At 39.1% G+C, this 144,179-nt stretch overlaps 1 protein-coding gene across 6 annotated transcripts; it reads left to right on the top strand.

Annotated features, from left to right (window-relative positions):
- Positions 1-43,737: 43,737 nt before the first annotated feature.
- P4HA2 (prolyl 4-hydroxylase subunit alpha 2) lies at positions 43,738-113,396 on the top strand. 6 transcript variants are annotated; one of them, XM_058166057.1, is made up of 16 exons: positions 43,738-43,850; positions 44,455-44,500; positions 66,695-66,785; positions 73,446-73,542; positions 75,208-75,359; positions 80,991-81,128; positions 83,417-83,656; positions 87,465-87,667; positions 88,939-89,115; positions 100,743-100,813; positions 101,437-101,536; positions 103,227-103,280; positions 107,528-107,593; positions 110,075-110,143; positions 111,554-111,650; positions 112,997-113,396. In XM_058166057.1, the coding sequence occupies exons 3-16, from the start codon at positions 66,713-66,715 to the stop codon at positions 113,065-113,067; spliced, it is 1,608 nt and encodes a 535-aa protein (XP_058022040.1). In that variant the 5' UTR covers positions 43,738-43,850; positions 44,455-44,500; positions 66,695-66,712; the 3' UTR covers positions 113,068-113,396. The 6 variants fall into 6 exon arrangements, 5 of the variants coding, with proteins under 5 accessions (XP_058022040.1, XP_058022044.1, XP_058022041.1 ...); XM_058166061.1 differs by lacking the exon at positions 107,528-107,593 and adding an exon at positions 107,401-107,460 and having other exon boundaries at positions 43,739-43,850; XM_058166058.1 differs by lacking the exon at positions 43,738-43,850 and adding an exon at positions 43,894-44,102.
- Positions 113,397-144,179: the final 30,783 nt, after the last annotated feature.

The following is a 144,179-nucleotide window of genomic DNA, read 5'->3' as shown; positions in this document are numbered from 1 at the left end:
AAAAAGTCAGGTTGGGTTTTTCTATTGAGCCACCAATGGATGTTTTTCATTTCATTCTCTTCAGACTTTTTACATTCTAGCCTTATTTGATTTTTATTTACTTTTCTGCTAACACTTTATAAGGGTGTTTCTAATTTATTTATTTATTTATTTATTTTATTTTATTTTTATACCGCCCTTCTCCCGAAGGACTCAGGGCGGTGTACAGGCAAAATAAAAACAGACAAGAAAATATACAGTTTAAAATGCAAGATTAAAAAACTTATTATAATTAGCCTAAAAATTTAAAATATATAAAAACTAAAACCCATTTAAAATTAATAATAAAGATTTTAAAATCGATAAAATCTAAGCCAGCCCCGCGCGAATGAAAAGATGTGTCTTCAGTTCGCGGCGAAAGGTCCGAAGGTCAGGTATTTGGCGTAAACCCGGGGGAAGCTCGTTCCAGAGTGTGGGAGCCCCCACAGAGAAGGACCTTCCCCTGGGGGCCGCCAGCCGACATTGCTTGGCGGACGGCACCCTGAGAAGTCCCTCTCTGTGAGAGCGTACGGGTCGGTGGGAGGCATGCGGTAACAGCAGGCGGTCCCGTAAGTACCCAGGCCCTAAGCCATGGAGCGCTTTAAAGGTCATAACCAAAACCTTAAAGTGCACTCGAAAGGCCACAGGTAGCCAGTGCAGTCTGCGCAGGAGCGGTGTTACGTGGGAGCTGCGCGAAGCTCCCTCAATCACCCGCGCAGCTGCATTCTGGACTAACTGAAGCCTCTGAGTGCACCTCAAGGGGAGCCCCATGTAGAGAGCATTACAATAATCCAAGCGAGAGGTAACGAGTGCGTGAGTGACTGTGCACAAGGCATCCCGATCAAGGAAGGGGCGCAACTGCCGAACCAGGCGAACCTGGTGGAAGGCCCCCCTGGAGACGGCCGTCAAATGATTCAAGGCCAGGCTCCATCCTCGCCTTTGAAGTGACACATAGCTTTTGTTTAAGCTCCAGGCTTGGTTATTGAAAAGACAAGTTATAGGAATGAAATGTTATGCTTTAAGTCAGTTGACAATTCCCACTCGTACTAGAAGAATGTAGTTGTGGAATACAAATGCACAAAACTGGAACTATGGTAGGAAAACTAGGGAAAGGATAATCATAAGTAAATCGGTAGGTTTGGAGCAAGGGTAGCAAATGCTATTGGGTGCAGTCAGTGGTGGGATTCAAGTAATTTAACAACTGGTTCTCTGCCTTAATGATTTCTTCCAACAACCAGTTCGCCAAACTGCTCAGAAAGTTAACAACCGGTTCTCCCAAAGTGGTGCGAACTGGCTGAATCCCTCCACTGGGTGCAGTCCTTGTCACACAGTTACGGGCCATGCTGGGTGGAGTGATAGAATATGAAGTCCAAAACATGTTATTACTACTAAGTAAGAGCTTTCCTTACAATAGCTCCATTTATTTGAGGGGGGAAAAATACTATTGGACTGTTGACAAATCTGGCTCTTGACCAGCAGATGATGTGATTCATCAATCAGCAGAATTGTTGCTATAGATGGCATAAAAGCCCCAGCTTTTATTTTTATTCACTGAATGTTGACATAAAAGAACACACCTAACGGACAAAAGCCTGTTGAAATAAAAATCCTTTTATGCCATAATAACCAGTCTATTATTAGGGAAGATGCTGAACAAGCTCCCTCCTTTGTTGTCATTCATTGAGCCAACCTTAATGGGATCAATTATTAAGAGTAAGAAGAGGGGTAAAGGGAGGTAGCACAACTGATTTGAATTAACTCAGGAATGTTTTAGCTGAGTCACAAATGTCCTCAAAGCACCACCCTTATCCGCTAGGAAAAATAACTCATCACTCCAGAATAACTGCATATTTAAAAAAATTAATCTGATTCAATATTTGGATGCCATTTTTAGGTCAGTTAGAGTTTTACACGTGCAATTGTTCCACATCTGAAATGTGGGCTTCATAGTTTACATTTAAGTGTGATATATAATCTATATATTATCTACAGTATACTCTTAATATATTGTTCATTATCTATTATTTGCCTTTTCTGGTCTGTTTTGTTTTATTTGTGTTAATAAATATTTTTAAAACTATGTAGACACCTATAGTAAAGACATATTTTGAGTAGACATTGGGGCTGAAATGTTTCATAGTACTAACTGATATTTTTAATGGTTTTTTTTCCACACTAAGCACCCCAAATCTATTAGAATATATTAGCCATATTATATATTTACATTTGTTTGGCTATCCACCCTTATTTTATTGTTTAAATTGGTATTTTTCTCTACTATCTGTTTTTTCTATATCCTTTTAGACCTGTATCAAGATTACACATTTTCTTTGAAAATTATAATATTTAGCTTGAACTAAGGGGAAAAAACAAATAAAAGCGGGGGGAAGGAAAAATATTTTCAAGGCTCAGGGCAATAATTTCATTTTGAGAATTTTCATAATCACAAAGGGGAGGGGAGGGAAGAGTTTAAGTAATTTTGTTCCCCTATGGAAAACTAAGCATCTTTGTAGATGATTCTTATAGATATCTTTGGTTAAATTTCTGGGGCAACTATATCATCCTTCTCCTTTTTTAGGGTATTCCATATTACAGCTTCAGCCTACTTGCCCTCATTCCTGTCCCCTTGGTTTAAAAATGACTTCCTTGATCATTGGAAATTCCACATTCTGCTTCAGTAAAAGGTCTGCCAGGTTTTCCGCTTGCTCTATGAACAATACTAGTATTTGCTAAATCCAAAAATGTCAAACACAAAACTATCTCACAGAAATAAGAGGCGTTTTGGCCCTTCCAACATAAATCATGCAGAAAAATCTTGGCAACTTTTTGATAAATGGAATGTGATATGGTAGAACTTACTGGTAAAGACAAAGTTTCTATTAGTCTTTTTTTTAAAAAAAAATTATTTCCCTGGGTATTTTTACCTTTGGTATAAATGAAAAAAGTACTCTATGAAAGCAAAGCAATTAAGAGACATCTTTGGAAACAGATCCGAATTTAATTTTGGAATTACAGATTGTTGTGAGATCAATTTAAAATTGGCTCAAATTGGAAATATACTTGTTAGATAAAAGCGGTGTTTATATTATGTTCTGCTTTAAAAATCCACTTGCTTAGATTCTCACATATGGACCCTGAGAACATTCTCACCATCTCTCAGCTATTACTGCAACTGATTCAACCTGGAAGTTATGAGTGCCTCTCAATTAAAACTTCATCCATTATAAAGCTAGCAGACTTTAAAAAGCAAAGCAAACCAAGGCTTTGTAAATATATTAAAATGTAGATGATGGCAAAGAGCAGCTATTGAATAATTTAGTTATATACATTCAGATGTGCGTATATCTGTGTTCTGCTTTAGACTGATTCTCTTGCTTCTGTTTTGAGAAGCAGTAATAGCCATCTGTGATCCTCACTACAGTCTCCAGCTCTTTCAGAGTAAACTCTTCCTGGAGATCTGGCTCAGCTTTAGCAGGCTAACCAGGAAAGCCTGGGACTCACCCGTAAACAAAGATTGTCATGTGGAGATTGATTACCCACAAACTCCCAGTTGTTTTAAAGGCTTATGGAGGACTCTCTAAGCAACACTAGTTCCAAGCACTAAGCCCTGCTCCATTTTCTTCCACTCTGATGCTTTGGCAAAGTTCCCAGGAATGCTAATGGGAGTTACATGCACTTTGCTTCAGATAGATCATCAGAGCTATGTCCCTTAGTACATTTTATACTATTTCCTTAAGATTTGCTTCCAGAGTTCTTTATATAAGCATTCCTTTCCATTATAAATCTATAATCAAAAACTTTTTTGTAGGTTTTTTTTAAAAAAACAACAACACCATATCTGAACACAAAGGCTATTCTTTTTTATTTTCGCATCTTGGGCTTTTCTTCGCTTTTTTCCCTTGATTTACAGCCATCTTAACTTGAGGTCAGAGCAGTCAAGCTCCAAGTGGCCTGACATAGCCATTCACTCAGACAGAGGTTAGGAAGTTGTTTGTATCTTTCCTGGGCTGAACTCAGAAGCTAAATAAAATCGTCCCTGCTTAATACTTGGATCAGAACCACAAAAGTGTCCCAGAGCTTCCAGTTGAGAAGCCCTCCCTCGCCTCCCCTCAGCACTCTCACTGAAGAAGACAACAGCAAATTACTTCCCGAACACTGCCAACAAAATTGTGTGGACACTGAACACTGCCAACAAAATTGTATAGACTCTGTCAGCAGGAGTCAACCTTAGGTTCAGGATATCTGGACACTTTTATGTTCCTTTGAGGTTGATGTTAAAACCAAACTAACACTAAGCACTCAGGCTAAAAGTGCCCAACTTGAATAAGTAACATGGAGAAAACTGGGATATTTTGAGAGCCAGTCTGGAATACAGGTGGTCCTCGACTTACAACCACAACCGACCCCAGAGTTTATGTTGCTGAATGAGACATTTGATAAATGAGTTTTGCTCCGTTTTATGACCACAGCGAATCGCGGCAGTTGTTAAATTAGTAACAGAGTTGTTAAGTGAATCTGGCTTCCTCACTGACTTTGCTTGTCAGAAGGCCGCAAAAGATGATCGCAATGGTTGTAAATGTGAAAAACGGCCATGTCACTTTTTTCAGTGCCATGGTAACTTTGAATGGTCACGAATGAATTGTTGTAAGTTGAGGACTAACTGTAGTGGTTAAGGTGCTGGCCCTTCCAAAGGCACAGAAACTGGCTGAGGGACTTTGGGCCAGTTTCCCTCTCTCAGCCCAGCTCAGTTCATAGGGTTGTTGTGGCATATAAATAAGTAAATACAGGCCTCTGAATCCATGCAACAGGGCAGCAGCCACTTGCAACAAGATATTATAGGATTCTGGCTCTGCCCTCTATTTTTACAAATCCCAGGGAGAAAAAAACGAAGCAAAAGAAATGAAGCAAAAAAAAAATCATCTCTGGGTTCATGTATTTATTATGAACTGTTTCTCCATTATAGAATGACTTTATAACACGATGCAGTACAAACAACATTAGATTCCATGAAATTAGAAAACTAAAACTACTGGATAACAAAACAGAAAAGTAGAGAGCAGAGCAAGTTAGTCTACAAGGGGTGTGTGTGTGTGTGTGTGTGTGTGTGTGTGTGTGTGTGTGTGTAAAACTCAGCTGGGTTCATATGACATAACCATAACCTGTAATAAGCCATAACCTGTAGATTGCAAAATATAATGACAGTGTTCATCCATTGCTTTAAGCCAAAACCATATTTCAGGCTAAGAACAAGGTCTGAACTAAGTCCTAGCTACTACAACTTACTTTCATCCCGACCAATAATTAATTTAACAACAAATCACTATAAGTCTAACCCTTCTTGTGTTTGTTTTTTAAAATATTTCATTGAAGTAATTTCTTTTATTGAAGCTTCCTGGTGAAACTATTTTAGTATTAATATAATTTACCTCTTTTTTCAGCAAAACCTATTTGGATTCTGGGATTTTTGCCTTCTAAAGAACTGAAGAAGATTAGTTGTTTATGTTTAGTTGCTACAGTCCCACAGGTACTTAGCCCCAACCTTTTTCCATCCTTCCATAAGGTAGAGGTTATTCCAGGACAGTCTAAATACCTTTTCACAACTTGATGCCAATGCTCAAACAAGATGGGCATTCTCAATACAACATATCTAATGGATATCTGATAAAAATAAGGGAACTTACCAAATCTGGTAGTATATTTGCACCCATAAACAATGGGGCTCTTATCCTGAAAGAAAATGCTCCTTTCATTTCAATTTAGTTATACTATGTAGTTTTAAAAGAGCTGAGAGATTTTAGAAGGGTATAATGTTCTGCTTCTTGGATTTGTTTAAGATTATAATCATGTGGCACTTCTCTTACCGGGTTCCTGAAGACAAAATGAAATTTACATGAGGAAACAGATGTTTTGCTGGTCTAAACCAGTTGAGAAGCTAGTGTTTAGTGATTTTAATTTAAATTAATGGAAAACATGATCCAGGAATTGCGTAAAATGACAGGAATGTTCCAATAGGAAAACAGAAACAATGTAAAGTCACCCACCACCCTAGTTTGCATATACAGGACAAATGGAGTAGAGATAGAATGATAATTCCTCATAACAGGAAATAGAATGGTGATATGACCTATTTTGCAAAAGATACCTGTAGTTCTTTATGTGAAGACAACCTCTAATTCAAAACTGCCTGGTTTAAAGGGAAAGAATTAGAAAGTGCCAAGTTTTAGAAGAGGTCCATCAACAGAGATCACCTGGCAACAACTTTCCCCACCAGGATAAGCTAAACAATGTCTCTATTACTATAAATCATTATTTCTCACTGTGCTTCAAGAAAAGTTGTTAATACAAATATTATAACATTCCATGCCCAGTTTTTGATGGTTTGTTTGTTTCTGTTTTTTGTGGATTATATAAACAGCCATTTCAACTCACAAACTTTTTCACCCTTTTCATCCCTCAAGCAAGAGCCTCAGGTGGTCTTTGAGTCATCTTCTGCTTGTTTTTTATCCAGTATTTAAGGTCTTGTTGCCTATTTATTTATTGGAAGCACTTGTTCCCCTCTGGTCAAAAGAGGTTCCAGAAACAATGCATCAGTCCATGACACCAGCCTTAGGGGCCTTTCACACAAAGCTTTGTGCCTTCACAGAGTGTAAGCATGAAGATATCCCAAAATATCTTCATCTTCCATTTCTGACTCTCTTCTGTTTTTGGACAGGTTCAAATCTGTCAGAAAAAGAATCCAAAACTGCAAAATAACTTTCATTTGGTAGCAGTAGGAGCTGTCTGTTTCATGTTGTCTACAATTGTCTGCATGCAAAATAATCTGACGGGACATGAGAGGGACAAAAATCTCTGCAGAATCTGATGTTTTCATTAAAATGTTAAAACAAATGTCACAATGTTGTGATGTAAGTTCTGATCTGGGATAGATGTATACAAAACATGTACAAAAAGGGCAGAACATGCATCTTAATGTTCACCTGTTTGCTCCCCCCCCCTAAGTTTGGTACAAGGGAAGTTGCAAATCCATCTAGTTACCTTTCCCTTTGAACAAGTTGAAGCTAAAACTGAGAAGCTGGAAGACAAAGTGATTCAGGAATTCATGCAAAGGATGAAGGAATTACATGCAGATTCCACAAGGCCACAAGAAATTGCTTCATCTATTGTGGTTTTAATAGCTGAGTTAGAACTAAATCAGCTCATCTCTAAAAATAGAGGCCTGAAGCGAATATTGAACTAGTCCAGAATTGTCCCACAGATTCATATTTTATGCTATAACAGGAAGATTAAAGTAATGACCTGCCTCTATTCAGTAGTTGCCATACGGTCAGGTTGATAAGCTGAAGGGCAGATCTAATTTCTCTCCATCTTTGGGCTGATGGAAGAGACCTAAACTTGCTGCTTCTTTGGCTCTGTAGTGCTAATTTTGTTATTTTAGAATAGAATAGAATTTTTATTGGCCAAGTGTGATTGGACACACAAGGAATTTGTCTTGGTGCATATGCTCTCAGTGTACATAAAAAGAAAAGATACATTCGTCAAGGTACAACGCTTACAACACTTAATGATAGTCATAGGGTACAAATTTAACACTAAATGATACAACACTTAATGATAGTCATAGGCTACAATTAAGTAATCAGGAAACAATCAATTACAGTATAAATCGTAAGGATACAAGCAACAAAGTTACAGTCATAAGTGGAAGGAGATGGGTGATGGGAACGATGAGAAGATTAATAGTAGTGCAGATTTAGTAAATAGTTTGACAGTGTTGAGGGAATTATTTGTTTAGCAGAGTGATGGTGGTCAGGAAAAAACTGTTCTTGTGTCTAGTTGTTCTGGTATGCAGTGCTTTATAGCGTCGTTTTGAGGGTAGCAGTTGAAACAGTTCAACTTTACAGTTCAATTTTACAGTTGTTGCATTTATATTAATATTGTACTTTCTTTTTATGTAAAAGAGGCACACAAATAACACAAGTCAATAACATCTCTGGTCTTTCCACATAAATTCAGTAAATAAGCAATATATCAAAATGGTCCTGTAGTCATTATAGAGAAGACGCATGGGGAGATGGTCATTTAATAGCTATTGTTGTCCTTCTGTTCTCATCTTGTGTATGGTGTCTCTGTGTGAGGGGGAATCTCTAGCAAATAACCACATATATTTTATAGTTTTCTAAAAGTACACTACCACCCTAATTTGGGGGGGGGAATTGATAAGCGGCACACTTGTGAAAAGAGACTCCATTATCATCATGAATCAATGTTTGGATGACTGCTACTTATTACTTAGGTCTGAGGCAGATATCTAAAATTTATGGAAAAACCTAGGGAACCAAACCTGAAGCAGAAGCATGAGCCCAGCAAGGGGAATGCAACTTCATTTATGTTTCTGTAATGTGAATAATCCATGTTGTCCCTAGGCTATAACACACAATTTCTTGAATTAAGGCATTTCAGTATGGATCAAATCTGATGATTATGTGAAACAACTGTGACATTGTTTATATGCCTGTTGCTTGCTGTTTTGACCATCTGGTTTCTTTGGAACACTGATGATGCCACAAAATATGGCTTCAGCTGCTCTGAGCTATCTGGCATATTGTCTTTTAGTTTCGGCCTGAGAAATTTATGCCACAGTTATGAAGAACAGCTTTCCCCAGGTGCTGCTTTTCAATAACTTTCGCAATACCTAGCTGGTATGACTACATTTGGCAGAACGGGGATTGGGGAAGGCTGCTGCAGAAGATGGACATGTGTCTGAATATGTATACATGTGCATAAATAAAACCGCTCGCTCTCTCCATCAAAAAAGCCTAGGCCCTCTCAGTCCATGACATATCTTTCTAATTGTAGAAAAGTCTTGAAGTGACTGATTTCTAAACAAATGTTGTTTGCCGACTCTAGTAAACAACTTTATAACAATTTGGGATGTCCCTCCAAATTTGAATGACTTCATCCATTTACTAAGCAGACAGTTTATGCGTTCAGATGCATGACTGGTGTATCGAAAGATTCCTGGCACCTAAAAATCCCCTAAATTTCAAGCCATGAACAAGCTGTTGAACCAGAAAGTTCACTCATTACAGTGTTTGTTCCTGTTTGGCCGAGAATCAGTTTCCATATTACATACTTTTGTTGCGCACAATAACTGCTCACTGATAGGATTATAATGGTCTTGGCCATATTAATTGCCCTTGGCTCTATTTCAATCTTATTCTTTGAAAATTCCTAGGTTTGGAATTATCTTCTATCATGATCAAAAGCACCAATTACATGTCTCTGAAGCAGCCGATGTTGCAATGTACTGTGGGACAGAAAAGATTTTCTGATTGCTTTAACTCTTTTCATTTTAAGACTATCCTTGAATCAAGCTTTTCTCATTGTGACTATATGAACATATTCATGCAGTTTTCTTGGCAACAAAACAGCTGTTTAAAAGCCATTGATTGTTATATAAATCATGGGTTAAGACTCAGCTTTTTATGTGAACCCAGATAGTTGCGTTTTGTTTAGTAAAAAGGAGTCCTGGTGATGCAATGGTTAGAATGCAGTAGCAGAACTACAGACTAACTCTGCCCACAGTCTGGAGTTTGAACTTAACTGGCTTAAGGTTGACTCAGCCTTCCATCCTTCTAAGGTTGATAAAATGAGGACCCAGATTGTTTGGGGCAATATGCTGACTTTGTAAGCCACTTAGAGAGTGCTGTAAAGTACTGTGAAGCATTATATAAGACTAAAAGTTATTGCTAAACTATGACACAACAAACATGGGCTAGCATTTTAAATACCTAATAAAAAAACTTAATCACTCTCTTTACCATGGCTTTATTTTTAATCAATTAAAGTAGTAGTAGAATACCATCAAATCCTGTAATCAAAAGACAACAGGCCAATCATTTCAGAAAAATGAAAGTCGAGAGAGATTGGGCTATTTTACACTGGTCAGGTACCGCTCCACCTGAAGAGGCTGGCAATCATTTCTGGATAGCAGAAATAAATAATGTTATTGTCTGTTAATTCCCCCATTCACTATTCAGGGTCCAGTTTCTACTTTACTTCCAAAGTACGATTTTCCATATTATGTCAGCTGAAGCATTCCTATTTGTTTCTCATAGCATGCTTTAATTTGTTATAAGCTTACCTCAGCTGTTCACAATTGACATGGCAGAGACAGGAATGCATTGAATCATTTTATTTGTATTTGTATGGCTGCCCGTCTTAAAACACTACTCTTAGCATCTCCGAATATTTGAGGGACTGCCACAAAGAAGAATAACTAAATGTTTGTACATAGTTTTCCACAGCTCTACCAATCACAAGGCTTATCAAACTCACATAGTTCAAGTGCGCAAAAATCAATGGCAGCAATATAATTATTTTACTTTGACAGAGGTGTACAGTACATAAGTGGCACATATGCAAATTGTGTTTGAAGCTTAATTGGGATCATATCACTGAAAAGGTTCCATCTAGAATCTTAAGAACGATATGTCAACTGGCCCAAATGTGGTTCTAAGGCAGGAGGCTTACTGACTGAAGTAGAGATGGCTCATGGTCTTTATTACTCCCTAGTGCAGTAGTGGGTTGTCCCTGGTTCGGACCAGTTCTTGCGAACCAGTAGTAAAACAGGGGGTAGGCTCCACCCACCAACCCCAACGTCATCAGAAAGTTTCTGCACATGTGTGCGATCCCGCTGCAAACCGGTAGTAAAGGTAAGTAGAACCCACCCCTGGCCTACTGGTTACTGTTCTCCTCTCTTTGAATTATGATAGATAAGTGTTTCTGACGAGTCAAGTCTCTTTTTTTCAGGTTGGCAACTTAGGTAACTTCATTAAATCAGGTAACCATTCCCAACCTCTGAAGAGCACTAACACTACCAGTTTTAATCCCTCCTAACAGGTGTTCTTGAAATCAAATATTAAAGTTCCTTATAAGCTAAGATTATGTCCTTGCAGTGAATAACTAATGAATCCATTCCCTAGTTTCTGTTATACTGCATCTCATATCAGGACACAAGTGCCCATTTCATAGCAGTCAATAATATTTGGTGAAGTCCCAAGACAATTCTGATTTGTTTGATGTCAAACCACTACTATTACATTATTATGTTGACTTGTGGAATTCTGGTCACTGAACAGAATAAACAGAATAAAGCAGAACAACAAGTTACCCTGCGGTAAGATGGGTGGCCAATAAATTTAATAAAGAAATAAAGAAAAACAGCTGCTACCATTACTACTAGGGCTAACATTACTTTTCCCTGGAGCTTTCATTGTTTTTCCAGTACAAGCTATTGAACTGTTAAAAGTAAAATCCTTCTACTTCAAGGGACTGGAAAAACGAAACTATGAATAGTTGAATTGAACAGAAACAAAAAAGCACGGGGGAAAGTAGGATGTTCAGAGAAAGGAAAAAAGCTGAGACTGAAGATAGTGCTAAAAGATATTTAGAAAGCAACAGGAGAGTAAGAAAAGATTTCTTTTAAGAGCAGATTCTGGGGCTAAGTGTATATGTTTCTTGATATTTGTGTATATAAATCATTTAATGTTTGTGTGTGTGAGATAAAGATAAAGAAAGAATATGTAACTACCAAGACACACCCATCAGAAAGCAGTTGGCAATTGTTTTCTTACAACAGAAAAGTGCCAAGATCTAGAAGTGAGGGAATTGCCTAATCAGAAGACTTGGTCACCTGAAGTCCAGACTGAATAGTTTACTAGTCATTGCCGAAGGGTCTCTTCCTGGATAGGATTTTCTAATGCTGATCTGGGCTGAAGCCAAAAGCTTTCTTAAGCCAGTTTAGAAGTAAGCCAACAGGAGAAAAAGACAGGAGTCAGCTTTAATGGTAAGCATAGCCAGGTCCAATGAGAATGAGGCATAACGTGCAAAAGATTCCATAAAACGAAGAGTGGTAATGCGTGGAATGATGTTCAATGTCATAGGGTTTATTAAAGACACATGCACACATATTGAGTAAGAGCTTCAGTGGCGCAGTGGTTAGAGTGCAGTACTGCAGGCTACTTCTGCTGACTACCGGCTGCCTGCAATTTGGCAGTTCAAATCTCACCAAGCTCAAGTTTGACTCAGCCTTCCATCCTTCCGAAGTGGGTAAAATGAGGACCCAAATTGTTGGGCGCAATATGCTGACTCTGTAAACCTCTTAGAGAGCACTGTAAAACACTGTAAAGCGGTATATAAGTCTAAGTGCTATTGCTATTGAAAGAGAGAAAACCAGCACATGAGATCTGAACTCTTAATCCTCATCTGTTCCATTTGTTCTCGTGATCTGGCCAATATTAAAAAGTCTTGACTAACTTCATCCACATTGGCTTTAGTTGCACTGCTTTTGTTCCTACTTATAATCAAGATGCCTGGTTTTCAGATTCAACTGTAGAGTATTCCACTGAACCCTGCCAGTACTATGTGCCAGGTGAAGATCTGAGTCATCACCATTCTGAATTCTTTGCTTTTCTTCAGAATTTAGGATCTTGTGCAAAGGCATGTTTGTCTATTCATAGATGTGATGATGCAGGTCTCTGTTCCGGAACAGAGTGGAATTTCCATAAACAGATGGAAAGAAAACAATAAAGGCTCAGTGTCTGTTGCTGTGGGAACCACACTCCTCACCAAAACTATCAAAGGCTTACAACGAAGAAGGCCACATCTTGTGCCATACAGCAAGCCCAATCTTGGAAAACAGAATAGCCAAGATGTCACATCTCAATGTCTAATTACTGTTTCCATTCACTTGTTTGCTTTTAATTCATTCTGACCTTTCAATATAAATTGCTTCTCTCATCTGCACGAACTCACATTGTTGTGACCTGAAGTCTATATACAAATGACCTCTTGTTTAGAAGTTGGACAATACCACTAAACTGCTTTTATTTCATATTGTACTGTTATGACATTTCTGGTCTGAAACCATATTTTCCCCAAAAAAACAAAGCTGGAATTTTCCAACAACTTGATGAGAACAGTCCAGAGCTGTTCCCAATAAATGTGTTTGCAATAAATATCCCTCTTGCTTGCAATACTTTTTGGAAGCCATAAAATTTATTTGCAATGTTGCTGATGTAAAAAGCAGATTTTGGAATTAGAAGCATTTTTAGAATCCTTTAGCTGTACTGATTGGAGGTGGGGGGCTACCTTTCATGGAGAATCAACACAGGAACAATGCTTTAATGGGATAATTTTGTTGGTGTTAAACAATCAGACAAATAAAGCTTAAATTAAAAATTTTGCTTTTGCTTTTTGGAAGTGAGTTCCTTGTTACTCTGGTGTGTCCTTAAGTTTCAAGAAAGTGTGAAACACAAAATAGAAAAGGTCATTGAAGATGCAGAATATAGATGCCGGACTCTAAACCAAGAGTGATACATTCTTCAATTCAAGATTCTTCCAAGCTGAACACATCTTCAAGTTAGGTTGAGAAATGCTGGTCTGTTTGCAAAAGCTTTCAGAATTTGTTTTCTCAGATGCTGCACAATCTGCAGGTTGGATAAAAAGGATCCCTTTCTGTCAGCCTTCTCCAATCACTTATTTTCATTAACAAAATTAGCTTATTACCTAATCAATTATCCTATGAATTTTCTATGCAATGGATGCCACTCACAAGCTTTGAAACATCGCCTAAGCGATCTGGATAATGGCTTTCTTTTATTATTATTATTATTATTATTATTATTATTATTATTATTATTATTATTATTATTATTTATTCGATTTTTATACCGCCCTTCTCCCGAAGGACTCAGGGCGGTGTACAGCCAAAGTAAAAACAGACAATACAATATACAATTTAAAATACAAATTAAAAAACTTATTTTATAATTGGCCTAAAAAACTTTAAAATATATAAAAAACTAAAAACCCTTAAAATTACTAATAGAAAATTTAAAAATCAATAAAATTTAAGCCAGCCCCGCGCGAATAAAAAGATGTGTCTTCAGTTCACGGCGGAAGGTCTAAAGGTCAGGTATTTGGCGTAAACCCGGGGGAAGCTCGTTCCAGAGTGTGGGAGCCCCCACAGAGAAGGACCTTCCCCTGGGGGCCGCCAGCCGGCATTGCTTGGCGGACGGCACCCTGAGAAGTCCCTCTCTGTGAGAGCGTACGGGTCGGTGGGAGGCATGCGGTAACAGCAGGCGGTCCCGTAAATATCCAGGCCCTAAGCCATGGAGCGCTTTAAAGGTAGTAACCAAAACCTTAAAGTGCACCCGAAAGGCCACAGGTAGCCAGTGCAGTCTACGCAGGAGCGGTGTTACGCAGGAGCTACGCGAACTCCCTCTATCACCCGCGCAGCTGCATTCTGGACTAACTGAAGCCTCCGAGTGCACCTCAAGGGGAGCCCCATGTAGAGAGCATTGCAATAATCCAATAATTCCAATAATTATTTCATTTTGATGCTACCTATCTGATGTTCACTTCTCCCCCCTCATCCTGAATCATATCAAAGATTCTTATTTTCAAATCTGCACATTGTTTATTCATACTTATTCAAGTATTGTTACGCTTTAGTATTGCCGGAACATCTATTGCCTACGTATTGTCATGGATACTCTTAAACTTTATCCTTAGACTAAAGAATACAGCAAATGTTGCATACACTGAACATGCCTTTCAGTAAATCAGCTGGAAATACTCTTGTTTAAATTCCCTTTGCTTAGGGAATTTGCTAGGGTGAAATAAAGGGAGTAGAGGCAGCAAATAAGGGACAATTGTCCCACCAGCTTTTATTTGGCAAACACCCCAAAGCTGCTGTAGAACTGTGTATTTGCATTATATAATGCAGTCATAAAGGGCAGAGACGTTTATAGTCTCTTAAAATCTTTAGATCTATTTTGATATTAATTTGGTTAACTACTTTTTGTTCTTCTTGTTGTTACTATCTTTTGTTAAATGGTATTAATGAATATTGATAATGAAGAAACCATCACATGAAAGGAACATCCTGTAGAAAGTTAGTAGAGCTTCTTTGGACTCTAGAACAGCTTTACCCATTCTGGTGATCCAACAGTATAGCCAAATAACCAACCAGCGTTTTCTGCAAAGTTCACAAGGACACAAGTCATCTAACAGAATAACAGAGTTGGAAGGAACCTTGAAAGTCTTCTAGTCCAACCCCTTGCTCAAGCGGAAAACCCTATACCCGTGATGGCGAACCTTTGGCACAGGTGCCACAGGTGGCACGCGGAGCCATATCTGTGGGCACGTGAGGGTTGCCCTAGCTCAGCTCCAGTGTCCATGTGTGCACCAGCCAGCTGATTTTCTGGCCTTCCGGGCCCACTGGAAATTGGGAAATGTCCCGTTTCTGGCCTCCGGAGGGCCTCCGGGGGTGTGTGAGGAAGGCTGTTTTCGCCCTCCCCAGGCTCCAAGAAAGCTTCTGGAGCCTGGGGAGAGCGAAAAACAGACCTTCTGGACCCACTGGAAGTTGGAAAATAGGCCGTTTCCAGCCTCCAGAGGGCCTCCGGGGGGGTGGTAGGGAAGGCTTTTTCGGCCCCCCAGGCTCTAAGAAAGCCTCTGGAGCCTGGGAAAAGGGAAAAACGGGCCTATCAGGTCCACCAGTAACCTTTTTGGCATCGTGTGCCAAAAGCGAGGGGCGCATGGGGGGGTGTTTCCCTCGCACAAGCATGGGAGTGTGGGGGGCATTGATTTATGGGTGTGGGCACATGTGTGCGCAAATCCCCCCCCCACGCTCTCCACGCTTTTGGAACACAATGGCAAAAAGGTTAACCATCACTGCCCTATACCATTTCAAACAAATGGTTGTCCTATCTTTTCTTAAAAACGTCCATTGATGGAGTACCCACAACTTCTGGAGGCAAGTCGTTCCATTGATTAATTGTTCTAACTGTCAGGAAGTTTCTCCTCCCCAGCAATTATATTTAGAGAATGGCAAGCAACTGGTGGCAAATTTCCTATATATGCCCCTCAATATCCAGTATAAATCCACAGTATCCCCATTGCATTGCAGAAATTCAGTGTCTAGATGTCATTTTCATCTATTCCCATCACTGTATCATATTAAAATTCAAGGTATGGCCCTTTAAACTCTAGCAATCCAATACAAAAAAAGGTAAACCTCAGAAATGAACACATGCAAGATTGCCCCTACTGATTCTGAAGGATATTGCTTAATCATACAGCAAAGCTGTATTTTATTGCAATTCCACTATAGTCTGAAATGTCATTTTTCATTTGAAGGAAACATTGATGGATCTCTCAAACGGCTGAAGGTTGAACCCATGGTAAACAATCATGGACAAAGGGTTCTTGTTTATGCTAAATTCTGGAATGAAATGCCATCATTTTCAAATGGTTGGGTGTGGTGTTTATGCCATAACTCCCACAATGTTCAAAGAGAGTCTCATGACTACAAGCTCAATAAATATATCCTAAAAAAATCCTGAGGGTGATAATAAGCTAAGGAGAAATGGAGTACAATGGTAACAGTTATAAATAAGCTGTCAGCTGTGTCTGCACAACTTGACTTTGTGTTCTCCTGCTTGGCTTTGTTCCACAAAAGAGCTTTTATGTGACTTTATCAAAAGCATGATATTGGAACAGTGAAGAGTGTAGAACTGTTTGTGAGTGGTATTCTGTAGTGCATGATCAGTTTCAAAATACATTGGTTTTCAAATTTTAAATTTCATAGTATTGAGATTTGAAATTATATCCATACGTTACAGTTTATTAACAAACATGGAAACTATAAAATACTCTGGAAAACATTATTGAGGGAAATGCATTTATGAAAGGATATTCCATATTGCTCCTTAACAAAGATTCCAATTTTGCTTATTTTTTTAAAATTATTTTTTGTAAAAAGAATGAACAAGAAAAAAAAATAACCATCTCATCTCCAGTAGTACAATTCTCCATGAAATACACTTACAATAATATGATCACTGACCACCCATGGAGCACTGTAATGAATTTCAGTGACATAATTCACCTCCTTGGCCTGATAATAGAATGATGGATGTGATATCATTGTGGCTTATGTACAGTATCAGTATATTCCACAGGAATCTATAAAATACCAGACATTCTACATATCAATACCAGATGCTTATGAATATGCAGAATAGACTAGCTATACCTTTCTGTCAGGAATTTCTTCCTTAGAAAAATGAAAAATGGCCTAAATAACTGAGCATGTTTTTTTCTACGATCAATTGCCTTTTTTTTCTTACTGCTGTTACTATTTTTATTTCTTTTTTTTTTCATTTTACATATAGCACCATAATTTGCAGAGGATAGGTACAAGCCAGTGGTGAAATCCATTTTTTTTTTACTACCGGTTCTGTGGGCCTGACTTGGTGGGTGTGATGTGGCTTGGTGGGTGTGGCAGGGGAAGGATATTGCAAAATCTCCATTCACACCCCACTCCTGGGGGAAGGATATTGCAAAATCTCCATTGCCATCTCCACTCTGGGGTCATCCAGAGAAGGTATTTGCCGGTTCTCCGAACTATTCAAAATTTCCACTATCAGTTCTCCAGAATCTGTCAGAACCTGCTGGATTTCACCCCTGGTACAAACCCACCTTTATTATTTTTATAAATGACTCAAGGCAGTAAAAGTATCTAATACTCTTTCCTCCTGTTTATGTTTTACCCACAACAACAACCCTTTAATCATAATGTGAGTTGGGCTGAAAGACAGAGAGAGAAAGTCACCCAGAAAAGCTTTCATACTTAAGTTAGGTTGGGCTAAGAGAGCATAAGTGACCCAGGGAGAGTTCATGAATGACAATGAACTAAACCCTAGATCCCAGTGCTGGGTTGCCCCCGGTTCGGACCAGTTCTATAGAACTGGTAGTAAAACTGGCGGGAGGCTCTGTCCATCAACCCGGATGTCATCATAGGCTATCTGCACATGCGCCATCCCGTTGCGAACCGGTAGTAAAGATAAGTAGAACCCACCCAGCTAGAGCCCCTTATTCTTAGTCTGGCACTGTTGCTGTTATCCAAGACAGCTTCTTTCCTTTTGTTCCCCAGTTGTCCTGCACCAAGAACAAGATGCACCAAGAATTATGGGTTATTTCAGCAAAGAACCAATGATATGTATCCACCAATGAAAAGCACTTTTCTCCATTTCAGAGATACCTTTTATAAACCTGTCATGACCTGATTCATCGGGTCTTTGCCTGACAACATCTGCCTTTGTTGTTTTTATACTTGGTCTACACACAATTTCAGAAGACTTTTTTTTTAAAATTTGCATTTATTTTATTTTTATTTTTTATTTAATCATATTTATATACCGCCCTATCTCCCAAGGGACTCAGGGCGGTTTACAGGCACTAAAAACAGATAAATACAATATAAATACAATATAAAACATTTAAAAAACTTATTCTAAAGCCCGTCCAATTAAAAATAGAAATAAAACCCAATTTAAAACCCAAAATTTAAAATCTAGCTCAGTCCTGCACAATTAAATAAGTATGTTTTAAGCCCGCGGCGGAAGGTCCGAAGGTCCGAAAGCTGACAAAGTCCGGGGGGTAGATCGTTCCAGAGGGTGGGAGCCCCCACAGAGAAGGCCCTTCCCCTGGGCGTCGCCAGACAACATTGCCTCGCTGACGGCACCCTGAGGAGACCCTCTCTGTGAGAGCGCACGGGACGGTGGGAGGTATTCGGTCGCAGTAGGCGGTCCCGTAAATAACCCGGCCCAATGCCATGGAGCGCTTTAAAGGTGGTCACCAAAACCTTGAAGCGCACCCGGAAGGCCACAGGAAGCCAGTGCAGTCTGCGCAGGATAGGTGTCATATGGGAGCCACGAGGGGCTCCATCTATCACCCGCGCAGCTGCATTCTGGACTAACTGTAGCCTCATCTATATATCCCGCCCTTCTCCGAAGACTCAGGGCGGCTTACACTATGTTAGCAATAGTCTTCATCCTATTTGTATATTTATATACAAAGTCAACTTATTGCCCCCAACAATCTGGCTCCTCATTTTACCTACCTTATAAAGGATGGAAGGCTGAGTCAACCTTGGGCCTGGTGGGACTAGAACCTGCAGTAATTGCAGGTAGCTGTGTTAATAACAGACTGTCTTACCAGTCTGAGCCACAGAGGCCCATTTCTGGATCTTAGAAGCCTTCTGAGAGGATGAACAATACCCACACAAGAGAAAAAAACGTCCTTTTTCAGAAATACATCCCAAACCTCTGACTGTGTCTTCTACCACAAAAAGAGAGCCTCAAACAACTGTATATACAGTATTTTGGCAGTAGATGAGGATTGGTTATGTCAGGGCGCCCTCTAATGTCAAAGCTTATCATTGCAGTTGATTTCTCATCGGTGAAATAATTCCATCAGTGCAAATTGATGGAAGATGCAGGTTTGAAATTTAGAAGCCCGCCAACCAGTGGTCTCCAAATATATCTTCCTATGACGTATAAATCCAAACTTGAATATAATTCAACATATCAACTGCTTGATTGTCCCCATTATTCAGACATCATCAGTGCTAACATCATCAGTGCAACAACCTCAATGTACAAATGATGTGAGTCAGGAAATGAAATATCTACAAGCAAACAACTGAAGTCAGAGACCATCAAGTACTTCACAATTACACTATAATAAATTATTATACTGTACAACTGGGTTGTGCAAGACTGGAGGAACTTCCAAATGCAAAATTATGGCTGCCTTCTCATTACTGACATTTCCTGACATATATTGATATTAATATTGATTGTTTCCTGATTGCTTATTTGTACTCTATGACTATTGTTCAGTGTTGTACTTTAGAATTCTTGATAAACGTAACTTTTATGTACACTGAGAGCGTATGCATCAAGACAAATTCCTTGTGTGTCCAATCACACTTGGCCAATAAAGAAATCTATTCTGTTCTATTTCCCCCACACCCTCTACAATTCAGCTGATAGTTTGTTGTTATTCACAATATCTCATACTGTTTTCCCAAACAGATGTTAAAATATAATATAATATAATATAATATAACAACAGAGTTGGAAGGGACCTTGGCCAACCCCCTGCCCAGGCAGGAAACCCTACACCATCTCAATCAGATGGTTATCCAACATTTTTTTAAAAATTTCCAGTGTTGGAGCATTCACAACTTCTGCAGGCAAGTCGTTCCACTTATTAATTGTTTTAACTGTCAGGAAATTTCTCCTTAGTTCTAAGTTGCTTCTTTCTTTGATCAGTTTCCACTCATTGCTTCTTGTTCGACCCTCAGGTGCTTTGGAGAACAGCCCGACTCCCTCTTGTTTGTGGCAACCCCTGAGATATTGGAACACAGCTATCATGTCTCCCCTAGTTCTTTTTATTAAACTAGACATACCCAGTTCCTGCAACCGTTCTTCATATGTTTTAGCCTCCAGTCCCCTAATCATCTTTGTTGCTCTTCTCTGCACTATTTCTAGAGTCTCAGCATCTCAACATTAAAATATGATTATGTGAAGGCTTTATGATAATTAAAACTGCATCAGTCTTTTAAACAGCAGGAAATATTCGAAGCTACAGCAGGCAAACTATGGATGCAAAATGGGAAGGGTTGTGCATATGTGCGTATGTGTGTGTGTTTCACATAAGCACACACATTCTTTTTATTGGGTTTAGAGGTATATTAAAAAATTATATCTAGATGGTTTTAGTGAGTACACTTTGATTTTCATGTTTTCTGCTTTGAAATGATAGATGTGAATAATGACTTTTGGCAATCTTTAAATACAATATTTTTGAAAACAATTTTGAACCAAGGTATCTTGGTTTAACTTATAGAATGTGTCCAAAATCTAGGACCCAAGGAAAAATTGTGGCTGCTTCAATGCTACTGGCTGATGCTCCATTGGTAGGCTGCTGTTACATGTGAAATGTGAGCTTCATTTTCAATGTTTGTGAGAGTTTCCCAGTCTGTTTTGCAATCCCTGGCTCAGGGGAGGTATTCACTTATCTTTGCTACTGGTTTGCAAATGTAAGCGCACGTGCGTGCTCACTTCACTCACATGCACCACCTCCACACATGCGCAGGGCCTTCTGCGCATGTGCAGAGCTTCAAAAAAGTGGATAAGTGGGACGTGATTATGTCTGGGCAGGTGGGCAGAGCCTCCTGCAGCCACCGCTACCGGTTCTCCTGAACCGGATAGAACCGACTGAATACCACCACTGCCCTGGCTCCTTCCCACAACCAGTAGTAGCCACTTATCTGCCTACTGGGAAGGGAAGGGGAAATGGAAATGGAAAGGAGGAAAACAGAACCCCTACATGTCCTTCCTAGCTCATGTCATACCCCATGTGTTCCCCAAATCTTGTTACCATCCCTGACCTGCATGGCACCTCTTCTGCAATTCTCAAGCACTCCCAAGGACCTTCTCAATGCACACACAGACCTTGCACAACAGACAGGAGGGAGGAAGGAAGGGTTGGAGGAAGGAAGGAAGGGTTGGAGGAAGGAAGGGAAGGAAGGAAGGGAGGGAGGGAGGAAGGAAGGAAGGAAGGAAGGAAGGAGGGATGGATTTCTAATATTTCCTGCCAGTTTCTCATGAGTAAACTCAGCGGGGAAGCTGGAGGAAGTTGGAAGTCACTTCTGCTTCCACTGCTTTTTTGCCCATCTGTGATAATATTGTTTCTCTAGAAACAGAAATAGGAAAGATCTCTGAAATGTTGATCCAAAGGGGCATGGTTGTCTAGTAGAAATCTAAATGTGATGTTATCAAGGAATATTCCAATGTAGGCTGGAATATTCTAAACTGTCTGTATCTAGAAAAAGGCACAGTTGATAAGTCAATCAGAATTGGTAATGGACGAGGGAGGCATGGCCAGCGTCGCGGGCAAACCCCGATGTCCGCAGTTTGCGCCGATATCCACCCGCCCAGGGGTTCCGTCCGAACTTTGGATCAGACCATAGCTGCCTCGAAGGGGCAGCGAAGAGTGGGGGAGCCGCCCAAGTGAACGGGGAGATGGCAAACTCCCCATAGCTCCGGATCTTTTCCCCTGACCCAGCGGGGAGGAATGCAGCACCATAGTCCATCTGCCATGGCAGCTACAGCTACAGCCACGGCAGCTACAAGAGCAGGCAGGAGGAAGAAGCATCAAGAAACAAATTAATTTTTTATTTTTTATTTTTTAAAAAATAAATAATAATCACTTGAATAACAAGTGAAAGTGAAAGTCAATTTGGAGAATACACATCTGGGAAGTGAAAGATAGGGCTTGGAATGGAAATAGAGCCCCATTTAAATAAAGAAAAAGAAAATAAATTTTTTCCAACTAAATAATGGTTTGGAGATTCTTGGAAGTCTTAACGGATTATTTTGGAAACTAAAGAAATAGAAGAAAAAAGTAAAAGAAGCTATTGAACTGTTTTTTATGCGAATATCTCAAATCCCTCTGTTTTAAATTTATGGAATATTAAAGATATCAATAGGACATAAGAATTTGGAAGATAAATAAATACATAATAAATAAATTAAAGGGAAATTTTGGAAAATTGACCTTCACGTACCAAAGCATTTGAGAACAAAGGAACTTTATTATCAAAATGGCTACCTATTATTTGTGAGTAGTAACTGTTTCAAAAGGAGACATCTAGAGGCAGAGGAAGACAGCTAGAAGATTGGTGTTGCTGGGACTACACAACAGCTTTAGAAGACAGTTTCAGATGGCATGTCTTTGAACTATAGAAATTGAATTCTCTATTTAAACAAGAACCCAGAGGCAAAGAAAGTATGCAAGAATGGAATAGCAGACTATTCCCCATGGAGAAAATTCTGTGGGTGTGGGCACACGACTTTTTTTTTTTAAAGAATTTATGGCTGCCTTTATAAATAGAGGCTGAGGAAAATAGCAAGAGTTGAATAGCTTTCTTGTGTCTATTCCCATGAGGATTGATGTCGTTGGGACCACACAAAGTTTTAGAAGAGATTTTTAGATGGTGTGTCTTTGGATTATTGATTTAAGCAGAGAATTCCTTACTTAAGAAGAACTCAGAGGCAAAGAAAGAAAGTAAGAATGGAATAGTGGACTATTCCCATGGAGAAGGCGCTGCTGATGTAGACACACAACATTTTTTTTGAAAGGAATTAATGGTTGCTTTTAGAGTTATGTGAAGAAATTTATTTTAGAAAATGTTAATATCTATATTAAAATATGAGTGACAACTATGATAAAAATAATTGAGATTTTGGGAAATGAAGGGAAAAATACTAGAATAAATTGGGATAAGAGGGAAATGAGTGTTATTATATCGAGGAAAAAATGTTCTTTTTTTTTGTTCTTACAAATAAGTAAGGTAATGAAAAGATTTGATAGAACTTCTAAGGAAACAGTTAATATTTTGGGGGAATAACTGAGGGAAATAACTAGTGACTACCCTTGCAAATGTTAAATTTTTGTTTGATATTAAAATGGATTAGATGGAAAACTTTAAATATATGTTAATGATTTGAGGCAGAGGAAGACGAAGGGAAAAATGAAATTGTCTATGTGATCTCTAGGCAGTTTTAAGAAAGAGATTTTAGATAGGATGACCTCTGATTAGTAATGTAGATATAAAGCTGAGAGTGGTGAAACTTAAAACGTAAATAGAATTTATTAATGATGTTGAAGGGAATTAAGCATGGGGACTAGACTTGATTCAAATATTTTCCTGAATGGGTTGAATTTGATTTATTTTCATAATCAGATTGTGTGCAAATAAATAATTGAGTTTAAAGAAGAAGAAGGAAAATACATTGTATTAGACTATAATTTAGGTGAAACTTGATATGTTTAAAGATGTACCTGACCAATAATTTGTTCACAATTATTTTTTTATTATGCTTGTAAAAAAAATAAAAAAATTGTTGGCAAGAAAAAAAAGAATTGGTAATGGACACAGAGATCTTCCTGGCAAGTAGGAATAGAATTATGGTAACACCAAGCCCCAAGCCTCCAACTCAACTTGAGACTGCCAAGGAGAATAGCAACAGCAATCTCACTTAGACTTATATACCATTCCATAAGGCTTTCCAGCACTCTCTGGGCTGTTATAATGTCATCATTATATGTCACCCAGCAGTCTGGGTCCTCATTTTACCAACCTTGGAAAGATGGAAAGCTGAGTCAGCCTTTGTTGTGACCCAGGCCCAAGTAGGTAGTAGGAAACTCAGTCAGTTTAAAAACAAACAAACTTTATTAGAACAGCTGAGAATTAACTCATTCTCAGCGTGGTCCAAACTAAATCAAAGCAAATTCTTCCTAACAATTTTTCAGTCTTATTTTCAGAGCCCAAACGCCATTGCTGGTATTTTAAGCCTTATGGGAGGGGCCAATTATCTCTTGGCCCTACTCCCGAATCGTCCTCTTTGCTTTAGCTGCTCTTGCCTTCTGGCAGCTCTTCTCATGTGTGCATTAGGAACAGGCTCCTTGAGAAAATACCAACGCAAGATGAAATTATTAAGAAAATAATGGAATGTGCTGAAATGAGCAAATTGACATTTGAAATTAGGGAACAGGAAGATAATCAGTATTATAAGATATGGGACCTACTTTATTTAATGGTTAGATAAAAAAGTATGTTAATGAAGTTTGAGAGAGGTTTTCATAATGTAAGAATTGTTGAAATATATAAAATATAACATAATATCATAGGTTTGATTTAAGATGGTGAAATAAACGATGTAATACAATTAATTAATACAATTAAAGAACATTTTGTATGGAATGAGGGAACAAATACTTATAGTTAAACAAATGATTAATGGACCAAAAAATTTGGATATATATTAGATTGGTAAAATGTGAAATTAGATAAATTAAAAGACATGAATTTGGTGAAACTGCACAAAAGATTTGTAATCAACCAACCGACACACTGTCTGTATTTGTATTGAAGATGTTTTTATGTATGTTTGTCCAAAAAATTTAAAAAAATCTAAAAAAAAAAAAAGGAACAGGCTCCTCCTGTTCCTTTGTCTCACTACTGTCAGCCTCTGGAGGCTCTGGAGTCTGCACATCACTCCCAGATGGCCCTAGCCCCACTTCTGCCTCCGACGCAGAGCCCTCATCCGGGCCTTCCCCAGCCTCCAGGACTGGCCCATGTTCTTCCTAAGTCTCATAGCTGTCTGACTCTGGTGCCAGCTCCGCAGGCTGCTGGCAGACCACAACAGCCTTGAGCCAGTCAGGATTGAACATCTGGCAGTGGGCAGAGTTTGCCTGCAATATTGCATTCTAACCACTGCGCCACCATGGCTCTTCTACTGTTTATCAATGACACTGAAATATGATATTTTAAAAAAAACCCAACCAGGAGGGACAGAATTGTACTTTAACTCTTTGCCTCTTTCTCAGGGAGTGAGACCCTGAGACCAGACCCAGGCCTAAATCCTGTCTGCATAGGGCTGAGATAATCAGCATCCTCCAGAAATGTCTGCAGCTGCATAAATATCACCCTCTCAAGCACCTTGCCCCAAAAAGGAGCCATTTATAGCTGGATGGTAGCTAGCAAAATTATCCCAAACATATCTTTCCAAAAATATTCTAGAGAAAATATTTATATTTGATTGCTACTCGGAAAGAAACTATTTGGCTGTTGTAACTGATTATAGCCTCCTTCTCCACTAAACCAGAAAGGAGGATTGACAGCTTTGAAACAAGTTCTAACATGAAACCATTGTTTGAAGTTGGACTAATATCCTGGCTTAGTCTGAAGGTAGCAACCACGTTTCTTGATTTGGGACAAAAAAACCCACACTGGTTAAATTAAAACTGCTTGGTTTTACACAGGAAGAAATGAAGGCTGTCCTGGATTTCCTAATCCATAACCCATTTGCTCTAAGGAAAGCTAATCAAGCCTTTAACCTTTCTTGCCATTCAACAAAGGAGACAGTATTTCACCATCTAATCTTTATTAAACACTGCAAATTCAGGTAAAACTGTAAAGAAATAAGCAATAGTATATGATTACAACAGGAACAACAACTAGCAGCCTATCATTGTAATAATGATTTAATAGCTGACCAGCTGCTGTAATGCTGTAATGCTGTAATGCTGTAATGCTGTAATGCTGTAATGCTGTAATGCTGTAATCAGGGGTGAAATGCTACCGGTTTGGACCAGTTCTCCTGAACTGGTAGAAAAAAATGCTACTGGTTCAGACGAACTGGTATTTCCGATGATCAGCTGGGTGATGATCAGCTGTGACAAGCAAGTTATATTAGCTAGAATCATCAGATTTCCTGCTTTCTAGGTAATCTAAATCGCATGGCACAGCGGATTCTCCCCCCCTCACTGTTCTACTTACCTTTGCAGACTCAGAAGGCTTCAAAATGTTCGTTGTTTAGCACTGCATGGGCGTGCCTAAGCCGCAGACTCACAGAACCGGTAGCAGACTTCAGAGGATTTCACCTCTGGCTCTAATGATGATGCAATGGTAGGAATGAGTCAGCAGGGTTATTTGACTGTTACCACTTTAAGAATCTGTATTATAAGAGAGGCCCTGTCGGGGCATAAGTCTCTCTCCATGTGTGCTTCCATGCTGTAACTGCTGTAAATTGCTGTTTGTTTGAGGTCTGACTAAAGAATGTGTATGTATATATTTTGTAGATAAAGCCACTATTTAAATACAAACCTCTGTTTGCTGTATTTGCTCCTGGGATGTCTCACATAGTCACACTATGCGCACTCTGACACAGCCATGCTCCATAAAAAAAGATTATGTACTCCAACTACAATGTGATCTAACTCATCGTGTCACATTGCCATCATGTGACATTTCGTGACATTTTTCCCATTTGTGGAGCTGGGGTGGGCGGGGCCTGCGCATGACACATCCAGACTGCGGGCCGCCAGTTTGACCCCCCCCCTACTCTATGCTAAAAATATAAGTACCCTTTATACTCCAAAATTTTCCATTGTGATGCAAAGGCACATTCAACTTTAGCAATGCAATCATCCAACCAAATCACTGACCAGGTTTTCTTCAGCATCAGAATATTCAGTTAGATTTTCTGCTGATCCCTTCTGCTGTCTGTAAATTGGGATCTAAAAAAAATCTCTGCTTTTCCCAATAATCGCTCCTCTTGTATTTTACGACCAATCTTTTGTTGTTGTTATTTACATAACATTGGATTAGAGAGGTTATAGAGGAAGTCCTGAAAATTTTCACAGATATCTGGAGGGCATTCATTCATAGCAATTAGATATCGGCATCCATATTTCACCATGGAAACAATTCTGACTGACAGCATACGCAATAGAGTTTTCATATTCAGTCTAGCTCAGTGATAGTCAGCCTGGTCCCTACCGCCCACTAGTGGACGTTCCAGCTTTCATGTGGACAGTAGGGGTTTTATACTGAAGCTCTTTCCTTTTTTTTAATTTAATTGACTTTTTAAAAAAATTTCACAGCATTATTTAAAAACATTTTCATTAGGTCTTCATAATTTATGCTTCTATATATGCAAAGTATAAATAAAAAGATAGATTTAACTACAGTAAGTTGTTTTATAAAGATTATTCTGCCAAACTTAGCGAAAGTCCGACATAAAGTATTTGGTAAGTAATTATTATTATATGCTTTAACTTGCTGTAACTCTGCTTTATAAATTTTAAAGTAAAGTTACTTCCCTACTTTATAAATCACCATTACTGTGGAACCAGTGGGTGGTTAGAAAATTTTACTACTAACAGAGATACAAAAGTGGGCGGTAGGTATAAAAAGGTTGACTACCCCTGGTCTAGACAAGTATCTTTTCTTTCTTTCTCCTTGTAATTATGAAACGTCCTCCAGTTTGCACCTAGGTTTTAATCAGGCCATCCTCTGCTACAAATTTTTTTAAAAAATGCCTTTTTTTAAAAAAAAAATTCAAATAAAAAAATTATATGAGAAAGTTTGTTAGCCATCTGGCTCATACAAAGTGAAATAATATCAGTTCTTCAAAAATTTACACTTCCTTCACCCTTTTGCAGAAGGACTTTGAATTCAAGAACATCATTTTAAGTGAAAAGAAGCATGCCACTTCTTCCTATAAACCAGGGGTGAAATCCAGCAGGTTCTGATGGGTTCTGGAGAACCGGTAGCGGAAATTTTGAGCAGTTTGGAGAACCGGTAAATACCACCTCTTGCTGGCCCCAGTGGGGTGGGAATGGAGATTTTGTAATATCCTTCCCCCCCAGGAGTAGGGAGGGAATGGAGATTTTGCAGTATCCTTCTCCTGCCACGCCCACCAAGCCACACTACGCCCACCAAGCCACGCCCACAGAACTGGTAGGAAATAAATTTGGATTTCACCACTGCTATAAACATTATATATCTTTTAAGTAAATATAGCATGCTTTTTTGGGGGGGGGAGGAAGGGAACCATGATTTTGTTAGTTCTTAACATGCTTTAGGAAACCAGTAAGAAATTAGAATCTGGTACCTGAAAGATGCATACAAAACATCCAAATTAGTCTTGCATCCCAAATCATGGAATATTCTGTGGATAAAACTTCTGATATGTGCTGGATGCCCTGCTGGTAAAATTCAATAAATGTGTGTGCTTGCCTTCTGAATTTTGAGATATATAATTAGGTGCCACCTGATATATTCTATTAGCTGAACAAATTACTTAAGATTTAATACTAGAGATAGAATACACTTTGTATTATAACAATACATGTACTCTTCGACTAACAACAGTTTGTTTAGTGACCATTTAAAGTTACAACGGTACTGTGACTTTTATGACCGTTTTTCACACTTAACAACCATTGTAGCATCCCTGTGGTCACATGATCAGAATTCAGATGCTTGGCAAGTGGTAACTGTATTTATGACAGTTGCACTGTCCCGGGGTCATGTGATCATCTTTTGCGATCTTCCGACAAGCAAAGTCAATGGGGAAGCCAGGATTCACTCAACAACCATGTTACTAAGTTAACAACTGCAGTAATTCACTTAACAAATGTGGCAAGAAAGGTCATAAAATGGGGCAAAATTTACTTAACAATAGTCTCGCATAGTAACAGAAAAGTTGGGCTCAACTGTGGCTGTAAATCCTTAAACCCAGAATGTTCAGCAATAGTTAGGCTGGCTGAGGAATTATGGGATTGAAGTCTCCACACCTGAAGGATATCTTGGCTGAGCAAGCCTGATTTTTTTTAGGGGGGTAGGGGATAGAAAATGGGTACCTAGGGAAAGAATTGATTGACAGATGGGCTGGGATCTTGAACAAGAACCCATACATTTTCCACACTTTTTTTTTTGTATTCAGCTGAGAGAAGGAACTTATACAATTTGTAGTTATTATTATATCCTTTGTCCATACTGTTTGGGTAGAGAAATTGCTTGGATTTTAACCTTTAAAAGAATAATCCTATAGAAGTAAGTCTAGTAAAGGAATTTCTAAGCTTGGCTACTTCCCGCTAGCAAAGGCAGAAGATAGAAAATGCTATTATTTTAAACAGCTATCTCCTATTTGGCTGTTATTCCCCTCCTCCTTCTTTCACTGATAACTAATTGGCGAGAAAATAAGATATGCTATTTTCAAGCTGCTGAATTTCTATTTCTGTTTTTTCCTAAGACTCTACCCACATGCCTTTGGAATAGCCTTTAATCTTTTTATCGTGTTAAAGGCATTTAGTGACCAAAGCTACAATGGCACGGAAAAAAGTGACTTATGACCATTTTTCACACTTACAACCATTGCGGCATTCCTGTGGTCACATGATCAAAATTCAGATGCTTGGCAACTGTCTCATATTTATGACTGTTGCAATGTCAGAAACAGGAACATGTGATCAGCTTTTGTGACCTTTTGACAAGCAGAATCAATGGGGAATCCAGATTCACTTAACAACCATATTACTAGCTTAAGAGCTCCAGTGATTCACTTAATAACTGACAAGAAAAATCATAATATGGGGCAAAACTTACTTAACAAATGTCTCACGTAGCAACAGAAATTTTGGGCTCAAGGACAACCTGTACCAATTCATAATTACCTGAAGAAAACTTTCATGTTCTGTCATTAAGATTCTGAAAATTGCTCTAAGATTTAAACATGGTGTATATATTAGATGCTTGTGTTTGTGTCTGAGATAGTGTTATTTACACTAACTTTACAACTGTCTACCAAAAATGAATGTGCCAGCTTGATGAATAAAAAGTATCCATCAATGGAGATTCCAAAATGTCCTTTTTGAACAGAATTGAGCAGATAATGAAGTCACTGCCTACTTTAAACAATAATTGTACTTTAAATCTTTGCTGAAAATGAAAAAATATAGCCTTAAGTACATGAAATTTTATTTTTTTAAAAATAGGGTTCCTTTATGAAGTATTTATATGGCAAGGAAGAATCCCATCCCATCACAATATAAAAATGTATGTACAGTAGATAGCCAAGTTATGGAATACAATCTAACAATGATGCCATACATTTGTAGTGAGTCGAATACCTATACATAATTACTATAGCTACAAATAATTACTATAAAGGTACACTACACTGTATTTAGAGAACATAAAAGGGGAGAGCTCATCCTTTGTATGTGCTATACATACTGAATTTTGGCCATTCGGTGAAGGTTAAAATAATACTAATGACTGCCGATTTCAGGATCTTTCTGCCTTCAAAAACATTTCCGTGCCTTTGTGAACTTGCAAGAATGAATGGCTTGGAGAGGCCATCGGATTATAATTTGTTTTACCATAATTACCATAAGAAGCAGAAATATGAGCCAACAATTTGCAACCAGCCACTTCTTATTTTCTTAGGTTAAGGAATAGTGCAAAGGGTGCATTATCATAAAGAAAGCCTTTCCCGTCATAGATGATAAATGTGGATATACCTCAAGATTGTGGGATCTTCCTTGTGGCTTACTGGGATCTAGAAGCATACCAATTAAGGCCTAGATCTATAAATAGATATTTAAAAAGCAGTCACTCCGACACAGTGGGATTTATCTTTGTGTGGGTATTTTAAATATATAAGATAAAGGATCTTTCTGCCTGATATTACCTAAAATAAAACCAGATTCATAGCTGCAGTTTTTCAGAGTTTCTGTTTTCAATTTGAACACGTTTACATTAAAAAAATAAATCTATTCCTGTTCATCCCAAAATCGTTGCTGTTGTTATTCAACCATCTAATTTGGGTCAATAGGGACTATAATTTTATTAAATAACTAAATTCAGAATTTTCTATGGCTTTAACACAAATTACTGACTTGTGCTTGTATGTGTCTATATAGATATATGCACAAATATACCCGCATATTTGTGCGTTTGTGTGCGTGTATTACAGAATGCCAGGGTGGGGTTATCGTATGTTTCTTTTCAACCATTCTGAACATGAAACCATATGAAATATCTCAACTCCAGTGCAAAACAGATTGTTTCAAGCAAGTTGAAAATAATTCAAACTCTGAATGGCTCTATTTCAACTTTGAAATACAGTCAAACTGTTCAGAACGGATCCTTCTCACTGAAATGGGACATTTCATGAAGTTTTATGTGGCTTAAAATGAAACATTTTCAAATGTCTAACACACCAGGGGTCTCTAACCTTGGCAACTTTAAGACTTGTGGACTTCAACTCCCAGAGTTCCTCAGCCAATAAAGCTGGCTGAGGAACTCCAGCAGTTGAAGTCCACAAGTCTTAAAGTTGCCAAGGTTGGAGACCTCTGTAATACACATGACATATATAATACATGAGTACTTTTGAAATTCCAAGGAAGGTAATCACATTGCATTTAATTCTGGATGACATGTGAGAAGAAAGGGGTCTGTTGTAATTTAGTTTTCAGAAAGTAAATACATGTAAGCCAAAGAAGTAACTTGTTATCAAGATTCTGTACAAACTAATTCACTAACATCATTTTCTGATGTTTTGAGTCAAACCTGTGATTTAAGTCATGAATAAAGCACCTGTTTGCCCACCTGTTTTATTTTAGTTGTTAGACCTTATAAATGCATCTCTTTTGTAATCAGGCATCCCCCTGACATTTATTTTTATTTGTAATGGAAATTTAATCCCAATATTATCTTGTGAACATACTGTTAATTGGAAAGAGCAGTTGGATTGTAGGTGTTAATCCTCTGCTCAAATTGATTAACAGAAACTGTACAGATGCACAGTGGAATACCTTCTGAAATGTAGCAGTATTTTCTCAAGGGGTTTGTGAAATGAAATCAGGAGATTTGATAACAGAAGGATATTCTCATCAATGGTTTTCTTGTGTACAATTAACAAAAAAGTTTGAAGCAAATAAAAGATGCTATGTTTTTGAACAAAGTAAGACTCAATGTGAAATAGAACGATGTGGTAATCATGAACATGTTATTGCTAAAATGCATAAACTTTTGCTGAAATATGACACACAAGAAGAACAAGTGAAAGAAGTTAACTATAAAATGGGCTAAAAATGTTGCCCACAATATACAAATGGACAAATGGAAAAATATGTGTTCCAGACAAAGAGAATTTTTTTATAAAATGATGTATTGTTGGTATTTGTCACCAGATAAATTGTCTAGAAAAGATTTAACCACCAGTTTGGTCTGGTGGTTAAGGTACCATGATAGAAAGCAAGGTGCCATGAGTTCAAGTCCTCCCTCAACCATGAAGGCCCCTGGATGATCTTGGGCCAGTCTCTCTCTCTCTTTCTCTCTCTCTCTCTCTCCCCCCAACTCACCTCACAGGTTGTTGTGGGGAAAATAGGAGGGAGAAGGTATTATTATAAAAATAATAAAGGGATATAAAATAATAAAATAAAACTATTTCAAATCTTGGAAATGTGAACAACATGTAGTGACATTTTTAAAGATTATTTGATTTTTTTTATCCTGCCTTTATTGGTGACAAACATACCTAATACTCTTTCCTCCTCCCATTTCCCCCCACAACAATAATCCTGTATGTTGTTTGGCCTAAGAGAGTGACTCACCCAAAGGTCACCTAGCCAGCTTTTATATCTAAGGCATGACTAACACTCACAGACTCTTGTCTGTGGATATTGAGGCCACCAAATCTGGGGATCTTTCACTTTTATTCTTGGATGGGGTTGGACTTCCTTATTTGAGAGCAGTGTCCATCTGCTGAGATTCACATAGTGGCTCAAAGAATAAATAGCATTGAGAAAGAAGTCCTTTGCATAGTTTCATCTGGTGCTCCAGTTGCATTGGGACGTCTTTCAATAGTTACTCATAATTTATCATTTCTCAGCTCAACTGTTACATGCTGACCTTGAAGACTACTCAGGAGTTTCAGCTGGTCCAGAATTCAGCAATACAGGCAGTGAGGAGTAGGCAGCGTGCCCATGTCACCTTACTTTGTGAATTGTATTGGCTACTAGTATCCTTGTGGGTGTGAGTCAAGGTGCTGGTTATTATCTATAAAGCTTTAAATAGCATAAGGCTCAATTATTGGAAGTACTACTTATCTCCAGTGGTTTATGCCCAATCGGTTAGAGCTGACATAGTGGCTGTATTGAGAGGCACGGTGGCTCAGTGGCTTAATGATGCTGAAGATGGTCTATGCTCCAGTGGTTCAAGTCCTAGCACTATGTAGCCCAGTGAACCCCCATCACTTGTCTCAATCTCTGCCCACCTTGCAATTCGAAAGCATGTTCCATGCAAGTAGATAAATAAGTACCACTTTGGTGGGGAGACGAGCTGGTGCTCTGTGCAGGGAGTGAGATTCCTGCGGGCTCTGGACCTTCCTGGTTGTGGTGCCCATTTATGAGGCAGCTCTGGGGATGGGAGGGAGCCTAGAATGATGCTGCAGAGAAAAGCTACTTGCCTTTCTTTCTGGTGCGAAGCCAGCTCGCCCTCCTGTGGTGAACTTGGGTAGTGAGCCAGCATATCCTACAACACAGCTGATAAATTGGTAGCCAAGCTACTACTCTGTAATAGAATAGTGGTCTCCTGGCTAATATAACAATGTCATATGCTAATAATAATAATAGTGGACATATTCAACATTCTTAATGAATCTGTACCATCTATCAGAAGCTTTTAATTGGACTATGCCTTTTCTGTCACAGCATCTGCTTTCTGCACCCCGGATATCTGGGTGGCTGCCACACTGGTGGTGGTCCAGAAAGCCTTAAAGACCTGCTTGTTTTCCTAGGCCTTGGGTTAGAGTGCATGGAGTCCCTTGCTTGATATTTTTGCATATTTTTTCATATATTTTACTGTTGTATAGATGGATTCCCCATTTTATTAATTTAGTTTTATTGTTTTTTTAATCTTGTTTTATTTACATTATGAGCCATCATCCAGAGTTGGATTGAAGTTGTGTGACACAAAACTCAAGCAAACAAGCAAACAAATAAACACGTTGCAGCCATTTTGTAGAATTTTTATTTTATTCACATTTACAAATGTGAAGCAGTGCTGGGAAGCCAGTTCGCACCTATTTGGGAGAACCGGTTGTTAACTTTCTAAGCAGTTTGGAGAACTGGTTGTTGGAAAAAATCTTATTTTGTTTTTTTCCACTTTACAGGGCTAATCCTGTAAGGAAGGCAGGAAGGAAACATTCTGGTGTTGTTTCCAGCCTAATCTTTATTGCCCTGCTTACAGAAACTGCCTCTCTGGTTAACCCTTATTACATTGTAACAGCTAAGGCAAAACGCCCATTGACATGAGTGACATTGACTTGGCCACACCCACATGGTCACTTGACCATTGAGCCACGCCGAGCCAGCTGGTCATTAGGGCAGAGAACCGGTTGTTAAATTATTTGAATCCCACCAATGATGCGAAGTATATCCTGTCTTTCCTCTACTTATTAGTTCCTCATGAAAAAAAGTATAATGCTGGGGAGGGAGAAAAGAGGAGAGAGTAGGAGGTAGGAAAGAGGAGAAGAGGAAGGAAGAGGGGTAGAAGAGGGAGAAGGAAGGTGGAGGGTGGAGGGAGGAGAGGATGTAGATAAGAGAAGGAGACGAAGGTCTGGAAAGTAGAAGAAGGTAGAAGAGGGAAGAGTGTTAAAAAGAGGGGTGGTGACTGGGCAAGCCTGACTAATTATATATAACTGTACATTGGATGAGCTGTTTGATATGATTGTAAAAATAAAACTTTTTTATGAAAAAAAAAGTATAATGCAATGAATTGAAACATTGCAAAATAAAAACAGTCAATAAATCAAATAGAATAGAATAGAATTTTATTGGCCAAGTGTGATTGGACACACAAGGAATTTGTCTTGGTGCATATGCTCTCAGTGTACATAAAAGAAAAGATACGTTCATCAAGGTACAACATTTACAACACAATTGATGATCAGTATATCAATATAAATCATAAGGATTGCCAGCAACAAGTTATAGTCATACAGTCATAAGTGGAAAGAGATTGGTGATGGGAACTATGAGACGATTAATAGTAGTGCAGATTCAGTAAATAGTCTGACAGTGTTGATGGAATTATTTGTTTAGCAGAATGATGGCCTTCGGGAAAAAACTGTTCTTGTGTCTAGTTGTTCTGGTGTGCAGTGCTCTATAGCATCGTTTTGAGGGTAGGAGTTGAAACAGTTTATGTCCAGGATGCGAGGGATCTCCAAATATTTTCACGGCCCTCTTCTTGAAATAGTAAGCAATCAAGCACCAAAGGATTCTCCCAAGATAAAAATGCCTTGGAACTTCAGGCATGTGAAACTGAAATTTCATAAAAGTACAAAAAGAGTAAGGTCTTCTGATGCCAGACCTACAATCTTCCAGATTTTTTATCCGTCCATCCATGTCTGTCTGTCTGTCTATGTATTTAATTTAGAAACTGCCCATCTCACTCACAGAGCACTCTGGGCAATGTACAATTAAAAACATAATTCTTTCTTTTTTGACACACACATGCCATGTGGGAAATAAGATTTTTATCTGGCAAATTAACAAAGTGATAATAGCCACCAGATGTATTTATTAAATTTACATATGACCTAATTCTCAATGATTCTGGCCAGTGAGCAAATCTGAGTCCACAGTCAGGAATCTATCCCCTTAATAGTGAAGAAGATTAGAAAAGGAAATGCACTGAAGATTGCTTTTATTATTTGATTTGATTTATGCAATGATATACAAAATGCTGAACTTTTAATGCTCATTGTTAGGTATTTCCAAATCATTCAAAACCTTAAAAAGAAGATATAATCCTTCAGCTGTGAATGAATCCATGTATCTGACAGATGGGATAGTTATTGGTATATAGAAATGCACTTTTATTTTCACTTTGTCATTAAATTGAACAATTCTACCAATTCGAGTACCATTTCACTAACTAAGCAGGCTGTTATATAGCTTGAATAAACTCTATTTTGTAATTTGAGTGGAAATTTGAGCTTTTATATTTCTCGTGAATGAACATGCATCTGTGGAAATCATCAGGAAGAAAAGCCAGAAATCAAAGCATGCTAATTATAGTCCTGCAGGCAACTTTTAAGGTGTATTCCTCCTGCTAAAAAACCTGTGTTTGAGCTTAGTGACTGATATATTAGAATCGGAAATTTAATTTGATTCCAGGAAAGTGGCATCACATGTCTGATTATGGCTGGTTTTGGAAGGTAAGGAAGATTATCAGGTCTTTAGGCTAGCCTTGGATATTGAAACAAGATCTGCAAAGAAAGTGATGGCAAATCACTTCCAAAACTCTGCCAATAGAACCCTATATTTCCTGAAATATACAGTTATGCAAATACAGCAAGACTGTTGTGTATTAAAACACAGGGAGGAGTACATTCCACTGGCTGGAGGACTGGATTTTGCATAGCATACCTAAGCCAAAATTGGGCATGGCTGGGATCCAAACTTGCAAAACCCTTTCAGGAATGTTAAGGGATAAACCTTCAGAATAAGAGGTTACTGGACTTAGAAGGCTATGAATTAAGATTTGGTTGGCACTGTTACCTGCGGTATGATAAAGTTAAAGTTCAACAATCATTGTGTCAGACGTGCTATTTTGAGAGTTTGGAATAAATATAAAACACAGTTTTCCACGAAGGTGCCTCTTTGGGTTTCCCCACAGGAACCCTTTTTTAGCAAAGAAATGGTGACGAGGCCGACCTGGTGGACTTATGGTAAAATAATATATTTTAACTTAGGGGACCCTACTCTCAAATCTAAGGAGGAGTAGAATCAGAAAGTCATGTATGTCATTGGTTTATATATTTCTGACTGAAAGAAAGATTTAAATTATATAAAAAGAATCATTTGCTAAAAATGAACTGGATATTCTACTGTGTGGTAGTGATGAACATTATTGCTAAAGTCTATAAAGTGTTATTGAATTTAAATCTGGAAAATGAACAAGCAAAGCTTTGTATGATTCAGTGGGGCAAGGAATTTTGCATTTAATGTAATGCTTGAACAGTGGGACAATATGTGGAATAAAGGTTTAAAGTTTACATTAAACTATAATTTAAAAGAAAATTTCTATGATGATGTATTGTTAGTATTTAACTCCAGATAAATTGTCAAGGATGTATAAAGGTACCTCAAATGAACGTCGGAAATGTAAATGTAAAGTAGGGACTTTTTATCATCTATGGTGGATGTGTGTAAAACAAAGAAATATTGGAGTAGGATTCATATCTTAATACAAAAAATTCTTAAAGTGAATATAGAAAGAAAACCAGAGACTTTTCTTTTGGGTTTAATAGAAGAAGACTTGGAAAAAAATTCGGAACTCCAATGTTGTATATGTTGACGGCAGCAAGACTACTCTATGCACAGAAATGGAAGGTCCCCTCGATTCCCACAATGGATGAATGGCTACAAAAACTGATGGAGTTAGCAGAGATGGCTAAATTGATCAAAGAAAAATATATATAAATACTTTCATTTCTACTTGGAAACTACTTCTGGATTTTGTCCTTGAGGTGGAAAAAAAATGAAACTTTGATTTTGGGGTTTCTCCATGCCTCTGATATCACAAGGCCTTTCTTGACTTGTGGATCTCGTTAGGCCTTGTGATATCAGAGGCACAGAGTGAGAGGAAGTGGATCAAGTGACATCTAAAGCATTGCTAGTAGAAAATGAAGAATGAACTCAAGCAAACACGGGTAAGAGCTACTATTAAAGCCTACCTCGTGACAATTTGTGTGATGAAACATAAATACCTCACAGCACAAATTGCCTCTGCAAATAATTGCCCAATGGCCCTCTTCAGGTTGATCTGATGTCTTCCAGGGAGGGAGGGCATGGAGGATTTGCTGATTTTTTGCCAAATAAAGTATTCAGATTTGTTCCCAGTTAGATGTTGGTGTGCACATTGGTCCAGTGGAGATGCCCAGGGCAGGTGCTTGCCTACTTATCTGAGTATGGATAGACCTTTTTGCTCTGAAGAAATGAACAGGATCCTAGAGAACATGAGTTCAGCCACCTGTGTTTTAGACATTTGTCCTTCCTGGCTGATAAAACTTCTTGGGAGGTGACATGTAGGTAGGTATGGGTGGTGGTCATACATCTATGGAGGAGAGGATGGTGCCTCAGCCCTTTAAGGATGCTGTGGTTCACCCCTTTTTAAGAAACCATCACAGTTTTTGCCTTATCTCTAAACTTCCCTTTCTGGAGAAGGTGGTTGAGACGGTGGTTGCACTGGAGCTCCAGATGATCCTGGGGGAAATGAATTATCTGGGATTTAGGCCTGGATATGGGACTTAAATAGCATTGGTTGCATTTTTAATGATCTCCGGTGGATGCAGGATGAGGGTAGTGCATCCATCCTCAGTGGCTTTCAATTCCAGTGACCATGATTCCTTCTGGAATAGGTTGGGGGACTGGAAGTGGAAAGGCATTGTGTTGCCCTGGCTTTCTTTCTTTCTTCAAGGCCATTTCTAGTTACTGTTGATTGGGAACAAGAGATTTGACCCTTGGCCCATGGTTTGCAAGGTTCCTCAAGAGTTGGTGCTTCCTCTACTCCTGTTTTAACATCTACATGAAATGGCTAGGTGAGACCATCTGTCACAATGGGTTGGGAAATCATCTATAACTGTCTGGTTCGGTTCTGCAACCCAACAAGAAAAACACAGACTTCAGAGGATAATTAGAACTGCAGAAAAAATAATTGCTACCAACCTGCCTTCCATTGAGGACCTCTATACTGCACGAATCAAGAAGAGGGCCGTGAAAATATTTACAGACCCCTCGCATCCTGGACATAAACTGTTTCAACTACTACCCTCAAAACGACGCTATAGAGCACTGCACACCAGAACAACTAGACACAAGAACAGTTTTTTCCCGAAGGCCATCACTCTGCTAAACAAATAATTCCATCAACACTGTCAAACTATTTACTGAATCTGCACTACTATTAATCTTCTCATAGTTCCCATCACCAACCTCTTTCCATTTATGACTGTATGACTATAACTTTTGCTGGCAATCCTTATGATTTATATTGATATATTGACCATCAATTGTGTTGTAAATGTTATACCTTGATGAACGTATCTTTTCTTTTATGTACACTGAGAGCATATGCACCAAGACAAATTCCTTGTGTGTCCAATCACACTTGGCCAATAAAAATTCTATTCTATTCTATTCTATTCTATTCTATTCTATTCTATTCTATTCTATTTTAATATGCTGATAATATTCAATTGTAGATCTCTGCTCATAGTGAATTAAGCAATGCTGTGACTACCTTTTCTTGGTGCTTGGAGGCTGTTGAAGTCTGGATGGGGAGCAACTGGTGAAAACTGAACCATGGCAAGATGAAGTGGCTAAGGTCTAGAGCTCATTGACTCTTGAGGAAATACCATATTTGGTTGTGGATTGGATTCAAGAGTTGCAAGCCCAGGAGAATCCCCAGACAAACTCAGTGAATAATCTAGGGATTCTCCTGGACTCTTGCTCAAGGAGCAAATGCTGGTCATGGTCAGGAGAACCTTTGCACAACTGCATATTTTATGCCAGTTACGCCCATTCCTGGACCAACAGACCTTCTCATAGTCACCCCATTCCCTGCTGTCTCCCATGTGAACTATTGTAATGGACTCTGCGTGAAGCAGCCCTTGAAGAGCATCCTCAACCTTCCATTGGCATCTATCCTGCTCAAGGTGCATTGGCCCACATGATTTTATGCAAGCCCGAGCATGCACACACACATCTACCCTTTTGCAGGAGCTGTACCGGTTACCATTTTGCTTCAGGTTGCTATTCAAAGTGCTGGTGATCACCTTTTAAACCCTCTTTGGCTTGCAGCCAGGTGATTTGAAGGACCAGCTCTTCTTAACTCCATCTATCTGGCTCACCAGAGGAGGAAGGCAGAGCATGTTGTAGATCCCCACTAGCAACCAGATCTGGTTGGACCTAGGAAAAGGGTCTTTTCTGAGGTGACTCCCTCCCTTTGGAACATCATTTCCACAGAAATAAGATTGGCCTCCACCTTGTTGCTTTTCTGCAAATCCATGATTTTTAACTCTGGATTTTTAATGTTGCATGCTGCCCAGAGTCACTATGTGTGAGTTGGGGAAGGAAGGAAGGAAGGAAGGAAGGAAGGAAGGAAGGAAGGAAGGGAGGGAGGGAGGGAGGGAGGGAGGCGGGAGGGAGGGAGGGAGGCGGGAGGGAGGGAGGGAAAAAAGTGAGTCATTTTTTATTTGCTCATGGATGGATCACTTGGGTCTTATGACAGTCCATGGTACTCAGATAGAATAGAATAGAATAGAATAGAATAGAATAGAATAGAATAGAATAGAATAGAATAGAATAGAATAGAATAGAATAGAATTTTATTGGCCAAGTGTGATTGGACACACAAGGAATTTGTCTTAGTGCATATGCTCTCAGTGTACATAAAAGAAAAGATACGTTCATCAAGGTACAACATTTACAACACAATTGATGGTCAATATATCAATATAAATCATAAGGATTGCCAGCAACAAGTTATAGTCATACAGTCATAAGTGGAAAGAGATTGGTGATGGGAACTATGAGAAGATTAATAGTAGTGCAGATTCAGTAAATAGTTTGACAGTGTTGATGGAATTATTTGTTTAGCAGAGTGATGGCCTTCGGGAAAAAACTGTTCTTGTGTCTAGTTGTTCTGGTGTGCAGTGCTCTATAGTGTCGTTTTGAGGGTAGTAGTTGAAACAGTTTATGTCCAGGATGCGAGGGATCTGCAAATATTTTCACGGCCCTCTTCTTGATTCGTGCAGTATACAGGTCCTCAATGGAAGGCAGGTTGGTAGCAATTATTTTTTCTGCAGTTCTAATTATCCTCTGAAGTCTGTGTTTTTCTTGTTGGGTTGCAGAACCGAACCAGACAGTTATAGAGGTGCAAAGGATAGTAGCTATCTGATCTATAATTCGTTCTTTTCTCTCCTTTCCATCACTCTCAATGTCCAACTTTTACAGCAATACACTATGACTGGAAAGACCATAGCATTAATTACTCTGTTCTGTGGTCTCCAGTTCTTCACGTTCAGCTCACTAAGCCTGTTCAAAGTGAGTAGATTTCAGTGCTGCTTTCAGGGTCATGGAGGCAACAGGATTCATTTCGCTAAAGCAAAGCGAACCTCCAATTCACTGTCAGAAAGTAATTTGGGTGGGCAGCAAATTGCTTCAAGCCAGCCAGGAGGAGAATCTTCTCAGATTTCTTTCTCAGGGCTGCCCAAAGTATTCCCAGCTGAGGCAACTTTGGGATGGCCGACAGCACACACCACAGTCATCCAGATCCAGCCCACATGTGATGCTGTGATATGTATTCCGCCTTATATGCTTGCATCTTGCACCTGACCGAGTCTCCAATTGTGGATTTTGAGTCATGAGATAATACATGTTTTGTTTTTTGTCTGACTTCCACCCTAGAGTTAGAGACCCAAAATTTCTCAGGGCAGAAATGTTAATTATAACAACAAACAGTTGTACAGCTCCAACTTAGACTGAAAGGACAAAAGTTAATACCCATTAAGCTATGGGAAAAACAAATATCATAAATAATTGCTGCAGGCATACAGTGGATATCTGGGCTGGGGCAACAAACCATTTTTATGTGTCTTATTTTTTTATTCAGGTAAAACAGAAAGAATAAAAATCCCATGATATTTTCCCAAGCAATAATAATCTCTTGATATCTACCCAATATATCTAGAAGAATAATGTATCTTTTCCTCATGTATATTTCTGATTTGAGATATAAACTACAATTCTACAGTTTAACATATGGGATTCTTTTTCCTTTCATTTCTCTGAAAATATTTTGCACAGGAAATGTGATGTGCATACATTCAGAAGATAAGTTTATGTTTCAGGTTTTACAATCCCCATTACTAATATTGTAGTCTGTATAAGTTAAAATGGAAGAATTGCTTTGAAGCCATCAGAACAGTTTTATTTAAGAGCATATTTTATCTTTCAGTTCAAAATCAGTGGATTTTTTCTGCTCAGAGAAAGCTCAACTTCTACATTTATTAATGACTGGAAAACTGTTATGGACTCTTTGCTGAAAAAAGAAAAAAATGAACTCTGATTTTTGGACTTGATGATTAGAAACGGTAGATTATGGAAAAAAGGAAATTATGATGTAACCTTAGAGAATAAAAAAATGCATTCAGAAGATCCAGAGCACTTTTTTGTAAGCTTTTCTTTTTGTTTCTTTGTCTTTCTTTTCAAATTCTTTTTATTCGTCCCTTACTATTTTTCTTTATTCTTCTTATAATCACCTTAAAAGTTGTTTTTCTGTTGAAAACCATGTTAATAAAAATTATTTTTAAAAAAATTAGTGGGTTACTACGGTACATACATTGCAAGAGAACTGAACCACATTATGGCTGAGTTAGTATGACATATGAAGCTATTCTTGATTTGAACTCAATCTTGGCAGCTAGAAGGTGTGTGGATTTTCCCTTCCAGCATTATGGCTGGAGAATTCTGGGAGTTGAAGTCCACATATCTTCAAGCTGCTGCCAAGGTCGAGGAACAAACAGCACTTTAGACTGATGTGGACAACAGTTTATTCAATAAGTCATGCTTACATTATGAGCATACTTGAACCCAGACACATAGGCCTATTCTGCAATTTCCACTGGGTTTTTTTCACCGTTTCTTCTGTGGAAAAGTCTGTTCATAGAGTTCCTGGCAGGAGTGAAATTCAGCAGGTTTTGGAGAACCGGTAGCGGAAATTTTGAGTAGTTCAGAGAACTGGCAAATACCACTTCTGGCTGGCCCCAGAGTGGGGTGGGAATGGAGATTTTGCAATATCCTTCCCCCAGTAGTGTGGTGGGAATAGAGATTTTGCAGTATCCTTCCCCTGGAGTGCGGTGGGAATGGAGATTTTGCAATATACTTCCCCCTGGAGTGGGGTGGGAATGGAGATTTTGCAATATCCTTCCCCTAGAGTCGGCTGGGAATGGAGATTTTGCAGTATCCTTCCCCTGGAGTGGGGTGGGAATGGAGATTTTGCAGTATCCTTCCCCCAGGAGTGGAGAGGGAATGGAGTTTTGCAGTATCCTGCCCCTGCTACGCCTCCAAGCCACGCCCACCAAACCACACCACGCCCACCAAGCCACGCCCACAGAACGGGTAGTAAAAAAAATTGAATTCCACCACTGGATAAACAGCAAGACGAGGCGAGGTCGTGAGAGTATGTTCTCAGCCTTCGAAAGTTAAGGGTGCAGCTCTTGGAAGCATTACGGCATCGCCTGAGCCTTCCCTAGGTTTTGTGCCAGAAGTGCGGGGGGGGGGGGGAAGAAGGCGGGGTTTCCGACGTGGCAACCGCTCAATAGGAGCGCAGAACGCCAAGTGCATCAGCAAAGGGAGGGCGGGACCAGAAGTGGCAGGGTCTGTTCTAGAAAACGCGGAGAGTCGCGTTGCTTGTTCTTAGGCGCGGACGCCGCTTCTTACCCCGGGCGAGGGAGAGGCTCAGGGTTCAACCTGTGGGATTCCTTGTACGTTGCGACCGTCGTATCGCCAGACTCGGCGTTTGGTTGCACCTTAGCCTCAGCCACCGGCCCGGAGCTGTTGCTGCTCCCACGCTTCCCCAGCTCTCCTCCTGCTTTGCTGCTTGCCCACAAGCTCTCCCGGCTCCTAATGACCCGTCTCCCGCTGACACGCGCCCTCTTCCTCACTCCCCCACCCCTTCCTTGCCCTTGCGCGCGGAGAGCGCCTCGGCGCGCGATCCTATACGTGCCCGCCGAGCGGTAAGACGCCCCCATCCCCGTCTCCCTCTCCACGAGCCAAGCGACGGCACTTGCGCCCAAGGCGAGCGTGTCTAGAGGATCGCCTCCCAAGGCCATCCCCTGCATGGCTCTTGCAAACCCCTGCATGGCAAGCTATAGGAACCGCGCGCCGGGGAAACCCCCGAGCTGCCGGCGACGCTTTTAATGTAGCCTGGTTAGGCGCAGCGGAGAAACGGCGGGGTTGGGTGGAGCGGGGGTGGAAATGACTTCATCCGTCGACCCGGCTGCAGCCTTGCAATGTTTCCGCGCCATAATAATAACAGCAACAATAATAATAATTTTTAAAAAACCTCCTGCTTAACTTAATTTTCAGGTAAGAGGCCGGAGAGCGGACGAGGCGAGCACGGTGGTTTCTGCAGGTAACCCTTGGAAACGCTGCCCGGGGGCGATGGCTGGGGAGGCGGGGTGGAAGGGAAGGAGAAGGCGGCGGCGGCGGCGGCAAGACAGCTATTTCTAGAAAAGCCCCGGCCGGGGAATGTTGGTGGACTTGTGGGGCGAGGTCCAAAGTTTGGGAAAGCTCAGCCTTTTTAATCGCGCGGGGAGAGGCTTAAAGTCCTGCCGCCTTCAAGAGCTTTGGCCCAAGGGAAGGTGGTCGCTCCTCTTCCTCTCCGCTTTCCTGAGTGGGGAAAAACAACCACTCGAGGGAATGACAGCGCGTCGTGACATGACCCAGGCTGCGCTTCGGAAGGCTTTCTTGCCCGAGGATAGTCGTGTGTATCGGCACGTAGGCTGAGCTTTTCGATTTGCTACATCGCAGAAGGTGAGGGGAGGGGGAGGGGGAAAGGGGGGCGGAGAGCCAAGTTTCAGGAGGGCCTTGACATTGGAGGCCAAGCACCAAATGGTAATCTAGGAAGGACAGAGGAAAAAAAATGGGTCCTGTTTAATCTCCCAATTTGTGAAGGATCTTCCAGCAGGCAGCCAGCCAAATGGTCTTGCCCTTGCAGCAAGCAATACCTATTCTAAGCAAACAGTAAAGGCGGTGGATTTATCAGCTGTGTCTTGGGAAAGAGAAGGGAATTCAGGACAATGTCTGTGGAGATTCTCAGTCATCCAGGTCATGGTTGTCCCAAAGGTGCTCCCCCCCCCACCCCCAGAGGCAAGTGGACTTTTCTGGTTTTTCATTATTATTATTATTATTATTATTATTATTATTATTATTATTATTATTATTATTATTATTATTTATTAAATTTTTATACCGCCCTTCTCCCGAAAGACTCAGGGCGGTGTACAGCCAAAAATAAAAAACAAGATATATACAATTAAAACATTAAAACATAGCAGATTATAAAGGCTGATAATTAAAATTTAGATTTAAAATATTAAAATATTAAGAAAACCCAATTAAAATTCAACACTATTATGCCAGTCCCGCTTGAATGAATAAATATGTTTTGAGCTCACGACGGAAGGTCCGAAGATCAGGCACTTGACGAAGGCCAGGGGGAAGTTCATTCCAGAGCGTCACTGCCCCCACAGAGAAGGCCCTACTCCTGGGGGCCGCCAGCCGACACTGTTTGGCGGACGGCACCCTGAGGAGACCCTCTCTGTGAGAGCGTACGCGTCGGTGGGAGGCAAAGGGTAACAAAAAAGCTCAGAGCTGAAGAAGCTTCTTGGCTTGAGAAGTGAAATGTCTTCAAAGAAAAACCAGAAAGTCCAGTTGCCTCTTGAAAATAAGCACCTTTGGGACTTTCCTCTTGTCAGTTCCTCCGATAAAGTAGGGCACTAGAGAGAAACCCAGGTGGGGCAGCGATACAAAGCCTTTTTCCTTCCATGGCTTTGATTTATTCATTATGTTTAATCTGAGCAGAGGTGAAGGTAATAATAATAAGTATATACATTATGTCTCTGGAGCTCTTGTAGGGTAATGTCAAAAGTGAAGTTGGAGGGGGAATGGAAAGCCAGAAATCCTACAATCACAGTGAGGTGTGTGGCTTTTTCCGCTTTCCACTTTCCAGTTCTGAAGTGCTTCAGAGAGGGAGTCTTGTTGCATTAGGCTTTCCCAAGTAGGATATGATTTTGGCTTAATGTGTATGTAGCCAGATATGGTTTATTCAGTGAACCATGGATAAGTAACCGTGGTTTAACAATTGCTCTGTGCAGCAGAGTTTTGATTTATGAACATGGAGATTTGAGGTCCATTTTAGGACTTCATTACATTATATAACTCCATAGAAACAATTTTCAATCTGGTATTGCACATCAGTACTGAGCTGAGACTTAAGCTAGTCAATACATTTCTAGGATCTAAATGTTGGGTATGAAGAGCTGCATACAAGATAATAGCTTTAATGATATTTGGGGGAGAGACAGTTTCACTGTGCTACAAGATACCACATTCTGTATCCCTTTTATGACCATCTTTTTGAGATTTGTGAATTAGAATATATATCATCCAGATGGCATATTTCACTGTCAGATTTATCTTCAGCCTTTCCTCTAGGACTTCTACATTCCAAAAGCATATGAAGTCAGGATTAAAAATCAACAGTGTCAGCTCCAAAGCAAACAAACATTATTTATTAAGAAAAACTATTTTTGTAAACATTATTTGTTTATGGAACTTCCGTCAATGGGTGGAATTCAAAGAGTTTGTGTGTACGTGCATATGCCTTTAATTCAGTGTTAATTCCTGGTGACTGCATGGAGTAGTTCCTGCAATTTTCTTGTTATAGTTTTTCAAAATTTGTTATTGCCTCCTTCCCATGACTGAGAGAGATTGACTAGCCAAAATTACCCAGCTGACTTTATGCCTAAGGCAGGACTAGAACCTTTTAAAAATGAAATTTGTTTAGTAAAATATGATTTGATAGATTGATAATAATTTGTTGAAGTATAATGTAAGTTTACTTTACAGACAGATTCAAACACTGACATAGAGGTTCTGCTTTAACTAAACTAATTGGAAACTAATCAAGAGAGAAGCAACCTGGAATTAAGGAGAAACTTCCTAACAGTGAGAACAATTAACCAGTGGAACAGCTTGCCTTCAGAACTTGTGGGTACTTCTTCACTGGAGGTTTTTAAGAGACTGGACAGTCAGTTTTCTGAAATGGCATGGGGTCTTCTGCTTGAGCAGGGAGCTGGACTAGAAGACCTCCAAGGTCCCTTCCAGTGCTATTCTATTCTAAGATTCTAATGAGTAAGCAAATATGCAAATATCCAAAGCATATTTCTTCCTCTTTATTTTGTTTACTTCTTCTGATTTCCATCTGTTTCCCTTTTATACCCCAGTTCATCAAATCTGTTACTTCTAACTGAATATACTATATGTCTACTGCAAAAATCCAACTGTAGTTTTTCATGCCTTTCCTGTTATTTTTCCTGTTAATCATATATTTTTGCAGTTCAGATGCAGAATGAATCATGGCCTAATTGGTATTATAAACATAGAGAATAAATATTTCTGCTGCCTTGTGGTTTTTGGTTAAAATTGGATTTAAAGTATCAGAAAGTTGTAAGAGTGGAAGCTGCAGATAAATAAGACCCTTGAGGTGTGCCATATTTTAAACTTTTATGACCAAAGAGCAGCTAAGGCTCTGACATATTTTTAAATGTTTTGGCTTAATGTGAGCTTAGTCACTAGGATTTGAAACCATGGTTTATGCTTAGTATAAGGGTGGAAGCTGAAGCCAATTTTGATTATTATTGTCAAGACTGTTTAATATCCTAAGTAATTATGGCATTCTTTGCATGACAAGAATGCCATTTTTGTATTTGATATTAATGCACAGAAATTCAAATGGAAATTATTCTTTTTTTGAGTCATTCTGTCAGTCTCCTCTATTTTATCTTGTTTACTATTAGTAACCTAGAGAGTTCCATGTTCAGGAAAAGATTCAAAGCAGACTTATTTCAGCTAAGACTTCTTTCCAAAGTTTTTACAGCTGGGATTTTACAGAACGATTTTCAGTATGATTTTCTTGAAAATCTTTCAATATTCCAAAGTTGTTTATAGACATATCTGATAGAATATTGCATATTAACACTGGACTATGACCAACAATTACATATCTACTTCTCCAAAATGTTGGCTAGCTCTAGATGGAGAACACGACTAGCTTCCTTTTCATGCTGCAATTTGAATCAACCAGATCTCTTCATATATTTGTCTTGGAGTTTTTCTCTTGGGAAAGGAGAAAGATAGAACAACCAAATTTAAAGTCATCAGAACAAAAACTCATTGCCACTTTAAAATGTCTTCCAAAACTAATCCAGTGTTAGTATTTTTAAAGCTGCAGGGCCAAGAAGTCACAAGGTTACTAACTATTAAGATAAACTCGTAAGATGATTGGTATATGGTTCCGTGGTATTCGAAAAAGCATTTGAGACACCATATACCCTAATATTTTTATTTTAGAAAACACAAAAGGATTAAATGTTTGTTTAACATTTAGTTGTTTAATTGTTTGCAGATGTGCATTAAACTTTTGGCATGGGAGGTGGTGATGCAGGCATGTGGAAGGGATGAATGTAGTGTTTTAGAGAGGCAATGTTCAATTCTGGAGCAAGACGCCAGCTGGAAGACAGTAATCTTTGGGGAAAGAGAAACACTTAGTAAAGCTGTTGGCTTTAAGAGATTAGCACAGATATTTGGTTTTAGTAGGAATTGTGGGTATGCTGCTAAACAGCTTGTGAATTCTAAAGACTTTGGGAAAGGCCTGTGCCTTCTGATGATGGATGGATGGATGAATGGATGGATAGATAGATGATGGAGGAGAGGGAGGGAGAGAGAGAGAGAGGAATATGTATGGTCTCACATTGTTAGCTGCTATTGGTTTTTAAGCTGATTTATTTTTTGCTTGCCAGTTGTGCATCTAAAATTGCACCAAGAGGACCCTTCTCTTTAACAAGCTACAGGCTCTTTCTTGCATCATCTATATCCTAATCCTGAACAGATCGTTTGGCTGCTGTAGCATCAAGTCAGAATGTTATTCTTTCCATTTGAAGGCTACCACAAAGGCAGCCTCCTCTCATAAAACCAACTTGGATTTGTTTTTTGTTTTTTTTAAATCATGAGTTAAATGTACATAATCTGAACTAAGATCATGGGAGGATTGAACATTCTTTAATGATATCCTTGATATTATTCTACTGCTCTGCTGAAGCTGTAGTAGAAATTATTGTGAGTGAGCTGTAGATTGTTTTTAAGGGATTGGAAGTTCTATACTTTTAGGATTATATACAGTTAGCATTGAATCTACGCCATTCCCCTCAATGGATAAATCTGCAAAGTGTGATATTCTGCATTTGTTTGAACATGAATTTACTCTGATCCTATAACTTTATGATTACATATTTATTAGAAACTGCAGTTTCAGTTTTAGCAAACTTTGTTAATTTCTTTGTGCAGCTGATATACTGTAATATTCAGTGCTGAGCAATACATTCAAATGTGGCGCTGAAGTTAAAAAGAATCAATTTGTTCTTTGAGGCTCACAAAGATTAATTTTGCATTGTTTTAGAATTTCAGAATACATTTATTTTTGGTTTTCTTTTCTTCAGTTTACATCATTCTTATGCAATATCAATTATCTTTTGTGTTATCTCCTCTCAGTTTAATTACTCATAAAGTGTTACAGTATCTTTTAAACTTCACATTCCATTGAAATGTCTTTTAGTTTGCAATTCTATGTATAATTTATATAGGAGTAAATCTTAGCTGAATTCAGCAGAGCTTCCTTCTAAGCAGTCAGATTATTTTTCCACTGGAGCTGCACAAACTCAGAGCATCCACATTTTTTATTTTATGGTTTGGGATTTTATAGAAGCAAAAGGCGGGTATAAATGGAAGAATAAAATAAAGAATTCATGAGCCACAGTGTGGTTTCTGAATGAAGTTGTTTCTACTTGCTGTGTCCATTTTAAAAAAAGTGTGCAAGCTTAGAGCAAGGCATCTTGACTCGCGTAACTAAATTGTTGTTTATGTAGCAGGCACTTCTTCACGGAATCAATACTGACTATACCCCTGAAACCGGTATTATGTGTCACCTGTGATTTTGGGCCTGGCATTTAATCATTTAATAGAGATGATTTTACTGGTTATGCATAGTTGTATATTTAAATGCAGTGGAAAACATTGTGTTTTAGATTAGATTTTAAATAGAAACATCAGAATTAGAAATTTCAGTTAAATAAAAATATGTTAAAGCTATAGATCAATCTCAATTTTTTCCAAGAGCTTGATTTGGTGAATGAGGAGAAAATAATCCTCAGATTAATGGGCTTGAATAACTGGCAACAAATGTGTTGAGAACTTAAGCTTGGACAGTTATAATTTGGATAATATTGATCATATATTTAGAATAGTTTGATTTAATGTAAGAGCTCTGTCATTTTAAATCAATCTTCTGTTGACACCTAAGCGAGAAAATCATAATCATAATAATAATTTAATTTTTATACCGCCCTTCTCCCGAAGGACTTTTATCACAGCCAGATAAAATCAACAATCCATGGATACAATACAAATAAAAACAATGCTAAAAAACTTATTAAATTTGGCCCCTAAATTAAAATACATCAACCATAAAATCCCATTTAAAATTACAAATACTAATACTAATTCTATGCCAGTCCTGCGCGGAAGAATAAATACGTCTTCAGCTCGCGGCGAAAAGTCCGGAGATTAGGAAGTTGACGAAGTCCTGGGGGAAGCTCGTTCCATCATTAGAGCAATTGCAAAATAGAGATGTGAAATTCATTAAATCATGAAGAAGGCTAGCATGTGAAGAAGCAAAGAACCACAAATTAGTTTCCAGAAATCTGTAAAATAGATAACAAGATTGATTTTACAAGTAGAAATGACTTGTTAATACTTCAAATGCAAAAAAATAAATAAATGTTGCTTTATTTACTGTACTTCATGTGGCCAAATATACTATATATTCCTTCACCACATTTTTATTAGTGTTTCCTTTTTGGACGCAAATTGAAAGTAAATACCTTTCTTTGCTTTGGTACAATGGTGATGTCACATTTTTATTGCTATCTCTTTTTACCTGCTTGTTTCTTAATAAGCAGGCAAAAATAACATATAACAGGCTCAACAAAAGGTTCTACAGCTTGAGTGGCTATTTCAAAAATATTTAAAGTAAATTCATAACAAAGCATATCTGTCAATGATGTTATAAATTAAATGTTTAAATTTTATTGTCCCTCTCCTGCCCATTTTCTTACTTTCTCTGGAAAAAAGAAACAGAAGAAAATGTTTTTTCTGTTGTTCCAGAATCCTTGGCAATTTTACATCTATACTCTGGGTTTTATGTAGAATTCTTACCCTGTTTTTTTCCATTTGATGGAAAACACAAGAGAAACACATATTTTTCTGCTGCTTTCCAGCTGTGCTATTTTTCTTTCTCTATTGACAACCCAGTAGTGATTATGCAAAAGCAAGATTTTAATCATACTGTAATTACTCAAATCTTTTAAAGGTTTGGAATGTTATTTGGACATTGATGGACATTGATACAATAAGATAAATTATAAGGAAAACTATTGCTACTCTTTGTAAAGGATCTTTTCACCCAATCAAGATTTTTCTTGATGTGTAAGTGACTATTAAAATAGTAACTTTAGTACTATTACTAGTACTAGTATTACTAGTAACTTTCTTCAGGCATTATCACTGAGGAGGAGAGAATGAGCGTGCCATTCTTGACTGCTAAAGAACAGCATCTGAAGGTGTGGCAGTTAGGTTGCATTCCTCTTTTAGAAGAGCAATGGAAGTGGTCAGAGAAGCGTTTGAGTGCAATTTTTATTATTTCAATATTCTTCTGTATTCCTTCCATTTAAGCACAGGTTTCACCAATAGTAACCTGCTGAAATAATTTGCCTGGATTTGTTTGACAATGAAACAATTTACAGAAAAATTATTGTGAATAGAATAGGAATAGGAATAGAATAGAATAGGAAGGGACTTTGGAGGTCTTGAGTCCAACCCCCTGCTCAGGCAGAAAACCCTATACCGGTGATGGCAAACCTATGGCATGGGTGCCACAGGTGGCCCGCGTAGCCATATCAGTGGTCACGTGAGTTCAGCTAATGAATTTCGAGCCTTCTGGGCCCACCAGAAGTAGGGAAACAGGCTGTTTCCTGCCTCCAAAGGGCCTTGAGGGTGGGGAAAGCCTGTTTTCCTCTCTCACCAGCCTCCAGAGCCTCTCTAGGAGTCTGAGGAGGCGAAAACAGCCTTCCCCACCCCCACCCCCGGAGGTCCTCCAGAGGCCGAAAACAGCCTGTTTGTCAACTTCCGGTCCCACCAGAGTGGAGGGGGGCGCATAGAATTATGGGTGTGGGCACGCGCACATGTGACACCCTCCCAGCTCCTCCTCCCTGGCATGCGATGGCAAAAAGGTTAGCCATCACTGCCCCAGACCATTTCAGACAAATGGTGGTTCAATCTCTTCTTAAAAACTCCCAGTGTTGGAGCATTCACAACTTCTGGAAGCAAGCTGTTCCACTGATTAAATGTTCTAACTGTCAGGAAATTTCTCCTTAGTTCTAAGTTGCTTCTCTTCTTGATTAGTTTCCATCCATTGCTTCTTGTTCTGCCGTCAGATGCTTTGGAGAATAGAATTGCAATGAACACTTTCCTAAACACATCCCCATCCTTAATCCCCAGGTGTTAACCCATCACCATAGTGATAATCATGGTGTCATATGTGGGTTCCTTAAATTCCCACTCCAACATGCTTTAATATCCCATAGTCAAAAGTAATTTCATCCTAGCTCCTAAATGTAATATAAGAAGTGTTCTTCCACCATTGAACAGGATAAGTTTAACATTGATTTTGTGATCTAGAGTGAGTTATAGAGTTCAGGCTTCAGTACTATCACTCATCTGCTTCTTATTAGAGAATAACAAAGGCAAGTCCCAGGAAATCTATCCAGATATTATTTTAGGACTGCTTTTTATATTATTTGTTAAAGTCAAGGCTCATGTTCTTTTCAAATAGTCACCCTGAATTTGAAATAAACAGAAGTCTTTTCACTTCTGATTGTAAAGTCTGAATCATTTAGTTCCAACTCAGTTTGTTCCTTATGCCTAAAATGAAGTAGATACTTCAAATCGTGCTAGACTTCTATAATGGCATTTAATAGACAAGGATTGCCAGTTTCTTTTCCTTTTGGGAGGGGAATTGAATTGGGACATACAAGTTTTGGATCAGAGTTGCAAGTGGTGTCTGTAATGTGTTTCAGATGGATTCAGTGGTAAAAGTGATAATTTTTTAATATGTCAGAAAGGGAAAACTTTTAAAAACATTAGGATGAAGCATATTAACTATATTTTTGCCAGTAATTTTAATTAGACCAAATCAGAACTTTTTTGTTGCTTTGGGTCTTATTTTCTGGAGTATGGTCCGCAGCTAAAATTTTAAAATACAGAGTGTTTTCCCTCAATCTGGAAAAAATTGCTTATTTGTGGATTAAACTGTTAAGTATTCTATAGTTTCAGTGTTTTTATGTGCACTTTGTCCTTAAATCTCAAGTCACAGGTGAACTTGAATAAACAGAGACATATGGAGAACATATGAACTTTCAGGATGTTTATGTTTCCACAGCTAAGATTTGAGAAACTGTACAGCTTCTTTAAACTTCTTTAAAATGGCATTAGTTTCTAGCTAATAGTGTGTGATAAGTTCCTTGTGTGCAACATACAATCAGAATGTTCAAAATGTTAAATTATTTCTTTTCATGTGGCAGGCATAGAGTTGTGATTCTAACTTTTACCCTTTGTCAATATGAACTTAGAGATACAATTTTTCATTTGGGCTAAATGAAATGTTGTATCAGAAATGAGGAACCGATGGGCTTCTGTGTATCTCCAACTCTCGGTATTTGTAGTTAGTATGACTAATGCTGAATCATTCTTCAACAGCTTCTGGAAGGCCACCTATTTTCCATCTGCGCAACTAGCTTTTTTTTTTTATTATTTGCATTTATATCCCACCCTTCTCCGAAGACTCAGGGCGGCTTACACTATGTTAGCAATAGTCTTCATCCATTTGTATATTATATACAAAGTCAACTTATTGCCCCCAACAATCTGGGTCCTCATTTTACCTACCTCATAAAGGATGGAAGTCTGAGTCAACCTTGGGCCTGGTGGGACTAGAACCTGCAGTAATTGCAAGCAGCTGTGTTAATAACAGACTATCTTAGCAGCCTGAGCCACCAGAGGCCCTTGAGAAAGAGCTCAAGCTTCAGAGGTGGGTTTTAGCAGGTTCTGACCAGTTCTGGAGAACTGGTAGCGAAAATTTTGAGTAGTTCGGAGAACTGGTAGTAAAAATTCTGACTGGCCCCGCCCCATCTATTCTCTGCCTCCCAAGTCCCAGCTGATCGGGAGGAAATGGGGATTTTGCAGTAACCTTCCCCTGGAGTGGGGTGGGAATGGAGATTTTATAGTATCCTTTCCCTGGAGTGGGGTGGGAATGGAGATTTTACAGTATCCTTCCCCTGCCATGCCCACCAAGCCATGCCACACCCACCAAGCCACACACAGAGAACTGGTAGTAAAATTTTTTGAAACCCAGCACTGATTTGCTTCCACTTTAACTTACTAGTAAGATATAGTGGCTGAGGGTGGAGGTCTGAAGGTAGACTCACACCTCCTGCCTGAGGAGCAGATGGCAGTCATGACTAGGAGGACCTATGCTCAACTTGTACTAGTTGTGCCCTTTCCTGGATTGGGAAACCCTTCTTTCAGTCACATATGCCCCAGTCATCTCCGATATGAACTACCACAATGCTCTCTACATGGAACTATTCTTGAAAAATATCCAGAAGCAGCTGCTGGTACAAAATGTAGTTGTCCATTCAGTCCTAGGGATACATATATTTAATACCTTTGCTGCATGAGCTACCTTGAGTGCTGGTCTGCTTCTAGGTCCAATTCAAAACGTTGCTTATGATCTTCAAAACCCTTCATGGCATAGGCCCAGGTTACCTAAGGAGCTGTCACATCCTTATTACATTCACCTGTCCTATCCAGTTAGGCAGAAAGGGCATGTTATGGACCCTATCAGCTAAAGAACTTTGACTAGGAGGAGAGACTTCTCTCTCATTGCCCCCACCCCATGGAACATCTTGCCCTCTAAGGTGAGGCCGGTCCCCACTATTCTGGCCTTCCAGGAGAGTGTTACGGCCTGGTTCTATTAACTAGCATGACATCTAGTTGTGATATTCCATCCTGGACATGGTTGGTAACTTGAGTGCTGTGTTTGTTTTTTTAACTTTGTTTCTGAAAACCTTTTAAGGCCATTTTATTGTAAACTACTCACTCATTTAGATAGTGAGAAGGGCAGGGTATAAATTTGTACAGTCCATCGATAAATAAAATGTAAATTAATGGTTTGTATCCTAACTAGATTTCTTCAAATCAAAGGACAGCTAGAAAAAGGAAGTATTTTTCATGTATTTCTTTTTCAGTGTTTCCTGTATTGATTCAGAGGTTTTCCTAGCCTGCTCCAAAGCAGACTTTTAAGAAATAGAACAGGCTACAAAAATTGGTTAACTGAAATTGATTAAGATAATTCCACATTTGGCAGGGACTGTCATTTTTTTAGATCAGAATATTAACTGCAAGGAATGCATGCAGAATAAATTAGCAATAATGGGAAGAAACTCATATGGTGCTGTTAGTACTTTCTTTAGCTTAGATTCCGTAGTCTATCTGAAATCCATCTGAAAATTAAAACCCTATTTTTCTGATGCACAATCCTCAAACCAAGATTCTCTTTCAGATGCTTACTCTGAACTAGTATTTTGCACAGGGCATCAGACACGATCAGAGACTCTGTGAAGCATTCAAAGAATGTACCACAAGGCTCATTGGTGTTAAAACAATTTTATTTTCGGAAAACTTGGTTTGCATACTTCTAAGGCTTTTTGTGGGACTACCCACATGTCTATGTGTGGACAGCACTTACATTGGGAATTCCAAAAAAAATGCTGCATACTCACCCAACTAAGTTTATTCATCTGCTTCATTTAAGGGCTAATTGAGAGTTGTTTTCAGGGGTGGGCTGCTGGGGGTTTGCAGGGGTTCGGGAGAACCTCTAGCTAAGATTCTGTGCAGTTCAGAGAACCCCCAAACCCGGAGTGAAATCTAACAATTTTCCCTACCGGTTCTGTGGGCGTGGCTTAATTGGTGGACGTGGCTTGGAGGGGTCAGGTGACTGAATGGGCATGGTCAATAATAATAAATAATAAAAATAATAAAGTATACAAAAGTTGGGAACGCACCGGTCTACCTTCTTTAAAAATAGAGGCACTGGTCTACCAATTGCCTTTTTTTGGGAGGCACCAGTCTACCTTCTTTAAAAATAGGGGCACCTGTCTACTAGCTGCCCACAGCGCTGATCAGCTGAAGTGCGGCCCTTTGAAGCGCCGCGGCAGTCATTTAAGGCCATTTGCAGCTATATCACCACCAAGAGTTTCAGGGAAAGAGAAGAGGAACAGCGAGGCGTGGGCGGTGGGGGGAGGCAGAGATTTTTGCTACCAGTTCTCTGAACTACCCACCCCCATTGCTACCGGATCGCGTGATCCGGTCCCAACCGGGAGCATTTCATCCCTGCCCAAATCCCACTCCTGGCTGGCCCCTTCCACCCTGCCCCTCCCCTCCCCTCTCAGGAGACCCCAAGTGGCCCGTTTTGGATGCAGGTAAGTGCAGGGTGCGCGTGGAGGCTCGGGGAGGGCAAAAAATAGGCTTACCGAACGTTCGCGAAGGCTGGAAACGGGCCAATTTCTGGCCTCCAGAGGGCCTCTGGAACCTGGGAAGACCGTTTTCGCCCTCCTGGAGGCTCGAAAAAAGCTTCCGGAGCCTGGGGAGGGCAAAAACGCTGACTAGGCCGACTAGGCCACACCTACCCAGCAACCGGGCAGACAACCTCTTGCTAACATTTTTTTTTTAATTCAAAAAGTTTTACAAAAAATTCCCCTTTCCCCAACCCCCATCCCTCCTCCCTTCACAAACCCCCCTCCCCTCTCCCCCCTGACTTCCCGGAAGAAACACAAGGTATAGTTAAAAATAAAACAAACATATGCTAAAAAAATTCCCAAAACTATTATACCAATTTTCCCTCTCTAACAAAACCAAAATCCTCCAAAAAAATAAAAAAAATTAACAATTAACAATAATAAAATATATAAATCAGTAGAACAAATTAATCCTAAAGTATTTAAAGCTAGCTAATGCGTAAAAGTCCAATCCAATTCAGAGAATATCTCCCTTATAGCTTCTATAAACATATAATTTCCCCCCCCAAATCTTTCTTACATAAGATCTTTCAAGAATATTCTATTTGCAATTCAGTAGAACACATTATATAATTTGAATACAAAAAATTACAGTATCTCAACTTTATATTCAAAATCCAATATAAATCCAAATATTTAATGTTTTATGATAGATGTGAAACATGTAATCAACCCATTTCTTCCAGATCTTTCTCACACAAAGTCTTTCAGGGACGCTAATATTTTTATCTGTTAATATTTCAAAAAAAGATTCTTTCAAGGATAATACTTTTATCTCTTGCCATTTTATTTGATGCATTAGTCTCTGTCTTTCCTTCATTACTCCTTTTAAAAAGTCAATCACAATATTTCCTGATAGTTCCTTATGTCCAACAATCCACAAGTTACTGCCATATATTCTATCAGTCCGGAAAGAAAACTCTTGGAAAGCATTAACCCTGTGAATTTTTCCAATTCGGGAGACAGCCTCTTGTAACACAGATTCAGGCATTTCATCTAAACTTAGATCATCTTGTTTATTCACGATCATATTTTCATTTTTATCCATTTTTGTTTGTACCTCCATTCCATCCAAGTACTGATTACACTGGTTAATTTCCTCCAAGCTCTCATCAAAAACATCCCCATTTTGTATCAATTCATATTTTTGAATAATTAAATACATTCTTTCTGTATAATCCTGTATAAAGTCACGAATCCATTCTTCTGAAAGAACCTTCATGGCGAAGTTCTTACGGAGAATCCCCTTATGAAATACTTAAACAAACTAATATAATCCAACAATCCACAGTCCAACACAATAAGATAAAATCTCCATTCACTTTCACATTCTCAGCAAATAAACGCCTTTTTTCCTTTAAGTATAGGAGAGCTCAATTCGTTACAATCCACAAATAATGTTTCCCAGCTTCTTAATTATGCAGCTTGCTCTTTACTTTCACTTCCTCAAACGCCATTTTAAACAATCAGTTAAAGCAAGGGGGGAAAAAAGTTTCTCTTTTTAAAAGGTGGAAGTCAGGAAATCAAAAATACTTGCAATCCAATAATTGTTCACTCGTGCTTCTTCCGTCTGCATATAGAAATCCACAAAAAGAAATCATTTGAGCAGAGGTTGACACCTTCCTCTTTTCCTGCTTTTGCAGGCGCGCACTGAAGACCGGAGATAGCAGGATTTCAATGGGATTCAAACCTTTTGGGACTTTGCATAAGAAAAACAAACCCCCTAGGGGAATCTACCACTCCCCCGTGCAGCTCTATCCTCTCTCTTTTAACCAGAGAGAGAAATCGAAGCCAGGAACAGCTGTTTTTCGCTGTTTTCACCGGCTTTTACGATATCCAGTGCGGAGTGCCTTAAGTTAGGCACCCAGCGAGAAAGGTGGGGCCAAACCGGAAGTCCCCCCTTGCTAACATTTTTGAAGCCCACCCCTGGTTTTCTTCCTCTACCAACTCCAACAAAAGGCTTAAGTTGTTCGGTCTGATACATCTTCACTCTCTTTTATGAGTTACAGTATGATGACTTGTTCCAGCTCTTTGTCTTTTTCTTCAAGCACCATTACACGATTGTATTTATTGCAAATCTGTGTTAGGTTTCTTTTGGCAAAAATATAAATATGCTAAAAATATTGTAGATCAGAAATGGGATTCCTGGCTTCTGGGTGGCGCCACCTTTCTCGCTGGGTGCTAATTTATGGCACTCCGCATTGAATATGGTAAAAGCCGGACATAACAACTGATCCCGGCTTAATTTCTCTCTCCGGTTGAAAGAGAGAGAAAGAGCAAGGGGGGGAACTGTGGTAGATTCCCTAGGGGCTTTGTTTTTGTAATGCAAAGTCCTGAAAGGTCGAATCCCCTTACCCCTCCCCCAACCTCCAGTATTCACTGCGCTCCTGAAAAAGCAGGAAAAGAGGAAGGTGTCCACTTCTGCTAGCAATTGATTTCTTTTTGTGGTTACTAAAAGCAGGCGGAACAAGCGTGAGTGAACAATTACTGGTTTGCAAGTATTTTTGATTTTCTGACTTCTACCTTTTTTTTTTTTTTTTAAAAAGAGAAATTTCTGTCCCCCCTTCAGTTTCGTTTTAGAGAAACTGAAAGCAGAGCGATACATCAAAGGGAGCTTTGCTGTTGAATCGAAACTGAATGGAGATTTTATATTATTGTGTTTGACTGTGGACTGTTGGATTATATTACGTTGTTTAAGTACTTTACAAGGGGATTCTCAGCAGGAACTTTGTCATGGAGGTTCTTTCAGAAGAATGGATTTGTGACTTTATACAGGACTACACAGAAAGTATGTATTTAATTATTCAAAAATACGAATTGATAAAAAATGGGGACGTTTTGGATGAGAGCTTGGAGCAAATTAACCAGTGCAACCATTCGGAAAATGGAATGCAGGAGATACAAATAAAAGTGGATAAATATGAAGAATTGATCGTGAAGAAACAAGGTGATGTAAAGAAGTTTTCTTTAAATAGTTTGGATGAACTGCCTGAATTTGTGCTACAGGAGATTGTCCCTCAAATGGAAAAGACTCACAAGCTTAATGTTTCCCAAGAGTTCTCTTTTGGACTGATGGAATATCGGCAGTAATTTTGGATTCTTGGACATAAGGAATTACTAGGAAATATTGTGATTGACTTTTTAAAAGGAGTAACGAAGGAAAGACAGAGATTAATGCACCAAAAAAAATGGCAAGAGACAAAAGTATTATTCTTGAAACAAGGTTTTTTTAAAATATTAATAGACAAAAATATTAGTATTCCGGAAAGACAATTTGTGAGGAATCTGGAAGAAATGGGTTGATTATATGTTTTATATCTATCATAAAAGACTAGATATTTGGATCTATACTGGATTTTGATGAGGAAGGACTAAAGTTGAATAGATATTGTAATTTTCTGTATTGAAATTTTATAAGGTGTTGCACTAAATTTTAAATAGAATATTTTCAAAAGATCTTATGTAAGAAAGACATGGGGGGGGAAATTATATGGTTATAGAAGTTATAAGGGACATATTTTTTGAATTGGATTGGATTTTTATGCTTTAGTTGGTTTTAAATACTTTAGGATTAATTTGTTCTATTGATTTATATATTTTACTATTGTTAATTGTTAAATTTTTTTTTTATTTTTTTTTTGAAGGATTTTGGTTATGTTAGGAGGAAGTCAGAGCTAGAGAAGGAAAATTGGTATAATAGTTTTGGGAGAAAATTTTCTTAGCATATGTTTGTCTTATTTTTAACTATACCTTGTGCTTGTTCCGGGAAGCCAGGGGAGAGGGGGGAGGGTATTAGTGAAGGGAGGGGGGTTGGGGGGAAAGGGGGGGAAAAAATTTTTCTTCCTCTACCAACTCCAACAAAAGGCTTAAGTTTTTCGGTCTGATACATCTTCACTCTCTTTTATGAGTTACAGTATGATGACTTGTTCCAGCTCTTTTTTCTTCAAGCACCATTACACGATTGTATTTATTGCAAATCTGTGTTAGGTTTCTTTTGGCAAAAATATAAATATGCTAAAAATATTGTAGATCAGAAATGGAATTCCTGTAAATTCAGCTTTACTGGTATTTCTTAATGTTGAAAGTCTTCTATTTCTTTGGGCTTCCTGGTTAGTTAGCCAGCTACATACTGCCTAGTTAGAGTGAACATTTATTAGAAACTTCTTCCTTAAACTCTGCCTGAATTCTTATCACCAAACTTCATATGCACGCATAATTGGAAGCTGGCTATTACGGGACTTTGCATTTGACATGAAAAGGCTATTTCAGAACATATGGGAATATAAACACAGCATGTGTGCTATTCATTAAAGTAACTTGCCTCTATGATTGCAGAATTAGTCATGTGTGAAAATACCTCTCTGCTTTAATGAGTTGTGGACAGGTGCCCCATTTGTGCTCCCACCCACTCTCTTAGAGCAAATTCAAAGCATCAGCCAGCTCTACTATCTACCTTATATTCTGTATAGAGATTTTGCAGTAGCCTCTGCTACTCAGCAGAAAACAGCTATTGTATCATAAACTGAGAAATCAGAAGTTTTCAGGACGTACCCTTTGCAATGTTTGTAAACCACCTAGACTCACTTCCCCAAATGGGTGGCATCTAAGTTGGTGAATATAATAAATCAGCTGCTCAGGAGGTAACATTTTTTAGCCCTAACATGTAAATATTCAATGTTGTTTATTATTATTATTATTATTATTATTATTATTATTATTATTATTATTATTATTATTATTATTATTATTATTATTATTATTATTATTTGTCTCTCTCTTCTGTTGAATTTAAAGCAGTTTTGCTGGCGATGGGGATGGAATATAAGGCAAGGGAGCTGTAAATTACTCATATCTCACAATAAAGTCATTGGCATAATTTTCTTGTGTAATTGTCAGTATTTGGGGGAGAAGTACAAAAATACTTTTACTCAGGATTGGATAGTGCTATGTGAAGGGCTAATTTGTGAACAATGCTGAGTCTGAACAAGCAAGACAGTATTGGTTTGTGGTAGATAACATATTCCTATAGGTTGACTAAAATATCATGCTGCAGGGCGAAGAGGAATTATGTCTTTAGTGCAGGGGTCAGCAACCTGCAGCTCTGGCTTTTTCATCCCTTTTTCATCCCCTGTTGCTTGTCGGCTCCACAATTGATAGGGCTTTCGGTTAGGACAGGTAGAGGAAAAAGGACGCCATGCTAGGGGGAGACTATGGTGGGGGAACCGAACTTCCGGTCGGCAGAGGAAAAAGGACACCGCGCTAGGAGGAAATTCTATGGTGGGGGAACTGGACTTCCGGCTGGCTCCGGAATTGAATGTAGGGGCTTCTAGTTAGGACCTTTGTGGCTCTTTGAGGGTTTAAGGTTGCTGACCCCTGTTTTAGTGTATATTGCATGGTTTCCTCTGGTCACTGGTCTTTGGGAAATGGCTAAGCCTTCCTCTGACATATGATTCTCTTGTATTTCTGTGAAACTGAAAAAAATAGGTGTCTTCAAACTATTAAAAGTAAAACATCAAATGGGATCAAATGATCTGATGTAAGTTTTTAGATATATGAGACTATTGCCTTATACACTGTAAGCCGCCCTGAGTCTTCGGAGAAGGGCGGGATATAAATGTAAACAAAAAAAAATGTTTGTTTCAATTATCTGGTCAACCTGTGTATAATATTTCATATGCTAAAGTTAAAACAGTGCCTTGAACTTGGAGGGATTTTTGGCTGCTGGACATTTTTTAACTCACTGACTGATTAAATTGGTGAGTTTTATAGCCACTCACAGAAAACTAGGCATTTACTCACTTAGTAAATTTCTTTTTAAATCCTGTTAGATATGAAAGTATCTAGAGATATGATTTTCATTTTGTTCCAGGCCTGCTGATGAAACTTCATTCATGCTGCTTAGATAAAAGTTGCTTAGATAAAAATGCATGCTGCATTTTTATTGTTATATATAAATGATCAATGAAAGTGAAACTTAGCATTTTTCTGTCTCATTTGATTTATTTATTTTATTTTTATTTTATTTTATTTGCATTTATATCCCGTCCTTTTCCGAAGACTCAGGGCGGCTTACACTATGTCAAGCAATAGTCTTCATCCATTTATATATTATATACAAAGTCAACTTATTGCCTCCCACAATCTAGGTCCTCATTTTACCTACCTTATAAAGGATGGAAGGCTGAGTCAACCTTGGGCATGGTGGGACTTGAACCTGCAATAATTGCAAGCAGCTGCTGTTAATAGGCTACATTATTGGAAGATTTCTAGAGGTAATTTCCAGTTTAGTTTGTACCCAGCACATTCCAGTGAATCCCTATATCCAAATCAGAAAGTGGATATTTGTCATTCAGTGCAGCTACCAAAAAATAGCCTGATGTTTATTTATTAAATATCAGCAATTCTAAAAACAGTTGACTAGGAGGGGGGGAAGGATAAGAGGCAGGTAAAAGTGTGTGTCTGTGTATCTTGGAGAGCTAGAGAGAGGCATAAACAATAGGCAAGAGTTTACTTTATATCAAAAGGATGCAGAACTTTCCATAGCCCTTGAGTGGCCTTTGGTGATTCCAGCTTTAACCTTTTCATATGTTTAATACTGACATAACAAATGGAAAAGAGTACACCAGGTGAACTCTCTTTTATTCTACACCATAAAGAGACATTTTAGGGGATGGGATGATGTATCCAAAATTATCACGGTCTTTGTGTTAAGTCAGAAAGTCTGAAGGAGGGAAATCCCTTCTGATCTTGAAGACTAGCTGTTATAGTACCCTCATTTTCCACAGTTGGACTTCTTGTTAAGATCCTGCATGTTCTGCTAGAGTATGACCCCATTTCAGTGGTTTGGCCTTTATAGGAAGAAGGCAGTGGAGTGAATAGAAATGCTGTTTCTCGTTTTCTCTGCTCACATTGGTGGCAAGTAAGCTTCAGAATGCAAGAAGCTGTAAACACTTGTCATTTTGTTTTCTTGTAGAATAAACAAGCCAATTAAACATTTCATAGCCAAGTGTCTTCTCTATCCACATCAAAGCTATCTTCTGTGCTTACTAAAAGCTTTTTTTCTTATAGCCAAGGCAAAAGTGGCAAAAAAATAAAAAAATAGTGCTGGATGAAGTAAACAATGTTCTTTGCCTTGGCAGATATCCTGAAAGAAGGGATATGATGAGGTGAGGGTTACTCTTTTAAATGTAAAATTTCTTCATAATCACTTAGCCAAGCTGTGTGTAGATGTCTCCAGGAAACAAGAACAAGCACTTCAGAGGGACTGCCATGGCTTAGTCTGTCCAAATATACACACCCCTGGAGTTCTTTTGGCTTGCTCCATTGTTCTGTTTTATCGTTTGCTGTGGTTTTAATCTTGGCAGGCCCCATTCATGGCACTTGCCACTCACTTATAGAAGGTTCTCAAGTTACTTGTGAATTACTTTAGAAGATGGTTTATTTGTTTTATTAGTCCTATTTCTCACTAAAGGAGCTCAGAGTATGAGGACTGAGCAAATAAAGCCAGCTCATTTAAACCAGTCATTCTCAAACATTTTTGTCTCCTTTACATTCTTAAAAACAGTTGAGGATCTCAAAGAACTTTGATTTGCCTAGATTACATCTATTGATATTTACTGTGTTAGAAATTAAAACCGATGACATTTATTTCATAGATCCCCTGAGAGGCTCCCAGGGATTCTCAGTGGAACCTAGATCACACTTTAAGACCATTGATTTAGACAAAAATTTAAACTTTTAATTTATTACCAAAAATCTTTGAGAATGATAGAAAAGAAGGCCTATGGATCTCCAAAGTAGGAAAAGAAATATGCTACAGTAGTAGCCAAAACTGTAGAAACTTTTTGGGAAAAGTGTATTTTTGAGGTTTGATGGCTAATAACACCACTTTTTTTTTTTTTTGGAGTTTCAAGATAATCATATTCCACTGCTGGAATGGCCTGGGAATAGCCCAGACCTTAACCCAATTGAGAATCTATGGTGCCGACTAAAGAAACCTGTTAGCCAGAAGCGACCCAGCAATAAAACCCAGTTAACAGAAGCAATCATTCAATCTTGGTTTCACATTATAACAGCTGCAGAACTAAAAGACTTGGTTCACTCCATGGGAAGACATTGTAAGGCTGTAATTCAGGTTACCCAACTAAGTATTAACTGATGTGATAATTTTTGTAGATCTCATTTTTTCTACGGTGATAATTTTTGTAGATCTCATTTTTTCTACATGTTTCACTTTTATTCTTTATACTGTAACTGCTATTCAAATAGCAAATCCTTCATAAAGGTTATTGCATTACATTCTTGATTCAATTATCTTTCCATTGATATATAATTTTATGGTACTACTTCAAAAAAATGTTGTGTTATTAGCTAGTTTTAGAAAATACACTTTTCCCAAAAGGTTTCCACAATTTTGGCCACTACTGTAAGCTCAGGAATAGACCATACTCCTTAGTTAAACAATGGATTTATACTTATAGAAAGAGGCCATAAACAGCCTGGATAAATGCATCTGAGTATGTCCCTTAAAATAATTTTATCTTTAGGTAAATTGATACCTGCATTTATTATTTGTAAAGCCAAGGGGACAAAAACAAAAGCATGATTGTCTCTATAAAACGAATGTGTCATTTATCTGCAAGACTAAAAATAATGAAAATTAAAAACCAGAAAATAGACAAATTCAACTATATAAGAAAAAAATCACTGGAGTACAAAATTATTAATAAATATGCCTGATTGAGAGCGGAAAAAATTGTCAGCATTTAATATATTTAGTTAAAATGACATTTGTGCTTCTGGGAGCAATTAATCAGGAAAAGCATCATTAGGAACTAAAAAATTACATTCATCTTTGACTATACCTATCTTTCATTATAGGATTTCTCAAACATATTTGTTGTTAGCTTTGTTATCCCTGAGAGAGAGAAAAAGGTCTTAGAAGAAGAACAGAGCAAAGTATGTCTAAACATAAACAAATTGCTTTGTCTAAATAAAGAAATACTTTTTTTCACCCAGCCTACAGTCCATAGACTAGGTTTTGTTTCTCTGTGTCTCATTCTTAGTCAGTCTGCCTAGACTGATTGATTGCATGTTAAAGATGTAGCTGGAGATGAGACAGCAGAAAATCTTTTAAAGACATTTAAACTTCAATTAGATGCATATATGGGAAGAAGCTCTGTTGGATTCTGTGGTCTTTATTATTGAAGTACATGTATAGAATTGCATTGTTGGTGTTTGCAAGCTGAAATAATAATAGCATCACACTGGAATTGAATGCGTGGAGTGCAGACAAGCTGTTGCACAAACATAAGGAACAGTTTGATTATAAACAGTTGGACAATTTTACGATCGTACCTTTCATTCTCAGTGGCAGATTTGTTTATGAACGTGCAATAGGAAGATTTAAATGGTTCTCTGGCATTTAGGAAAATGGGCCTCTAGCCTTGCTCCTCCCATTTGCTTGGCGTATCTGTTCAAAAAAATTTGAACAGCTGTAGCATATGAAAATATATGCCAGTATTACTGAAATATTTTAAGATGAGAACTAAAGCAATCCATAATTACTATGAATGGAATCCAGTATAATGTTTACTTAGAGTTGCTGTAAAACAATAATTATTCATAGCATATGATGCATTCCAACGTAATGCTGTACTGCGGATGTATTGTTCAAGGTAGTTTTGATTCCAGTTTTTTCTAATCTGATAATACTGAGCAATATTATTATGGATGTTGGTGGTTAGTTCTTTCAAATGTTCTCAAGCTTGTTTTTCTCTTGTTTATTTTTCCTGCAGATACTTCATTGATTGAAGATGGCGCAATGGATTATGCTATTACTGTTGATCTGTCTGGAATGCATAAAAGGAGAATTTTTCACTTCTATAGGTATGAATAATTTTAAACAAAATAGTAAAATAATGAAAGTTATTCTCATAGCCATGTCTTTTTATGAATGGGAATATATTCCACCCTCTAGTTCTTTTCATTCTTTCAAACCCAATTGGGCCACATGGGCATTTGTGTGTATGTCCCTAAATAGCACATTTTACACCTCTCCTCTCTAGGCTGCATTAGTTGCCATTCTGTTTCCTGGTTTAATTCAGGGTACTGCTTATGGAGCCAAGTTATTTGAGGGACCACTTCTCCCCATTACATCCACCTGTCCCATCAAGTGAGGCACAAGGGGCATATTACAGGTGTTGTCTACTAAGGCGTTTTATCTGACAGACTCAAGAGAAGACTTTTTTCTGCAGTAGCATCGGCCATTTGGGACATCATTCTCTTTGAGGTGAGATTGACCCTGAACCCTATTGGATTCCAGAAGGCCTCAAAAACTTGGTTTTGCCATTGGGCCTGGAGATCCAATAGAAATGTGGAGCTTGTGAAATAGCTGTATCACCGGCTTAGTTTTTATTCTTTTTTTACTCTTTCTGTTTTTTCTATTTTAATTGTGTGAACCAACCAGAGCCACATATGTGAGGTGGGTAGCTGGTTAGGTTAGGTTAGGTTAGGTTAGATTAGGTTACAATTGCATTGCATCGCATCGCATTGCATTGGATATAACTTGTGTTAAGGATCCTGGGACATCAGGATAACTGAACAGGACCAACATCTTAGTGGTAGAGAAGTCATTAGAAAAAGACTGAATTTGAAAATCTGGCTGGGGCTATAGCAAAATAAATTCCAAGGGAAACAAATAATTCCCCAATGCAGCTCAATGGGAGTGACACTTGGGCAGTGGCTCAGAATATTGCTGTCTCCTCTGTTCTAAGCTTTCTCCCTTCCCCCTTATGGTCACATGACCCAGAGTGGAATAAATGGAGCCCATACTATACTTCCTAGTACACACCTACACAAAAAAGTATCTGGGCACAGTTGAAATGAAAAATTGAAACATAAAGATAAAACACATTCATTTAATTACACAGTAGAAGATACAGATGGCCAGGCCTGGTAAAGGGATTGGAAAAATTCCAGAAGATGTGTTTTGCATGCTTTACAACAGACAAGAGAAAAATTGTAATTTGTTCTATAGAGCCATATTGTTTTTCAGAATTTTGTTTTAACTATATTTTGGATGTCTAATACATTTTTAAATTTTAAAATGATTAAACTTTTTCCAAGTCACGAATGCTTGCGTTTTGTTTATTTTCACATTAAAATTGAAATGATATTACTGCCTTGAACTTCATTTCTAATTCTTCTGCCTGCACATTATTGACTGGAGAGTATGAATCTCTGACAAGCTATTGTATTTTCCTACAGAACAAATAAGTTGTAACTGAAAATAGTATAGAAGGAAAGTCAAAGCAACTTAAATAAATTTATCAGTTGGATTCCTGCTCATGAAATACATTCCAATAAGTGAAATCAAAAGGATGGTTTTCCTCTGTAGTTCTTTGCAGTCAACATCAACCTGCTTTGCAGTGTTGAAGGATTTTGTGAAGAACATTGATAGGAGCAGGAGCATTGCAGGAGGGAGGAGGGATAGAGCATATCACTATCCGATGGACATCTGCATCCCTAAATTGGATGCTGTCTGAAATCTAACTATTGGCATCTGTTTTACACTATTCCTTTCCAAGAACTGCAACTCAGCATGTAGCGCTTGATGAAAGATGAGAGTTCTTTGTACAAAATGGAAAGGATGACAGATATCCTTCCATAGAATTTGGTCACATCAGTATAATTTTATGGGCTTAATAATCCTCAGAACATATTTAAGGGGAAATAACCCATTCTTATGCATGGCTGTCTTTAATAAGAACTTAAACTGGATGGCATTTCCTTCACTTGAGTTTACATGCAGTTCCCCTCAGGCTCTCAGTCTGACCATGTGACCTTTTTTTAATTTAACATTCTACGTTATATGCTAACCTTGGTTAAATAAATTTTAGAATAGCAATTATGTGAGTTAGATTGACAATCTGTTACTGGTGAAAACTTCAATAAATCATTTTCTTAATCAAGGCCCTCAGAATTATTAAGGTAGTTTCTAACAATATAGGCAGTTCCAAGCAGGTTGGTTTTTGTGTTTAGGGTGTTCAGGTCTCATAAATTCAGTATTTCCAGATATCCAGAAAGTCCTTTAGATCAGCATTCCCCACTTTTCTCAGTCCATGACCAGCAGTGGCAGGGAAGGAGGAAATGGTTTCGTGCATATAGTCTAATTCCACATATGTGCAAATGAAATTTCACATGCTAATCCGCCGCTTGCATGGCCTGGTTCCTGGGTCCATGGCCCAGGTGTTGGTGACCCCTGCTTTAGATATTGCTCCAATGGTTCCAAACATGATTAGTCGTGCTGCCCCCCACACATCAGGGTTGGTGTAGAGAGCTTTATTCAGTCCATTCATCCAAGAGTTCTATTTCAGGTTTTCAGTTAATCCCCAGCTGCAAGCTTAGCACAGTAATTGGATCGCGACCCAAATAGATAACCAAAGCAAAACAAACTTACAGCCAAACCAGAAATAGCCTTGGAAATAAAGGTTTTGCCTGAGTAGGTTCCAAAAACAAACAGCCAAAATCCCCTCCAAGGTTAGGGGCTTCGACTGAGGTTTGTCAACAAGTCCAGTGGTCCGGGTTTTAGAGCTTGCAAGGAGAAGTCACAGGAATAGTCCAAGCCACGAGTTCAGAGGGTCATTTTCAGCAAAGCCAGCCATGAACAAGCTCCAGACTAACCTTCCAGGAAATGGCCAATTAGTCCACCAGACAGATAACCAGCTGCTCCAAACACGAACATAAACGTTCTCTACAACTGAATTAAATCCACGAGCTGCAGAGTCCCGGAAACAAACAGCCGTCTGGCCACCACCCACACACGTTGCTTCCAGCAATGCCTCCCTTTGCCTGCCTTGCTAAATAGCCCCTCCCAGTGCAGCCCATTAAGAGGGGCGTGGCCTTTTCTCCATCAATCTGGCAGATCTCCATCTCTCTGCCCTGAATACCCTAGTATCTACCAAGGCCGGTAGCTCCTCCCCCTCTTCCTCATTGGCCTGCGAGCTCTCCCCAGCCGAGGCATGTTCTGCTGGCAGTTCAGGGTCAGCAATACCGGATGTGTCAGGAATGCTCTCATTCTTCCTTGAGGCCTCTGAGGAAGACGTGGAGGAGCCCTCGTCTACAGGAGGCATCACACTGGTATAACATCAGATTTCTTTTTCTATAAATGTTCAACTTTGATCTGCAAGTCCTGCTATTTTATTTTTTTTTCTGAATTTTTCCTCAATCCACTTGAAGAATGCCCAGATGTTGGTGGATTCTTATTTATCTAGACTCTTGATGTTATTTCCGTAGAACATCTTGATTCTTTCAATTTTCATTTTTCTCCCTGTAGATGGTCAGACTGGCATATTTGTCCAATCCATACTAGTAATAATAATAGCTGCTGCAAGAAGTAGAATCATCTTCTTTCTAGTGTTATTCCCGCAGTGTGACAGGGTCCGCTTGTTGGCAAAGCTGTCTCCATTTGGCATCCAGGGTATCTTAAGGGGTGACATCCATGTGTTTCATGTCTTCCTTGATGTGATCCATCCACTGTTTCTTGAGTTTGACACAGGGTTGCCGCAGGGATGAAAACCCATCTTACCTTTACTACCGGTTTGCATCGTGCCCGTGCACACATGCTTGCTCTGCTCGCGCACATGCTCTTTTGTGCATGCGCAGAAGAGTTTTGATGATGTTTGGGTCAGTGGGCGGAGTCAGTTTTACTACCGGTTCTATAGAACCATTCTGAACCTGGGGCAACCCACCACTGGGTTGCCGGTAAGAAGTAGAATAACTGTGGCAAAAGAAAACAAAGCTAGTAGTAGGCATCTTGGATGCAATATCAAGACATCTGGAGCACCACATGAACACCATTGGCATTAACAGAATCACCTTCAATCAATTGCAAATGGCAGCTTTTCTGGAACAGCTTATATCCTGCAATTATACTTTTAACAGCCTCAGACAACAACATCTTTCTATCCCAGGGCCTTGGGAAGAACTTGGTAGGTTGGATAAAAATGCCATATCCAGTCTAAACATCTGGCTAACTATATGACCAACCATAATAATAATAATCTATGCATATACTTTCCAGTCTGTATTGAAACTGATTAATACCAGATAAGTACAATTCAGTTTTCTATTACAATATAATTTAAATACCTTGTCTGATTTCAACTGTATTTTCTTCATACCCAATGAGTAAACTGCTTAAAAATGGTTACGATTTTAATAAATGGCTTTAAAAACTATCTTGGCCTAGAAAAAAAATATTTCTAGTGAAAAAGTAATAAACATGATTGAAGCATTAAAGAGTAAAGAATTGTTTTTCCAAACCGCTTCCCAAAAGAACATTTTTTGTAATTTCAACAATAATTTTAATCTGGCAATTAAATCTGCAACTAAATTGGAAGATTCTAGTAGAACGTTACATAGAAAGTTTGAATAAACTTTTATCACGAGTTAACATCTACTAGGAGCAATACAGTCAGAAGATGGTTTTTTTCCCGTAAATCCTGTGCATTATTTTTATATACTGCCAACTATTTTCATTTCATAAATAAGTGATATAAAACTAAGAAGTATTGGTTACATAAGGCTTTTTTGCCATAACACAGAGAACTTGGCTGCTTTCTGAACAAGGTTTGGCAAACCAGCAAATATCGCTATTTTTTCCAGCAAAAATTAGAAAGCTGGAACTGAAGCTGATCTTGTTTAAGTAAAAGGAAGCAAAGTTTTAAATAGGGTGAGAAAGTATTACTGTTTTAAAACAGGCCAATGGGCAAAAGTCTTTATGAAAAAAAAAAGAATCTAAACAGAAGACTTATAGAAGTGAAATATTTCAGTAATTAAACTTTAGACAATATGTCACAGCTTCCCCAAGGTAGTGCCAGACCTCTTAGATTTGTCTGAGTTGCATTCGTATCAGTGATGAAATCCCATTTTTTTTACTACCGGTTCTGTGGGCATGGTTTGGTGGGCGTGGGGTGGCTTGGTGAACGTGGCAGGGGAAGGATACTGCAAAATCCCCATTCCCTCCCACTTCTGGGGGAAGAATATTGCAAAATCTACATTCCCACCTCACTCTGGGACCAGCCAGAGGTGGTATTTGCCGGTTATCCGAACTGCTCAAAATTTCCACTACCGGTTCTCCAGAACCTGTCAGAACCTGCTGAATTTCACCCTTGATTCCTATCTATCTGAAGAATGACAGGTTGACCAAAAAATGGTGTGTGTGAAAGAGAATCCAGGCAAGGAGGGTGGCAAAATGACCTTGTAATTATTTCTTGTATTCAGTTCTCAATACTAAGATGTAATTAACAGTTGAATATGCACATACTTTTAAAAATAAAATGGGAGCAATTTCATTAGCAGTCAGTTACTTGGAAGTCCATGTATTATAGTAGCTTGACAATGGTGATATTTCCATTTAAGAAATAATTCATTTGAATTGAGCTCATGAAAAATTGATTTCTTCCAAATATTTGGAAATACATATGCAATTCAAATTCAAATCTTTATTGTCAGTGCACAACATATGTACAATGAGATTGGTTGAGCTCCCTCAGTGGATATGAAAGGAGGCAAAAAATAATATTTTTCACTGTATGGGATCATGTTAAGGGCAATAAAGTAAATACGTTTTCTTTAATGATCTAATGAATATGCTTCTGGAAAGTCATTTTATATACTGTGAAGTCCAGGGAATAAGCCTATTAATTTGCCCTATTTTTTTTTTCAAAAATATTCTCACAGAGGATCCTAGTAAAGAAATGAAACTAATATTATATTCCTGTATACTAAAATTATAGAAAAGCAGCTCCAGTAATAATATTGGCAGATTTAATTTTCTAGGTTTAAATTAATTCTTCTGTGGACTTTATGATAGTTTCTATACATGAAACTGGATCAGCCTATATATCTTAACTTGTTGCATCTATTTGTGTTCTGTGCTGCCAGTTACATATATGGCTAGTTCCTGATGCAACCTCAAGTGCAGCCCTTAACTTGAGTAACATCACCATGATTCAAATGGTAGACTTTCTGTGTAGAGAATGACGCTTAATTTTCAAAGAGTCCAGAGAAAGACAAAACACCCATTCAGAAATGATCCTGGAGCAGTCAGTTTGAAGAGCAAAGTTCAGTTGGATGAACCAAGGATAAGCATAAAAATAGAATTGCAGGCAAGATAGTAGTAGTGGAGTTGTTCATTGTCACAAGGACCAGCCAAGCTGTAGTTTCACTTTTATAGCTCTTGTCTCAGTTGAATATTTCCTTACACCTCTTTCTTTCAACTAGATGGATGGTCTTTCTCTGCTCTCCTTTTCTTAAATTTGTTGTGTATTGCTAGGCTCATGATCTGGACTAGCTCAGTTCTGGATTAGTTGATTCAACCTGAACCTATATCTCCTCAGGTTTCTCTTCGGGCAATTTCTGTGATGCAAGCTGAATTCAGTATTCAGCCTGGCCAAGTCCTTTAGCTTTTGTCTCTCTGCCTGATTCATAATGCTCTGCTATCATCCACTTGAAGTAATGATGTTTGACTTTCTTCCTTTTAAGGCCAGATGACAGAGTTGATTCATGCGGAAAAAGATCTGGTACAGTCATTAAAAGCATATATTCAAGAGGAAGAAACCAAACTTTCTAAAATAAAAAGGTAATGGAAGAGACTATGTATGTACTATATACATATGTATTTAGGTAGGTAGATATATTTATTTTAATATATTTTATTTTTCTTAGCAGTTGGACATTGTTACACTGTTATTTTTTTACATTTGAGCAGAGAGAGAAGGCTGAAAATATTTGCAATTTTACCTAAAAGTAAATCCCATTAAATTCAGTAAGGTATTTGCTGTGATACAATATTTCAGTAGAAATTACCTTCATTCTACTTTCTATCTAGAATGTACCTGCAATCACCAAGAACTGACTATTACTTAGCATAATAAAATATATTCTACATTAGAAAAGCAAGAGTTTACCTTCTGCCCCCCCCCCCCAAAATTGTCAGTGGACTGACAAATTTGAATGCAACCTAACGTGAAAAGTAACTCTTGGGATAGTCATTGGATTAAATTCTTTTGTATCATGTAACCTCAACCCTTAGTAATTTCCCTCTCATGTTTACAGCAGGGTAACATGAATGTACAGTTAGAGCCAGAGACTGTCTTTTAGTAGGTAAATATATAAAGAGAACCTGGGAAGAGGTTGAGTCTGAGCTTAGGCTGAGCCTGGAATTTATGTGCATTCTCAGAATTAAGTTTCTGAAGCCTTTCATGTATAAACCTTTTATTTCCTCCTGCACACTTGTTTTTAATTGCCTAATCCAGGTTCGGTTGTGATAGGGCTCTAGTTCTGTTATTACTACGTAGCTGGAAAGGCATTGTAAAACTGAACTCAATTCTTGCTGACTGTGTTCATGTATTTCTGTTGGCCATGATACAGAGCTGTGTTGCCTGTTTCAGTTTCCCCCCCAAATACTAACCAAGGCCAGTCCTGCTTAGCTTCTGAGAACAGCCAGGATAGGATAGATGCTGCCACCTGCTGAGATATTTCTTATCTTTAAAATGCTTGCTTGGATTTACCTTGGTGTTTTAATAATTTTCTGGTGAATTTATAATTTTCCTTGATATAGATGATGCTTTAGTATGCAACTTTATTAATTGTTCCTTTACCCATCCTGATGGTTTAAATATCAGCCTGAAACAAAGAAATAGTAAAACATTTTTAAAAGGAATTGGTCATATAAATCTTTGCAATTTAAAGGTATTATATAAGTAATAAAATTAAAGATGGTAGGAAATAACGGCAATATTTACTTCATTTCCACAACCCAAGATTAAAGGACATAGATGATTCTAAGAGGATGGGTTGAGAATAAAATATTGTCATATTTTTATCTATTCAGGGCTAGTTAGAATAGAATAGAATAGAATAGAATAGAATAGAATAGAATAGAATAGAATAGAATAGAATAGAATAGAATAGAATAGAATAGAATTCTTTATTGGCCAAGTGTGATTGGACAAGGAATTTGTCTTGGTGCATATGCTCTCAGTGTACATAAAAGAAAAGATACATCCCGTCAAGAATGATAAGGTACAACACTTAATGATAGTCATAGGGAATAAGCAATCAAACCATATTAGAAAACAATCAATATAAATCGTAAGGATACTAGCAACAAGGTTATAGTCATACAGTCATAATTGGGAGAAAATGGGTGATAGGAATGATGATAAGATTAATAGTAGTGTAAACTTAGTAACTTAGTAAGCTGAAATGATATTCAATATATGTATATGCTTTTATTCCCCAGCTGGGCTGAGACAATGGAATCCTTAACAGCCAAGTCCTCCTCTGATCCAGAAGGTTATCTTGCTCATCCTGTCAATGCTTATAAATTAGTAAAGCGCCTCAACAAAGAATGGCTGGAGCTGGAGAATCTGGTTCTTGAGGACATGACCAAAGGTGAGAGTCTTTGGAGAATCACAAATGTAATATAATCCATATGGATTCTTCTGGAGTTTTTATCAACCAATTTCCTTCGTCAGTAATATTACTCTATCTGTAATCTTTTTTCAGTGAGGTCGTTCTCTCTTTGTCCATAATCATCTAGCTAATTCATGCACTCCCTAAATGAATGTGCGAATATGGGATGCAATTATCTCTTGGTTTTTGCACTTTCCTGAATTGTGCAATAAAGTGCCAAATATCTTCAGGAAAGTGTTTACAAAATTCCACTGATAGGATATAACTGTAGGCTGTTTATACCACACTGATGGTATAAATCACAGAAGGAATTTGTGCCTAAACATTAGCAACTCTTACAGGATGTGAAAGAAACAGTGTGACCTGTTCTCAATAGCTGCGACTGTACGAAGATATTGGTTAAATCGTGGTGCTTCTTCTGCTATGACGTATCTCCTATGGCAGGGGTCTGCAAACTTGGCTGTTTTAAGACTTGTGAACTTCAACTCCCAGAGTTCCTCAGCAAAGCTGGCTGAGGAACTCTGGGAGTTGAAGTCCACAAATCTTAAAAGAGCCAAGTTTGCAGACCCCTGTCCTATGACTTTAGCACATTTAACTCCTCCTTTCAAAAACAGGTAGTATTCAAGTCGTCATGCTGCTTTTTTTTTTTTCTATAGAAAAGGAAAGAGAAGAAAAAAGTTCCCCGCCTAACTTTTCCCCTTCGCCCCAACATGATTCCTCCCATCAGGATCGTTTCTTCAAATTAGGTTACAATTATTTCAGTGTGCTTTTGAATCATTGTTATTTGAAGCAATGAAAAGGGTTAAGTTGGCTCATTCCTGGAGCTGCTTTTCTACAGGAAAGAATCTTGACTCATCTCAACTCTAAAATTTATATTTGCATACAACCTATAATTAACCTTCGGAAATGTTTTAGTCAGTGGTGAGACTGAGAATTGTGCATTAGAGAAAAGCCAGTTACGTCTCGGCCTCACTAAAGGAGTGAGTCGTATTTTTGTGATTGGAGCTGCACTTCTTTTTCCTTGGCCTACTAAAGACCATGACAGAGATCTAATGATGTCATCAGAGAAAGTGGTGGGGAGAGTGTTCCTTTTTTTTTTCTTGACATTTGGAGGTTGGGTATTTAAGCTAAGTAGATAAGCAGTACTGTGGTTTCCTGCACGTACTATGGGAGCCGAAAAGGACTTGGGGATGTACTCTGGAGGCACAGTTAATTAACAGGCAGTGGTATGCTCATTGCAATGTAATATGTGAACAAAAAGACTTTATATACATGCATCAACCCGCTTCACATCTTCAAATCGGTCTGCAGACCAGAATCTCTTTTCACCCTAATAAGATTTGCAAGGAAACTTTGTGATGGAAGAATAGAGAATGGCAAAAAGGATTTCCTGCATCCAGGTTTGCTATTTCACCATGCAGGTTCTAAGGGTTGTTGTTCTCCTTAGCGTTCATTCTTGGCATTCAGTTGCTCTATCTACTTGTTTTCCACTGTACTTCCAGGAATCTTTTCAACGCACAAGGCAATGGGAGGGAGTTCAGCCAGCTTATCACAGAGCCTTGGGCTAAGAGAGAGGGGCTGTCACAAGGTCACAGAGAGGACTTCTGTTCTTGGGAAGACTTGAACCTGTCTCCACACACTTAATCCAGTAGTTTAACCACTGCATCATGCCAGTTCTCAGGCAGGGTTTAAGAGCCGGAGACCTCATTTCCTATTTCTGAATTTCTTGGAAGATAAAAGCTTTCTCTTGAAAACTGAATTGTCTTTGGTTTCTTAAAGTTTGGATGAGAGCAATGTACTCCAGACATATTTAAAAAATAAATGGACGACAGTAAAGAAAGACCTATCTTCTCCCTTAACTATGTCATTAGGCGGCAAAAATATATTGCTTTATTTGGACGTGGTATCCATTTTGAATTATCCTTAGAACTCATAATTTGAAAACTAGCCAAAACTAAGAGAATGGGAATTATTTCTCTAGAAAAATCAGAAAAATGCATAAATATGTTAGACTAAATAAGGTTTGTGTCAATAAGCAAGTAAAACTACCGTATATACTCGAGTATAAGCCGAGTTTTTCAGCACATTTTTTGTGCTGAAAAACGTCCCCTCGGCTTATACTCGGGTCTATACGGCTTATACTCGAGGTTTTTTTTTTAAGCCTCGGCTTATACCGGGGTCTATACGGCTTATACTCGAGTTTTTTTTTTTTTTTAAGCCCCTCGGCTTATACTCGAGTATATACGGCTTATACTCGAGTTTTTTTTTTTTCTTTTTTTCACATTTTACCGGACTGAAGCCCTGCCGGTGCAGTGAGAGGGCGGGGCGGGGGAGCCGCCAGCCTTCTCAGCTGAGGGAGGGGGGGTTTCCCCAACCGGTAGGTGCCTCATTTCCCACCCTCGGCTTATACTCGAGTCCCCAGTTTACCCCAGTTTTTGGGGTAAAATTGGGGACCTCGGCTTATACTCGGATCGGCTTATATTCGAGTATATACGGTATACATTTTTCTTCCTCTCTACTATTATGATGCCAAACGTAGGATTTTTACTAAGATGAAATTTCTCTTTCCTTCCACATCTGGTATTGCAGTATGGAGGCTGCTATTCAGATGTGATAAACTGCATAAATCACTTTTCCTTTTTTAGAACCAATAACCTTTGAAGTTTTTAGCTATTGACCACATTAAATCACATGCTTAAGTTTGGCTATCTGAACACAAATTAAAGACTTTTTTACGATTTGTAATCTTGTTTTAAAATGCAGCCTTACAGGCTTATTTATTTCATTAGCTTTCTTTGAAAATGTTTTCTATATGTAAGTCTAGATGTTAGCCTTTACATCTATTTCTCCTCTTCCTTTTTTGCAAAACTATTTTTGACAGGAAAAGGTTGTTTCTGAATGCTCTTGTAGTATTAAAGAGGAAATGTTGTTTTCTCAGAAATCAACCACATATGGTTTAGGGCAACACTGTGCTTATGCTTTATACTAAAAGCATAGAGGTTGTGAAGTATGCTGTTTCAGCCAAGCTGTGCAGTTCATGTTTTAACAGTACATCACAAGACCTTATCTCTTGAAGCTTTGCGAGAGCAGAAAAAAAGGACCTCCTCTTCACTGGCAAAGGATGGGTATATATACTATAAAGGAGTTCAGGGAACACAATCTGTTTATACTTTGTGTCTGCATTACTTATGTTGGCCATATGTGAGTGAGTACTGGAAGTGGAACCACATCACTCTCACTGTTGGATGTAGGGTGGGTTAGATTAGAGATTCTTTCAGTGATTAAAAGCCGTATGTATAAATACATCATTTGTTGGATCACAATTATCAGGATGTTGGAAAGGACAAAACTTAGAACTGTTTATTTATAAAAAGGGGGGGAAAGTGTACCACAGATTTCTTCCTGGCCATTTATTTCTGAACTTAAGCTAAAACAGCTGAAAACCATGCAATATGGCCTTTTTTAATCAAATCATTTTATTTATTTATTTATTTATTTATTATTTAAATTTTTATACCGCCCTTCTCCCGAGGGACTCAGGGCGGTTTACAGCCAGATAAAATGACAGTACTATTACAAAATAAATACTATTAAAATACCACTAAAAAACTTATTCAAATTGGCCGCAATTAAAATTTAGCAAATAATAAAACCCATTAAAAACCCATTCAAAACCCATTTAAAACCCCTTAAAAACCCACGAATTTAAAAAACTAATCCAGTCCTGCGCAGATGAACAAATAAGTTTTAAGCTCGCGACGGAAGGTTCGGAGGTCCGGAAGTTGACGAAGTCCTGGGGGGAGTTCGTTCCAGAGGGCGGGAGCCCCCACAGAGAAGGCCCTTCCCCTGGGTGTCGCCAGACGACACTGTCTCGCTGACGGCACCCTGAGGAGTCCCTCTCTGTGAGAGCCCACGGGACGGTGAGAGGTATCCGGTAGCAGTAGGCGGTCCCGTAAGTAACCCGGCCCTATGCCATGGAGCGCTTTGAAGATGTTCACCAGAACCTTGAAGCGCACCCGGAAGGCCACAGGGTGAAATGCTCCCAGTTCAGACCAGTTCGGATGATCCGGTAGCGATAGTGGCGGGTGGTTCGGAGAACTGGTAGCAAAAATCCCTGCCCCCCTCCCCTGCCCATGCTCACCTGCTCGCCTGTTTCCCGTTTGCCACTTCTTCTAAAAAATGCTTCTAAAAGATAAAAAAAGGCTCTGAGGATCCCAGCTAAGCTGCACAATCTTTTTTTTACTTTTAAAAGCATTTTTTTTTACAACCTAGTAAACCGGTTCAGATTTCACCACTGATTTAGTTACTCTATTAAAATACTCTTTGTAGCATCCCCTATAGTTCTATTGTTTTATTGGTACTGCATAATTACCTTGCACAGGAGGAATGTCAGGAATTCCTCATTGGTGAGACTCATTCTCCACTTTGTTATTTAATTGTTCTGATTTCAATTAGCTATTTCTGGTGTTTTTTAAAAAATTGTTGTGAAGACTCTTGTTCTGATAACCATATGCAACATAGCTAAACGGTTCTTTTATAGCGTCATGAATGCTGTACATATTAATAAATATGGTACAATCTACTAAATACAATACACTTGAGTGCACGTTGGTTTGTTACAGACAGAATGGCCAGGGTTTAATTTTTGCACATCTTTTGGGGTTTTTTTAAGTGTTGTTTGCAGTTCAAACCATCTTTGTAGAAATGCCTGGTTAAATACATATTTAAGATGGATTCAATAATTTTCTCAAACTGTCAGAATGCTTCATTAGAATTTATACATTAAAGAACCCAGGGTAAATTCATTGCATCATTGCCCCTTGTTGAGGTAGACCAAAAAAGTTGTGAGTTGGCCACCAGAACTAAGCTTCAATTTCATGCTTTTTTCTCCCTTCTCCAGTCTTTCTTTTCTGTATCCAAAAGGGCAGACAACGGGTTACTCAAATTACAGCGTATCTTGAAACCAGAATTATAAATGATGATTTGAAGTAGATTTCCAATTGTTTTTAAGGAGCTAACTATAGGCTGCTCAGATATAAAGGGAAGGTGGTTTCTTCAAAGCAGAAAGAGAGGGAGTGGATTGGAGCATTGCAGGAACACTTACGAAATTGGAGGGTGGTGGTGAGAGGGAATGTCCAAATATGAAGTTTAGTGCAACTCATCAGTCTGGTTTTTTGGCAATTAAATTGCTTCAATGTTGACATGAGGACCAAAATATGATGACCAATCAACGTTGCTTCTTCTTTAGACTCAGTCCCTATAAAAGGGACTCACCATACATACCAATAAGAGTGAGAGAGCCCTTATTTTCTCACTGCTTACATTTCATTTGCTAACTTGGATCAGATCCATTTCATCCCAAAAATTTTTTTTGCCTGTTTCGTTTATGAGATTTTATCTTCATGCCAAATAGTAAATAGCAATATATTCTTTGCAGTTTGAGAGAGTCTGATGAGAACATTGTTTATTTCTGTTCCAATTTCAACTCTTGGATCCAATATGCCATAGTCTCTGGAACAGGAGAGATGTTTTTCATTGAAGATCAGTCTGCTATTGATTATAGTCTTCTGAGACACCCGGGTTAACCCTTTCTGTCTTGTTCAAATAAAGGCTTTATTACAAATCTGACGGTTCAGCGTCAGTTTTTCCCAGATGAAGAAGATGAGACTGGAGCTGCCAAGGCATTAATGCGTTTGCAGGACACATACAAACTGGATTCTGAAACAATATCAAAAGGAGAATTTCCAGGTGATGATTGAAATCTATATGATGTTTCTATGAAGCATGTTGTTTCTTTGAATTGGGTTCCCTGTTGAGTATATACCGTATTTTTCGGAGTATAAGACGCACCCTTTTGCCCCAAAAAAGAGGATGAAAATCTACATACTCCGAATGTAGCCCCGCCCAGCTTCTCAAACAGAGGTTTCAGAGGCTGAAGAAAGCATCAGAAATGAAGCTTCAGAAAAGAAGCCCTCAAATAGAGCTTCAGAGGCTTTTTTTCTAAAGCTCTGTTTCGGAGGCTTTCAGAGGCAGGAAAAGGTTTTTTCTGAAACAGAGTTTCAGAGGCAGAAAAGAAGCAAAAAAAAAAAAAAAAGCAAGGCACAGAGCTCACAACCAAGGAATCTGTTGTTAAAATTCACCACTGGGAACAGCTGATTGGGGGTATTCTGGGAGGCCAATCCACCTGCCAATCAGTTTTTTTCTTATTTTCCTCCCCAAAAACTAAGGTGCGTCTTATACTCCAAAAAATATGGTATATAAAAAAAAAACCAATGAATAAGTTATGAAACCATACATTTGTATGCTGTGCTTTATCCTGTGTCTACATGGCTCTATGCCAGTTTTTGTTTTGTTATTTCCAAAATTATGGTTAGCAATGGTTCACTAGATTTCAGAGAAGCATGCCGAGCATTGTTGTAAGGGTGTGGAAATAGCTTCAAAATGTAGTGCTGTTGTCTAGACTGACTTACATTTCAAACAAACACAGTCAGTCTCCATTCTTTTGGTTGAATTCTATGCTAATGCAAAGCACTGTCAGAATGAATCTGGTTGCGATCTGTATGCCGGTCTATAAAGTAGTTTAAGATCATTATATATTTCAGGCAAAACAAAAATTATCAAATTATTTAGTTTTCTTAGTTTCACAGATTACTTATGTGATCTTTGGGCCACACAAATATTTTTTAATAACAAGTTAAGTAACTTACAGGCTTCTTGTGACTATAAATATTTTGTGTAATATTTGGTTAATTCAGCCACATTTACTAATAAAATCCTCGGAAAGCAGCCTCCATTAAAAACATTTGAATAACAAACTTCAATAGAATAAACCATTAATAAAAGCCAGTATTTGGCTCTGTCTCATGTTAACCTGGGATTCGTTCCAGTTTTTCACATGGATCAGTTCATTTGGCAACTAGACATGATGAACATCTGGAGCTAAAGGTATACTTCAATATATTCTATTGTCCCAGAATCTGGATGACTCTGTTGGGGTAAATCAAATACACAATTGAGCATGGATGTTGGGTAATATAATACAACTAGATTGTTCTCAGTGGTTTTTGTGTCTAAATTGAGGCTCCACAGAAGCCAGGCTATGGTATGCATCTGCTTAATTCTGTGTTCCTTTTAACCACAGAAAACTTTTCCACTGGATGGGGAAGACAGCAAGTTTGAGTGAAAGTGTCTGAGACAGTTGACAGTTTTAAATTTTGAAAAGGCAACTCCCCACCCCATCCTGGATTTTAAAGGATATTGGGGAGGTGTGACAAGGGAGATAGTAGACTTGGAAAGAAATACTTTAGAATACTTGTTCTTTGATTCCAGCTCTCCTTCCATTTAACCGAAATATAGATATGGCTTTCCTTGAGGCTCAAGGAAAAGAGAGCGGGACTTAATCTCTCAATTCCCTTCAGCTTCCAATTCCACTATTCATACCAATACCAATGAGCAATTAGGACTGAGGTTTTTTGCTTTTTGTTCTCAAGCTATTTTTAAGTTTTAAGAAAAAATTGGCATCCTTCCACACTGAGGGAAAAACAGGGCTATTCCCACTCTCAATGCAGGTTTGGGTTTGGTTGTATTTTTCCCCTAGCAATTTAAAAATTCCTGGTGAGAGAAGGGTGAATGAACTCAAAGGTCATGTACGAATTAAGTCTGACATATGATCCTGAATCTCCAGATACCCTGGTAGGATTCTAGACTAAAGACAGGAAAGCAAGAAGATGAAGGAACATCAACATCCAATTCTTGATGGGGTGTACCCAGGAATGTAATTTTCAAAGCAGCAGGAGGACTGATTATTTGTATCTGGTTTCGAAGACTTGTGAATAGGCAGGAGGGAAATAGAAAAATCTATCCTTTTCCTGTGTATCTCAGGGACTTTTTTTAACCATGTCCACAAGAACGGCATTCATCTAAAAACAAAGGGAATAATAAAATAGAATCAATTTTTTCCCCGACATTTTTTCTATCAGACAAAAAGCTTAGGCAGATCTGCCAGATGCACTTAATATATGATTTACTCATTTCAGGCACAAAATACAGATCTACCTTGACAGTGGATGACTGTTTTGGTATGGGGAAAATAGCTTACAACGATGGAGATTATTATCACACCGTGCTGTGGATGCAGCAAGCCTTAAAACAGCATGATAATGGTGAACAGACAACCATCAGTAAAGCGGACATCTTGGATTACCTCAGCTATGCTGTTTTTCAGCTCGGGGATTTACACAGAGCAATGGAGCTTACAAGACGGTTGGTCATCCTAGGTAAGAAGTAGCAATAGGAACTTAACTCCAATCCATAACAGAAAAGATGCTTTAAAGGGAATGTAGGCAGCTTGCTGCCTTTGTTGGCATCTCCTAAAAGAAGTATCACCTTTTCCTAGTCCCATAAAGCAACTATGTGGTCCTAGAAGATAAGTGCCTGAAGTAAGGAGATGCCCAGAGGGTGGGAGAAGATTGTATCACTGTGTCTATGCCCCCTTATTGGACCTTTAGATCAAACATTTGTTTTCTTGAGAGCACATGGCTCCATGCTGTTGTGACCCAGGCCCAAGTAGACAATAGGAAACTCAGTCCGTGAAAAAAACAAACTTTATTCGAACAGCTGAGAATTACTTCACTCCCAGCGTAGTTCAACTAAATTAAAACAAATTTCTCCCAACACAAAATTCCTCAGTCCTATCGCAAATCTTGGTCCAATTAGGCAAACTGCCAAAGGCCTTTCTTGGCAAACGTTCAGAAATCACAAAAATAAATGCAAGATGTAGATGAAGCAGAAGACAAAGCTACCAACGTTGTTTTCCAGCAAAGCCCAAACGCCATTGCTGGTCTTTTTTAAGCCTTATGGGAGGGGCCAGTCATCTCTTGGCCCTACTCCTGAGTTGTCCTCTCTGCTTGAGCTGCTCTTGCCTTCTGGCAGCTCTTTTCATGTGTGCATTAGGAACAGGCTCCTCCTGTTCCTCTGCCTCACTACTATCAGTCCCTGGAGACTCTGGAGTCCGCACCTCACTCCCCGATGGCCCTGGCCTCACCTCAGCCTCATCGCTGTACAACTCCGTTGCCAGATCCGCAGGCTGCTGGCGGACCACAACAGAGGCACCAACAAATCCAGCAGACATGTCCCCATTTCCTGCAAAGCACTTTTTTTTGCCTCTGATCCAAAGAGCTGCACATCCCAAGTAATGCATTTTTCCTCAGAGGCTTACGGGATTTCTGATCTGGGAAACCTCTCTGGCCTGCCTTGAAAGGCTCCAGATGAAGTATTTCCATTGGTGCTCCAAAAGTATAAAAATGGGGGCTTCTGTGATCACCACAGTTTGGAGATAAGAATCCCTGTCACTTGACAGCATAGAATCCCACTTCACTGCTTCTCCTGTACTTTTGAAAGAAGACAGTGCTAAATTATCCTGAATTCTGCTGAGACAAAGTGAAACTAATGCTGACTTTCAGATCTTTTAATCCAGATTTCCAAATTCTCAGCAGACCATACCATCTCATTAACTTTTCTTCAGTGAGATTATTTTTCTGTTTCCCTCTGTCTTAACTATAAAGGTGATTGATAATAACTTGCAGAAACTGAAGACATCTGCTACTACTCAGTGCTGTTATTTGCTTGGATTATAGTGCAGTTTATCTAAGGCAAAATAACAATCCAATCTATTTCTGTCAGGATTGCCTTGAAATCTACAGTGGAATCCTGAATGGTGTTTTTTTTAATGGGTAATTTTCCTTCTTATTCCTCTGAATATATTTTAAATATATAAGTGCTGATCAGCACTCTCTTTTCTATTAGTTTATTTATCAATTTTCTTTTTGCCAAAATCATTCCCTTGCTATAGAATGTTGACTTTTTTTTTCAATTTCTTGCCCTCATTCCTTTTGTTGGTACTAAGAAGTTTGACAATTATACACTAAAGTTTGACAGTAAAAAGGTGTAGTCTTGTATTAAATAAAATCAAAGTTTCAAGTTACTATATAATAGTATTTTTTTTATTTTGGTGTTTGAAGTTTTATTCCAACATTTCTGCATACTTACATTCAGTACACACATAGAGAGATGCACATGGTCACAAAAATACCCTAAACGTATTAGATTTTCAGCAATGAAAATAATTAATGTAATTCATCCCTTCAAACTTTGTTGGTGTTAATCTTAATGACCTTGCCTGAAATCAAAAACTTAGTGATTAAGACACTCAAAGTCACCTATACAGTGAAGTAGGCAGCATATAAATTCAATTGATCAATCAGTCAATCAATCAAATTTATTTATTTATTTATTTATTTATTTATTTATTTATTTATTTATTTATTTCGATTTTTATACCGCCCTTCTCCCGAAGGATTCAGGGCGGTGTACAGCCAAGTAAAAATACTATATAAACATTAAAAGAAATTAAAAAACATATTATAATGTGGCCGAAATATTAAAACAATTTAAAATCTTAAAATATAAATAACCCCAATAAAATTTCAATCCAGTCCTGCTTGAATAAATAGGTGCGTTTTCAGCTCACGGCGAAAAGTCTGAAGTCTATTACCCACGCAGCTGCATTCTGGACTAACTGCAGCCTCCGGGTGCACTTCAGGGGCAGCCCCATGTAGAGAGCATTGCAATAGTCCAAGCGGGAAGTGACAAGGGCATGAGTGACCGTGCATAAGGCATCCCGGTCAAGAAAGGGGCGCAACTGGCGCACCAAGCGTACTTGGTGGAAGGCCCTCTTGGAGACGGCCGCCAAATGATCGTCAAACGACAGTCGCCCATTCAAGTTGCGCACCCTCTCCGTTGGGGCCAATAACTCGCCCCCCACAGCCAGCTGCGGCTGCAGCTGACTGTACTGGGGTGCCGGCATCCACAGCCACTCCGTCTTGGAGGGATTGAGCTTGAGTCTGTTTCTCCCCATCCAGACCCGTACGGCTTCCAGACACCGGGACAGCACTTCGACATATAAATAAGTTGGATTGAGTATGATTAGCACTTGGTAGGGAGACAATTAGGGAATATCAGAGCCGTATAAGTAGTCTTTGATTTACAACTGTAATGAAACTTAGAATTTCTGTAGTAAGTCATGACAATTGTAAATCAAGGTACCCAGGTGACCAGACTCAAATTTTACAACTTTTTTTGTGGTGATCATAAAGTGAATTCATGTATTTCTATGGATGGTGGTTTTTTGGTCTGGAAACCAGCTAAAAAGGTCAGAAAATAACCCTTTTAAATCACAGTAATAACTTCTCAAAAGCCTGTAAAGATGAGCCAAGTTGCCAAGGGCCTAAAAAGCAATTATGTGGCCACAAGGGTGGATGTGTGCAGCTGACAGAACTGCGGAACCAAGTCATAAGTAACTTTTTGAAGGTCCATTGTAACTTGGAGCAGACATTAAATGGCCGATTGTTAAGTGAGAACTACCTGTAGATTGGACTGGAAAGTCTGAATATTTTCTGAAAGAAAACAACTTCAAACCCTTCCCTACTGTAACCAAGTATGAACATAGTTGTGAAGTCATCAGGAGCTGATTTGTACCAGCTGAGCCTCAGGTTGGGGTGTATCTCTCAAGTTTGGTGTTAATCTGTATAAGAATGATATTGTGTTAAACTTAAAATTGTATCGGAAAGAGCTAAATGTTGGTGTAAGACTATTCCCTTTTAATTGCTGACCCAATTCAGTTTCCCCCCCCCAAAATATCCAGAGTCTTTAGGTTTTCAGGCCTTTCCACTTGTTCACCCAAAATTGCTTGTTCTCCTGTTGGCTAGGCTAGTCTGCTGGGCAGCTTCAATAAAAAATGGACAAGCTTTTTTTTTAAAAAAAAACACACCTGTAACTGTGCTCTTCTTTAATGTAGAGAAAAGCCATTTGTTGGTAAACACGGTATGTCATTTTTGAGACAATACATCACTCTCTTCCTTTATTGCCTTTGTATATTTCAAGCTCAATAAAGATCCTATCTTTAATTCACAGAGAGCCTAATTGGAAATTGGGGAGGATGGCTTCTGACCTGTATAATGTAAAGGGGTGGCCTGCTGTAGACTTCAAAGTCTTGTGTTGATTCTCTTACGATTCTTTCCAAACAAGACCCAGGTCATGAGAGAGCCGGCAGCAACATGCAGTACTTTGAGAAGCTGCTGGAGAGCGAAAAAGAAAAAAACCAAATCAATACATCGTCAGTGAACCCCAGTGAGCCCAAAACATACCATGGCATTTATGAAAGGCCTCGGGACTACCTGCCAGAGCGTGAGACCTATGAAGCCCTTTGCAGAGGGGAAGGTGTGAAACTGGTAAGTAAAAAAAAGTGCCAAAGATTACTAGCTTAAATAGCAATAGCACTTAGACTTATATACCCCTTTAAAGTGCTTTACAGCCCTTTCTAAGCGGTTTATAGAGTCAGCCTATTGCCCCAACAATCTGGGTCCTCATTTTACCCACCTCAGAAGGATGGAAGGCTGAGTCAACCTTGAGCCTGGTGAGATTTGAACTGCCAAATTGCAGTCAGCCTGCAGTACTAACCAGTGCACCACCATGGCTACATTCTCATATTGTTGGTGTTTCCTTTAAGACCACATTTTACAAGTAAGTTCATCTTTGCTTTTAACTTGCTAAAAGAGAGAAAAAGTTGATAGGTAACTTCACATGGCAAGATAACGTAATTTTTACACCAAAAACCCATACCCTCCATTACAAAACAATGAGAACAAAAATACAATTTCAGAATTTGAAAAACAGTTGCCATTTCAGATGAATAGTGAATAGTTCTTCCTTTGAACCGCATGTACTTGCTCATCTGTAATGTTCAAGATTATTTTGCTTGGTAACAATGCGCTCAGAAAATGCTTAAAATTATGACAAGATGTCATATTTCAACACTATCCTTGCTTATAGAATTATAGAGTTGGAAGAGACAGAATAACAAAATAACAGAATTGGAAGGGATCTTGGAGGCCTTCTAGTTCAACTCCCTGCTCAGGCAGGAAACCCTCTATACCATTTCAGACAAATGGTTGTCCAATCTCTTCTTTAAAACTTCCAGTTTTGGAACACCTGCAGCTTCTGAAGGCAAGCCGTTCCACTAATTGTTCTCACTGTCAGAAAATTAATCGTTCTGTCAGGAAATTGTGAGAATCTTGGAACTTCCAACCCCCTCAATTCTCAGACAAATGGTTGTCCAATCTTTACTTGAAAAACTCCAGTGACGGAACACCCAGAACTCTGGAAGGCAAGTTCTTCCACTGCTTAATAGTTCTCACTATCAGAAAATTCCTCCATTCCAGATTGGATCTTCCTCTGATGAGCTTCTAAATTGATGCCCTCTTTCCTGTGGGAGCCCTTCAGGTATTGGAAGGCTGCTGTTGTGTCTCTGTCTCCACTCAATCTTCTTTTTGTTAAGCTAAACATACCTAGTTCCTTTAGCCGTTCTTTATAGAATTTAGCCTCTAGACCCTTTATCATGTTTTGTTGCTCTTCTCTGCACTCTTTCTCAGCATCTTTTTTGTACTGTGATGACCAATAATTCAAAATCTAAACTATTGTATTTATCTGGATATACTCCTAGACGCCTCGAAGACAGAAGAGGTTGTTTTGCAGATACCACAATGGAAATCGAAATCCTTATTTAATTATAGCGCCTTTTAAAGAAGAAGATGAATGGGACAGCCCACATATTGTCAGATATTATGAAGTGCTATCTGATGAAGAAATAGAGAAGATTAAGGAGTTGGCTAAACCAAAAGTAAGAGTTCATTTTATTCAGCGGCTGAAATTATATCAGCATTTCAATTAATTAATATAAACTAATAAAAAAGTGAAATTGAATGAAGTAGGATTGGCTTTTTCCATACATATAACAATACATGTGTAGTGGTTTGTCCGATTTAACACAAAGATAAGTTGCAGGAAAGGAAAGCTTTTAACACTCCTGGAAAAGAAGAAAGCAGAACTTCTGTCCAAGGTTTATTCTTAATTCTAAACCGGTATGTTTACTGTGGTTGTGAAGAAGAATGGTGTCTCACTTGCCCAATGCTGACTGGGAATGATGGAACATGTAATGAGGACATCTGGAGAAAGCTGATTTACCCTGATTATACTGATCAGAGTATTTCAACTTATCTGAAAACTATTTTAGAAAATATAGCAGGAACTGAGCCTTGGGTTTTTCTGGTAGGCTATGATTTTTCATGTGTTTTAAATAGAAAGCTTCCAATTACTTGTACCTTGGTCATTATTTCCTTTACCTCCTCTAATTAATAATTAGAGTAAGTTAATGGTCAGAAATTGTAAAAAAATAATTATGTTAATTAATTAATGTTAAAAAATGTAGCAGTTGAGTAAGGATTTTTTAAGAATATGGATTTATTTTAAATGTTTCTGAAGTCGTAATTCTTATTAGTTCACCTCATTTAATATTCTTCATGACTTTCATCTCTACAACGAAGACATTTTTCTGATGATTTATCATTACTTTCTCTAGTTCTTAGACATCATAAAACCTTAGATTGAACTGAAAGCATGATTATTTTCATTTCAGTGCAGCATGTCTAAAAAGAACAAAGCTATATATGAATATCTGCTTATTTAAAGCCCAGATTCTTTAGATGTTGATCTGATAGATAAATAAAAGTTGCTCTAATGTTTTGCTAATTACAATCTTGGACTATCATTAAATGAAGCTGTTTTATTGTATTTATACATGAAAATAATCAGATAAATTGGAACATATAATTTAGCAGTATTAATTGCATTGACTGTATAAATCATTTCCCTTCGAAATACAAATGCATAGTTTTATGGGAAGTATTAGCTACTACTCATTTTTAATCACTGATTCAAATAGACACTAGGTTCCAGGTTAGGGTAAAGTTAGGTAATACAGCAATTGATCAGCAATCAAAAGATACATTCATCCATATTGTGATGTTAAAAAGTTTGAAATAAGAATGTATTACTGTCATAGACAACATATATTTATCCCTGAGTTGCCTATTTTTATTTATTTATTTATTTATTATTTAAACTTATATACCGCCCTATCTCCCAAAGGACTCAGGGCGGTTTACAGGCATATAAAAACATCAATATACAAATTAAAATAATCATTAAAAGACTTATTCTAATGCCAATAATTAATAATACCAATTATTAAAAATAGAAATATAAATATTAAAATCAATTTAAAACCCCTCTAAATTTAAAAATCTAAACCAGTCCTGCACAGATGAATAAATGAGTCTTGAGCTCGCGACGGAAGGTTCGAAGATCTGGAAGTTGACGGAGTCCTGGGGGGAGTTCGTTCCAGAGGGCGGGAGCCCCCACAGAGAAGGCCCTTCCCCTGGGCGTCGCCAGACGACACTGCCTAGCTGACGGCACCCTGAGGAGTCCCTCTCTGTGAGAGTGCATGGGTCGGTGAGAGGTATCTGGTCGCAGTAGGCGGTCCCGTAGATAACCCGGCCCTATGCCATGGAGCGCTTTAAAGATGGTCACCAAAACCTTGAAGCGCACCCGGAAGGCCACAGGTAGCCAGTGCAGCCTGCGCAGGATGGGTGTTATGCGGGAGCCACGAGGGGCTCCATCTATCACCCGCGCCGCCCGATTCTGCACTAGCTGTAGCCTCCCGATGCCCTTCAAGGAAACCCCCATGTAGAGAGCCGTGCAGTAATCCAGGCGAGACGTCACGAGGGCGTGAGGGACCGTGCATAGGGCCTCCCGGTGCAGAAAGGCGAACTGGCGCACCAGGCGAACCTGGTAGAACGCTCTCCTGGAGATGGCCGTCAAATGATCTTCTAGAGACAGCCGTTCATCCAGGAGGACGCCTAAGTTGCGCACCCTCTCCATCGGGGCCAATGACTCGCCACCGATGGTCAGCCGCGGATTTAGCTGACTGTACCGGGATGCCGGCATCCACAGCCACTCTGTCTTGGAGGGATTGAGCTTGAGCCTGTTTCTCCCCATCCAGACCCGTACGGCCTCCAGACACCGGGACAGCACTTCGATAGCTTCGTTGGGGTGGTCCGGTGTGGAAAAGTACAGCTGGGTGTCATCCGCATACAGCTGGTACCTCACACCGAACCCACTGATGATCTCACCCAGCGGCTTCATGTAGATGTTGAACAGAAGGGGCGAGAGGATCGATCCCTGCGGCACCCCACAAGTGAGGCGCCTCGGGGCCGACCTCTGCCCCCCTGTCAACACCGACTGCGACCGGTCGGAGAGATAGGAGGAGAACCACCGGTAAACGGTGCCTCCCACTCCCAATCCCTCCAACCGGCGCAGCAGGATACCATGGTCGATGGTATCAAAAGCCGCTGAGAGGTCTAATAGGACCAGGGCAGAGGAACAACCCCTATCCCTGGCCCTCCAGAGATCATCCACCAACGCGACCAAAGCCGTCTCCGTGCTGTAACCGGGCCGGAAACCGGACTGGAACGGGTCTAGATAGACAGTTTCATCCAGGTGCAAGGGAAACTGATATGCCACCATACTCTCTACAACCTTCGCCGCGAAGCGAAGGTTGGAGACCGGACGATAATTACCTAAAACAGCCGGGTCCAGGGAAGGCTTCTTGAGGAGGGGCCTCACCACCGCCTCTTTCAAGGCGGCCGGAAAGACACCCTCCACCAAGGAAGCGCTCGTAATCGCCTGGAGCCAGCCTCGTGTCACCTCCTGCGTGGCCAGCACCAACCAGGAGGGGCACGGGTCCAGTAAACACGTGGTGGCATTCAGCCTCCCTAACAGCCTGTCCATGTCCTCGGGAGCGACAGGGTCAAACTCATCCCATAAAATGTCACCAAGACCACCCTCAGCCGTCTCACCCGTATCACCGCAATCTTGGTCCAAACCATCCCGAAGCTGAACGATTTTATCGTATAGATAACCGTTAAACTCCTCAGCACGGCCCTGCAACGGGTCATCCCGCCCCTGGTGTAGGAGGGAGCGGGTCACCAAAACCTTGAAGCGCACCCGAAGGCCACAGGTAGCCAGTGCAGCCTGCGCAGGATGGTGTTATGCGGGAGCCACGAGGGCTCCATCTATCACCCGCAGCCGCATTCTGGACTAACTGTAGCCTCCGGATGCCCTTCAAGGGAAGCCCCATGTAGAGAGCGTTGCAGTAATCCAGGCGAGACGTCACGAGAGCGTGAGTGACCGTGCATAGGGCCTCCCGGTCCAGAAAGGGGCGCAACTGGCGCACCAGGCGAACCTGGTAGAACGCTCTCCTGGAGATGGCCGTCAAATGATCTTCTAGAGACAGCCGTTCATCCAGGAGGACGCCTAAGTTGCCCACCCTCCCCATCGGGGCCAATGACCCGCCACCGATGGTCAGCCGCGGATTTAGCTGACTGTACCGGGATGCCGGCATCCACAGCCACTCTGTCTTGGAGGGATTGAGCTTGAGCCTGTTTCTCCCCATCCAGACCCATACGGCCTCCAGACACCGGGACAGCACTTCGATAGCTTCGTTGGGGTGGTCCGTGGAAAAGTACAGCTGGGTGTCATCCGCATACAGCTGGTACCTCACACCGAACCCACTGATGATCTCACCCAGCGGCTTCATGTAGATGTTGAACAGAAGGGGCGAGAGGATCGATCCCTGCGGCACCCCACAAGTGAGGCGCCTCGGGGCCGACCTCTGCCCCCCTGTCAACACCGACTGCGACCGGTCGGAGAGATAGGAGGAGAACCACCGATAAACGGTGCCTCCCACTCCCAATCCCTCCAACCGGCGCAGCAGGATACCATGGTCGATGGTATCAAAAGCCGCTGAGAGGTCTAATAGGACCAGGGCAGAGGAACAACCCCTATCCCTGGCCCTCCAGAGATCATCCACCAACGCGACCAAAGCCGTCTCCGTGCTGTAACCGGGCCGGAAACCGGACTGGAACGGGTCTAGATAGACAGTTTCATCCAGGTGCAAGGGAAACTGATATGCCACCATATTTCTACAACCTTCGCCGCGGCGGGTTGGAGACCGGACGATAATTACCTAAAACAGCCGGGTCCAGGAAGGCTTCTTGAGGAGGGCCTCACCACCGCCTCTTTCAAGGCGGCCGGAAAGACACCTCCACCAAGGAAGCGCCAGAATCGCCTGGAGCCAGCCTCGTGTCACCTCCTGCGTGGCCAGCACCAACCAGGAGGGGCACGGGTCCAGTAAACACGTGGTGGCATTCAGCCTCCCAACAACCTGTCCATGTCCTCGGAGCGACAGGGTCAAACTCATCCCATAAAATGTCACCAAGACCACCCTCAGCCGTCTCACCCATATCACCGCAATCTTGGTCCAAACCATCCCGGCTGAACGATTTTATCGTATAGATAACCGTTAAACTCCTCAGCACGCCCCTGCATCGGGTCATCCCGCCCCTGGTGTAGGAGGGAGCGGGTCACCAAACAGGGCGGCTGGGCGGTTATCTGCCGATGCAATGAGGGAGGAGGCGAGCTACGCCTCGCTTCCCTCAATGCCACTAGGTAAGCCCTAGTATAGGACTTCACTAGTGTCCGATCAGCTTCTGAACGGCTGGACCTCCAGGAACTCTCTAGGCGTCTTCTCCGGCGCTTCATCCCTCTCAGCTCCTCGGAGAACCAAGGAGCCGGTTGGGACCTGCGCCGGGTCAGAGGCCGCAAAGGGACGACACGGTCTAAGGGCCCCGCCCCCGCCCGTTCCCAGGCCGCAACAAGTTCCTCAGCCGAGCCGTGAGCCAGACCCTCAGGAAATGGCCCAAGCTCCGTCCGGAACCCCTCCGGGTCCATCAGGCGCCTGGGATGGAACCAACGTATCAGCTCCATCTCCCTGCGGTGGTGAATGGCGGTCAGAAAGTCCAGACGAAGGAGAGAGTGATCTGACCATGACAAAGGTTCAGTGACTATTTCCTTTAAGTCCAGATCTCTCGACCACTGACCAGAGACAAAAATCAGGTCCAGAGTGCCACCCCCAATGTGAGTAGGGCCATCAACTACTTGGGTCAGGTCCAAGGCCGTCATGGAAGCCATGAACTCCCGAGCTGCCGTCGATGACGAGCCGGACGATGGCAAGTTAAAGTCCCCCATGACTAAAAGTCTGGGGGTCTCAACTGCCACCCCGGCCAGCATCTCCAGGAGCCCGGGCAGGGCAGCTGTCACGCAGCAAGGAGCCAGGTACGTGATCAGCAAACCCATCTGGCACCTATGACCCCATCTCACAAAGAGGGATTCGCACCCGGCAATCTGAGGTACAGTGGTCTCCCTCGGCTCTAGACTCTCTCTAATCACAACCGCCACCCCCACCCCTACCCTGAGCCCTCGGCTGATGGAATGCACGGAAACCCGCGGCACATCTCCACAAGGGGCACACCCCCTTCCGTGCCCAGCTAGGTTTCCGTAACGCCTATAAGGTCCGCAGCGCCCCCCTGGATAAGGTCAAATATTAGGGGGGCCTTATTAACTACGGACCGTGCGTTGCATAACATCAGCCGGAGGCCCAGGCTCTGGGGTCTTGACCATCCGGGAACGGAAAAGGACGAGGATCGGGCGCGCGACCGCTTGCAAACATCGGGCGCCCCCAGAACGATATGATCCCCCCCTTCCGCCATATCTGCCCCTCCCACTTACCGTGGAAATCGGGCCACCCTCACCAACAGGAACGCAATCTCCCCCCCTAACCTCCGAACCTATTAAAGAACCGTCACGAGCACGCGCAAGGACTGGCTCCCCTCCCGACGGGCTACCCCCAACGCCCGCCCTAACCCTCCCACCCCTTAAAAAAGCCCTATCTAAAAACCCCCAAAGGCTCTTTTTTTTCGCATGCCACCTCTGTGGGTCCCAGGACCCGTCATTGAGGCCGGCCCTTGATAATGCGGCGGGCCATTCCTGCGGGGCGGGGGGACCTTGCAGGCGCAAGAGTTCTAAGGCAGAATATCGCATAAATAAGTTAAAAGCATAAACAGGAGAGAGAAGACGACGTGAGGTAGCAATGTAATGTCTGGGGTGGCAGGATGTAATGCCAAGTCCAAGTGGATACCCATCTTCCAAATATCTTCAGATGGTGGCTGGCTTAAAGCTGATACAAGATGGTATAAGTCGCAGATGCAGTCTGATAGTAAAAAGTTATTGTGACTCTGCGGAAAGCTCAGTCCTAAAATCCATCCTAATAGAGGTGGTATTCATCTCCCCCGTTCGTGGCGTCACCGAGATTTCCAAAGTGGATGTTTCCTCAAAAGATGTTGCAGAGTAGGGCCCCAATACACCATTCGGTCCCCAATCACCTTCCCGGACAGTCCCAAAAATGGCCATAACCCCTAAACTCCAGCCGGCCATATAAAGTGCAAGATGACAAATGCAGCTGACCCATGTTGCAGATGGTAATGCAACTCCTAGTCCGAGAAGAGGCAGGCCCCGCTAGGCCTGACCAGGCCAAGCTAGGCCAGGACACCTCCGGTGGGGGCCACAAGAGGGATCTTTCACAGCCCTTCACCCTAGGCCCCCCCACCAAGTCCAGAGGGGGCCAGGGGAAGTCAAGAAGAGCTGGAAAGCCCAGAAACCATCCGAAGACGTCAGATGCCAAGAAAGCAACGAAACGGGGGGAAAAACCCAGCTGCGGCTTCCAACAGCCAAATCCAAGCCGCAGCCTCGTCCGTAGCCCAGTGGCTGCCATCCGCAGCTCGCCCATCCCTCGGCCTCGTTCCCGGCAGTCGGGGGTCCAGAGAGGCTCCCAGACCTCTCCCCCGGCTGCCCGAAAGATGACATACCGGATCGGGGGGCGAAACCGCTCGGCAGGCCACCTAGGTACCGGCGTCCTTCCTCCATGCCCAGCTGTTTCCTTCTTCGGCCCCGCCCGCCGAGTAGTAAAATGGCCGCTCGCAGCTCGCTCTTCCCCGGCTTCGGTCTCGGCAGCCGTGAGTCCAAGGAGGTCCCAAGACCCCTCTCACGGCTGCTCAGATGGTAATAGACCTAGCCGGGGGGCGTAGGCTGCTCGGCAGGCCGCCTGAGCATCGCCATCCCCCACTTCACCGGATCGTCGTCCTCCCGATCTCCCGGTTAAGCAGCCATCTTGCGTATGCGCAGAACCTGCCTATCAGATCTAAGAGTTTTTCAGATCAGTTCTTGGTGGTGGTATTAAGGTAAAATGTATGGCCAGGATTTGAACAAAAACAAGAAGGAACAAAACATTAAATTTTAACTTACATGAATAAATCATTCTTTTTAAACCTTTAGCTTTAGCAATATTAATTTTTGTGGTTCCAATTCCAAACTGAAAAGAGGGACGATAACTTGCTGCTATTTAATATGGATATTTCATTTTAACTTCTTGCTTTTTTAAAGACAATTTACAAATGACAAACGTAGCCACATTATTACATATATTAGAAATTCAGAATTACATCACTTCAAGCAATACTTTAAACTGAGTTTCTGAACCTGATTTCTGGAGCAAGAGCTTATTGTAACAGAATAGCACATGAGTCAGAAATCTGGCATTTCATTGTGCCAAAAGCTACATGTCAAGACAAGATAATTAATAGGGATATTAAGAGACCAAAGAAATAATATGGAAAAAATGAATTAAGCATGGGAAGAAAAACGCTAACAAAGAGAATAATTATGAGTGTTGCCTATTAGAGTACATAGAACTCACATTAGTGAAGTGGCATTGTTTTAAATAAATATTTGTGTCATAATTAAGGTGCAGTTACAGTGCCTTGATTACAGGCATACTTGTGGTCATGTGGACCAGATCCCTGATTAGTTCAACCAAACTAAACTCTTAGCAAAGTCTTTCCTAATCATTCCCATTTCCTTTAGTAATCTGTCTGTGGGCTAGCCTCAGGCGGTAAGATGTTAGACTTCAAGTCTCTAACTTTCTGCTCATTATATGCTGCTGTTTCTCAAAGGTCTTAAGTAAAAATTAATAACTTCTTTATGATCCAGTCTGTTGTATGAATATCAGAAACATTAGGGAGTTCTGGCAAGGGACAAGTTCTCAGTGGGTTCTTTTCTTCCAGTGTATTGGTATCCGCTTTTGTGCTCAGAGATGCTATTTCATAGTGCCAGTTTCTTGGCATCTGCACTTTCAAGAGAATTGTCAGCAATAAACCACTTAGGACCCCTGGGGACTGCCAAGGGGGTGGGGGATTCTTACTTTCGTTAAGGATAAATTCAAGCCTGTCTCCTAATACACTATATTTTTTGGAGTATAAAATGCTCCGGAGTATTAGACGCATCTTAGTTTTTGGGGAGGAAAATAATGGGGGGGGAAATCTGCCTCTGCCTACCAGCATCCATCGGTATTCATCTGGCTAGCTAGCGTCCTATCAGTGTGTGAGAGAGTTGAGGGCTGTTTGGAAACTGAAACAGTATTTGCTGTGTGAGCAACAAGGAAGGAGACAGCAAGGAGCCTGGGCGTGGCTTAGGTCAACTGTTCTAAAGCTGCATGCTGTGCTGATCTCTGAAACTGAAACTCCTCTCCTCTGTTTGTGTTTTGCTTGTGTTGGAAAACCTGCTTTTGGTATTGTATATTTACTTTATTTTATATATAAAGAGAAGTTATTGAATCCTACTGAATCAGTTACTTGTGTGTGCTTTCTGGATGTGATTGCTGCTACAAACTCTGATAGTCCTTATAGCAAATAGCGAACAGCCAGGTCAGCTTCAGCACATTACTGCAGCCTGATTCAGCACGAACAGCTGATTGGCGGGTGGATCAGCCTCCTGGAATACCCCCAATCAGCCGTTCAGGCTGCAGGGATTGCCACAGACCATCGCCTCCTCCGTGCCTCACGTTTTTGGCTACATTCGGAGCATAAGACGCACCCAAATTTTCAGCCTCTTTTGGGGGGGGGGAGAAAGTGCCTTTTATACTCCGAAAAATACGGTAATACCATTTCCCTTACCAATTCTGTAATAGTTCTTTGTTTGCCTTGATTACCGTATTTTTTGCTCCATAAGACACATTTTCCCCCACCCCCCAAAAGTGGGTGGAAATGTCTATGTGTCTTAGGGAGTGAATGTTGCATCACAAACCTGTCTTTGTCATTGCCCGCTGCTTCTGTCTCTTTTCCACAGTGCAGGAGTCAATCGGCAGAGCTGGCACATGAGAGGACACCTATCTGTGGTCCTCTTAGGCTCCGCCTCCTGCCCTCACTACACTGCTGCTCCATATTCGGCACTCCATATTCACATTGAGACGGTGCTCCATATACATTTTTTTTCTTGTTTTCCTCCTCTAAACCTAGGTGTGTTTTATGGTCAGGTGCGTCTTACAGTGCGAAAAACACGGCAGATACCAGCTAATGAAAGATGTAATCATCAAAGTTCGATACAGCTTTGTTGATATTGTCTGAGCTTGGTTTTCCTCCTGCAGATGTTTCATTGCCAGGTTAGATACCATTATCAGTGCCGATAGAAAAAGTGAGTGTTGTTGGCTCTTTATATAGAGCAGCCTGTTGTACTGGGCTTTGCCCATTTCTTCCTAAAATCTTCTGAGTTCCATACATTATAATCTGCTTTCCAGTGTTGGGACATTGCTTTTGCATTACTTTCACTGTCACTAACCCATATAGGGTTAAGAGTACTTAACTCAAGCATGAAGAACAGACAGGAATCCTATAGCATATACGACGGGTCTGCAGACTTGGCTCTTTTAAGACTTGTGGACTTCAACTTCCAGAACTTCCAGAACTCTGGGAGTTGAAGTCCACAAGTCTTAAAAGAGGCAAGTTTGCAGACCCCTGGCATATACCAGCATTTTACAGAATTACAAATTCTCACCTGATAATGCTAAGTGGGACCACCAACATATGATTATTATTATGAAATAATGATATGGGAAGCCAATAGGGAGGTGGAAAATGGCAGTCATGTAACTGTGGGAACGCTGATGACCACAACTACAAGGATCAATTGTACATTTCCTTTTTCAGCGGCATAGTAAGTTTGAATGGTTGCTTTTTTTGTGTGTGTGTAAAAAGTTTTTTATTTTTTATTTTCTTATACATATATAGTAAATGTACATTTTCTTATTCATATATAATTATACATATTCTCTCTAAAGAAAGCACAATAATAATACATTTTAATTGCATTTGGAGTTGCTCTTCTACCCTTTCTTTCCCTCCGTTTTACAACAAACCTTCTTCCTTTTCCCTCCCTCCTTCTTCTCCTTTCCTACGTTCTTCCTCTTCCTCACCTTCCTCATACCTACTTCCCTTTCCTCTCCCCCAGTCCTCTTCTCTTTCCCACCTTTCTCACTTTCTCTCCTACTCTTGTCCCTTAATTTATCTTTCTCTCTTTCTCCTTCTCCTTCTCTCCATCCTCTCTCTCCTTCACCTCCTCTATCTTACCTTCTATTCCTCTCTTCTTTGTTTCTTCTTTGTTGTATAATACTTCCCTTGTTTGATATCCGAGCAACTCCAATCTTATATATTTTCTTTTCAATTTCTTTTCTATTTTACCCAGTCTATCGTTTCATAATTGTACTGTTGTGTCTCGCTCGCTTTCCCCGCAGCTGGGTCCCTCTTATCTCCTGCCGAACGCTGAGGAATGTCCTGGCATGCCTCCAGACCCCAGCCCTGGCACCATGCCCAGACAGGCCGAACAAGACGAAGGGCCTGACGTGCTTCCAGCCCCCAGCCCTGGCTCCATGCCCAGGCAAACAAAGCAACTAGACCCCTTCCCCTCCCCCACAGCCTGTGAGCCTGAGGAATGTGAATTGCCAACAGCTGGAGCTTGGAGAGATCCTCGCTTCAGGAGAATTGATAGGCAGCGTCAGCAAAAGGAAGGGAGGGGCAGGCCTGGATAAGTGCTGAGTCATGGAGCCACACCCCATGGCCTATATAAAGGATCTGCTTTCTGGCATTCTCTGAGTCAGGCAAAGTCTACCTTGGATCGCTGAAGTCACTTCCTGGTCTCTTGCCTGCCTTGAGAACTTTGCTAGGACTTTGGCAGAGCTGCAGAGGCACGCCTGATATGGACTTCCCCGACCCGGCCGTCAGCGGAGGAGTGGGACACGACATGTACATATAATCTTCTCTTCTTCATCCCCCTCCATCCCTCTTTTCCATTTACTCTGGCGCTATCTGGGTTTCTATTTCTGGTTGCTGAACAAGCAGTCATTAACTAAGGTCTGATATAAGTGAGTAAAGTCTATAACCCATCCTCCACCTACCAAAACAATCCTATGGTATGAGCTTGAGCTGTGTGCCAAGGAAAAGCCACCTTTTCCCATTTCTAAACCCCGAAGAGTCAAAACAATATTTAAAGTGATGAATTTATTTACCATTAATGCAATACTTTGCCTTTCAGAATATAGAATAAACTTTGGCTGCAATACTGCACAAAATACTTCTATATATATATTTACTAAAGTTACTAAATCTTGCATATCTTTTGATACAGTTGGCAAGAGCTACAGTCCGGGACCCTAAAACAGGTGTACTAACAGTAGCCAACTACCGGGTTTCCAAAAGGTAAATTGTGTAAGAATGAATTTCATCCTCTTTTTTATAAAATAATTTTAAAACATTGATAATAAATTAAAACCTTGAAATGCACATCATTCAAAACTTGAGCAATAATTATGTAAAACCCTTTAATTACGTTCTTATGTAGAATGAAGAACTATTGAAATGTTTAGTATTTTTGCTATTCTTACTATTTTATTCTATGGTATAGATTTTATGTACAGTATTAGTATGTATTGTATTTTACAAAAAATTATAAAATCTACAATTTCAAGTTGCAATATGTTATTATGTAAACTATTTTATTTATTTATTTATTTATTTATTAAACTTATATACCGCACCATCTCCCATAGGACTCAGGGCGGTTCACAGGCATATTAAAACAATATAAAACAATATAATAAATAGACATTTAAAACCCAGATTAAAACTAAATATTATCAATATTATCAAATATTATTGCTTAATGATTAAAACTAAAAGTTGATTTTTGAAGAAGTTCTGTAAATGTTGATTCATCTGCAAAGTTGAGTGAAGATATGAAAGGAAGTGAGTCTGTATGCCTGATTTTAAATTGCATGAGTTGAGACTTGTACATTCCTGTACACAATCTCTTTTTCTGCAAGTTCCTGGCTGGAGGAAGAGGACGATCCGGTTGTTGCCAAAGTAAATCATCGAATGGAGCTAATTACAGGATTAACTACCAAAACAGCTGAATTGTTGCAGGTAAGTATGTTACCATTTGCCTCCTTTATGCAGGGCTCTGCCTTTTGTCTTGAAGCAAGACTGTATGAAATATGTTGAATGTGTAATGCCCTGAATATTTTGAAACAAAAAACAGCCCCCACCCACCATTCTACCCATCCTGCAAAAAGAGAGAGATTGTCTTCAAATTTTGATAGAGATTTTTATAATTAAAAATTCTATAAACAATAATGGCTGCCAATAACATTTAACAGGAAGCTATATGTGCAGCATATCTGCCCATCATTGCCCCATTTTTAAAATCCAGTAGCTGCTTTTTAAACATTAGAACAGCAATAAAAGGTCTACTACACTTTCAAATCCAATAGGTTCCCATCAGTATTTATTATACATGACAGTGAAATCTCAGCTGCCGATTCTTTGCTGGTGTTGATCTTCATTGTCATTGAATTATTCCCAGGAAACTAGGATGTCATAATCATCATTTCTGTATATTAGTCTTGTTGCCCTGGGAAAATGTCTTGTTGGTTATGCCATTTGGTTTTGCCCATTTGCTCACTCTTTTGTTCACCAGTTTCATGGGTTTTGCACTCAAAGCACTTTGTTGCTCCACTTATTCCAGTTTTGCACCCATTGTGGTTACATATTAATATTATTATTGGATTTTTATTCCACCTTTTTTTAAATATGGTCAACTGAAGGTGGTGACCATTCCTAATATTCTTGCCTCCTATTTTCACCGCCACAACAACCTTGTGAAGTGGTTGAACCAAGGGTGACTAGCCCAAAGCCACCCAGCTGCCTTTCGTGCCTTAGAGAGGCCTAGATGTCACATTCTCCTGGTTGCCAGGCGAACACCTAGTCTAAGGAATTATATTAAGGATTAATGCAGTTTTTGACTGACAGAGCTTGACAAAGAACTGAGATTTTAGATTTCTGCACAACTAGAATTTCTACTGCAAAAAGATGGTGATCAGTTCTCCTCCAATTGTTATTTTTAACATAGCTTAAGGAAAAATTTGAAACAATTCAAGAATAAAAAAGCCAGTTTCTCTATAGAGAACTTTGTTACTTTTTCTATCTCATGTCTTATTCCCTGTGGACAAGTCACTGCCTTCTCAAAACTATTTTGGTTTCCTCAGTTTATCCTATGTTAAATTATAAATTGATAAAAACAATCCTCTGTGTGATAATTAAAGCACCAAATATATTCATATTGTATTGCATACATGCATAGATGCATATATACGCAGTGGTGGCATTCAAATAATTTAACAACCGGTTCTCTGCCTTAATGATTTCTTCCAACAACCAGTTCATCAAACTGCTCAGAAAGTTAACAATTGGTTCTCCCGAAGTGGTGCAAACTGGCTGAATCCCACCACTGTATATACATATACCACATGGAGAATTCCTTGCCCTGTTAAGAACAGTTTTAGGAAATTTGACCTGTATGTGACTAATGCAACAAAACCAATCCTCACATTCACACTATTTTATCAAGATAAGATCGCTAAGCTATAATCTTCCTTGCAAATTAGTGTTGCCCACATCTCACCAGTTCAGAGAAACGTGCAGTGTACTGATACACGTTCAGCATGTAACATTACACTGATGTTTAAAAGCAAAATGTGTTTTGAAAGATTACCGTATTTTATTTTGCTTAGAAGGTTTTGCTTCAATTTTGCTAATATCCTTTTGTACATTTTAGGTTGCTAATTATGGCATGGGAGGACAATATGAGCCACATTTTGACTTCTCAAGGGTAAGATTTCATATTTTAGGTACTTTTCCCAATTATTGCTAAGGATATCTGATACCTCACGGGCTAAACTAGAGGTGAGGGAAACGCCTAGTTAGTTTCAAAAGATTTTTTTTCTTTGTAAAGCAAGAATAGGGTGGGACTGATATGGTTCCTGATTAGACCATTGAGTTAAAGAAACTGTATTTGTCCCTTACTAGCACCCTGACTTAAATTGCTCCTTCTCCCAGAAAAGTATTAGCAAGGGGGAAAAAGTTCATTGAAACAGGACATTGGGTGTGAGGTTAACCTTCCCTTTCCATTGTCATAACTGATTTATTTAACTTTCCTCTAAAGCTGCTGGTTTTAGTAAGAAAAAGATTTTAGGGAATCCATGTCATCGTGTATTTGACTCACAAAGTGACTATGAACAAGTACTACTATTATATTCATGGAGACATTTTTTTCTTACAAAGTATGAAATTATGTTTGTTAGTCTTGGATTGTATTTAAACATTTATATTTGAAACAAATGGAGAGCAAGGAAAGCACTGTGTGCACTTCTGTATTTTTTCAAAATGACTTTCAATTAGAAAAATTAGGATTTCCTCCCATAAAGTACTTTTAATTATAAGCCAAATGGTAAGTGATTAATCCAAGACTGGGTGTAATGCCAAAGAACTCCACCATCCCTCCCCCCAAAAGATATGCCCACCCCCTCCCCTTTCCTGGCAAATGTATATTATCTGTCTCATGGCAGGCAATTTTTCTAGTTTTTCCCAAACTTATATGTACATTAAATGACAATAGTGATTTTTAAAGAAGATAGGTGTATTAAGGGATGTGATTAGTAGGCAGCTGTACTATGTCTGAGGTTTAGGCAGAGAACTTTAAGAGTCATGTGTTTTGAAAAAGAGATGTCATTTACCGGCCCATCTTTTCCTGGAAAAAACACCCTCATGATTTGGAGAATAATAATATCAAAAAACAATGCTGTGGCTTTTCTTCCAATGGTATATTTCCAACCATCTACATATTAGCCAATAAAATCAAATGGGGATAGGAAACACTTGGTAAGATTAGACCACATTTCTATTTCAGCTGTCTCTAGAAGAAGTTAATTAAGAGGTAACCATCTGTCCATCTAATACATTGTTCAAGTTCCAACTGAGAGGTAGAGCATCTTTCAAATCATAATCATGTTACTTCTCAGTGGCTCTGTAATAGAGTTTGAAGACTGTTGAGGTGATTCCAATTTTTACATGGTCAACAATTTCTACAATTTAGCATTCCCTGCAACAAACTGTGCCCATCTCTGAACATCCAAAGAGACGTGTGTAGGTTCTAGATACACAGAATTGAAGTGAGTCTCCAACTGATTCATTTTATGGCACCCTTCTTGATATCTCTTTCCAATTTATGTTAAATTGTTGATGAATACCGAGTATGATTTTCAAGCCATCTGTATTATCTACTTAATAAACATTTCATTAGCTTATCAATCAGGATATCTTTAAATATTTTGGTGAAATGCTTTGCTAAAGTCAAGATTATATTTGCTGCATTCCACAAACTACTATTATGGAAACAACTCAATTAAAAAAAGTAGTCTCACAATAGTTTTAACTTCTTAGAGTAGCACTATTTCTTGACCTTGTTTTTCTTCCCTTCCTTCCCTTTGTGTATATTAGGGGCGTGGGATCATGTCTTACTATATAAAGACATGATAAAACAAGCTATTATCTGATTGTATCTCTGTCAGGACAAATCTGTTATTACAAATCAGTGGATACTTACTTCTTCGCTAAAACTGATCTGTTATAAGGGAGGCAACGAAACAATCAACAAGATATTCATTCTTGGATGATACGTCATGCTTGGAATTTAGTTGTCAGCAGCCAAGTTTGAGGAAAGTTAGCAGCTGCATTTCTTAGGGATTTGGACTGGTCCTCCAGGCTCTGTATATAGCACAGGTTATAACTTGAATCCGTTTACTGTTGTTTTATGATAATTCTAGTTTCCAAAGCAGTTGTATAACTGTTTATTGATTGATTGATTGAAATTTATTAGTTGTCCCATTCTGGTCAACTTTGGGCAGCATACAAAACTATAAAAAATAGCGAGAAACATTAAGTCATCTGGCAGCTCAGACTAAAATACTCTTGTTAACAAAATCCAGAAAAGAAAACTGGGTTCATTAAACAATGACAGACATCAACTTCAGACCTGGGACTAGAGGCAAGTTTTCAAAGCTTTCCAGAATCCCAGGAGACAGGGTGACATCCTTATATTAGAGGATATGCTGTTCCAGAGGAACCCACAACAGAGAGAGCATACTTGCTCAGTCTCACAAGATGGTAACATTTAATGGAGAGGACCTGAAGCACACCACTCTGTTGGAATGCATTGGCTCAACAGAAACAACTGATGATAAGTGGTCTCACAGGTATCTAAGCCTGTGAGCTTTATAGATAATAAACAGCAGCTTGAATTGCAGTTGGTAGCCAACTGGCAATCAGTGCAATTTTGTTCCTGAAAGCTGAGCTTAAGCCAGAGAGTCTTACATCAATGTATCTACTAGGAGAGCTTCTAAGAGCCCTCAATGAGTTGCAGATGACCAGAGCTACCCCGTATCTCCTTCCCTGGGATTGTGGCTGGTGTCAAACCTGAAACCCAGATGGGGATATTTCCAAGAGAAGACCTCCTCCTCCAGCCCCACCCAAATTATGCATGCCGGGTTGCTCTCTCATCCACAATTAAACCGTGGACGCGGGCAGATTTATTACACACTAACCTGCCATTCAAAGGCAGTCATAGCTTTGCTTATTTGTTTATAGATTCTCCTACACTTATAAAAAATTGTTTTGGTACTGATCATAAATCATTCTGAAGACCAGTTTTCATTTATGTAAGAGCTGTTATGCTCTTTTTAACATGTTATATTTATAAATTTTAATAGGTTTTTTTTCAATCTATCCTATTAGCACCCCCTCCGTCCTACTACTGTAACATGGTCTCAAAGTTTCAGGTGTGATAACCAGATCAGAAAGTTTAGGGATTCCTGTGGCATTAATGTGCCATGATATCACACATTTATTGATGCTAACTGTATTTTCCAGGAACAATTCCTCATTGTAGTTCCAGAAAAACAGCATTCGCTTAGCTGAAAGCATTGCTACTTTTGTCATCCATCATAGCATAATATCAATAAGGGCCTGAAAGAACCTTGCTTTTAACAGAAAAATGTTCATTGCTCTTATATCTGTTCTTTTCCCCGAATACAAAGACAAGGAGAGTTGCACAATGGCTAGTTGGGATTTAGTAACACAGCATGTTCCTGTCAGACTTTTTCCATTCTTGGCTGCTGATCATGAAGGGGAAATTGCACTTTTGATTTCTATTAGCTGAAAAGTGTCCTTTCACTTTTCACTTTTTATAGTGCATGGAGTGATCATTCAGCTGCAGGTTTACCAAATATACTAATCCAATAGTGCAAAAAGGAACCTACTAGCATATCTCATGTATTACAACTCTTGTCATTCACAGAGGATTCACAGAGATCTCATTGTGCTAAACCAAAATGTGTTATGTTTATTTTTGGCTAAGCATGTTGTGTGAAGCCACCCATGGTGGTTTGTAATTTTGACATACAATCTCAGCATATAATCTCAGTTGTGACTTATTCAGAAAGCCATGGTTAAATAAACTATGAGGGTGAAGGTTCGTTCTCCGAGCTTGTGGGCGCCCATGATATGAAAGAGATAAATATTGCAGCTCTTTCTATCAGGATCTCAGTTTTTTAGGGAATTTTTTAGAAAATGACTAATAAGTCAGAGAACGAACCTTCACACCTCATTATATTCACCACTATTGTAAATAAACTATGGTCTAGCACAGAGTGTGGACTAAAATAACTGTTCGTTTGCAGACATGCTTTTTGAATATGTTGAATTAATATGCTATTGCATCTGACACTTTGACTAAAACCTGCAACCCTGTTCATATACACCTGAGAAAAAGTCCCTGGAACAATTGGGTATGCCTTGCTTCTATTATGATTTGTAGACAACCTCCACATCCTCTTTCCAAAGCAACAAACCTGCAATCAATTTGGAAGTTGGGTTAAAGTTGTTGTTTGTTTCAGCGACCCTTTGACTTCACACTCAAAACGGAAGGAAATAGGCTAGCAACATTTCTTAACTATGTAAGTATCTTTGTAATTCTTGTCCCCCTGCTTGAAATTTGCAGTTTACTTTTATTTAATTTTGTAGAAAGAGGAACCTGATGTTTTCAAGCGTTTAGGGACTGGGAACCGTTTGGCCACTTTTTTGAACTATGTAAGTATGAGAAGTCTTGGACAAGTAGAGTAAGACTTGTTTTTTTTCATGCTACCATCTTAAATGGAATTAATTGCATGATATTTTTTTGAGATTGTTGATCCAGTGTTAAATGAAGTCATAGTATCTGTGGAGATTTAGTTTTCCACCTTCTTGCTTCATGTATACCATGAAGTTTGGCTTCATTGTGCAAAGGAAATTAGTGACTAAAATGTATTTTTAACAGTGGAGCTTTTTGTGAGAACTGATTTGGGCACCCATTCAACCATTATTATTTGGGCAGCCACAGAATCTGTTCTCATTTTACTTCCCATGACATGAAAGTGTTAAATATTGCAGCTCTTTCAATCAGGATCTCAGTTTTTTAAAGAGATTTCTTAGAAAATGACTAATAAAAGGCATTAGTTTATTCCAGATATGTGCCTGTAGTGCAGTTATTATTACTGTTACTAGTTCATTAGAACATCACTTTTAATCTGCAGTCTAGCAATTATGGAGCATTCATTAAACCTATTGGGCATTCATTCAGACTTAGCCTTCTTAAAATCATCGATCCAGAGAAAGAATTGCTGATACCTTTCTGCTTGCTGTTGCCAACATCCAGCTCTAGTCATATTTTGCCATTTTGACTGAAAGATACATGATAACAATGATAAGGCAATTCAGTAAAATCTCCAAAGTCGCATGGAACCAGAAAGAATTAGGATATTTCATGTTCAGTTACCATGTCAGGGTTTCAGTTTCTTCCTAAAGTTTGCTAAATTCCATGTCCTATATGTTGATTGCATCTTTTTAAAGGTGCCTCATTGTCCCTAAATTAAAACATGGTAGTTTGAATCCAAATATATGTTCCATCAGTTGAACAAAATCCAAGTTACAGAATGAGATATGATTGCCCCTCTGTTTCTGCTGCAGCTGCCTGTATCACTTTGAGATTAATACTAGTATTAAAAACAGAGAGTTACTTACATTATGTAGAACCTTTACAAGTCGAGGAGGAAATTGCTACTCTACACAATTTAGATTCAGAATCAGTGGTGGGATTCAAGTAATTTAACAATGATTTCTTCCAACAACCAGTTTGCCAAACTGCTCAGAAAGTTAACAACCGCTTCTCCCAAAGTGGTGCGAACTGGTTGAATCCCACCACTGTTCAGAACCATTACAAGTAGTAACTCCTCATCTTAATTTAAAGTAAAGGCACTACATAATATACAAGTGCTTGTGTTCTGTGGCATCTGTGGCTAAACCAAAATAAAGCTGTGTTAGTTTCATTGCATTGCAATGTTTCAAATTCATAAAGAGATTGTTCAGAGAAGCACAGAATTAAGCAGTATCGTTAGAGCTAAGGCATTTTTTTTAATTTACTAAGCAAATGCATTGACCAGAAGACTGTAGTCTTTATTCTCTGATTAGTAACGTAATCTCTCCAAAATCTGGAAGAGATGAAGGCTGCAGTCTTCAAGCCATATATAGGTAATTCTCCAGTTCACTTAGCTGTTCGAAGTTACAGCAACCCCCTCCCAAGTACTTAAGACACAATCCTGAAGTTACGAATGTTGCAGCACCACTGCAGTCATTTACACTTATAAATGGCATTGGGCCGGGATACTTACGGGACCGTCTACTGCCACCGATTGCCTCCCACCGACCCGTTCGCTCTCACAGGGAGGGACTCCTCAGGGTGCCGTCAGCCAGACAGTGCCGGCTGGCGACGCCCAGGGGAAGGGCCTTTTCTGTGGGGGCTCCCGCCCTCTGGAACGAACTTCCCCCAGGACTTCGACAACTTCCTGACCTTCAAACCTTTCGCCGCGAGCTTAAGACACATCTTTTCATCTGTGCAGGACTGGATTAGGATTTTAAATTTTTAATTTAATTTGGTTTTAATGGGTTTTTTATTATTCTATTGGAGTTTTAATATTCGGCCGTATGTAATAAGTTTTTTAATTGGGGTTTTAATTTGTATTTATTTATATTTTTACGTGGCTGTTAACCGCCCTGAGTCCCTCGGGAGATAGGGCGGTATATAAATTTGATTAAATAAATAAATAAATAAATAAAATAAATGATGGCAGAGGCACTGCAATATTTGCCCCTGCCTATTCCCCCGCCCCGCCCTGCCGCCGCCGGGTCTCCACAGTCACTGGGCCTATGGAAACTCACCTTGTGACAATCTAGTGAGTCGTCGGTTCCTTTACCTGCTTTGGCGCATTCACAGAGAACAGAGGCCTAAAGTAGTGCCAGACCAAGCAAGATTCAATAGCGCAAGGTCTCACGCTACTGATCTCGCATGATCTTGCAATGAAGTACTTTAGGCTTCTTTTCTCTGCCAACCGAGCCTGCACGAGATCTGCGGCAAAAGGCTTTGCAAATGGAGAGGCCTTCCCTCTGTCTGGAACGGCGTGAAAAGCATTTGCAAGCCGATGGGAGGTTTGAAGCAACCCGATTTCTTTCTTATGGGTGTCCCATTTTCTTTCTCAGATGAGTGATGTTGAAGCAGGAGGTGCAACAGTTTTCCCAGATTTTGGAGCTGCAATTTGGCCCAAAAAGGTAACAGTTGTACTTTTCTTTAACAAATGCTTTCCCACTAGAAAGGTGATAATTAAGTTTGATTTCTAGCTCTATTTCTTTAGAGTCTATTGATCTACAGAATTTCTACTCAGTTAATCATTCAGGATGACAAGATTGTTGCAATGAGATCATTGTGGTTTCTATCCATAGGTGAATGGGACCAGTGGGACAGCACCAGTCATTAAATTTTAGGATGATTCTTACTCAGACAGCCTTCCTCTGTATTGAACCTAATTTTAAATCTGTCTTTTTCTGAAAGAGTTTTACAACGTGTATTTAAGGAGCATTATATCCTTTTGTTTAATTAAAGGGCTCCATGTAATTTTACTTTCCAATAACAAAATAGGATTTCTTCTTCTCTTTGCTGTATGCCAACTCAAAACCCTCAGTCCTCAAGCAGACTAGAAGTTTACGAATCAAATTAATTAATATTGCAATGGGTCTTCGATAATATTCTACAGCTTAACACAATAAGTGAATCCAGCCAATTTGGCATACTTTTCCTTTAAAAATTAAGGGGATCCATTTGTGTCACACGGAAATCAATGTAACCTGCATCCAAGAAATACTTGTGTTTGCTATAAATGCATTTCTCTTCAGTGAAGATCAGTACTGTTTCCCAAGTCCCCGTTCATATGGTTATTAATATTATGTTGGTTTAAAAGGCCTAATTAATCTTTCTGCAAAGATATCTTTTTTTTTTTTTTTAATTCTCAGCATCATGTTTTGGCATAATTTCTGGAACGAAGAGCTTTTTGTCTTAACCCTGCTGCTAAAATAATTTAGAATAACCAATAATTTGGTTATTAATTTGTAGTACATGAACAGTAATTTGCATTATTCCTATACTTTTGCAGCTTTAAAAATTTATTTACAAATGAACTGCAATCTTGATTCTAATTAATAAAAGACTCTGCAAAATCCGTGTATGTTCATGCCAAATAATATTTTTCTTATAATTGGTTATGTATTTCTACATTTCTAGAGAGCATGAATTAGTACCATGTTAGTTCTAATGCCCTCTTATACTTTGGTCTTTGGTGATTTTGGATCACCATTTGGATCATCATTCTCTCAGCCCTGCGAGGAATATATGGCAAACCACTTCTGAAAAGGCTCCCAGGACAACTGCAGAGACTTCTTTAGGCAGTCACCAGGAGTTAAGGCTATCTTGAAAGCACACATTTCCTTTTTTTCCACTTTCCTCCTATATTCAAAGACATTAAAAGTGGAAACGGGAAATATTGTAGATATATCCCAACATACTAAGGACAATAACTCGGTATTAATATCCTATGGACTCTCTCTTCTTATAGCAGTTTTAAGTTAGATGAACATGCACTCAACACTGAATTTACTTAAAGGAATAAAGTTTGTTGTTGTTTTCAGGGGACTGCAGTTTTCTGGTATAACCTCTTCCGAAGTGGAGAAGGTGATTATCGAACGAGACATGCAGCATGTCCAGTGTTAGTAGGCTGTAAATGGGGTAAGTAGAATCATATCTTTGTTTTGGGAAGCAAGATTTAAGGTTTGTCAAACAGCTAAGGAACACTGGATTATTTTTGGTATAGGATTTTTGTCTTGCTATGACACATTCTTGGACAATGTGCTCCCACATTAAGATTCCTTTGCTGTTAGCTTATGTCTACAACTTTGATGTTCGCTTATAGGATAAGAAAAATAGAAAATGCTATCTGCTAATAATACAGACAAGATGTGAGAACTAGCTAGGAAGAACGTAGGATTCAATGAAATTTTAAGCAGCAGAACATTTGAACATTCAGAATTCCATGTAGTTGTCTTTAGCATCAGTCAGATATCATTTAACAGGGAATACTCCCTGTATGAGCACTCCTGTTAATTCCCATGCACCAAGGCCCATTGAAGTTTCTCAGATGACATTGGCTCTCAGTGGGCATATTGTGTTCAATGCAACCATTGGCAGGAAGAAAACCTTTATGCATGCTGTTGGGCCATAAAGTGCCTATCGGGGAGCAATCATCATACAGTAATGGTGGTGAGAGGAGAGGGATGGCAGGAAGGCTTGTATGTAATCATGCCAGAGTGAACTAAGGGTGATTCTAAAACTCAAGTTTTATAGGAGCATCATGATCCATCTCCCTTTCTGTTCATGGGATGTAATATTAAACACTCTCATTTGTATCAGCTGTAGAGGAGTTTACCTCAAGTTGAGTGTTCTCCAGATGTGCAATTGCTGAGAATTCTGGAAATTCACATATCTGTAGTTATCGAAGTTGGTGAAAACTGTTCTTTGGCCACATGTAGCCATTGACCCTCCTTTGGAAACCTTCCTTACCATTCATACATTGAGTGGGACTAAAAAAAATCATTTTTCCTTCTGCATTTTGGGAGCTGGAGAAAATGGACAAAATAAGTCAAATAAAGCTCTTCGCTACAAATCACTTGTGCACAACTCTTCGAGGATTCAACGTGAAGAGGTAGATAGGTGGTATATCAAGCTATCTTCCAAGGATTTGCACCCACAAGCATATCATATGAATATAATGGCCAAAAATTAGATGTCCATTTATATGCATCTACATTAAAAAACTAGATTTAGAGCAGAATGAAATACTATTTTCAATGTTATATGTGAATTGTATGTCATCAAATAAAACTGTATTCTCTAAAATATGATGCAGGAAAGTCACAGGTAGTTCTGCTGCTTTTATTACTATATCGATTGCATTTATCATTTTAAGTATTTGTGTATTTTTAGAGTCATACAATGGCTGAAGATGCTTTGTATGACAGATGACAAATAAGTTTTTATATAAATGAATAAATGAAACAATCTTGTTTTTTTAACAGTATCAAACAAATGGTTTCATGAGAGAGGAAATGAATTTTTAAGACCATGTGGTACAACAGAAGTGGACTGAAACCAGCCCAACCATATTTTCCTCCTATGCTGTCAGCTTTCTGCATTGTTCATTTCATTTCTAAGAAATGACTTCTACTATGAAAATGGCAGCGTTATTTATTGAAGAACAGCAGCATCTCACAAGAAAACAAGAAAAGCTATTTGGACAGTTGGTGCTATGTGCTTATATGTGGACACTGTCATTCTCTTCTCCTTTCAGTTTCTGCAACATCCAGCAAGGTGATACGTTACACATTGGTCATAGAACGTTTTTTCAAAATGCATATTTTGAAAATGTTACTGTATTTTCTAGGAAGTGCAACTTCCATTAAACCTTTTTAAAAAGAAGCCATGTGTGTCGTGTGTGCTTAATCTGTGGCAAGTGTTGAGATTTTTTCCATTTGATCATTCCCACATCACTAGCTATTAAGCGGGGAAGAGGAAGCCAAGATGACTTGGGCTTCATAATCGCTACAGATATCATTTGCTGTGGAATTGGGAAGAAGAAATCTCATGTAGGTGAAGAACTTGAAAATCATGGCTTCAGATGAATGTGCACAGCAATATGTCAGCAGGCTTCAAATCATTCTTTGGGAAATATATCAAATATCACAAATATATCATGCATATTTGTTTGTTTTTTCCCTCTGTGGCTAAACTAAAGGTAGACATAAAATTCAGTCATGTGAACTATATTTTATAGTGGGAAAAAAATACAACCAGGCAAGGAAGAGAGAAACAAGCAGGTTCCTACTCCCAGCTAAAACGCTGTTCTTGCTGTAGGAAAGGCTGTTCTTGCTGTAGGAAAGGCTGGGAAAGGGAGGAGTTTCAGGCCAGGTATTTAGTGCAGAGGTTTCCTTCCGAGGATGTTAGAAAAGCCACGTATGGTCCATGAATCACCAGGTGACTTTCAATTTGTCCCCTGCTAAGTGCAAAACAGAACCAAAACACAGACACTTTAAATATCCAGAACAATACCGATCCCACTCACTTGCCTGATGTCATGATGGTATCACTTCCATAATCTTCCCAAATATAAAAAAAAAATACCCCAGTGAATGGAAAAAGATGCTTATATGGCCACAAATCACTAATGCAACTATCCTTGTCTTCAGTCATGCAGACATTTTATTTAATAGGAAATTAATTTTCTGTAAAGAACTCTCATTCTCTCAAAAAGTGTGGGATTAGTCAACCAAGTTTGTGGTATCTGGCTGCCTACAGAATTCCATTGTGTTATAGTTGTTTTTAAAAAACGCAAAAGCATATAAAATAATGTCTTTGCTGTGAGTGCCGTGGGCGTGAAGCTGAAGGCAAACACAAAAACCATAAAAGTTGCTTTGGATCCAGACCACATGTTCAAGTTACGGATTTTTGAAAATCCCCTCATGGGGAAAATTAGAACATCTAACATGTACAAAGGTTCGAATTATTGCTAAAAATAATGATCAGCTGGCGATTCCACTATGCTGCACTGCTTAATTCTTAGAAAATACTTGGAGCACATGAGAAAAAAAGAATACAAAAGTTTATAAAACTTTCTGTTGGAGAGAGTTGAGACTTTACGTATATGTACTGTATATTACTACATTTTTAACTATGGCAAACATAACTTTTTGACTTAATGTAGAAAGTCTTATCTAAATAATGAATATCTTCATAAGCAATATGGCTGTCCATATGATCTTGGACATGTAGCTTCCATCTGTTCCAGCCAATGTAACCTTCCTGAGAGTGGCAGATCTGCAGAGAAAGACTATTCTAAGGGTTAGGTCCATCCCATCTCTAGCTGGGGAAACTCTCAGTAACCCTATTCCTAACAAGGATACAATGGGAGGAGGCTCTGAGTGAATCATCTGCTAAATGATTATGAATTCAAATAGTGCGGCTACGTGATAAAATCTGCAGATCATTGGAACTTTAACAAAGAGCAAGTGCATGCAATACTCTGTTAAAAATAATTCCAGTCAGTGGATGAGTGTCCATTTATATTACAAGAGTTGGGATACACCCAATAAGACAAACACTGCTTACCTGTGATTTATTGAAGAAAGTATTATTGGCTGGTTTCATACAGTACAAAATGCTGTGGTAGAGAAAATGCTGTCCTCAAACGCCCTTGAGCCATGACCGCTAAAATAAGGTAAAGGTAAAGGTTCCCATCGCACATACGTGCTAGTCATTGCCGACTCTAGGGGGCGGTGCTCATCTCCCTTTCAAAGCCGAAGAGCCAGCGCTGTCCGAAGACGTCTCCGTGGTCATGTGGCCGGCATGACTGAATGCCAAAGGCGCACAGAACGCTGTTACCTTCCCACCAAAGATGGTCCTTATTCTTTCTACTTGCATTTTTACGTGCTTTCGAAACTGCTAGGTTGGCAGAAGCTGGGACAAGTAACGGGAGCTCACCCCATTACACAGCAGCACTAGGGATTTGAACCGCTGAGCTGCCGACCTTTCGATCGACAAGCTCAACGTCCTAGCCCCTGAGCCACCGCGTCCTTAGGTTAAAATAATAAATGCATTTATTTGATCACCTCTCCCTTTCCCATGAATAAAATTGTCAGACTGCATAAACTGGACAAGGCAGCTATCAATCTTCCATCTGCATATGTGCAAGCTAAGCTTTCAAGGCAGTGCTCTTAGCAATGGCTCTTGCCACAGCCCTGGGGGATGTCGTGCTCCTACATGAAGTATAGGAAATGCAACGCTGGAGATGCCAGCTCAGTGCCAGGACACAGCACGAAGTCATCCTTGAAAAAGGGAAAATTGGTGCTAGACAAGAAAGCCTCCATCTTAGCCATATCTTCGTGGGTAGCACTTGGGAGCCACTGCTGAAAGCACAAAGGCAGTTGAAAGAGAGTCTTAATACCTGAATCCTGCACTCAACCATTCTAACACCAGCTGTTTGGTGAAATCCAGGAAGGCCAAGAGAGAACAACCTCTCAGAGTTGCTTCCAAGGGCATCATAAACCCTTGTGCTACGATAGAAATTTTAGAAATTAAAAACAAACAAAAAAACCCAGAATGACAACATAGTAAGCTTATATGCTTTAGCTTGTTTGATCATAGTGTTTGATCATAGTGTTCTTGTATCCCACTTCAGAATGTTTGTTTTGATGTGGCTGATTCATAAGACTCTTGGTTGAGGGCAGATGTGTTAGTATCTGTAACTAGAGCTGTTATTCAGATTGTTTTTCACATCCTTTAGAGTAAGTGGGCTGATTACTAGATAAAAATAATGTTGCAAGAAGATATGAGAGAGAGAGAGAGAGAGAGAGAAAGTGCATGTGTTGCCTTGCTTCAAATATTATTTTGATTTTAGGTGATTTGCTTTTTTAGACCATAAAAAGGATAAGGAGTGACACAGAACTTGGAAGAGAAAAGCGAAGTTTAGGGCAGAGGGGCTGGACTCATTATGAATTTGCAGAATCTGTATGCAGAGTCTTCATGAAGACTTATCACATTCCAGCCTCAATTTTTTAACATTGACAGTAAAGTAGACTGTCAGAAAATAGGACAGATAGACATCAAACTGCATTTTGGTATTTCCTTCCCAGAAAGTCTTGGCTTGTGAAGAGATTGCTGTTGTTTCACAAGATGATTAAATCTGTCCTGCCGAAAAATTTTCCTTATTCTCAATACGTTAAAAAAAAATCCCTGGCAAATCCAACTTTTTATGGTTGGTTGATGTTTTCAGGGGGCTTTAATACTATTACATATTTAGAGAATCATTTATTGCATTGGTACACATGAGGGCCAATTTTAAATCAGAAAATGAGACACATTCTCAGAATAAATGATAAAAACATGTGCAAATTTGTTTTGGACTCTAAACAGTGATGTGCAGTCAACATTTTTGTTCAACTCTTGGATTCTATAAAGACCAGGCTATCCTACTTAGAGAAATGTAGATCTACCTTTTGGAGTGAGTTAGAGGCCACCACCTCCCTTCTTTTGTCTTTAAACAAAGTTTTTTCATGTTGAACTATAAAATGGAAATCTTTCTTGCCCAATACTTGATAAGAGTTTCCAAAAATTTTTAGAAAAGACAAATTCTCATGCTTGACCAACTCATACTAAATTACTTGTTAGCAACACCACCATAAAGGGCTTAGGTCCAGCACTCTGATAAAAATCTGGGAGGAGGATATAATTATTGGTACGTTCTGTAAATAAAAACAAAAATAGGCTAGGTTTGTGAACACCTGTAGATAAAAGGATCAATCCAATACTTTTGGCAATTTGAAACAGTAGATTAAATATTATCCATCTCCAGTGAGCGAGACTGAATCTTTGGTAATGGGACAGGAGGCCCTGTAGAAAATATGATTCTATCCTCCAACATTCAACCACAATTACTACATAATATCTACTCTGATTAGGGATGGATGGATGGATGGATGAAAGAAAATTGTGAAAAGAAACTCCATAAGAATCAGGCTGCATGGCTCACTACTCTGATTTAATGTATGGCAGTTTTGTGTATCCATCTGAACAAGCAGCCTTCTGCTCAGAATGCAAAATTTGAAATCCCTCTGCCTTCCTGGGCCTGAAACAGCAATGCCTTATTCCCTTGGGTTATGCTCTGAAACACAAAAATACTTTGCTTCTATTTTCCTCTTAAGTAATTGCCAAAGGGACTCTGACCAGTTATATTGAGATAAAAATGTGGACCAATATAGCATAAAGCTTTTGAACAGTTGAGACTAAGCAGACATCTGGTTCCCGTTACACTATTCAAAATCCTTTCCCATTTATATTACAAACAAATATACATGAAAAATAGAATTATTCTTTTTATGGTCTTTTATTTACAATACTAAGCGCTGCCATAACTAGGTTACAAAAAAATATGGACAGCCACAATATAGCAGCAAAAAGAAAACTCTGATTCTTTATTGCATCCAACAGGTCATCCAACTTTTGCAGTTGAGATATGATAGACCTATAAAATATAGAAATGACAGAAATTAGTAGACAGAAAAAATGCAAAGCAATTATTTATATTTACTTTGCTTCACTTAACAAGGCAATGACATATTTTGTGATGAATTTTGTCAGACAGATACTAGTGGAGAGTTATTAACTCCCTCCCCTTCCTTAAAAATACTTTTTAAATATTTATTTTGTCCATTGTCCAAAATACTTGTGGAACCATTCTCTCAATTTTTCTATGAAGAAATTGTATAGCCCATGTCAAGTTCTGAGTCTGACAGAATCCCGAAAGCATTTTATGAGCATTCTCTTTCTTATTTGCAGAATAAACAATAGGAGACCTAAATTACAGTTCATAAAATTTCTAAAGGTTTTTTTTTCAGTGGCTAAGGCACTGAGCTTGTCAATTGAAAGGTCGGTAGTTCAGCGGTTCGAATCCCTAGTGCCGCGTAACAGGGTGAGCACCTGTTACTTGTCCCAGCTTCTGCCAACCTAGCAGTTTGAAAGCATGTAAAAAATGCAAGTAGAAAAATAGGGACCACCTTTGGTGGGAAGGTAATAGCATTCTGTCCACCTTTGGTGTTTAGTCATGCTGGCCACATGACCATGGCAACATCTTTGGACAGCGCTGGCTCTTTGGCTTTGAAACAGAGATGAGCACCACCTCCTAGAATCGGGAACAACTAGCACATATGTGCAAGAGGAACCTTTACCATTACCTTTTATTGAGGGTGGGGTTTAATATCTGTGGTCTTTGCCTCCTAATATCAAGCAAAGGGAATTTTCTTTGCAGGCAATTTTGGTTCCCAGCATTTTCAGTTGATGTTCACTCTCAGTAAGGGCTATGAAAGAAAACTGTTGACTCATTCCTTCCTAAACGAGTAGTGTAAATCAGATTAGAGTATATGAACTGAAAAGTAACTGAACTTCTAACATGTTGAAATGGAACACTTAATCTCGGTGATCAAGAAAATGCACTGCTTACAGTAATAGGCAGGAGATTGCTGTGATTGCCATCCTAAAAACAACAGAATTGTAGGACTGTGGAAATGATTAAGACGTCATTGTATGGTTTGCACCTGAGAAAAGATGAGTTTTAATAGAGTTCCCTGTGTATGAAATAAATTTATTTTATTTATTTATATCCTGCCTTTATTATTTTAATTATTTTTATAAATATCTCAAGATGGCAAACATATCTGATATGCTTTCCTCCTCCTATTTTCCCCATAACAAGAACCCTGTGAGGTGGGTTTACTTGAGAAAGAATGACTGGCTCAAAGTCACCCAGCTGGCTTTTTGTGCATAAGGCGAGGCTAGAACTCACAATCTCATGGTGTCTCGGTCAGCACTTGCATCGCTACACCAAAAGGGCACATGTCTTCACCTGAATAATGCTTTTTGTTTGTTCCCCACAGAGCTGTATCTTTAAAAGTAAAATGGGGAAATTTCTCAGAGCCAAATGTACATTAAACTGTTGGTTTATAGTTTTGTCTCTGAAACCTGAAGCTCCATTTCAGCACCCTCATTAGTCGTGTTCTGATCCAAGTCACACTGGCAAGGCAGAGGTTAAGGACGGTCTGTTTATTGCTCACTTATTGCAGTGACAAACAACCCTCCCTCCCAATGGTGCCAGTGAAGCGCCGCCCCAGCCTTCAGTTTTTCCCCAGTCTGGATTCATAAACTACATCCCTGCTGACCTGTGAGGCAAGACGAAGTAACAATACCAACAAGTCCAGAATTTCAGCAACCAAATCATAGTCCAAGAGTGCGAAATCTGAAAGCCATGCCCCAAAGAGTCCAAGATTCAGCATCCAAAAACATAGTCGAAATTCAAGGAAGAGGATCCAGAGCATCTCTCATCTGTGGAGCTACTCTGTGCCTCTCTCCACTTTGCTCTCCTCATCTGTGGTAGTGTTCTGTCCCCCTCCACAGTCCGGGAGACATGAGCGATGACTTAATTAGCCGGCAACTATCAGCTCTGGCAGCAAACTAGCAAGCGTCTACCAAGTGTCTCTGTCATCTCTCTTGATGCAGCCAGGAAACCAGGAACAAACAGGACTTCAGCTCTAGTTCTCTCCCTCTAAGCAGTTGGTTTGCTCGCCATAAAGTGGTATAGCAGCCCTTGCTGCTTTTATATCCTGTGGGGTGTGGCTCCATGACTCAGCACTTCCTAGGCCTGCCCCACCCCTGCTTCTGTTGTTCCTGCCTCTCCTGCATACGAAACCTAGGGTCCAGCCAGGCCTGATTGCCATCAGTCGGGTGTGGAGGCGTGGCCTGGGGGGGGAAGTCAGGGGACGGAGGCCTCATTATCTCCTCCACCTGGCCTGCCTCTGGCTCCTGGAGCTGAGCCAGGGAAACCGGTGCTCCAGAGGTAAGTTCTGCTAGCCCTTCCCCCTCACTTTCTGAGTCACTTTCTGGCAGGGGCCCGGCTCGGGGGCGCAGACACAACAGGTAGGGAAGGGAGCTGTTCCTCATCAGAGATAGTCTGGAGTCATCTCTGCTGACTCTCTGCAACTGCTCCGCTCCTGCAGGTGACTTTCTGTCAGGTTAGTTCCCCCCCTCCCCGTGACTGCCGCATCCTCAGCACCTGGACTCTCCACTCGTTTGGAGAGGACAGTATTCTCCCCATCAGATGGTCCAGGTTTGAAAGCCTCCTCCTCCTCCTATGAACCAAGTTCCAACAGAGCTATGACAAGTAATTACTGCTCAGTCACAAGTCTGGATGGCTGCTTCTTCCCTTATCACATGCTATTTAGCTATGTCCAACTCTCAAATGTCCGGATAGCTGGAAATTCTGAATTGGTAGGCACAATGCATCCAAGTAACAGTAGGTTGAAGGAACGGTGTTAATCTTTCAACCAAGATGAAAGTTGGTATCATAATGTATGTTTGGAATATCTTAATACACTGAGCACTTTTTTTTCTATCTTAATGCTTTATTCTGAATTAACATTCTGTAAATGTTATCTATTTATGCTACATTTTATATAAATGTTTATAATTCTTATGATTAAAATCTTATAATCTTGACAGAAAAATGACGCTTTCACTTCTATAACTAATTTAAACAGGAATATTTTAAGACGTGAAACAGGAAAATCCTTGAAATGAATTATTTTGTTATTTCTCCACATAATCACTACTATTTACCATACATCTCGTTTAACAATGAACAACCTTCTTAATACAATCAGGGGAAAAAAATCTCTTTTTCTCTTCAACCAGATCCTAACCAACTTTTTCGCCTCTTCATTTGAATCAAATAGATACCCGTGAAGATCTTCCTTTGGTCTGGGGAAATGCTGGGTCGGCATCAGGTTTGATATGTCTGGTAGATGAAGTAAAGATAATGAAACCCAACTTTGAAATTGCCTTTTGGGCGGCTTATAAAGTAACGTACAAGACCCAGCATTGTCACATTGCATCAAAATTTTCTTTTTTGTGTTTTTGAATTCAGCTTAAAACTTGTTTCAAAGTTTTGAGTATTGCAACATATCACTCTGAATTTAAGTGGTGCCAGGTTCAAGAAAACCTATGTAAATAATACCAACTGCCTGCCATTATCTACAAAATGAATTTTCCTGTTAAGGCCTGGGTTTTCATTTCCTTTTTGCAGGTGACTCTTTATGATGCTATTTCATGGATTATTGCTTTTTCCTGGGTCAGAATGATGAAACCATGTTTTTTCTGCTGTTTTGGTTTTATGAAGAAAGGCCTCACCTTCATTTTTGTGGAGCAACTGCTAGCAAATTTCGAATCTTTAAACTTTCATCTCTGCTGTCAGCATGCAAAAAGCTCATATTTTGACAATTTTCCAGCAGTAAAGAGGATTAAAAATATGATCATGTAAAATGCTAAGGTTGACAATAATTTCTCTTTGAATGATCTGCTGATTTCTCTTAATCAGTTCATCAGCTTTTGTCATGTGAAACTCCTTGGTTTTTCTAAGATCCTCCACTTCCTTCTTCATGGCATAAATCATAGTTTACCATCTTTACAGTTTTGGCAATGCACAATACACAAACAATGCAATCATCACATAATCAATCTATGTTGGCAAGACCATTTCAGCAGTTAAAAGTTCAGTCAAAACATGTTGCCTAAAGTGCATTGGCAAGCACATTGATGGCTTCAATGTCATAAACAATAGGATTTTTTTCTTCTCACAACAATTTCTCGGTAAGTGAAATACATCAGGATTTCTAGCATGTCAGTACTGCCATATATTGGTAATTTGTAACATTGGAGGCATTACTTTTCATTCAGGCCTCTTAACTGCCTGGTGGCTCTTTTTCTTAATCCCAGTGAAGAGTCCCAGTAATTTTAGTTTCACAATAAAAAAGATACTTCTTGAATGGTTTGGTTGCCTTTTCTTGAAACAAGAGAGAGGGAGAGGGAGAAAGAGAGGGGGGGGGAGAGAGAGAGAGAGAGACGAAGTCTAAATGCCACTGCAATTGCTAGTATTGAATATTTCAGAGCAAAGTCATAGCAAACCAATGTAATATTACAACCATGGAATTGATGTTGACAAAAGAGATGCTATCTTTTTCTTCCCAGTACTATTTTTTCAGCCTCCTCTAAGCTAGAATTATCTGATATGTCAAATAATAATACCCATCATCCCTAGCCAACATGAACAATATTGGTTGGTTAATGACAGTTGTAATCATCGGGGGAAAATACTAAGTTCTTTAGATATCCTCTTTTGATTTTTTTCCCCCTTTTATATTTCACCTCAGATGTTCTGATGTGAATAGAGCCATGTGGCTCCAATAATGTAAATTCGGATATTTCAGTTCCAAGAGTCTTCCATATTTCTGGAATCATAAACTAAGGTCATGTCCAAGAAAGCAAGCCAGTTAGTAACGTGTCTGTAGCCTGGTTCTATAGAGATCAGATCTTGTAAAATAATAAGTAAAATAAGCATTCTATTTTATTATGCAGCTTTTTCTGTAATGTGAAAACGTAAAACTAAAATGTAAAACTAAAATGATCTCCCTTTATATTCAGGACTCTAAAAAGATCCTTGTGAAGAACATGATCCGAAGCCCCCTAACAGGTGTGTGTGTGTGTGTGTGTGTGTGTGTGTTGAGAGGGAGCATGCTAATTAGAACTGCAGACAAAACAATTGCTACCAATCTGCCTTCCATTGAGGACCTATATACTGCAGGAATCAAAAAGAGGGCTATGAAAAAACTTAGAGATACCTCACATTTTGGACATAAACTGTTTCAACTCCTACCCTCAAAACAACGCTATAGAGCACTGCACACTAAAACAACTAGACACAAGAACAGTTTTTTCCCGAAACTCTGCTAAACAAATAATTCCCTCAACACTGTCAAACTAGTTATTAAATCTACACTACTATTAATCTTCTCATCATTCCCATCACCCATCTCCTTCCACTTATGACTTTGTTGCTTGTATCCTTACGATTTATACTGTAATTGATTATTTCCTGATTGCTTAATTTTAGCCTATGACTATCATTAAGTGTTGTATCATTAAGTGTTGTAAGTGTTGTACCTTGATGAAGGTATCTTTTCTTTTATGTACACATAAAAGAATAGAATAGAATAGAATAGAATAGAATAGAATAGAATAGAATAGAACTTTTTATTGGCCAAGTATGATTGGACACACAAGGAATTTGTCTTGGTGCATATGCTCTCAGTGTACAGAAAAGAAAAGATACCTTCATCAAGGTACAACACTTACAACACTTAATGATGGTCATAGGGTACAAATAAGCAATCAGGAAACAATATCAGTATATATCGTAAGGATGCAAACAACAAAGTTACAGTCATACAGTCATAAGTGGGAGGAGATGGGTGGTGGGAACCATGAGAAGATTAATAATAGTGCAGATTTAGTAACTAGTTTGACAGTGTTGAGGGAATTATTTGTTTAGCAGAGTGATGGCATTCGGGAAAAAACTGTTCTTGTGTCTAGTTGTTCTGGTGTTGTCAACATTATACCGCCATTGCTTTGCAAATGTTGAGATATACAATACGTATATCTTTCTATTAAGTTTCTATTAACCTTTTACATTACACCTGTACAGAGTTACAACTTCCAGGATTTCCAGCTAGGACAGTTAACTAGTTTTTCAAACTGCATTGCTGGCTGTAAATGCTGTCGAAATCGGAACTGCACACCTAAGAGTAATTCCTGAGGCAAGGACCCCAGTATTCCCCCCCACCCCCCCATCTTAAAAATGTGGCAATATCATTTAGAAATTAATGCTTGCCATACTATTGCATGTACTTATGCAGTAAAGGAATTCGCAAAGTAATAGAATTCACAGAATGTCCTTTGGTGTGATGGACCCAGGCGCTTTGGTCACACTTCATTTGTTAAGAATAGGGGGGGGGCAGGAAATAACAAAAAGTAATAATGACTGCTACTGATATCTTTCTCTTTCCTGTTACTTCCTTTTCAGGCCACAGTTTTATCTCCAATGTGTAGCCGACAGGTTTTTACTTAGTGATTAATTTTTACTATTTTGTCACCTGTTTTTGGCCATCAGGTAGTCTGATTTTGCTAAAAGATTAATGCTTTGCAGGTTAACACAGTAGTTAAACCCAGTCATACGAGAAAGCGTGTTTAATTTATCAAAAGAAGAAGTCATTAAAGAAGCTGCCTTTGTCTTGTCATCTCAAAAAAGATTGCCAGGTATGTTTGTTTGTTTTTTTCTTTCCGTATATGATGAGGCATGAGTGCTTTTAAACCATACCTGTGGTCATATCAAGGACAGGCATCTACATTGATTCTGTAGATTTAGATATTCCTATCACTTATTTCATATTATGTAAGTTAACAAGAAGGTAAATCCCAACAAAATGTTTGCCGGTAGAACACCGTAATTATCCTGAGATGTTGCATTGCCCACTGGATCTGTTAAAGTAGATACAAATTAAGATCTTTGATGGCAATGATTTAAAATTTGGATTCAGGTACTCAGCAAAGTCTAGGTGGTCTGAATGGGGCCTTCCAAAGCTATTTTACAATTAGCAAGATCAAAACATTCTGCTGCAATCCTGTGCCTTCTGAATTTGAAGTGACCAAGTGTTACTAAGATCCCTTGCAAGTAGGTGTTAATTGTAATTCCAGATACCACAGCAACAATAGCTTTGGAGTAATAGGTAAGCAGGAGGTTAAAATTAGTTATTAAGCGATGCATGAAAGCAAACAAGTGGGTTTAGAGAAACAAAATTGTTAACCACAGAATATTTATCATAGCTAAGAGAAAGTTTTGCTGAAGATTTGGATGTTGAGCTTGGGAATTTTTGATGGACGGAAATTTCATTTTGCGAAATGAGTTTTCTAAGATAGCAGTTATACATCAGTGTGGTACTCATCTCTGCAAACCATGGAAATGTGTGACTATGTGTAAAAGGTATTTTGCATTATCAGGAAATCTATTTCACTCTTCCCTTTTCCTCCTTTATTCATAACCAAAGGTCATGTATTTAAAGTTGCATACACATTGCCAGTAAGTGACGGTGCAGGATTACATACCAAGGGATGGAAATGCAATGCTCGTGGGCACCAGATCATTTATAATATTCCCTAATTATGTCTGCAGATACATACAGGTAGTCCTCAAATTACAACAGTTCATTTAGTGACCATTCCAAGTTACAACAGCACTGAAAAAAGTGGCATATGACCATTTTTCACACTTTTGACCATTGCAGCATCCCCATGGTCATGAGATCAAAATTCGGATCCTTGGCAGCTGACTCACATTTATGACAGTTGTCAGTGACCCAGGGTCACGTGATCCCCTTTGGCAACCTTCTGACTAGCCACATCAATGGAGAAACCAGGTTCATTTAACAACTGTGTTATTAATTTAACAACTGCAATGATTCACTTAACAAATGTGGCAAGAAAAGCTGTAAAATGGGTCAAAATTCAGTTATCAAATTTCTCATTTAGCAACATAAATTTTGGGCTCAATTGTGGTCGTAAGTCGAGGACTACCTTGTAAATACAAATCTTAGAGCCTTAAAATATCTTGATTTGCATTATTTAACAAATTGTATAAAGATCACATGTGATGCCATGCGGTTTCATGCTTGAACACCAAGTGTCTGAAAAGACGGCTGATCTCAGTTATCTACATACATCAACATATGAAGGACCATCCATAGTATGCTGTATGTGTGTAAGCCAGGGGTGGGCAATTAATTTTTATCAGGGGCCGCATGAGAAGCCTGAATTGTGTCAGAGGGCCACCAACTTTCTTTCATTGTAAAATACTTAAATTAAATATTTTGAATAGCTGGTACTGATAATCAGAAGAATAAAGCACTCTGTAAATATGTATATTAGGTTATGTGAAACTGTGGTCTATTGGTTAAATAAGAAAAACAATTATTGAACCAGTGCAATTTATTTTTCAAAATAAAAGTTTAAAAAAAAGTTTAATTTATGGTGTTTATGATTGGCCTCACGCGGGCCGGACAGGGACGTACAAAGGGCCGGATGTGGCCCGCGGGCCTTAATTTGCCCAGGTCTGGTGTAAGCCATACCTAGGGATATGGTGGAATTTTGAGGGCTTGGAAACTATGAAGCTTGGGATGCCACAGAACAGGCTTAGAATGAATCTCAGCAAGACCAGACATCTGATTCCATGATAGCTCCATATTTAGGTCTAGGTGACATAGCATTCACTTGAAGGAGCAGGTATATAACTGGGAAGTCCTTTTGGACCATCAGCACCTCTAAGTAGATTTAATCAGGAAATCAACTTCACAGAAACTAAGCTATTTTTATTGAGAGTATTTAATTAGCTACTTTACAAAAACATGACTCTGGAAAGTTTACAATTATAAAGGCAGCTTTACTTGGAACAGTTTACATACTGCGACAATACCTGTAACATTGTCAGACATCAGCATCTGACTATTCCAGGTTCCTTGAGAAGGACTTGATAGATACAGAAATCCAGTCTGAATATCTGGCTGACTCTGTATATGTAAAACAGAGACAGATATCAATAACAGACTTTTGCAAGTCTGCTTGTGCTATACTTACAAAGTGCTGTATTTACCTTCCTCCTATGAATTAGGGATGTTTTTGTCAGACCCACATCCAGAGGTGGGTTTCAGCAGGTTCTGGCCAGTTCTGGAGAACCAGTAGCGGAAATTTTGAGTAGTTTGGAGAACCGGTAGTAAAAATTCTGACTGGCCCCACCCAGGGGTGAAATGCTCCCAGTTTGGACCGGATCGCCCGCGATGGCGGCGGGTGGTTTGGAGAACCAGTAGCAAAAATCCCTGCTCCCCCATTCCTCCCCCCCACCCCCGCGCGATCATCAAAGGTTTTTTTTTACTTTTAAAAGCATTTTTTCTTCAGCTGAAAAAATGCTTTTAAAAGTAAAAAAAAGGCTTCTGATGATCGCATGGCTCAGCTGGGATTGTCAAAAATTTCAAAGTATTTTCTTCTACAAGCTCTTTGGCCAAAGAGGCTGTAAAAAAAAAAGCTTTTAAAGGGTTCTAGCGATCAGGCAACTCAGCTGGGATCATCAGAATACTTTCAAAGCATTTTTTCTACAAGCTCTTCGGCCGAAGAAGTTGTAGAAAAAATGCTTTTAAAAGTAAAAAAAAAAAGTCGGTCACACCCACCCAGTCACATTACCCCCCACCAAGCCATGCCCACAGAACCGGTAGTAAAAAAAATTACATTTCACCCCTGGCCCCGCCCCCATCTATTCTCTGCCTCCCAAGTCCCAGCTGATCGGGATGAAATGGGGATTTTGCAGTACTCTTTCCCTGGATTGGAGAGGGAATGGGGATTTTACAGTATCCTTCCCTGCCACGCCCACCAAGCCACACCCACAGAACCGGTAGTAAAAATTTTTGAAACCCACCACTGCCCATGTCCAATATTTTCTCTCTGTTGTGGTCTTAAGACAGGTTTCATTCCTTGTTACTTTGGTAACAGAAAGGCATATCTCCAAAATCATCTCCTTGGTCATCCGCATGGACTCATAGGCCCTGCTGCAGGTGGAGGTCATGGTGGGAATAGGTTTTTTACCAGATTTGACTAATTTGCCTTTGTGATCCTTCTTGGACCAGATGGATCTGATTATAGTGACTCTGGCTTTGGGCCAGTCACTCTCTCTCAGCTCAACTCAGCTCACAGGGTTGTTGTTCTTGCCTGAACCACTAGACCAGACTGGCTCTCCTACTTATCCATACAAAGAAGTGGATAGCTTCTGCCTTTTAGTGGCATTACTGCAATGGACCATTTTCCACTGAACTCTTGAACATCATTAATTAATTAATTGATTCATTCATTAATTCATTAATTTATTTATTCATTCATTCATTTTAAAATTTATATGCTACCCATCTCACTCTCGGGCAACTCTACATTTAATTAAAATGTATCCTGAGACTGGGACTTGCTTGCTTTGGAATTACACTGATTTACAGCAGATCACTCATTGTCAACCCTATTGATTTCCTCCTGTACTACTGTTTTTTTTAATTCCTAGTATTTTTCCCCACAAGTGCAGGGTCCATTTTTGTTTCAGCCAAGTGTTGATCTATTGGTTGCAATAAGAATTGCAATAAGAATTGTTCCTGAATCTGATGTTGTGGACAGATTGACTGTCCCAACATCACCCAGGTGGCTTTCATGCACTGGATCTCACAGTCTCCTGGTTTCAGGCTGAAACCTTCACTACTAAACCAAACTGGTTCTCAATTAATGTCTTCCCTCATTTTTAAATTTTTTAATTCAATAAGGGTTGGGACAGAATGAAGAGACCTGCAGTTACCGGCTGGAGGATAAAGGAGTCCACTGGTGCATAGTTATAGCAACTCTATCCACAAAAAAGAGTGGTAAACTTGTGTGATTTGAAAATAACAATAGAGACTTTTCCATTGCTGATCCTCATAGAAAAATATCAGTAGCACAAATTGGTTCATAACAATTTAAAAGTTAAGCTCCCCTGAAGTTTTTCCTCCTGACTTTTTTGGAGGGGGGGTGGGCTTATGTCCAAGTAGGTGTAGAATTGCTAACATTCTGAACAAGCTTTTTCCTTTTTTGCTTCTACGTTCCTATGTTTAGACTGAGATAAAATCAAACCACTGGTATGAAACAAAGTAGCTGCATAGAAACCACACTGAAAAAATACCTCTTCTAAAATAGCTTGTTTCCTGATAGATGTTTTTGCACATTGTGGAAGGGAAAGATTGTTCATGAACTACAAAGCGCTGTGCAAAAAAAGTGGTTTTTTTGCAGAGACAATCCAAGTGAATAGTAGAAAGGAACAGGAGCTCAACAGGACTCAAACAAACAAACAAACGCATTACTGCCCTGGGTTCAAATAAACCCATCACTGTCGGGTAAGACTGGAAATAACTCTTGCTAGGATGATAAACAAAAATCCCACCTGAAATGGGTTTACGTGTTGGGATAAGCCATGCTTGTTCAACCATGCTTTATTCAACAATCCACAATGGCTAAACCTCAACCAGATCAACTACTTTTAAGCTTAGCATCCTGGCCATACTCAGAAATATTAGTACTGACACTTTGCAAGATTCATAGAACTGCAAATTAATTTCCAACTACTTGATAAACCATTATGTGGTTTATTTGTGGTTCGGGATGCTGTGTTAGGCTAGACAATTCAGATATATGAATGAGCCATGAGTAAAGTATCCATGATTAAGTAAAGCATAGATAATAGTGTTATGTGAAGACTATCAATGCTCTGTGTATTACAACTTCATACATGAAAATACTACAGTAGTGTTTTTAAAAAACATTTAATGAGTTTCCCTTAAGACTATATTGTTGATACTGTATTGAGAGCCGGTTTAGTTTAGTAGTTTAAGGCACCAGCTAGAAAGCAGGAGAGTATGAGTTCCACTTTAGGCATGAAAGACAACTGGGTGATTTGGGGCCAGTTACTGTCTCTCAGCCCAACCCACCTCACAGGGTTGTTGTTGTGGGGGAAATAGGAAAAGGAAGGAGTATTAGGTATGTTCTCCGCATTGAGTTTGTTTATAGAAATAATAAAAGGCAAGGTAAAAATGAATGAATAAATAAATATAATATTGCTCTGCTTTTGAAAATGTTCTGAAAATGAGGAAGGATGTGCCCATCTCAGATTGAAGGCACCACCTTTAAAATAATTGGCCTTGCAAAATTCTTAATAAAGAACTCTTTAATTCTTGCAACTTTGTTTTCAGGGACACCCTTGGTGGACTTTAATCTAAAAGGAAGGCTTTTCACAGACTGGGCTGTGCTGTGCAGGTCATTCCAGCCCTCAGATTGCCACACCCCAAAAACAGAGAGTTCATTGTGCTGCAGGAGGTTGAGCTGCTTCGCACAAACATTTTATTAAATGATGAAGAAGCCGGTGGTGTGGTTTCAAAGTACTGTAGTTTCAGCACCCACACAGATGGTTGCATGTGTTAAGTGGGTCTTTAAGGACTGTAACGTGCCATATTTTCCAGTATACCACTAGGAAATATGTATAATAAATATGTATAATAAAAGATTTTTGCTACATCGCTCTTTTTCCATGTGCATAAATTAACCTTCATGCTTACCTTGTGCATGCTTCCTCCCACACAATTCTGCCCCCAAAAACCTCAGTGAGGATATAAGTCTTCCAGTTTTAAACTGAAGGAGGAGGCGTGTACAAGAGGAAATGCTCCACTATAAAAATAAAATTTCCATCTGTCTGTCATCTTGTCTGTTTCCCAAACCAGTTGAAATCATAAAATCAGATGCATGGATCCAGAGTTGCTCTTTTTTTTTTTTTGCATAAAGTTTTTTATTTTTTAACATATCAAAATTTCATTTTCAATTAAACTGTTGTCTGGGTGTTGTCTGGGTATAAATAGTTTGAAAGATAGTAATCATAATGTTTACAACAATATTCATTACATTGATATTAATTCTATAATAATAAAAATCATCATCATCATATTTACTTTTCTATTTTAACAAATCTCCCTTATTTCATTAATCTTTTTCTTATATTTCCATGTTTCTAACTTCTGTTTTTGTTATCTAACCATTGATAAAATAAATCCCATGTCATGAGTTCCAAGAGGAATTAAACAGGTTGCCTCTCCACAGTGGAGACAAAATCAAACAGGGTGTGTGGGAATCAGCAGGATATCTGAATGATCTGATCTCCCCAAAACAAAGAACAGCTTTCTTCAGAGCCAGATTTAATATTCTCCCCGCAGCACTTCTCCAGGGTAGGTACAAAAGAACACCAATAGTAGAACGGGTTTGTATATGTGGTAAAGGAGAAGTTGAAGATATCTCACATGTCTTATTGTAGTGTGAGTTATACAGAGTATGTAGGTCAATATATATTCTCCCCTTATTAGAGAGATTGCCAGGGAGGACAGATGACTTTTATGTAGACTTTCTCCTCCAAGACTCAAATCTGGCTACCACATGTGCAGTGACAAAATTTTGTGTCGCTGCAATGTCCACAAGAAAAAATTGGTTACCAAATTATAGAGGTCAACTGATGCCAACTTTTTCGAGATATATATAACTGTTAGGGGAAAAATACATTTACTCACATACTTAACGGCTCTCCACGTATGTAAATTAGGAAGTTACTCTTTGGTTGAGATCATGTATTTTAATTATAGGAATGGTATTATACACAATTGATATTGTAATAGAAATCTTTCGTCTTAAAGTGAGGAGACAAGACCACGAAGGATCTGAGAAACAAGAATTAATTTATTATTTGCGTAAATAGGACACAGACCCCCCACTCACGTGGAAAACAAAGGTCTGAGCCTCGAGCAAGGCTCAAGCATAACCTTTTATACCTTTGGTTACAGATATCACATAAGAAAAAGAAGAAGTTATCCTAATTGGTTGTCACAGACAAAAGCCCATATATGGACTACCATTATCATACACCATCCGGATACATATGTTGATGCATACGTTGCTATCAATGCCCCTTTCTTATCACATATAGTTACTGGAACAGGTTACAAAGAACAGCATGTAGAAATATTCCTGTGCTTTACAGAAAGCTTGCAACACCACACCTCTGCCAAGCAATATACTTCCGCTTTTATGTGACATGTCGACTTCTATCTCTAATACATCTTGTTATAATCCTAACAAATAAACATAAAGCACTTGTATTATAAAGCATTGGGGTCCTGCTTCAATATCAGTAGTATTTTTAATGTATTGCATGTCTATTGCTGGTCGATGACCGTAATAAAGTTTTTATCTTATCCCATTGTTGCTCTTGAATTGCCACCAAGTCCCATTGTGGAAGTATCCTGTGTTTACTGCCTCCTATTAAGGAATTAAAACTCTTCATTGCAAAACCACAGTCCTTGGGAGGAATTTGAGAATACAACTCTGAAAAGAAATGGTTGTTGTTTTTTTCCTTCTTCCCTGCATCTTTTCCCCTTATTTATTGGAAATGTGATAGCCTTGAACACTCTTCATTTGCCAATACCTTCTTCCATTTCGTCTTTTGACACACACACACAAACCCCGAGTCTAAGAATGAAAGAGTGGACTAGCCTATGACCAGCTGACCTTTGTGACTAAAATAAGATTACAATTCTGGATCTCCCTACTCATAGTCCAACATCTTTAACTACTACACCATGTTGCCTCCCTAAGCATCTTTACTATAGCCCAACTCCAGTTGTTTCTTCCTCCTCCTCCTCCTCCTCCTCCTCCTCCTCCTCCTCCTCCTCCTCCTCCTCCTCCTCCTCCTCCTCCTCCTCCTCCTCCTCCTCCTCCTCTTCTTCTTCTTCTTCTTCTTCTTCTTCTCCTCCTCCTCCTCCTCCTCCTCCTCCTCCTCCTCCTCCTCCTCCTCCTCCTCCTCCTCCTCCTCCTTCTCCTCCTCCTCCTAAGCAGAATTTGATTCCAATAATGTTTTCTTTTGTACTCTGTTGCCTGGTACATTCAACTGTCTATTGAAGGTTCTTTTGCTTACTAATAGCATTACACATAAAACTAGTTCCTAAAAGTAAACAGAACTGATCCAGGTTTTCTAGCTCTGCTGTATCCATTAAAATGTCTATACCTGTCTTTTCAGGTGAGCAATGACCAAATTATGGAGCACCTGGGGCCCAGAGTTCTTTCGCCACAAAATCATAATAATTGGAAGGAGATCTGCATTCATCTAGCCCTGATTAATACATTACAAGATAGCCTGAATTCAAACTATTCTTCACTGTCCTAAGATACATAGTGTACAAAAATGGTTCAAGGAACAAAATATGGAAAAGAGTAAATGTTAGTGTTCGTGTGTATTATAAAACAAAGTCTCCCAACCAAACATAAAGCTTCATTTGTGTACAAAATAGTTTATTCAAATCCAGTTGCATTCCACTAGTTACATACAAAACTTTCCAGCATACTTTATTTGCTGTTTAAACAGCAGTTTAACTGCTGCTGTCACAATATAAATAAGTATATAAATGCATACAACATAAATAATATCACATATCAATTAATTTTTTTAAAGTTCAGTTTTTAAAAATCCTCAACCTGAGGCCACAGTTGAAATATAAATTTTTTAAAAAGGACAAAAATGCTGTTTTTACTCCCCCTACAAAAAAACCCCTACAAATAAAAAAATAGCTCAGTAGATAAATAAATTTGCCTAAATCACATTTCTTGTCTCTTCTCCACCAATACAATAATATTTTTATTACAATTCAATGATGCTATGGGACTCAGTGGTCCAAAGTGCTGGCAACTGGGGCAGTTGCCTTTTATTACCTTAATGAGATGTGGTGACAACTGTCTTTCAGGAGAAAGAACATCTCATAATTTCCATCTTTCCTCAAGTTTTCTTAACTTTCCTTCAAAACTTTCATTTTGAAAATGAAATAGATAGGTATTCCAAACAAATATGATCCCAGATGTCTACATGAGTCGATACTATTCCACACAAATTGTCCCTCTCTTTTTTCATTCTTCATTCTTTTACTTTTTACTTTATCTTCTCCAACCCAATCCTTTCTAAATATGTTGGATTTGAACTCTGAAATCCCTAACAAATATGGCTAATTCCTTCCTTTAGATCAGGGGTCTCCAACCTTGGTCCCTTTAAGACTTGTGGACGTCAACTCCCAGAGTTCCTCAGCCAGCTTTGCCTCCACAAGTCTTAAAGGGACCAAGGTTGGAGACTCCTGCTTTAGATGGTAGATAACAAGCAGAATTTTTTAAAAAAAAGATCCCTAAAGCAAAGGAAGTACTGAAAGAAATGATATCAGAGACTCTCCAATACAAGGTTTCTCCATGGTTACAGTGCAGATATTGCAAGCATCTGATTTTATGCCGAGTGTTATTTTTCAAACTTACATTATTATTCAAAATAAAAACCAGATAAATATTAAGATTAGCAAAACAAGGGATTTTCACAGCAGAAATAAATACAATGTATATATATTATGATAAAAGATATATAATTAAATATTACTTTAAATAAATAAATAGATAAATATTCATTTGTGCACATATTTGAAAAACATGTAGTTAATTCCTCTTTAGTCAGTAGTATTCCTAAGTAGTATTCAGTAGTAACTAAGCTTTCAATCCTTCAATCCTCCAAACACTAAGTTGGGAGTAAATTTCAGGGAACTGCATAGGACTTATTTCTAAGCGCACTATGTGTTTTCATAACTTTGCCTATATGTATTCTTTAAACCCACTTCATGTTGTAATTTACAAAGAATATGATTTCCCTCCCTCCTTTTTTGAGATATTTTACGCTGAAAGTTCACATACATCTTGGTTATCTTCACAATAATCTAGAAAGAGTTTGGAAGTGGAGATCTGGATGATCTAGGTTACTTTGTCCCTTTGTTTCTTTTCAAAAGAAGATTCAGTTCAGTCAGAAAGTCAGCAAACTCCCTCAGGAATTTATTGATGCTTCTAGTTGATGTTTCACAATTCTCATTTTCCTTTAACAAAAAAAGAAAGTTGGGTTAAAAAAACCATGCGGTTTTCAGTCTCTTGTATCCTTCCTTCCAGAAGCAAGAATGCAACAGCGTCCTTCTCTACACTGTGGAGTTTTGAGGCTGATAGGGTGTAAGATACTTAAGCGAAAGTTTATGAAAAAAGAGGTTAGGAATGCATCTTGCAAAGTGCAATCATTATGAGTCACATCATAATTTTCTTTTGTAATTATTAGCTATGGAACTGCTGTGTATCTTGCATGATTTGCTTTTAAACACAAAAATGTGGGATTTTCACAGTGAAGCTGGATTCACTCTATTGGACTGAACCAAAGAAAATGATTTGTTTGATTTGGTTTCTCTCATTGTACTAGTACAATGTAAAGTGTGAACTTGAATATTCTAATCTGTGATAAAGATTATGATTTATGGCTTGGTGTATTATACAAAATAGTCAACTGTAGTTAAGCAATCATGATTTAGCGTGATATGGAAACCCAGTTTGTATGAGTATACTTGATATACAAACCAACTGCATGTCAAACCAAATAACTTCCACAGTCATTTTCACTCTCATAAAAAATAAATTTTAGGGCTTTATTAATTTTTAGATTCCACTTCTTAAAGATGTTTTGAAATGTCCAGGAATGTGAGTGTAGCAGTTATTTGGAACAATTTCCCTGAGATCTTATGGCAGCTGTCAAATATATAGATGCTAGCTAGCTAGAAAATAGATATGATAATCAACCCAATATTATTACAGCCTTATTATTTTTTACATTTAAGAAAGCAGGGCCTATTTTTTTATCAAGCTTTCCTGTTATCTATTTCCCTGATAAAATGTTTCCTAAGATTAGAATCTAAATCCTAAAATGATCAAATAAGAGAATCCATCTGGGGTTTTAATAATGTGTCCTGGTCCAGCAGTGGTATTAAAAGCATGATTTTAAGCACTGCAAACCAGAACAACTAGACACAAGAACAATTTTTCCCCGAACGCCATCACTCTGCTAAACAAATAATTCCCTTAATACTGTCAAACTATTACTAGATCTGCACGACTATTAATCTTCTCATCATTCCCATCACCCATCTCCTCCCACTTATGACTTTGTTGCTTGTATCCTTACGATTTATACTGATATTGTTTCCTGATTGCTTATTTGTAGCCTATGACTATCATTAAGTGTTGTATCATTAAGTGTTAAATTTGTACACTATGACTATCATTAAGTGTTGTACCTTATGATTCTTGACGAACTTATCTTTTATGTACACTGAAAGCATATGCACCAAGACAAATTCCTTGTGTGTCCAGTCACACTTGGCCAATAAAAAATTCTATTCTATTCTATTCTATTTCCAGCAAAGAGTACTGAAGCATGCTCAGTTACTTCCATGAATGTCCTTCCTATTCCCTGCAGAACAGCATGTGAATTGTGATTTGTAATGTTTTCAGGAATTCCTGACAATATTTGGAAAGGCTCCATGTCTCCATTGCTACATTAACTGCAGGTAAGACTGGTTATTGCTAAAAGTGATGTCAGAGAGAGAATAACAATTGTATGTCAAAGAGGCTCCCTTGTAAACAGAACACAGTTAGTCAGCACTCACTCACTTGCCATATTTAGGACACAGAACAGTTTATGGCTATTCAAACACCTGCTTTGTCACAGCAAAAAATGACATTTGATGCAATTGAGTTTACAGCCCTTTGCCCCAGAGAATTTAAGCTCACAGCAGTGACAGCCATGCAAGGATATTTAAGAGTGTTTATGTTATTATTAAAAAAACAGACTAAAGTATCTCTACTTACATTTTCTAGTTTTAAGATTTTGGTGATAATTTTGCTTTTAGCAAACGTCTTAAGAATATTGTGCATTTTGGCATATTCATTGACCAAAGTTTCAGTCTTCAATAAATGCAGGGCCTCGATGTATTTGTCCAAATTATATGATGCACACTCTTTCTGCAATGACAACATACTTTTTTTAAAAAGTTAAAACACATCTGTAAATTTATAGCACTGTGAACTATGGAGATTAAAAGCTATAATAATGTGGTACAATAAACTGTATTTGTAGTATTTAAGACATGGCGCCACCCAGTATTCTTACATTGGCTAGAAAATTACGCCTTACAAATAAGGAAAGGAAAAGAAAGGCATCCCTGCGGATTCTACTCCACTAGTCATTACTGACTCTAGAGGGTGGCACTCATCTCTGTTTCAAGGCCATAAGCGGTTTCTTTGTGCCTGTGTATGTGGATGTGTGTGTGTTGCCGAATACAAATAACTAATAACCCAGGCTCTATATTGTTTAACCCATTTCTTGGACTGCCTCTTGGATAGTTCCTATCTATCTATCTATCTATCTATCTATCTATCTATCTATCTATCTATCTATCTATCTATTATCTATCTATCATTGCATTGTCTTCCATCCATTGACAGATCAACCAGGACAACTTTTGCAAACCACCACAAGAGCCATTTCTCCAGCGTGTTGATTCACTCTTTACATTTTACTTGGCTTTATATAACACAGTCTGCTTAACGGCGGCTTAGGGTATTATATGACCTCACGATTTAGTGTGTTGTATAAAACTAGCCAATGGCTTGTCCTGAGGCATGATCCCTGTCGATATATATTTAAGGGATGTGGTTGGTTTTATGCTGATATAGGTTTAAATTTCTACTATGAATGTGCATACATTAAGTCTATATTGAAGGCATTATGCTGTGTGCGTGCAAATTAATGATTGAAAAAATATTGTATGTATGGATATATCTCTACATTCATGAATTCAGCCTTGACCCTTTCCACCTATTTTATGCAAATAACTGTGGGGTGTGGATCCAAAAATTAAGCAACATGGGAATGCAGATATCAGGTTGAAAAAAAAGATCCCTGCCTTAGACTTTGAATATTCTTCATCCCCCAAGGCTGGTAAAGCTGTCAACTACAAAGCTTAGGAAGTAGTGAATGGTTTGCCACTATAGTCACTCACATCTCAGTTAAACACATTCTCTTTAGTGTACACTTCTCTTAAGTGTAAGTCTTTGAAGTGACTTTTAAAGTGACAAGTGAACTGTAATTTGAATGAAGAATGCATTCTAATGAGAGTGCATTTAAAATTGTTCTTTTCTGCCTTCCAGAGGGCAATAATAACATTCAGAAATTATGAATGGGTGGGCAAAAAACAACACAATGCACTTAGTTTACTTTGGACTACTTAATCATAAGCTGGCTCTATCTCTACAGCACCAATTCGGCATGCTTGGATCAGCTCATCCTTAAGAATATTGTGCTTTGTAAATAGTCAGGAGCATCCTTGCCATAATTCAAGATGGCACCCCTAATCTTGCAATCACAGGCTCACCCTTTTTTTTTTCTTCTTTACCTAGATCCTGGGTAGTGAGCAGAGCTTCAGTCATGGATTCCCAGCCACCATCTTGACTACTTTGACTACCCCTTGGCCCCCACCTCACAGATGCCATGAAAATAGCAAACTATTTTTTCCCCGTAAAGTTGTGGAAACCATGAGCTTGGCCCTCCCATCCATGCTATATCTGATATTTACATCCCTAAGTCATTTGCAACACTTCGGGTTAAACTTTTTGGATGAATATAATGAGTTTGGTATTGTGGTCTCAAAAGTGTTTTTAAACCAAGGACCTAACTTTGCCTTTATCTTACATTTTAAATAAAAGCACAATATTTTCAAGGTGGCATCACTTATTTTAGTTATACCGTAACACTATACCAACTGTTTTCTACAGTATTTTTCCCACCAATCACTCTTGATACTAAAAATAAAGCTCATAACAGGTTCAAACCTGACATGGTCTAACTTTTTGAGGTGGGAGAGACATGGATAGATTGTTTTATTTCTTACCTCTAATGTAATTGGAGTTTCCAGTGATTGCTACAAATGAAAAAAAGACAAAACAAGGTTAGATAATACAAAAAGAATAAGGGATCCAAGGATAAAAATTATAGGTGGGTAAAATGGGGACCCAGATTGTTGGGGGCAATAAGTTGACTTTGTATATAATATACAAATGGATGAAGACTATTGCTAACATAGTGTAAGCCGCCCTGAGTCTTCGGAGAAGGGTGGGATATAAATGCAAATTATATATATATATATATATATATATATATATATATATATATATATATATATATATATATATATATATATATATATATATTCTGCGAGATACGTAGTATTATCTTTGACAATCATCTCTTTTTAAATGTACATAATAAAATTATATTCCAGGGAAGAAAGAAAGAAAGAAAGAAAGAAAGAAAGAAAGAAAGAAAGAAAGAAAGAAAGAAAGAAAGAAAGAAAGAAAAGAGAGAGAGAGAGAGAGAATTGCAGTCAGCTTCATTTCCCTAAATGTTCTTGTCATTCCTCAAAGCCTACCCTTTTATGTCAGAATGTAACAGTATTCAGTTATTGTCTTTTCATGTAGAACTATCCAGTCTGTCTAATCAATAATTACTAATTATTGATTAGACAGAATTTCAGTTCATTAAAGAGAATAATGTATTTGATTTTCCAGAATCTTTATATATGTTCTCTCAGTCAATACTGCACTGATTCAAAAAAGATAAAAACTGGCAGTCAAACTTTGTATACATTTATTCAAAGTTATAAAATATAGATTTCATAATTCAAAATCAAAAAGCAAATCCCACTGAATGCTCAGGCACTCAGGAGGATGTAACTTGAGAAAGTGAAACTTAATCATCTTACCATGCTTTCATTCTTGGGTCTCACTGTGTTACTCTGCAAAGGACCCAATAAAGTTAGACAACTGAAATAGACATTTTAAAAAATGCAATACATATATCAGCATTTAAACAAAAATAGTCAGCTTCATTTAATAGTTATAGCATACCTCTTTCATTATTGCGTCTAAAAGCAGTATTGTTTCCTTAAGATTGGTTTGGAATGTAGGCATGCAACTGACATACACTCCAATGCAGAGGAAAATCAAGCAATGAGACAACATTATGATATTAGCAGAAAGCTCTCTTGTACTGATTCTGGCAATCTTTGATCTTGATATATATATACATGTACACAGACACATGATGCTAAAGGAAATGATTAATATCATGCTTCAGAGTGGAGGGAGTAGGAAACTACCTTGAATAATGGAATCTCCAAATCGCTTATCTCACTCTGAGGTATACCTAATTTGATATGATGACTATTATCACTTTAAAAAAAAAATGCCAACATGGGCACAATCCAGAAAACAAGACATACCTGTTTAATTGTGTTAAAATAACTCGGTGGGCTGAGTGGGATCTCCTTGCTTATGATTAGCTATCCAGGTCCAGATGGACATTTTGCCCTAGAAGGTACTCTTAAAAGATTGAAACAGTTCAGTTTGGATGAAAGATTATTGAAATTCTATCAATAAGGCCTCAAGAAATAGGTCATCGGCCGCTTGTAGTTGACAATATTACCCAATTCCAGTCTAGAGGAGCCCATTATGGTTTCTGTACAGGTTATTTTATATTTTATTTTATTTTATTTTATTGATTAGCCTGTGGGCCATATCATAGCAGACTTCCAAGCACAAATTATTACTAAACTCCAATAAAAACAATTTAAAATGGAATTGGAATAAAATACAATTTAAAATGAGATTGAAATAAAATTCAATAATTTAATATATGGATAGATAAAATACGATTAAATCATTTCTGTACAGGATTACAACCTAAGTTTTGCAATACAGGTGAGACTTCCATCAGCAAAATCACCAAAATGAATTTGGAGTAAGCAAGTTGGAGGAAATGGGAGAGTTTTGATTCCTGTAAAAACTTTGAGGCTGCATATTTAGACAGAGCTTGAATGGGAAGGGGGCACTATGAGTTACCAGCCAGTTCTTCTAAGTCACTCACTTCTTAGGGATTCCAACTCACTCACTCCTTAGGACTACTGCGGTTAAAGACAAGATACATAGATACATCCGCATCCTTATCTAGATTTTCCACAGTTCTCATCAGGATGGCAATATCTTTGCTTTTGTATCTAGCTGGTCAACCACAACTGATATGTTGCTATAGATTGCTTTTTATATTAATTGCAGTGGAAAACTAGGGGAGGCGTAAGGGTGATCTTTGTTCTCCTCAACAAACTATCTCAGGATTGTTATTTCCTCACTGCTCTTAACAAAGAAAGGAGTCAACTTCTAAGTTTCAGGTTGCCCACATAGATATTACAACGTTATGATTTTTAAAGGTTATTTTTCATCTTCAATCTAGTATAATTTGACTTAAATTAATTAAGTGTGCAATCATTTACACCTTGGCTTTGGCCAATAATAGATAAAACAGGTGAAAGACAGCCCTTCCTGAAAATGAATTCATTGCAGAGGCAGAAGATTTGAGCTGTGAGTAAAAAGGTAGATTGGGAACTAGAGTCAGGTAAAATACTTTCAAAATACTGTATCTAGAGATCTAACTTGTTATAAAAGAATCATTATTCGTACCTGTACAGATTCTCATACAGAAATCTAGAGGACACAAATGGCAGTGCTTGGAGCCTGCAGCTGCAATGTTATTTAGCTCTCCCATGTACACAAATGCATACATCTGTGACAACTGTGAGTTATGTGTCTTGTGATCATTTTATAAACAACAGCAGATATTGCATTATATCTATTTGTTAATAAAATGTGCGGAGCCTTCCCACTATGCCAAATATCTCAGGGGGCCACAGTACGATTCAATATTGAGAAATAATTGGTTAACTTTATAATAGTGATTCTGTCTCTGGTGAGTTTCCTTTGCACATCCACCTTCATTGAACGATCTTGTGCATCTTTTGAACAGTTTCAAAACCTGTTCTAGAAAATACAGATTAAATATGAGGGAGTTAAGCTGGACTTCGTGCGTTCATGTACTTTTCTAGTACAGAAATGATTGCCGTTGCCTTTTTTCCTTTTTTGAGATTTTGTTATTTTTTTTTACTTTCTGGTCTATCTCAAAACGTTGATATTCTTGATGTTACTATTCAGGCAATGAAATATCTGCAAGCAAACAATCAAGCACAGAGTGCACCAAGGACTCTACAGTTCAACCATAAGCTACATATATTCTCTTCTCAAAGGACAACAAACCACAGCAAGCACATTGATTTAGCCTAAAATGGGAAGTCTTCATTGCCCTCTCATCTAAAGGAAGTAAAATGAACTCACACTAGTAATATATTTTGTCACACTCAAAATATATGCCTAGTAATTTATATATGACATATATTTATGTGCTGACAATGCCATAATACTCTCCAGTTAGAGTTACCACTTTCTTTTTGCATGTCCTATGCAGTTATACATCAAAGAGTTTAGGTTAATACCGTGGTGAAATCCAATTTTTTTTACTACCAGTTCTGTGGGCGTGGCTTGGTGGGTGTGGTGTGGCTTGGTGGGCATGGCAGGGAAAGGATACTGCAAAATCTCCATTCTCACACCACTCTGGGGTCAGCCAAAGGTGGTATTTGCTGATTCCCTAAACTACTCAAAATTTACTCTATTGGTTCTCCAGAACCTGTCAGAACCTGCTGGATTTCACCCCTGGGTTAGTACCAGTCCCTCTTTGGAACCTACTGAGCCAAGAGAACTGAGAAACTAAGCCTTATTTAAAGAAACATTAGTTGCTCAGTGAAGACTTTACTAGATTGGCATGGGAGAGAACTTTTAGATTGCCAATCTAATGAGAGGGGAGAACTAGGGAATATGCTTATTAGAGGCTGTCAACTGGCAAAGGAGTGAGAAGTATGGACTATACATTTTAACTGCTGCCCTTGTGAATTCTGCACTTCTGCAGCTGGGCTTTGTGAGTTTTGCAGTTATCCTTCTGAACTCTGTGTCATCTACTGTGAGTTCAGTGTTTCTGCAGCCACTCACACAATGCCTTATTCTTCTAGTCCAGACTCTCTCTCTCTCTCTCTCTCTCTCTCTCTCTCTCCCTCCCTCCCTCCCTCCCCCCTCTCTCTGGAATTCTGGGAGTCGAAGTCCATAGGTCATAAAAGAGACACAGTTGTCCATCCATGATCTAAGAAGCCCACGTTTGGGGCTTAATTTTGCTCAGATAAAAACCAAACTTAGAATAGCCAACTAAGACATATCAGTAACATAACTGCCACTGTTTAATATATATAAAACTTCAGAATCCAAGGCTATAGGATGTAGTAAAATCCCTGTTATGCCAATGAATATGGGATTACTGCTGTAAGTAAAATTACTCTAGTTATTTTAATTGGTCACCCCACCAATGCTATGGCATTTGCTGCCAATGGTATCACTAGTATTGGATGGAACCTTGGATAAAGATGTAGATACTACTGAAGAGCAGTAGCATACAGTATTGCCCTCCAGCTACAGTTCAAACAGAGGATAACTTAATTAGAGGACTGTCCCTAGTTGGCTCTTAGACAACAGAAAGCAGGACACACAGCTAGGTACCTTAGGACTTATGTACCACTTGTAAAGAATGAAAAAACAATTAAGAGAGCAGCAAGGTGTCTGATAATAGAAAGCAGGGAGCCATCTCAGTGATTTCATGAAGAACGGTTGCAGGAACTGAGTATGTCTAGTTTAATGAAAAGAAGGACTAGGGGAGACATGATAGCAGTGTTCCAATATCTCAGGGGCTGCCACAAAGAAGAGGGAGTCAAGCTATTCTCCAAAGCAGCTGAAGGCAGCACAAGAAGCAATGGGTAGAAATTAATCAAGGAGAGAAGCAACTTAGAACTAAGGAGAAATTTCCTGACAGTTAGAACAATTAATAAGTGGAACAACTTGCCTCCAAAAGTTATGAATGCTCCAACACTAGAAATTTTTAAGAAAATGTTGGATAACTATTTGTCTGAAGTGGTGTAGGGTTTCCTGCCTGGGCAGGGGGTTGGACTAAAAGACCTCCAAGGTCCCTTCCAACTCTGTTATTATTATTATTATTAGTTCAGATTCATTTCATGGAACCTAAGCCAAAACCAGTCAGTATCTCAACTGGGGACAAGATGGAAGATCCTCATCACAATGTTAGCTGGATAATAATAAAAGGAGATTAATTTTTGCAAAACCTAAGCAATCTCTTAAGCTAAGGAATACTTTATACCAGGGGTGTCAAACTTGATTTCACTGAGGGGCACATCAGGGTTGTGCTTGACCTTGGGGGCGGTGAGGTGGGTATGGCCAGAGTGGGCATGGCCA

This window comes from Ahaetulla prasina, chromosome 2, assembly GCF_028640845.1.
Source record: "Ahaetulla prasina isolate Xishuangbanna chromosome 2, ASM2864084v1, whole genome shotgun sequence".
NCBI lineage: Eukaryota > Metazoa > Chordata > Lepidosauria > Squamata > Colubridae > Ahaetulla > Ahaetulla prasina.
Note: the sequence above shows the minus strand (reverse complement) of the source record. Positions and strands in the feature narration are given on the sequence as shown.

Bases quoted from the DNA above. Each gene is read 5' to 3' on its own strand.
- P4HA2 (XM_058166057.1), top strand. From the start codon at position 66,713: ATGGCGCAATGGATTATGCTATTACTGTTGATCTGTCTGGAATGCATA. The intron at 66,786-73,445 runs GTATGAATAATT...CTTCCTTTTAAG, and splicing joins AGAATTTTTCACTTCTATAG to GCCAGATGACAGAGTTGATT. The intron at 89,116-100,742 runs GTAAGAGTTCAT...CTTTTGATACAG, and splicing joins AGGAGTTGGCTAAACCAAAA to TTGGCAAGAGCTACAGTCCG.